We start from the raw sequence: 119,950 nt of genomic DNA on the forward strand, positions 1-119,950 counted from the left end.
TTAGAGGGCCAAATTTTCAGAGAGTCCCGTTCCGAAAATTGCTGACGCCATTTCGTTCTATCGGTTAGAAACGAAAAAACGATATGTAAAAATGAATGAATTGGGTTACGAACAGTGAAAACGTTCGGTAGAAAGAAATTTGGCTCAACCAATAAAGTTATTGATCAGAAATGCCTATTGTATGGATCTCGAAAACCTTATGTTTTGGGAGAGAATTTATTGTAACTCCATGAAAATTTGACTCTGGGATAAATTTAGATGGTACTAAATGGAATCGATGTTATATTTTATATAATTACGCTGGAAGTTGGAAAAGTCACGGAATTATTGATCCACCTTCGTATTTTCATAAATAAAATAAGACATACAAAACAAAACAGAGGTTTTAATATAAAATTTTCATTGTTTTAATTCAAATTTTGTGGATTTAACATTTGTGGAGTTAAGTTATTTTCAAATCTTTTGTAATTTCCTGATTCTGTAAAATCATAATCGAATCGAAGGGCATATATGTATTTCCTAATATGCTCTTATTCAATTTATTCATTCATGCATTCAATGTCAGTTGTAATAAATGTAAATACATATTTTCCGATTTCCCGGGAAATGTGATTTTGTTTCCAGGGAAAATCCCGTAGCCAAAAAACCATGATTCCCTACCCAAACCCCTAGTTGAGGCAGATGAGAAACATCGCGAAACCATCTTGGAGGATTTGGATAATTTCTAAGCCTTTTTTTTGGCATATTCTCAGTCTTTTTTGAAGGCTGTGACATAGCCCTCTTGAACGTCGTTCAATATTCTTATTCGATCAAGAGCTTTCCTCGGTCGTCATGACCTTATGGGCCTCGGTAGGTGTATCTCATGTTCTTGAAGTGCGAATTTCCTTGATAAGAAGTTCCCTCTTAGCTGTGTGAGGATCGTTCCTTTCGAATTTCATCACAAACTTGCGATCTGATCTTATCAGCTGAAATTCCGTTACGCTGACAGTATTCGGATCTTTAATTGCGTACATAATGCAGTACGCAACTGTAATTCCGTATGATTTAATGCCCATTTCTTCTTTGACTTTGTATAAGTGAATCATCCGTCTTATTGATGGCTGATTCTACCTATTACCATGTTTCTCCTCCATTGTTTTTGCCTAAAAGGGAATGGTTTGTCAACCCAGTGAGACAACTTGATTCAGCGACACTTCCAACTGATTGAGGTGCGCATCATGGAGACATGGATCACTATCGTGTTCGTGGGTTCATCCTTCTTTGTCAATGATAAATTATTCCAAATGACGTCTGGGATGCTCTCTTAAGCTTAGACCTTTTTCTCAATGAGATTAAATAATCTTATATTCCCTGTCGTTCAGTTCCGGGATGTCATTCCTGCCCTCAACTATAGTCCGTTTCATCGTCGAAAATGAGTTTGCGTTTCTCCCCGCTCCTATTAGAGGGATACTAAAAGCAAAACCTTTCAAGATCCTAATAAGCCTATGTTTCTTGGCAAAACACTATAAAAAGTAGAGAGAATGAACAATGACCACATTTTGCCAACATCCTTCGAACATCACGGATAAATTACAATAAAAATTGCACGATTTATTATTGTGAGATTGCGTTTCCCCTGCAAAACTCCATCGCCAAATGAAATGGTCACAAATAATCCTGCATAACATGAGATGAGAATGCAGCAGTACCCAAAAAGAATGCAACAACTTAAGTTTTGTATACAATAGCCTATTGCTTTAAAATTTATGACTCTGTTTTTTTGTTTTGTTGGTCGTTGAAAGTGTGGTGCTGCTTTTGCTTGTTAAAGGTAACGACTCCTCATTCACAACGTCTAGTAACGGACGCTTCCCTTGTCCCAAAGTCAGCTAACTACGATACAAACAAAGATTAACGACATGGCTGGCGGCTGGCCGCAGGTACAAGAGCACCACCCATACATACATAACACACACAGGCCACATTGGTTCCTCTGGTCGGAATCAAAACAACAGAAACTTTGGGAGTTGTTGTTATCAAACGAACGTTGTTGATGTGGAAAATTTGTGTTAAGTACTTGTGGTGATTTTGGAATGGGAGAGAGTGAGTGAGCGTTGACGAGTGTGCCCTTGGTGCTTGTCTTCTGTTTTAGTTTTTTTCTAAACAAACAAAACTGTGTAGGGGTACAGTAGCTTAGTATGTACAAACATGCATACATATTGATATATGCATTTAAGTATACCCAATGGTCGTCACAATTACTTGCCGTTCTCCCAAATCGTAAAAGTTATACTTGTTCCAATTTTTCAAGTGGTATTTCTTTGAAAATCAATTGAAATGTCGTCGTATTGGAATCAACTGACATTTCCACAATGTTGTTCCATTAAAACATGTACGTGCACATGTGTGTATGTTTGTACACACGTCCATACAATATCTTCTATAGTCATCTTACAGAGTGACAATGCATTTATAACTTGTAACGTGATATTTACTAGATTTTGTCATGTTAGGTCGTGTCATTGGTTCATAATGGTTTCACACTCTCTCCCTTGGTTGACAGTAGCATCGTTAGCTTGTGGAAATTTTTCATAATTAATGGTAACACATGGACTGAAAAACTCCCAAAGTTACAACGTTTTACATTGAATTACTGTTAATTTTCAATTTATCGACGCAACGTTTTTTATTTCCAAAAAGTGTATAGTGGACAGGGTTCCTCGAACAAAACAATACGGTTTTAGGTCTAAGAATGTTCATTGAACTTACCAGCTGCAAGCGACCACTTGGTCTGCTTCAAAATTTCGTTGATCTAAAGTATTCCGCTTATAGTGCTGAATTAGCACGAGGATGGTCTTTCCTGACTCTCTTGGGTTTGGAATGGTTACTGCAAAATCAAACAACCAGATAATACTGGAACACAATGTGCGATTTTTCGCTAACCCTTCTCGGCATAGATTCAAGATAAAGAAATATGAACAATATTCGGACTTATTTAGTCCCCCTTGTTTAGTCCAATATAACAACAAAAGGCAGAACTGCTGATGCACTTTCATAACTTATGTTTAAATTTTGCAACCATATTTCTCAAGGATGCCAAGAGTTTGGGATTTCTGGAAAGCAGCTGAGAGAACCACGACAGTAAACCATAATCCCACGGCGGCGTGTTCTTCAATAGTGGATTGACCCAGAACCACACAATATCCGTGTTCTGGCCAGCGACTGCCACCTCAGTGTACACATGTTTGTATCCCGGAATCCCGGAATGCCTGCTCCGGATTCTTTTGGTCCATGCCGGGACGGAGGAAATCCCAGGACCAATTTATATGTGTTCAGTGTGTCACATCCGCATTCACCACACTCAAACTTCGGTTAGATGCAATAGATGCCGGGAATGGGTACATCACAGGGGTTGTTCTGGACTGGTAAACTCGAGGGACTACAGCAGGGACTATTTTGCTGCATGCTGCGTGAACAAAGCCCCAAGTGAGCCGCCCAACAGCAGTCACACACGCCGTACTTAACACCATCCGTAGCTGGTCCGAGCCATGAACATTCATCCTTTTTCCAATTTAATTGCAATGGACACTGTAGTAATATCGAGGGAATAGGGGAAGAATATCATGGTAGTGGAGGTGCAGTAAACCCACCTTAACAACAACTGCAGCTTACAGCGTTGTGATAGTTACAACATACTGAGGATCGCACCAGAAGTGAAGGTGGGTGAGTAGCATTCCTATTGCACTAGTCTGTCCAATACATATCTATCTCGCTTGAGTCTGGTTGGTTCTAATGACCCGTATATGGAATGTATAGGGGCAGCTGTCGAGTTTGGAACTGCCGAGGTAGAGTTGCTGAACGTATATATTCCGCCGATAAATAGCTGTACTCCAGATTATATGCCTAACACTAGCCCGCTTTTGGAAGGTCATACCCGTCTGGACTTGGGGGACTTTAAGGATCAGCATGAGTAGTGGCATTCGGTCCGCCGAAATGACCAAGAATTAGCGGAGAGTGTCACAGTTGGACAGACATAACCATCGTGTCAGCAGACACAACCATCGTGTCGTTTGGCAACACGTCCTTTCTCTTGTATCAGACAATGTCATCACCTCTGAACGCCGCACTTTCATCAATTAAGGGAAAGCTAATTGGCCGAGTTTCCGAGAGTTCACTAATCGCCGCTTCAGAGATCTGCCCAACCCTTCTGACGCTCGGGCAGTAAAAAGGACGTTCCGAGACATCATCACTGCTGCAGTCGAATACTCGAAGTGATACCAAATTTCACAGCAGATGCGATGGGATTAGCAAATGAGCGTGATGAGCTTCGTCGTGCCAACTCCAATGACCCATCAGCTGAGCATAAGCGGAAAAAGTCACTCTCGGACACTGAAAAGAAGGAAAATAGGAACTTAGTCACGTTTGACGATGTTACGCTGACTGATCCGAAGAGGTGCGCAAGTTATTTCAATCGACAGTTTGTCGAGCACCCCGAGAGTGACAGAGGCGAAAAGAAGGGTACTACGTCGCATTAGATCTCTTCCTGCCGAGGATGAACCACCAGAATTTACAATAGATGATGTTGCGAAAGCCATCAGGAACGCTAAATCATCCAAAGCGTTGGGCCCTGATGGTGATACTAAAAACAGCCGCTTCAGACATCTGGCCAACCCTTCTGACGCTCGGGTAGCAAAAAGGACGTTCCGAGACATCATCACTGCTGTAGTCGAATACTCGAAGTGAGACCAAATTTCACAGCAGATGCGATGGGATTAGCAAATGAGCGTGATGAGCTTCGTCGTGCCAACTCCAATGACCTATCAGCTGAGCATAAGCGGAAAAAGTCACTCTCGGACACTGAAATGAAGGAAAATAGGAACTTAGTCACGTTTGACGATGTTACGCTGACTGATCCGAAGAGGTGCGCAAGTTATTTCAATCGACAGTTTGTCGAGCACCCCGAGAGTGACAGAGACGAAGAGAAGGGTACTACGTCGCATTAGATCTCTTCCTGCCGAGGATGAACCACCACAATTTACAATGGATGATGTTGCGAAAGCCATCAGGAACGCTTAATCATCCAAAGCGTTGATGGTGATACTAAAACAGCTGGATGAGCCGGGAGTCGAGTATCTTTTTAAAGTTCTCGAAGTCATAAAACATGGACGTGATCCAGCTACTGAAGCCAGGCAAGGATACCAGCAAAGATGAATCGTCTATAGGGCAAGGGTCGATGACACCGGGCAGAACATATGCCCAGCATGCGGCACAGGCCAGTACAACACAGTGCACCTGCTCAACTGCACTGCCAAACCTACTCAATTAAATCCAGTAGATATGTGGTTACACCCATCGAAGCTGCCACATTCCTATAACTGGAGATGGAAACAGAGCCAGATTAAGCAGGAAAACGAACGTAGAAAAACTGTTACAACAATAACAACAGGAAGTGTGTAACAAGCATGTTCTCGTTGCGGCGCCCAATTATTATCGAGAAACTTGCAGTCTTCATCCTTGTGGGGAAATCTCCTGATTAATGGGATCAATAAGAGGGGGCACGTTTAATGTCATCGACACCAACAAAATTTGCACTACGGCTACGATTTTTAATCAGCCCGATCATGAATGTCAACTCCCCGTGAGTTTACTCACTTTCTCTTTTAAGTTGCAACGGCTGAGAGACACAACTCACGGGGAGTTTACATTCATTATCGGGCTGAATAATTCGCAACCAACGGGATAAACACTAAAAATGTACTAATGTTATTGCCAGTTATCGAACCCATGAAGTTCTTTGCTCAAGACGGTGATACATTTATTCAAACCCTGAGAAAAAACTTTCCCCAAGATTTTGAAGGAGTTGAGCTGGACAATGGTTGGACGCTTCATGTTTATACCACATTTATACGCTAAACATAATTGAATATAATATTGAACAAGATTTTTTATAAGCCCGTATTTGTATATGCATATGTTTGAGCTAAATTACATACATAAGTGTACGGTGAGGAGCAACAGACCCGAAGAATATGTTCTACTTTGGAATTCCCCGCTGAATAATGTACACTCACTTATATTTTATTATCATGTTTAATCATTTTATGATGCATGTTATTTTATATTCTTGTCAGAAGCCTAAACCATTATAAATCACTATTTTTTTCTTTGTAAACACACACTTACCTACATATATGTGTATGATCCGAATATGTACCGTGTTTCCCCAATATACAACGATATGAATTTCAAAGTCATTGTTGACATTCATTAATCGACCACATAAATGAGCTACGATAGAATAGAATTTACTAAAATAATTTCTCTATTCTTTATTATAGACTTCAAGGGTATACAGGTAGAAATTCAATACTTCGTTATTAATACCAATTCACAGGCAGGTAATGGTTTGTTTTAGTCATAAATTATCCGAGTTTCAAGAAATAGTTAATGGTTGAAAAGATATGGGAACGGTATTTTTTGTATTATCTTAAAATAATAAATGTGTAAGTGTGCGTGTATATGTGTTCTACACACGTAGTTTATGAAAATAGTAAAATCGTCGTGTATGGAAGAATTCAATCCTTTGCCTTTTGTTTATGTAAGGCGAAAAGTGCACACAAATTTTCCAGGAAATTTTTTAAAAACAAATTTTGTTGTCATTTTTTCTACACAGCATTGTTTATTTGTCTTGTGCATTTCACGTCTACTTGTTTGTCTTAATGACTTCCTATCACGTGTGACCTGTGCTAAAAAGTGTACAGTGGCTCAAAGGCAAGTTTATAATGTATGCAGGAGTTTTCAGCAAGACAAAATAAGAGGTCTTGTTTAAGAAAATTTAATGATTTACGAACTGAAGGAAAAAAGATCCCTCAAAAGAAAACAGGTAAATAGCAAACATCGTCCTCTACTTTTAGGGATCAAAAATAACTACTTATTTCTGAAGACATGCCCTTGTTAAAATAATGGGTTAGAAGGTCGATTTGTAATGACTAATTTTTGCTGGAAAAGGTTGTAAGAGCAGTCAAATAGGAGTTCAGCCTTTCACAAATAACAACTGGGAAGGTACCGGACGCCAAGAACGTACAATCACCCGCACACATCGATCAATGCCGTGGAATATAGAAGAGGCAGAGGTTAAACAGTTCCGGTGATATCACGCCACCTTGGGGAACTCCATGTTTCAATCTACGGAGCTTGGCTTTTTGTACCTGAATTCCACGTACGACTGGCGCCAACATATATTATTGATTATTCAACGTTTGAAACTTGGCCACAGTGTAGTCCGCTCAATATCCTCAAACAAAGGCTTTTGATAAGTCGGTTGAGTCTTCTACTAATATGCGTGGAGATGACGTGAAGCGCTGTTGTCATACTGTGTTGCTACGGAGCCCATACTGATTATCCGCAACTAGATAGCTATTTCTGACTCGGGGAGGAATAAAGCCTTAAGGGTCTTTGCTACGGGCGACAAAAGCGAAATCGGTCGGTACGATTCACCTTTGCTGGAATCCCTGCATGGCTTAAACAGCTCGACCACCCTGCCAATTTTTCCGACTTGGGGAACAATGTGGGTGGCTAGCGACAGGTTCAGAACTTTGTTGAGACATCCATTCCATCTACATAACATCATTCATTGTAAATTGTGGCGGCTCCTCCTCGACAGGAAGATATCTAATGCGACGTACTACATTTTTCTTCGGCTCTGTCACTCTCGGGGTGCTCGATAAACTGTCGATTGAAATAACTTGCGCACCTCTTCGGATCAGTCGGCCAAACATCGCCAAACGTGACTAAGTTCCTCCTTTTCAGTGTTCGAGAGTGACTTTAATCTAGCCAACTGTGTCGCGCTCCGCTAATTCTGGTAGGGGCATCCTCATTGACTAAGCAATACATACAGCTATATATATATATATATATATATACAATAATATATGCTAATCCTGCACTATACCCCTCCTCTGGACATTGCCGAGGACTGTTGGTGTCCAATCATAGCTAAAACGACGAAGATACCACAAATTCCATCCCAGAAAATGGTATTAAGTATATACCTGACCCAGTTGAAGTGAAGACAGCAACAAAACGGCTGAGAAATAATCAGGTAATAGGAGCCGATGGCTTACCAGCCGATCTATTCAAGACTGGAAGCCACCCGCTGATAAGGAGTATGCATCAGCTTGTTAGCACTATCTGACACAAAAAGAAGACTATGTGCTCAAACTATAGGGGCTGCTACCATTGCATATATGGTAGTGTGAAAGATAATGTGTGAACGACTAAAGACTATGGTCAATGAAATAATTAGGCCGTACATGCAAGAATCTACAAATTTTACGATACAATTTTTTCCTTTATGATATCCAAAAAATAGTAAAATTTTGTAGATTCTTGCAGTTCTGGAACAGACCAAATAAGTTTACCGCCATTTTCATATTACACTGCGAACATATTTGTTCTTGCCTTGTTTAAAAAATGAGAACAAATTACCTTTAGCGACCCTTCGTAGAAAAAAATACAAAATTTTCCCTTAAATTGCAAGTTTTCATAAGTAGCCGGCCTTGCGGAACATTGGAGGTCTATGTATATCTACAGTAGCATACATTTCCGCAACAAAAGAAATACATCGTTGGAATCGGCATGAAAGACACTATATGTGGTAATTTTTTTTTCATAATTTTCTGCGGTGGTCGGTAAAGGAAATTTAAGCGAAAAAATGTTGACAGATGATCTTCTTTCAAAAGTTGCTTCTGTAGAACTTGCAAGAATCTACTAATTTTTACTAACGCTCTGTTCGAGAACATGCAAGAAACCATGGTAGAACAATATAAGGTAAGAGCCATACCCAGCTGACTGAACTTGGCTGTAATTTTAGTGTCAAATTCCATACGACATTTTATATCTTTTGGCCTGTTCCAGTACTGCAAGAATCTAAATCATAAAAGAAAAATTTTATCGTAGTAAATAATAGTAGCTTCTTGCAGGTTCTGGAACAGAGCAATTATTTTTATTTTCGATGTATAATAGGGATGTATTTTTTGAGGAAAAAAACTATTTCCCGTAAAGACTTCTTCATATCAATGATATGTAACCTCTTCCAAGTCCGAACAACGTGCCGCACACTATAACACCTCTTATAGAAGCGATACAATATTTTTAATATGTGTGATATTTTGTTAAATTTAAAAAAATAAAGCCCTAATAAACATGTGCTTCTTTGATTTCAAAAACAAAAGTTTGAAACAGCTTCTCCATTTTGCAATGCATTTTTAGATGGATACTTTCAAATTGACAGAGATATACCCTCAGCCTGTATAAATTGAAACAATTTTTTCCCCAAAAACGTATGTATGTATTTACGGAAGTTTAAAAATTTTGGGCGTTTGAACCAACGAAAATGTTGATTAGGATTAAAGATCAAAGGTTTTGAGGAGGAAATATTAAAAGGAATGGATCTACATTGACCATTATGGAAGTAGATCTCCAGCCACTACATATGGCGCCATAGTGGGTTTTAACACCCTTTGGACTGTTTGCTCAAGAAGTATGGACTTGCCCCTGGAAAAACTTTTACCATCGCAATTGAGGCAGCGAATGCAAGTTGCTTCAACTAAAACGAAGTGATTCGGTAGCAGGTCTTAAAGTGAACTTATCCGAAATTTTGTGTAGGAGGTACCGGATGAGTGGACAAATATAGTCCATTTTTGAACCTGGGGGCATATTCTGTAACTTTTTAACAACTTTACTCATTGTTTATTTTACAACAATTTCATTTGATTGTTTTGTAGTTGTTACAAAAACAAAATAAATTTTAACAACTTGTTAATCGATAAAAGTTACAGAATTCCTATACTGATCTATATCTAGTAGATATATTAGGATGTGTAAAGTATGGATCAATTCGGCGACTCCCTTCAAGAGTTACCGTACGAACAAATTTTCGGAACATTTTTGAACTTTTGTGGAGGAGGTACCTGAAGGAGTGGACCGATATGACTTACATATCTTCGAACTTAAACTATGTTTGCACAAAATATTACTAAGGCCAAATTTTGGACCGAATCGGCAGATCCGTTCGAGAGTTATCTTGTTTTTTCAACTTTCAGTCTATTTTCTCGGGAAGTATGGACTTGCCCATAAGGAAACTTGTACCGTCGTATGGGGGGCAGTGAATACAAGTTGCTAAAACAAAAATCAAAGCGATTCGAGAGATGGCCCTAAACTGAACTTTTCCAAAATTTTGTGTGGGAGGTACCCGAAGGAGTAGACCGATTGAGTCCATATTGAAACCTTATCTAAGCCTGGTACACACTTTGCGATGGGCAAAGCATGGACCAAATCGGTTACTCCCTTCAAGAGTTATCGTGCGCCCAAATTTTCCGAACATTTTCGAACTTTTGTGAGGGAGGTACCGGAAGGAGTGGACCGATATAGCCCATCTTCGAACTTAAACTAAAATATTATGAAAGCCAAAATTTGAACCGAATCGGTTCATCCGTTCGTGCGCACCAGCCAGCCAGACAGACGGACGGACATTGCTCAATCGACTCCAAATTGTCTGAAACACATTTAGTCCAAACATACTTGGGGTCTAAAACCATTATTTCGATGAGACACATTTTGCCCGTATGAAAGTGTATATACCCTCGTTAGCATAAATGTTGAGGGTATAAAAATGTAATGTTTTTCAAAATATTCAATCAAATGTGAAAAATTTTTGTTTTATAAATTTATTTATTAATTTATTTCAATTTTCATATGCCCAGTCTTTCGACCTTAAGGCTGTATACTACAGTATAATGTTCAATTTAATATTATATAAAATAGCTTAAATATAACAAGGGAGGGATATTAGAACTACTCAAAAAATAATAATTACTATTGGTATGTTCCTTTACTTTTGAAAATGGTAAAACCGGCAAAAGTAGCAAAAGTTGTAAACTGCTCACATATGAATTGTATGGTGTCTGAAGTAAAGGAACGCTTTTCGAGTAAAAAGTGGTAAAACTTGAAGATTCTTGCACGTAAAGGAACAGAGCTTATGTATAAAAAGGGGCAGTAATTATAAAATAAAAAATGTAATTAAAAAACATTTTGATTAATTGAATTTTGATACTCCAAGAATGGAAAGAATTTTAAACTACTCCAAAAGAAATACAGCATTTATAATAAGAGCAATATATGTAAATATGTATAAATAATATTAAATTTTTTTATTTTATTTATTTATTTATTTTTTTTTTTTTTTTGATTAATGAGAATTTCAAAAACAAAATGCCTATTCCAGAACTTGCAAGAAGCTACTACTTTTTACTACGATAACAAATTATCCTTTAAGCATAGTACACACGGTCCAACAAATCTGACAGTCATCGATGTCTATTTCGTTAATATCAAAGTCTAGCTGAATAATTACTTTCCTAATCACTAAAAAACTGGAAAAACTTGGCAACCTTCACAACTTTTTCGCTGTTGTCTTGTGAAAATTTTTGCTATAGTACATTCGGAAGTAAAATTTATCCTGTATAAAATTGGAGATTTGCTGAAACCTAGTTTATTTCTCGGATAATTCGAAAAAACTTTTTGGCGTGGTGTTGCATCATCTTTTGCATTCTTTTTTTGACATTTGGTAAAGAATACCGTTGATGTGAATATTTTGTTGGTGCCGCCTGAAAATTGCTGCTGTTGTTGTTGTTGAAAATGCCGGCTTCTAAAGCTAATAAAGTGAATGATAAATGTGGATTGTGCTCAAATCCTATAACCAAACAAGGGAGCATAGAATGTAGAATATGCTGCAAGTGGATCCATGTGTCTTGTGCGAAACTTACAGAAAAAGATCTGTCATACTTTAAATCATCTAGTGCAGCCTCTTTTATCTGTTCAGCTTGTGAATGTAATCTCGGGAACATACGTGATAACAATGCTGTTGCCCGTGATATTCGAGATGTTAAAAAGCAACTAGAATCATTTGTTGGAGTCCATCAATCTGAACTCAATACTATTACAAGTGCAATTCAGGGTATGAAAGCAGATTTGAGTTCTTGTTTGGCGGAGATCAAAGCTGACATCATTAAATGCAACGACCGTGTTCATGATGTTGAAGAGATGACGAAATCCAAGATATCAAAATTGGAAGTTGAAAACAATATCCTGCATAGACGTATTAATCGTGGTGATTTTGTTATTGGTGGTTTACCGGATGGTCTTCAGGATCTTATTCTGCCTGTTATTTCGCTGGCTACATTCTACAACGTCAGCTTAAATAGAAGTGATGTAAACCATGTTTGTTATATCCATGGAAGGAAGCAAATTCTGGTCAAACTAAATAATGTAGCACTGCGAGATGAATTAATGAAACAATATTTCAAAACCCGTTCCTTGCGTGTGTGTGATATCATTACTGATGGTCCTGGCAGTGACGTTATAAGCCGCGTGTATCTTAATGACCATTACACTCCAGCTGCTGCTAATCTGAGTGTGATATGCAGTAAACTTCGCAAGTTAACTATTATATCAAAGTTTAAAATTTTGAATAGAGACAATGTACTGGTTGAGATAACGGATCCTAGTGGTGTAAAGTCTAAGCGAGATACGAACTACTGTAATTCATTGTTGCAGCAATCCGAAATTTCACCTGCTCAGTAGCATTTGCCATCACGTTAATTTTTTTTATGAATTTAATTACTTTTATGATCTCAATAATCTCATGATCAGCTGTAAAGCAGTAAACAGTATTATAGATTGATTATATGTTTTTGTATACATTTTTATTGAATTTCTTACTAATAATACATTTTCATTGGTTCCCCATCACATATTTTTTTAAACATTTTGATGTCTTTTAATGACAACTTAGGTCCTATAGTTAGCAGCAGCATATATCTGAAATCGGCTTTAATGCCTTTCCAGAACCAATTAAAAATAGGGGACTGGAACTGCAGGAGTGTTAAACCATCCATGAAAATGGATGAGATAAGGTCTATTATAAATGACAATGTTTTAGATCTTTTTGCTGTATCTGAAACCTGGCTTACGGATGATATTCCTGACTCTGCTGTATCTATTCCAGGCTACAGACTAATTCGTAATGATCGCTCTACCTCTAAGAGAGGAGGCGGTGTGGCCATTTATGTTTCGAATGGACTTCGATTTGAGCGTAGTTTTGCTGTCTCTGTTGCAAGTTGTGAGTCTCTTTTTGTGAAATTAGATCTGAATAATACTAAGATTATATTCGGTGTTGTCTACCTGCCTTTCGGCAGTATAGGTGATTTTGAGTCTTATCACCGGAATTATTTTTCACTTGAACCAAACATAATTACTGTGGGCGACTTCAATTACAATTTGTTTACCGTAGCAAGATCTGACACGTTTCGTTCTCTTTGCTCTCGATTCAATCTATCTGTTGTGCATAATTCCAAACCAACGCATTTTAACTTGAGAAGAAGGAGTACATCATTAATTGACTTTATACTCTGTAGTGATTTGTCATTTGTTAAATTTTCCGATCAAGTCCAAAGTCCTACAATTTCGGATCATTCTTTGATATTTGCTTCTCTTTCTTTTAACTATGAATCGCAAGAAGAATTCGTTGAGTATCGAAATTATGCTGAGATAGATTGGATGGGCATATTTTCCCTCTTAAATGAGTATGACTTTGGCAATGTGTTTAACTCCACTACTATTGATTCGAAGTGTTTTCACATTTCTAGTTTGTTAGGCAGACTATATGCACATGTTCCCATTGTTAGGAAAACAGTTAAACCTTGTGCTGAAAATTGGATGAAAGCGCAGGAGATTCGTTTTGCTAGGTCCATAAGGGATTTGTCATTCTCAGCATTTTTGAATAACAGGTCTGACCAGAATTGGAAAACATACTGTCGTTATCGCAACAAGGCTAAGAGCGTAATGAGAAGGGTGCGTAGGAAACATTTTTCCAAAATATTTAATGGTGTTGACCCATCTGACATGTGGAGAATTCTAAGGAGCTCTGGGTGTATTGGTGTTGATTCTAGTGATTTTGAAATTGACCCGAATGAGTTAAATGAATCGTTTGCAGGTGATTATGGTTCTTCTGATGAGATGAGTAGTCTTGAAAACTTTTTGGTATCTGAAAATCAGTTCTCCTTTTCTTGTGTTAATGAGGTTGAAGTTTTTGTGGCATTGCAAAAAGTGAAGTCAAAATCTTTGGGAGTAGACTGTATTCCGATTACCTTCATCAAAATAATTTTTCCTTATTTCTCAAATGTTATAACAGATTTGGTTAATGGTATTCTAATGACATCATCTTTTCCTCAGGCTTGGAAGATAGGTCGGGTTGTTCCCATTCCAAAAACCAAGAACGTAAGTGGACCTTATGACTTTCGGCCGATTTCGATTCTTCCGGCTATCTCTAAAATTATTGAGCACGTTATGAGAAATCAAATAGTTCAACACTGTTCTAGTTTGATTTGTCATTCACAATATGCTTTTAGACCTGGGCACAGCACAACACATTTGCTACTGAGTCTAACTGACAAAATTCGGGAAAATGCCATTGTTGGAAAACTAAGCATGCTGATTTCTCTGGACTTATCCAAAGCGTTTAATTCAGTTAACTATAATCGATTGATTGCTAAGTTGAACCAACAGTTTGGGTTTTGCTATACTGCTTGTAAACTTATATATTCTTACTTGTCTGGAAGGACTCAATATGTGACTTATAATGGACTTCAATCGGATTTTGTATCCATTTTCTCGGGTGTTCCCCAAGGATCAGTTTTGGGGCCCCTATTGTTTATATTATATGTAAATGAATTGCCAATTCACACAAGTTCTAATGATTGTGATACCTTTATGTTCGCAGATTACATGTTTCTGCTCTTTAGTGGTTGTCCGGATTTACCTGATGTATGTCAAACCAACATTAATGACTGCCTGAGGAATGTTGTTAGTTGGACCAGCTGCAACTCATTGTCTATTAATTCTGCTAAGAGCAAAGCCATTTTGTTTCCTGCATCAAATCGCGTTATTCCACAGTTTGATATTTTTATACAGCATGGCAGGGTGCAGGTTCTAGACCGACACAAATGTCTAGGTATAATAATCGACAGTGAACTTTCTTTCAAACATCACATTGATGCGTTATCAGGTAAAGTTGTATCTTCGTTGCGTAGGATTTATGGTTGCAACATGCACTTACCTTTCCATATAAAATATAAGACTGGCCATGCCTTACTTGTGTCACACATTAACTATGGATTTGAAGTTTTTACTGGTACTGTGGGTATCCACCTGAATAGGATAAAGCGGCTAGTAAATGCAATAACCCGGTTCGTCTACAACATTCCAAGAAGAAAGTTACGTCATAAGATTTCTTGGATGTACGTTCAACAGATATGTGCATTTTAGGAATTTCATTTCATTCCATAAAATAATAAAGACTGCTAAACGAGTCTCTTTATATAGTGGTTTTAGCTTTGGTCGCTCGTTCAGAAACCCGCAAATTCCTATCCCAAGAATTTGGAAAAACGTATTTAGAAGATCATTTTTAGTACGTATAGCTCGAAGCTGGAATCGTTTACCGTCAGAGTTATGGGTTTTCTCTCATTCTAACAATCTTTTTAAGTTAAAACTTCTCCAGTTCTTTTGTGGCCAAACTAGCCGGGCTAGGCACTTTGATTTTTATGACTACTGCTGACTAGGACTTATTATTTGATTAATAAATTCTTTCTCAAATTTTATGGTTGGGGAACCATATTTACTCATATTTACTTATATTCTTTGATGTTTAATTTTATTATCTTACTCTTTTATTTTATTATCTTACTCAGTTGAATTATACTTTGTAATGTTTTTGGCCTTGATGGCTTGTATTACAAAATGAATTAAATAAATAAATAAATTATACCTTAAATGTTGTATTTCAATTATTTTTAGCTAACAAAAAGTTTTTATTTGCCAGAAAATTGCCGCAAAAGTACGTTGACTGTCAGTTTTGTTGGACCGTGTGTACTATGCTTTATGTTATCGAACAAAATAGTAAAAATTAGTAGATTCTTGCAGTTCTGGAACAGACCAAAATATTCTATGAAAAGATCATTAAATGCAAAGTAAGAATTTTAACTACTCCAATAAAAGCTACATTTACAGCTGAATATGAAATGAACCACTCAGTGATGTGCTTAAATGTTCCAATAATTTATACACATCTCCTTGTTTTGTTAACATGTACCGGTGACAGTAACGTTACAAACAAATGCTCTGTTCCAGAACCTGCAAGAAGCTACTACTTTTTACTACGATAACATATTTTCCTTTATGTTATCGGAAAAAATAGTAAAAATTAGTATATTCTTGTAGTACTGGAACAAGTCCAAAAACAACTTCCTTTGTGGTTGTTGTTGAGTTGTATTTGTTGTAGTATTTACTTTACCTTCTTTGTTCTACTATGCAAGAAACTACTATTTTTACTACGATAACAATTTTTTCTATTATATTATCGGAAAAAATAGTAAAAATTAGTAGATTCTTGCAGTTCTGGAACAGACCAATGCTTTCCGACCAATCATGAATGTAATCTCCCCGTGAGTTTTGTCTTTCTGCCGTAGCAACTTAAAGGAGAGAGTGAGAAAATTTGCGGGGAGTTGATATATCATATATAGCTCTGTTCCTTTTCGTGCAAGTATCTTCAAGTTTTACCACTTTTTACTCGAAAAGCGTTCCTTTACTTCGGACACCATACAATTCCTATGGGAGTAGTTTGCAACTTTTACTACTTTTGCCGGTTTTACCATTTCCAGAAGTAAAGGAACAGACCATATGAATATATTCATGATCGGGCTGTTTGTTTTCAATGACAAAGTGTGAACACCCTTCATACGATTCGATAACATTTCGATGACAATCCAATAACATGAAAATGATTATCTGTCATCCAGTTGCCTGAATTGTCAGTTTGCTTTCGTGGATTTTTTATTAAAAACAGAAAATTAACCAGGAATTATTCCTTCTGTTGTTAGTTTAAGTAAATAATTTAGCATTAATCTCAAAATGGCAAATTTCGGTGGACCAAATGACTTCTATACCAGTGGAGACAATTCATATAACTTTGATATGCCAGAGTTTGATCAAGAATTGTAAGTAGTTGTGGGTGTTGTTCGTGTTGCTCCCTACAGAATGAAATATTGTCTTTTATTACAGAAACTTTCAGAATTTCGAGAATACACCAACAAATGTACCTCCAAACTTTGATTTGAACTATCCTCCCAATACCAATAATACTGGCATGAGTTCATTTTACGATCCCAATGCATATGCACCAAATCCATACGATCAAAATGATAAAGGTGGCTATAAGGCTGGAGGAGGTGGCAATACGGGAAATGAGTTTGAAGATGAACCACCACTATTGGAAGAATTGGGTATAAATCCTAATCATATTTTTCAGAAGGTAAACATTGTTGAATTTCACAAAACATTGTTGTAGTTTATAAAAGTGACGTGTATGTTTGGGCTCAAAGAACAGTAATGTCCCAAAATATAAACGTTTAAAGTACTAAGCGGGCTTAATCCTTAACATGTGTTTTATGTTCCCTGATAAATAATAATTTACTATTTATTCACAGACCTTGGCTGTTTTGAATCCTATGCGTGGAGCCGATCAACAAATACTCCAAGACACTGATATGGCTGGTCCATTGGTTTTCTGTTTGGCCTTGGGTGGATTTTTACTTTTGGTAAAAGAGCAAATATCATTAAAAAAATAAATAACTTTCATACCAAATATCAATTTCAGAGCGGCAAAGTAACATTTTCCTACATCTATGGTATTGGAGTTATGGGTAGCATTGCATTCTATTGTTTGCTCAGTCTTATGGCTTCACAAGCAAATGTTACATTTGGCGCTGTTGTCTCAGTTTTGGGTTATTGTTTATTACCCATGGTTGTGTTATCAGGGGTTAATGTTTTGATAACAATACAGTAAGTAAATATGTTGTACACAACTATAGAGAGTATTTCATTAAAGCTTAGCTTAAGTAACGTAATATGCGACATATGATTATGTTTTTATTTTTTTTTTTTTTTTTGAAGAGTTCTTCTTACATATGTTATTAATTATATATTCTTTCTTTTCAGAGGAACAATTGGCCTAATTGTAGCCGGAGTTTGCATACTTTGGTGTTCGTTGTCAGCTTCCAAGCTGTTTGTAACAGCCTATTCCATGGATCATCAACAAGTCTTAATTGCGTATCCATGTGCCCTATTGTATGGAGTCTTTGCATTAATTACCATTTTTTAAAAACCTTGAAACGAATTAGTTATTGTGTTATTGTACTTTTTGTTTCGTAAATTTAGTTTATTAATGTATCATTTATAATGGAAAATTAAAAAAAATCGAGGTAGTCTGTAATTTTTTTTGTTAAAGTAATGTCCTTATTTTCTTGATTAGACGTAGAGGTAATTTATACGTTAAAAATTTTATACTACTACTGAATGTGTCCAGATGTCGAGTGTGGACCACATGAGGAGATAAGGATAATGTCGGCTCCAGCAGGAACATAGTCCTTACTTCTGACCCGTATCTAGGAATGATTCACCCATAGATTCTGCACGTATTACATATTTAAGGTTCTCAATAGCAGCAGGTCTAAAGATCCCTAACTTGGTCTTCTCTTCTATAGAAGACCCTAAAGGTGGTCTTCTATTCTATAGAAGATCCCTAAGGTGGTCTTCTATTTTAAAGAAGTCCCCTAAGGTCGTCTTCAGTTCTATAGAATTCCCCTAAGGTGGTATTAAGTTCTATAGAAGAGCCCTAGGGTGCTCTTCTAGGCTAACTTCCTTATCGTCAGTTGTTTTGTGTTGTTTAAACTTCGCAAAATATTTGAGTTGCACACTCATACATTGTTCCTCGAAAATTCATCTTAATCCGTCAGAAATAAAAATTATACATGTTTGCTTTTTACCTGCGTTAAAAAAGGCGTATTTTAGACGCCTTGAAACTCGTAGCTTCGCAGTTGTTGAGTACAACGGCGTTAAGAAACATAATACTTCGCATATTTGCTGTCATTTGTAAAGCAACTGACGATACGGAAGGCAGACCTATTCTACAGATGACCCCGTACGGTACGGTGGCCTCATAATCTATAAAAGACCCCTATGGTGGAGATGAAGCGGTGGTCTTCTATTCTATAGAAGATCCCTGGTCTTCTATTTTTTGTAGGACCCTTCTATTCTATGCAATTAAGCCTCTTGAGTTGGCGAAGGTCTCCTTTATTTCACTCCATACTAGATATTTGTTTAAATCCCAGTAAATCGATTTTGCCAAGGAGCATTCAAACATATCTCTAATTCATTTGTTACGACCTTTACCACTTTCACAGGAATGTCGTTTAAAACTTGTAAGGAAGTGGTCGTTTAAATTATGCATCAAAAGCCAGAACAGAATAGGTATGTAACTTTTCTCATGTATGACATAGAACATCATTGTCATCTTTTAAAGGTACATGTATTTGAATTTTATTCTCAATTTTTTAATCCAAACTTTATTTTGAAAAACTAATCTAAATTTAGCCCACAATATTTGTAGCGCCTCTCAATGCTAAATATCCTTGTATAATATCTGATGGTAGCGTTCTTATGATACGAAATTCCTCAGCATTGTGATAGTGTAGCTTTGTCTGGGGATCAGTATATGGAGCCTCCAATCCGGATATGTCAGAATATTTCTTGGCTGGCTTTAATGATGGTGGAGCATTGAGAGAGTTATCTGTAAATGTAATTATCCTCAATAATATCAGGCCTCAGAGCCATTTGCATTTGATACTTACACAAAACTACATCCTCCGTCCATGGCAGCGATCTCTCTTGGGTAACTATTTGTTTTAACGATTTCCAAACGAACTTTTTACCACCAGATTCGATGTAACTAAATTTAGGATTTTTACAAGAAATTTTTGGTCGTAGTTTTGCAGTTGGAGTTGGTGATGAGACAGCGTCCATAGTTGTGTTCACATCTTTTGTTTTGCTATCTTTGTCAGTGGATACCTCATCATCTTTTTCAGCATGTATATTTCCACTACAAGATTTTGATTTTTTACAAGGAATATCATCTTCGCCGTCCATTATGTCATTGTCCCCTTTGTGTCTGAGTTTTTTGTTTGTAAACAAAAAATATCAACGGCGATATTACATACATATGTTCGTATCATATGGTAGTAATGTAAAAACGGCAAGTTGTGTGAACGAATGTAAACAAACTGCTCAGTACAGACACATGAAGAACAGAAAAAGGATTTCATAATGCGCGGTGCTCCCATTATGACCAATACCAGATTAATTAACAATTTAAAACGTTTCCGTTTGGTGACATTTGATATAACCGATACGTTGGTACGTTTTAGCAAGCCACCAGCAATACAATATGCCAAAACTGCGTCTGAACTTGGAGTGAGTGATATCGATCAAAGTGCATTGGAGAAATGTTTTAAAAAGGAATTTAAAGCCATGAGGAAATTACATCCTAACTGGGGTTATAACACACCAAATTTCACATGGCAGGAATGGTGGACGGAGCTTGTACGAAATATTTTCCTCTGTGTCAAACCCAATATTGAACCAAAAAAATTGCAAGAAGTGGCAGAAACACTAGTACGAATCTATCGTACAAAGGAATGCTATAGTCATATTGATGGTGGTATTGAATTAGTAGATAAAATGCGAGATAGTGGCAAAAAAGTTGGTGTCATATCAAATTTTGATCCTAGCCTAAGACAAGTTTTAAAAGAAGTAAAGTTGGCAGAGAAATTTGACTTCATCTTAACATCCTATGATGTGGGGTTTGAAAAACCCCATAAAGAGATTTATAACGCCTGTCTAAGGAAATGCAATGTTCGATCGACTGAAGCACTACATATAGGCAATATGTATGACATGGACTATAAAGGAGCTCGAAATGCCGGTTGGAGCAGCATACTGATCACAACAAACGAAGAAGATCTCGAAAAAACTGAACCAACACATGGCTATCGTAACATTAAAGATTTATTATATTTTTTAGACAATGACTCAATTGAATGGTAGTAGATAAGTAAGATAATATTTTTGATTCTTTTGTTTTCATTTTAAGAATGCGTATAAAAATTGTATTCTGAATATAATGCATAAGTACGTAGAAGCAATAAAAAATGTAAACATGTAGTTAGTATGTGATATTAAATAACCTGATAATATTAAAATTTCTTTCGCTTTTAAGGATTTCTTTGTATGTAAATTGGAGGGCATTATAAGTAACCCAAGAAGACGCCTCTTCGAATCACAGAAATAGTACATGAAGACATAGGTGATATACTCATCCGCCCAGGCAGGATGCTCTGAGCTATGAGGCTGTGGAGGGGAAACGGACCGCTACTGCTAACAAATTTGTTGACAGGACCTGACGTTTCAGTAGTGGAATTCTGTGAGATTTGTCTAAATTGATTCGTGAGGCGTTTCCATAAGACTTCACAATGTTCCGTAAGTACCCTTGAATATCCCTTTGGTATGAAAGACAACCAAACCAATATGAGCGACGTGTTTGCATAGCCGGTGTTAGATTCTATTAGTATTAAATTCACGTTCAAAGGCCGGCGTAGTCGGGTTTGGACCCTATCCATGGTTTTGGATCCTCACAGAGGTGAAAGTCTTATATTCCGGCAAGAAGGCCGGCTATCAGCAGAATCTTTGGCTTAAGACGGATATACACGCGACCTCCCGCTTCTTTTGAAATTTTTACCATAGGTGGGTCTTTCGTATGGGGGAAGTCCATGCTTCCCGAGATATAGGCCTTTAAAGTTCCAAAAGAAATATGTTTATTACTTCGTCATTTCTTAGCCGATATTAAAAAAAGTTGGTATTGTTTTAAAGCTTATGGAGTGGTCTTCCTGCGATATTTACAAGCCCTGTGACATTTAGGAAATAAAGAAAAAATATATTTTATTCAAAATTACGATTTGATTTGTTTTAACGTAATTTGCAATTTATAAAGATATTTTTGTTCGCGTATTCGAAGGCCGGCTCTTTAAATTTAAATTTATATACACTGGTGGCCAAAACTAAAGCAACTGAAGTTGCAAAGAGAATAAATGCTATGTAACTTTTATAAAAATAAACATATCGTAAAAGCTCTTTCAGTTTTAAATTAGGTATTTTATTCACTTTTAAAAAATAAAAAACATAAATTCTAAATTCATTTTGAAGGAAAAATAATATATGGAAAACTAAATTGACCCAATTTTTGCTTGGTCAAAACTAAAGCAACTTTCTAACTTTTTATTTTAAAATAAGTAAATTTGGCTAGTTATCCCTTCAAACTAAATTGCATATTTTCAATGCTTGCGTCAAACCGACGCTATTATACGGAAGTGAAACGTGGCTAACAACTAATGCAATTAATCAAAAAATTCAAACCCAGTTCAACAAATTTTTACGAAGAATATGCGGAATATTTTGGCCAAATACAATCTCCAACGCTGATCTATGGAGGAAAACAAACGAGACGCCAATAAATATACAAATTATGAAGAAAAAGTGGTCATGGATCAGACACACTCTACGCAAACCGCCACAAAGTACATGCAGAGAAGCTCTTGAATGGAACCCCCAAGGCAGTAGAAGGCGAGGCAGGCCGATAACAACATGGCGACGAACAATCCTCACAGACATCAAGAAACTTAATATATCCTTTGATGAATTAAAAACATATTGTAATGATAGAAATAAGTGGAAACATCTTGTAGAAGCCCTATGCTCCCAAGAGGAGTAATAAAAGGAAAACAATTGGCTAGTACTCGATAGCATAACCATTATTTTTGATAACGGCTGCACACCTGCGGGGCATTGAATCAATAAGACGCTCAATTTGATCCTTGGGTATGCTACTCCAGGCATCCTGAATCCTTTGGAAAATGTTGTGTTTGTTTGTTTCCGAATCTCTCTTGATTTTCCTGTCTACGATACTCCAAAGGTTTTCTATGGGGTTAAGATCAGGTGATTGTGCTGGCCATGACAAAACCCTGATTTTTGACTCCCGCAATCAATCCTTGACAAGTTTTGATGCATGTTTGGGGTCATTGTCATGCTGACAACACATCTTTGTACACAAACCGATCCATAACTTCCTTTATTTCATGGATAGGCCCAAGTCCATAAAACGAAAAACAGCCCCACACCATTACCGACCCTCCTCCATGCTTGACATACCCTTGCAATACTGCGGCTTGAGTCTTTCATTTTTTTGGCCTTCTGACCGTAAAATTTTTTGTGTCTGGGCCTTTATTATTAAACTTAGACTCATCCGAGAACAAAATATTTCTCCACTAAGCCGGATTCCAATTGATATGCTCGTTTGCGAAAGCCAACCTGCCTTTCCGATTCTTTTCAGATATAAAGCGTTTTTTTGATGACTTCCGGGCATGCAGGCCAGCTGCCACAGCTCGTCTACGCACTGATCTTGAGCTTATATCCAATGATAGCTCTCTCACCAACTCTGTTGAACTCTTAAATGAGTGTTTTTTTATTTCTCTCACAATTTGTTGATCAGTGCGGACTGTGGTGGTGGACTGTCACTACTGATCCAGTTGCATAAAAACGACTTATAATACGAGAAATCACCGATTTATTTATGGAATATTTCTGTGATAAATTATTTTCATAGTCACTGATTATTTGCTGTTTTATCCATGTACTGTACTTGTTTCTAGCCATTTTTATAATTTTTTTTTTTGGCGGTACTTAAAAATCGATAACAGACACGTGCTGTTGTGATAAAAACTTCTTAAAAATTATTTATGACAAGCGAAGTAGGTGTAGAAAACAAAACGCGATAATTATAACGGTAAAAACAACTAAAATTGCAGTGATCATATGTCTGTACAGTAGTAGTATATATCAGGGATGGAAAATTAAAAAATTCAAACAGTACTAAAATGGTACTTTTTTCATTGAAAAGGTATTTTTTTAGGAAAAAAATAAAAATAACTGAAAATTGATACTTTGTATTCGATATGGATATAAAACACTCCTATAGAGAATGTGGGTATAGATGCATGTTTTAAATAGCCTAGAGCTGGCAAACTATCGTTAGTTCGACTATCGTTTTGATCGCTGTCGTAAAGCCTTGTTTATATTGAACTCTAAACAAATTATTTTTTAAATAATTCGTGATAGATAGTCCAAAAAAGTTTTGGTGGCCGATATAAACTTTGTTTTTCGTCAGTAATAAAAACGATAGTCAGACTGTCTTGGTTTTGTAGGACCAATATGGCCCCCATAGAAGAGATATTGCAGATTCTCATATTGGAATCATGGTAGAACAAACCAGGTAAAGTAAATACTACAACAAATACAACTCAACAACAACCACATAGAAATTTGTTTTTGTTTGTAAACGTTAGTGTCAACGTACATGTAAACAAAATAAGGAAATGTCTATAAATTATTGGAACTTAAAAAACTAATAATTTTTCACATTTGATTGAATATTTGAAAAACATGAATGGAAACTCGTTAGATTTTCAATTTTAATGTTTCCATATCATTCCACTAAATGCATAATTTCTCGCAGAAAGTAGAATTCTTGCAAAAATGTTTGGGGTTGCTGGTAATTCATTGAAAAAGTAGAAGCTGTTTCAATGGTTTGCTTTTGAAAACAAAAAGACACATGTTTATTAGGGCTTTATTATTTTCAAGTTTAACAAAATACCACGCATATTAACAAATATTGTACCGCCTCTATAAGCGGTGTTTTAGTATATGGCATGTCGTTCGGACCTGGAGGAGGTTACATGTCAATTATATGAAGGAGTCTTTATGGGAAATAGTTTTTTTTCTGATGAATAAATTTGTTCTTCAAAAAAATATATATCCCTAATATACATCGAACATAGAAATAAATACGACGGCAGTTCGGAAACTTCTTAGCCTAGCACAAAAAGCGCGGTATAAACAGAAAAAAGTTAAGTGTTTTGGAAACTTCCATCTCTGCTATGAACACATTTTAAATTTTGTTTCGATCTGGCAACTCCTTCATATAGAAACAGGTGTTCAAAAAAAACGCATCCGCAATTTTTTTACAATGGAAAAGTTAGAAATGCGTGCTGTCATTAAATATTTACATAAAAAAGGTTTATCGGGACAAGAAATTCATAATGATATGGTGAATGTGTTAGGTGAAAGTGATCCTTCATATGCAACAGTAAAAAATTGGGTTGCTGAATTTAAACGTGGTCGTACAAGCATTGAAGATGAACCACATAGTAGACGTCCAAAAACAGCAACAACAACAGAAATTGTAGACAAGTGCATGATATGGTACTAAATGATCGACGAATAAAAGTGCGTGGAATTGCTGATATCATGGGCATCTCAAATGATCCAGTCCATTTAATTTTGCATGAAGAACTACAGATGAAAAAGCTTTCTGCAAGATGGGTGCCGCATTTGTTAACAGTCGATCAAAAACGCATAAGGATGAACATTTCTCAAACTTGTTTGGATCGTTTTAAGCGAAATAAAAATAAAAAAGATTTTAAGCGTCGTTTCATAACTGTTGATGAGACGTGAATCCACCACTATACTCCAGAGACAAAAGAACAATCCAAGCAATGGACTGAAGCTGGTGGAAGTGCCCCAAAGAAGGCAAAAACAATTCAATCGGCTGGTAAGGTTATGGCAACGGTTTTTTGGGACTTCAAAGTTATTTTATTTATTGACTATCTGCAAAAGGGTAAACAATAAATTCAGAGTACTATTGCAACCTTTGGATCAATTAAATGTACAAATTCGAGAAAAACGTCCTGGCTTACAACACAAAAAAATAATTTTTTATCAAGACAACGCACCAGCGCACAAGAGTGTTTTAACAATGGCTAAAATCAAAGAATTAAAGTACGAGTTGCTTGACCACCCACCTTATTCACCTGATTTAGCTCCCAGTGAATTTTATTTGTTCCCAAATCTAAAAAAATTCCTTGCTGGCAAGCGTTTTACCTCAAATGAAGATGCAATTACAGTTGTTAACCACTATTTTGAAGACCTTGAGGAAAACTATTTTAATCAAGGGATAGAATTGCTAGAAAAGCGTTGGACTAAGTGTATTAAAGTTTCAGGAGATTATATTGAAAAATAAAAATATTTTTAAAAAACTAACTATTCTCTTTCATTGATAGGCTAAGAAGTTTCCGAACCGCCCTCGTATATAAAATGTCGTATTGAATTTGACACTAACACTACAGCCCAGTTCAGTCAGCTGGGTATTGCTGCTACCTTTTCTTGTTCTACCATGTATTGGAATGTACTTCGATACCGCTCGATGTGAAGTCTTCTAAATGATTGATACCGTTGTGACTGTAACTTGATATTTCGGATTCTCAAAGAGTGGAAGAACTCCACAAAGAAAATGATCAATATATTTTGGTATGTTCCCAACATATATCCAGATTTTTAAAATTTCTAGTAAACTTACCTTGAATTTAGCATTTTTAGTTCCACATAAAATTTTTCTAGACTATAGTATGGAAATGGTACTTAATTGGCCGCGGGGGTACTTCGGTACTTTTTATAGTGAAATGGTACTGAAAAAAGTACTATTGTACTGAATTTTCCATCCCTGGTATATATACATACATATCTACAGCTGTGTTCAAAATAATAGGAGTGCCAATTCTGTATTTTTTTAGCATTGTTGGCGTCCCAACTGTTAATTCATTAGCAGAAATATGGGAATTTGTTTTAAATTATTTACTGTTTACACCAACATTATAAATCGCCTTCAACTTTTTTGTTCTCAAAAAAAAAAAAAATAGGAGTGTGGAAGAAAGAGGACAATAAAAATATATTTAGTTGATTCTAAACCAAAACTCTAAATATTTTAGTTAATAGTAGTAAATTCAATAGATTTGAAGTTTGCTTGAAAACAAAAATCCTTTGGTGGTAGCCAAAAACAGGATATTGTCCTTGTGGCGACTTTTCCCATAAATTGAGCAATTCAATGCATTTTATAGACAAAGCCTTTAGAGATTGGTATTCTTTAACAATCTGGTTTTTACATCTAACAATATATAATGATTAGTACCCCATTAAGTTGTGTATTTTGATCCTTGAGCCCCGGAAAAGTCAATTTCCACTGCCCCTTTATGTAAGGATCGGCCAAAAAAGCGTATCTATAAGGCATTTATTCCTCGACCAAAGAATGTTTTGAGGCCTTCAGCATTTTATCTTCACCCAGAATAATTTGATTTTTCATATTTGAAAAATTGGATCATAAAAAGCAAACTTTAAAGAAATACTTTTGAAGTTGCCCTACGAATACGTTTATTAGGTTTTGAATCGTATAAAACATAGTTTTCTAATGGAACTAATCTAAATGAAGTATTTTTGAATGAAAAACGTAAGTTTATGTAGAAAAATATAATACGGTGTATACCAAACCTAGTGTAGTCAAAGCCTGCTATCACAAAATGGGTTATAACCAAGGTTTAATAAGAAAGGTTAGCTAAAGCTTTCTGTCAATTTAAATGTTTTCTTTCGACTGTTCCTAAAACGTCAAAACAATATACACAATCTGTGTGTGTGTGTGCTGTTTGAATAATATGCCAAACAATTTTAAAAACAATCGAATTCAATGATTTTTAAATTTGTTTTTAGAACATGTGTATGTAAGAAATTCTTCAGCTTTGCATTGAAACAAACATTTTATCATATCCACAATTCCATGATGTGGTGAAATCTTGAAATCTTGACACTTCATTCATTTTTCGCGTTTTTTATAAAATGTTCAAAAATGGTATTGTAAACAAACCCACTTGTTGCTTTTGTGTTTACTAATTTTGACGTTTTAGGAATTCAGGAAAACAAGGGCTCTATAGATTGTTTTCATTTAAATCTACCTATTTACTTATACCATGGTTTACTCAACAATTTGTACAAGTTCAGTAACTTCTTGTAATCGGCTATGGTCTTTTGCATTGTACTGTAGAGTAAACGAACAACATCCAGTAACAATTCGTACAAATTTTGAGTAAACGAACACATATAATAGGTGTGTTCGTTTACTCAAAAATTTGTACAAATTTGTACAAGTCCAGTAACTTCTTGCAAACGACTAAGGTCTTTTGCATTGTACTGAAGAGTAAACGAACAACATCCAGTAACAATTTGTACAAATTTTGAGTAAACGAACACACTGAATGTTAAACAAATACAGAATTGGGCAAAACGGAGAAGTTTAACCATGTTTTTTGGACCTTTCCATTTTGCGTATGGACACACCTATAGTTATAGTGGTTTAAGTCTGAAAACCCCCTCAAAAAAACTGAATATCTCATAATTTTCAAAAATATGTGTTGATCAATAATTATTTTCAAAATAATGAGAAATTCAGTTATAGTTTTTATGAGGGGCTTTTCAGATTTAAACCACTATAACTTAGCAATTTGTTAACCGATTTAAACAAATAATAACTTGTTCTAAAGATATTATTCAACCCTTTAAAAGGAAGAAGGATCACTAGAAATCCATTGTGAAAAAAAGAAGATATGTCCGTTTAAATATGAAAATGTAAGAAACTCAGATTTTCTCTACCGTTATAATAAATAAAACGAAGTGACCCAAATGAACTAAAGGCATTGTCGTTGTCCATGGATCCCAACACGATATAATTTTGCATCAGAACACTTGAATATTTTTCGGGTCAAATTTTATAGCACAATGTCATTTATCGACATTTTCCGAAAAGTTTGCACATTCCTAAGGCCAAAACTGCCTGAAGGAGCGTTCCAATGCTTTTGCGATGTATTAGAGAGTTTTCAACTTGTCTTGGCTACAATGTTTGTCTTTGTGATGGATCGAAAATCTCAATGGTTTGGCTGTTATATGCCAAAATATCGAAAAAACGTCAATAAAAAACTTAAAGTCAAAATCGGGAGGCTCGATTTTCGCGGTAGATATATGGTCCAGTGGAGTTTTTTGCTCCGTTCAATCCCAGGAATCAGAAACGTGAAGGGCTCATTAAGGTTTTTTTCCTTCCACACAAATCGCCCCACCCTAATATATATATATAAATATATATAAATATAAATATATATATATATATATATATATATATATATATATATATATATATATATATATATATATATATATTCCGATAGTTTCGTGAAATGTTATTACCTCTTAATTAATATTAAGTGAAACAACAAACTTCGGTGCCCTGTTTTGAGACACAGGTGGTCTCGTTTATTGTTTATATAACCTGTAGTGCGATTCTGTAACTCCTTAACGACAGAATTAACGACGAATGTCGGTAGTTAACGATAATTTTCGGTAAGTGCTATTCTGTAACCAATTTTAACGATTTTTGTCGGTAAATTTTGTTGCTAATTACCGAAAATTATTGTTAAGTTAACAACAAAAAAAAGTAGTTGTTAAGTCTTAACGACAGTACATGATTGCAATATTTAGCCGATTTCTTTTAACAAAGGCGTTTTTATTTGAACAATATATATCAAGCCTACGCTAATATTTGTCTTTATTTTTAAAGAGGGAAAACGTTAGCTAAACTTTTAAAAGAACTCAAGTGTGGCACTTTCTTATAGATTTAAACTCAGCATCACTAACAATAAGAATGCTAAAAATGGCGTATAAGTTCGGATTTCCGAACTTTTCATACTCTCCACTATGAGAAATTCTGTTTAATGTGGGCGTGAGATGAAGATCTGAATATATAAACTCAAATGACGATAACGTGGATCCACGAAAATCACTGAAGGGACAGGCTTAAGTCATGTTATATTTTAAACCTCAATCTTCATCTAGTTCTTCTTTTTATTGCGCTATTCAGAATTTGCTTTCAAAGCGCCACAATCCAAAATATGACCCTACCTTTGTAATTAGAAAAAAAATGAATAAAACAGCGCTTTAAATACATACATATAGGATTCTACATTTATATTTTTATATCACGCACACATGACCTTTTGACCAACGATTCTGATTACATATATCTATTAAATATATACACATAATGAATCTTCTTTCACTGCAACACAGACGGTGCATACTTCCTGAGACTGCAGGCAAATTTGTTGGTCCGCAAGACAAGTTCCTGTCCACTTAAAACTATAAATCGGAGATATTCTATATTTTGCGTTGTGGTCCCTTTACGTGGAGATTAATGCAAAATATTCTGGAAAAAACACCAAAATCTATGATATGAATGTACTGTTCATTTATCTCCTAAAAGTACTTACATACAAACTTGACGTTGAAGTTTCCCTTGGAAAACGCATTGTTGGGATACTTGGCAAATTACTTCCAAAAAGAGATATGTTTTCTTCCTTAGGCGTTTTGTCTTCTGTAGTTTCGAAGAAATAACATTTTTAACTTAAAAAACAATAATAAATATTAAAATATAATTTTGACAATTTGTCTTTCTATCGATATTCGTCGGTATGTGCTACCGATTTATACAATCGGTAACGTAAAGTTACAGAATAGCACATTCGTTAACTCAACCGAATAGTTTTGTTAACTACCGATGTCGGTTCGTTATTAAAAAAAGTTACAGAATCGCACTACTGGCACCCTTTTTGGACATCTGGCAACCCTCCTGATTTAATTATTCAGTAGTGCGATTCTCTAACACATTTTTTGAGTTACCGACAAAAATCGGTAAAATTAAAACACAAAATTATAAATAAAAAGTTCAAATAAAAGTTGACAACACTCTTCCTATCGGTAGAACTTTACGACTATTTATTCGTCGTTAACTTACCGACAAACATCGTTAATTACAGTAATCAAGGTTTAATAAGAAAGGTTAGCTAAAGCTTTCTGTCAATTTAAATTTTTTCTTTCGACTGTTCCTAAAACGTCAAAACAATATACACAATCTGTGTGTGTGTGTGCTGTTTGAATAATATGCCAAACACTTTTAAAAACAATCGAATTCAATGATTTTTAAATTTGTTTTTAGAACATGTGTATGCATGGTAGAACAAGAAAAGGTAGCAGCAATACCCAGCTGACTGAACTGGGTTGTAGTGTTAGTGTCAAATTCCATTCGACATTTATTTCTATGTTCGATGTATATTAGGGATATATATTTTTGAAGAACAAATTTATTCATCAGAAAAAAAAAACTATTTCCCATAAAGACGGCTTCATATCATTGACATGTAACCTCCTCCAGGTCCGAACGACATGCCGCACACTAAAACATCGCTTATAGAGGCGGTACAATATTTGTTAATATGTGTGGTATTTTGTTAAACTTGAAAAGAATAAAGCCCTAATAAACATGTGCTTTTTTGTTTTCAAAAGCAAATGATTGAAACATCTTCTCTTTTTTCAATGAATTACCAGCGACCCGAAACATTTTTGCAAGTATTCTACTTTCTGCGAGAAATTATGCATTTAGTGGAATGATATGGAAACATTCAAATTGAAAATCTAACGAGTTTTCATTCATGTTTTCCAAATTATTCAATCAAATGTGAAAAAATATTAGTTTTTTAAATTCCAATAATTTATAGACATTTCCTTGTTTTGTTTACATTTACGTTGACACTAAGGTTTACAAACAAAAACAAATTCCTTTGTGGTTGTTGTTCGAGTTGTATTTGTTGTAGTATTAACTTTACCTTGTATTTGTTCTACCATGATGTGTATGTAAGAAATTCTTCAGCTTTGCATTGAAACAAACATTTTATCATATCCACAATTCGATGATGTGGTGAAATCTTGACACTTCATTCATTTTTCGCGTTTTTTATAAAATGTTCAAAAATGGTATTGTAATACTATGTTTACATTTACGAAATCCACTCGATTTCAACTGTCAATTCCATTATTCAAACGTCAAATGAAATCCAATCGATTTCAGATGAGTTCTCATTTGACGTATACACAAAGGAATTGACAGATGAAATCGAGTGGATTTCGTTAATGTAAACATAGTCCATGGTTTAATAAGAAAGGTTAGCCAAAGCTTTATGTCAATTTAAATTTTTTCATTCGAGTATGCCTAAAACTTCAAAACAATATAAACAAACTGTGTATGTGTGTGTGGTGTTTGGATAATATGCCAAACAATTTTAAAAACAATCGAATTCAATGATTTTTAAAATTGTTTTTAGACCATTTGTATGGAAGAAATTGGTGAGATTTGCATTGAAGCAATCAGTTTATCGTATTCACAACTCGATTATGTGGAGAAAACTTAACTCTTCATTCATTTTTCGCGTTTTTTATAAAATGCTCAAAAAATGCATTGTAAACAAACCGACTTGTTGCTTTTATTTTGAAGTTTTAGGAATTCAAGAAAAACAAGGGTTCTATAGATTTTTTTCATTTAAATCTACCTCTTTACTTATACCATGACATAGTCTAAAAAAACCAACTTGTTGCTCTTGTGTTTACTAATTTTGACGTTTTAGGAATTCAGGAAAAACAAGGGCTCTATAGATTGTTTTCATTTAAATCTACCTATTTACTTATACCATGACCGTAATTATAAGCATTTTAATTTTACCGACAATTGTCGGTAACTCAAAAAATGAGTTAGAGAATCGCACTACTGAAGGTAATATTTATTTTAGTTGATGACAATCCATCCTAATGAACTAAAGAAACTAATAAAATAAAAAATAAATAAATAAATAAAACCTACAGGACCCTGTTTACACGTAATATGACCTGGTACTCCCTTGGTCCATATGGTAACCCTCCTAGTACGGATATTCGATGACTAATATTGTTGATACTTGTTAGTAGTTACTCCCTGTTAAAAATAAAATTCATAAATTGTCCTGATTTTCAAGTATTTACCGAAAATATGGGGTATATTGGAACCTCCATTACATTTCGAAAACATTTATTTGACAACTTGCATTACATGTAGTTATTGCTTTTCTTTATTTTTTTGTTGGACTACGTGGGTTAATTTTTTATTTATACATCCAATCTTACATAGAAGAAAGTTTTTAAAATCGCGGCAGAAGGCAGGCCAACAACGAAAACTTTTTCATTTTTTTACAATTTTTTTCTTACTTCAACAAGGGAATTATCAGAACTTCAGAAGACCATATCTCGGGAAGTATGGACTTCCCCCAACAAACTTTAGAGTAGAGTATTCAATTTACGCCTTTTATTTTAATTAAATAGATTTTTCCATGGATTCGTGTTCATTTGTATATGTACATATTTCTAAAAGTTGCAGACATTCACAAAAGATAAAAGTAGGCGTTTAGCGTATGAAATGTACGCGCGTATGGATATTACGCTACGCATTGTTTAGGGAAACAAAACTAAACTGTCAAATAAAATACAACAGTGAGTGTAGCAAAATGTCAACAATTTTCTACTTCCGTTGGCGATACCACTATTTCTTTCTTTTCCCAGTATCCGTCGTTGGAGGTGGGTGCATTTTTCTACAATCAGCAAATATTTATAAGATTTTAAATTTATTTTGAAACAATGTGAACTAATGTATATTTTTTTGTTTGCATCTCAGGACTGTCATTGATTTTAAATCAAACAAAAGCTAATCAACATGGTTGCCGTCAAGAAAACTGTAAGTCCTACACGTGTTTGTTTTTTCTATGGAATTTATTCCTAACCTCTCTTTTTATTTTGATTACAGAAAAAGGCTTTGGATTCCATCAACTCCAAATTGGCTTTGGTGATGAAATCTGGCAAATTCTGCTTGGGTTACAAACAAACCTTGAAGACTTTGCGTCAAGGCAAAGCTAAATTGGTACTTATTGCCACCAACACTCCTGCCTTGAGGTGAGAAAGAAACATGAAAAAGAAATGATTGGAGTTTTGAATGAAACGATTATTGTTGGAACAACAAAAAAGCATCACTTACCCAAGTTGCAATTGTTGCTGCGGGAACCATATGGAGTCTTGCGAGACTGAGAAGTATGATTCCTCAATAAGCAAATGCATTTTTATATTGCTGCTGCCCCATCTGAAGAATGCATGTGCAGATGTGTATAAAAATAAATTGCTATTCAGAAAAAATATGTGAATCTTCAGTGTGCTTACCAAGACTTCATCGGGTTCCTGTTGGCTTTAATTGTATACAAGTAAGTTGTTGTTAGATGTTCAAATCAAGGGTTATAAGTTTATTTCTTATGATGAATGTATTATGCAGACAATGTTATGTTGAAACATATTTTACTAGAGACTCTTTCTGATCGAAAATTTATAGATCTTTTTAAAACGTATATTTCTGGAATTTTAAGGACTAATAAATATTTTATGTTCTTCTCTTTATAGAAAATCTGAAATTGAATACTACGCCATGTTGGCCAAGACTGAAGTTCAACACTACAGTGGTACCAATATTGATTTGGGTACTGCCTGCGGTAAATACTTCCGTGTCTGCACCATGTCCATCACCGATCCTGGAGATTCCGATATTATCCGTACTGTCGGTGAAAACTAAATTTGTAGACTAAAATATTTTATTAAAATATGACTTATTTTTTAAAATAAAATCTACAAAATTATTTTGTAAAAATTTGTTTTTGTTTCATACATAATTTTTTTTAGTAGATTGAACCATAGGTATTATTGCTAAAGTGATCGCCGATCACTTTGTCATATGTACTGGTGGTAGCTTTTGCATCGATATACAATTTTTGTTGCCCACGTTTCCCGAGATATGGGCCTTTAAAGTTTCAAAGTATTTACGACAACTTGAACTTTTTAACTGTCTTTGTCAATTCAATATCAGTGTTTTGATCCTTTAGCTATTAATTTAAATGTAAAAAATTGCTAATTTCCATGCAAAAATGGAAATTTCTATTATTAAATGTGTTGTCGGCAACACAACTGGAGTTAGGTTGCTATCCATAATCGACCCCAAAATTTGTAGAATCATGTCTTCACAAGCTACTAATTACAGCTTTCCAGCAAGCGGAAATAAGCTGATGGCATTCTTGTTTTAGTCATTCCCCTCCCCGGTAAAAGATTTTTGAATTGAAGTATACCCCATCTTGTTCTGGTTAATTCCTCGGCTTATATGTGGAGTTATGCCGTGAAGGGCAGTCGTTGTGCTATGCTGTTTCCAGAAACCATGTTGGTGATTCGGCAATTTGGTCTCGTTTTTTAGCTATTATTGTCATTATTTTAAAGCAAACAGGCAGATCATTCTGAAAACATTTCATTGACTGAATATGTCATTGGAGATCACTTGCATTGATGGCTGCGTGGGAAGAGAACCTATCAAAATGGATTATGCATTATTTTATATGGATTACTATTAATCCAATCTTTAGCATTCGCAATACAGCCCTTAATGTAGGGTTTGCTTTTATTGGTGGTAAATTTCTCACCCCATTTTTGTTTCGAACCTGCGCATTGGATGGTTGACCCAATTTCCTTATTACTTTAGGAAAATTAAACCTAAATCTTTAAAATAGTCAATTTAATAAAATTTTATCAAAATAATATGGCCGAAGGGAAATTTTGTTGTTTATGCGTTAGCCTATGTTCCTCATATAAAGATTTGTTTAATTGTGACGGCGGCAAGACAACATTTTATGAAATTACTTTCAAATACTTTGATCCTGTGGTATGTTACAGAATGAACTAACATCTTTACTGAAGTCATAATGTTATTACAATCTTCTCTCATAAATTTTCAGCTACTAAACTCTGAGGATAGCAAGGATTCCAATGTTGTTTGTATAGAATGCTGGAGTACTATAAGTGATTTTTATGAGTTTCAAAAGGTTATACAAAATGCCCATGAGGATTTACAGGAAAGTCTCAGGGAAATTGCAAAACAAGCCCTCAGCGAAGAAAGTGAAAAAGTGGATGTAGAAACAAGTAATTTGGAAAAACAAACTGCTGAAGTCTCGACAACAGACTCCCTTGAAACTGATGACGCTGAAGAAGAAGAAGAGGATTGTAGTCCAAACGAAGATGAAATTCCATTGAATATGCGGAAAATGAAAAAGAGCAATAAAAACAAACGAAATGGTGGAAGAAATCGGCAAAAAACAGCGAAATGCAAATCAGAAGATATCAACAAAGATGAAATTATTTCTCAATGGAAGCCATCACTGGAATGTGTAATGTGTTCTATTAAGACAACAACTTTCGCCTTGTTACGAACACATTTTCGTATTCATCATCCCAACGAGAAATGCTATGTTACCTGTTGTGAACGTAAATTTTCCAAGCGTTTTGATATCTATGAACATATACTAGTACATCTTGATCCCCAAACATTTAAATGTAAATTCTGTGGAAAATGTAGTACAAATAGTCGTAACCTAGAAAAACATATTCGAGATCTACATACTGAAGAGGGCAGACAACGACGATATGAATGTGAGGTGTGTGAAAAACGATTTCAAGACAAAACAAAATTGCGTACCCACATGGATGTACATAAAACCGAATGTACATTTCTGTGCAGCAAATGCAACAAAGGATTCTCCACGGAACAACGTAGAAATATACACGAAGAACGTGTACATAACGCCGATAGAGTTTGTGATAAATGTGGCAAAACTATACATGGATTATATGCCCTAAGGCAACATCTGCTGGAACATAAGGGTGTACAGAAACCTAAGTGGCCATGTGATCTTTGCGATGCTCAACTTTATTCTCATACCAGTCTTAAACGCCACAAACAACAGAGGCATCATAATGGAACTACGTTGTACACATGTGGAGAGTGTGGTAAAAGTTATAGCACAGAAATTGCTTTAAATAGCCACAAGAGATTAGTTCATACCCTTAAGCCGAAGCATATATGTAAAATTTGTTCAAAATCGTTTAAGTTTCCAAAAGTTTTAAGAGAACATTTGGCATCTCATGCAAAAATGAATCTGTATCAATGTCCCCACTGTCCGAAAACATATCGCATGAGTTCTAATCTGCATCGTCATCGTAAAAACGCCCATCCCGAAGAATGGTCAACTAGAAGAATTAATAACTGTGTTGTAAACAATCAAAACGTAGGCCTTATGCAACAAACTCAAATTGTTATTTGAATTAGTAAAATTATATAGAAATATTTACATGTGTATGTATGTATATTTTTAGACAATTTATTTTAGATAGCAAGTTTTAATTTTTCATTTTATTGTTTAGAACGAGGATAGTCAAAGCGAAGTGTCTATTAGGAATTGAAATTCAATATTATACTCTTGTGCCAGACACTGAAAATATAATATTCAATTTGTTTAACTTTTGGGAGAGAGAGGATGTGAAGGAGCTCCCTTTCACCCTTCTTACCCATAAACTCAAAACATTTTCATAAAATTTTTCATAGTCTGACACAAGACATACAAAACTTGCAATACAAAACTTGAAAATTTCGATTTTTTCAAATATGTTTTCTCTATCAGTACCTGCTTGACTCTTTAAATTAGTATACCTAATAAAACAAATGCTAATGAAGAATATTTGTTGTTTTATTTAAATCCATGGTTTCGATATGAAAAACTAACGTTTGAGATTCTTCTCCACTTGATTTTATTTCAAACTTTTAAACATTTGAAACACCCTTTCCTCCTGAAAGGGTCATTTGAAACACCCTTTCCTCCTGAAAGGGTCTTAAGAAGCAACCTTTCCTCCTGAAAGGGTCTTAAGAAGCAACCTTTCCTCCTGAAAAGGTCATAAGAAGCACCCTCCCCTCCTAAAAGGATCTTAAGAAGCACACTTTCCTCCTTAAAGGGTCTAAGAAGCACACTTTCTTCCTGAAAGGGTCTTAAGAAGTACCCTTTCCTTCTGAAATGGTCTTAAGAAGCACCCTTTCTTTCAGAAAGGGTCTTAAAAAGCACATTTTCTTCCTAAAAGGGTCTTACTTAAGAAGCACTCTTTCTCCCTGAAATTGTCTTAAGAAGCACCCTTTCTTCCTGAAAGGGTCTTAAAAAGCACACTTTCTTTCTGAAAGGGTCTAACTTAAGAACACCCTTTCTCACTGAAAGGGTCTTAAAATGCACACTTTCTTCCTGAAAGGGTCTTAAAATGCACACTTTCTTCCTGAAAGGGTCTTAAAAAGCACACTTTCTTCCTGAAAGGGTCTTACTTAAGAAGCACCCTTTCTCCTTGAAAGAGTCGTACTTAAGAAGCACCCTTTCTTCCTGAAAGGGTCTTACTTAAGAATCACCCTTTCTCCTTGAAAGAGTCTTACTTAAGAAGCACCCTTTCTTCCTGAAAGGGTCTTACTTAAGAAGCACCCTTTCTTCCTGAAAGGGTCTTACTTAAGAAGCACCCTGCCTTCTTGAAATGGTTTTACTTAAGAAGCACCCTGTCTTCTTGAAATGGTTTTACTTAAGAAGCACCCTTTCTTCCTGAAAGGGTCTTACTTAAGAAGCACCCTTTCTTCCTGAAAGGGTCTTACTTACATTACAACCCAGGACAATTTAAAATAAGAAAATTAGAAATTCATTTATTTAGTTATACTTAATTAAGTATAGTTAAGAAGTGTAGAAAAAACAAACATTGGTATGCATTTTTTGCAAATATGAAATTTTTTCAAATTTGAAATTTTTTGAAGTTTTGAACGACTTCAAATTGCTCACATAACTATATTAATAAATCCACTAAATAAATCCTAATAAAGAATGTTAATCCGGCAAAAACTCTAAATTTAGTCTGTATTTATAGATATTTGTTTAAAAAATGCGTTCTATTCTAGCGGAAATTTTTTGTTCTTGAATCTCGACCAGTTCCACTGGCTCATATAGTTGTCAAAGAATACAACATAGTCTAAAGGGGATAATAAAAAAATCAAGCAGTAATTGGGATATAAGAGCAAGTTTTTATTGTTCTAAATTTACAACTTTGGCCCCACAATAGGTGGCGAATTTGGAGGAAATTCGCCAAATCGAAATTATTGTGAGCTTCACTTTCTACAAAACTAAGATCACTGTTCAAGTTTGTAAAGGTTTCCATTTTAGTTGAAGGAAATTCTAAAAAAATGTATACATATCATACCATTGTACTCGGTTGGGTACAGCGATGTTGCCACTCACATAACGCTCCTCCACAAAAACAAAAATTGACAAAACTTCCTGTGAGATGAAAAACAAAGGTTCTTCTTCACAACAGAATTAAATAATTTGTTTCCGCAAATAAGTCTTTTCTCTACGCAACGCAATTACTACTGACCTATCAAAATTTTACAAAAATGACTAAGTGTTCTAAAAACAAAACAAAATGCACATTAGCGACACATTTTTTTTTACTTTTTTCTTCATTTGTCTATTAAACGTATTCTTTTGAATGCAAAGGTAAATGCAACATTGCCTAATTTCTTTTGCTAAGAAATTTGTACATGCCCAAATGTTCTTTTTTCTGTATTCAAGCGAGTACAATGGGTGGTAATGGGTTAAGAAGCACCCTTTCTTCCTGAAAGGGTCTTACTTAAGAAGCACCATTTCTTCCTGAAAAGGTCTTACTTAAGAAGCAGTCTTTATTCCTGAAATGGTCTTACTTAAGAAGCACCCTTTCTTCCTGAAAGGGTCTTACTTAAGAAGCATCCTTTCTTCCTGAAAGGGTCTTACTTAAGAAGCACCCTTTGCTCCTGAAAGAGTCTTAAGAAGCACACTTTCCTCCTTTCCTCCTGAAAGAGCCTTAAGAAGCACCATTTGCTCCTGAAAGGGTCTTAAGAAGCACCCTTTCCTCCTGAAAGGGTCTTAAGAAGCACCCTTTTCTTCTGAAAGGGTCTTAAGAAGCATCATTTCTTCCTGAAAGGGTCTTAGAAAGAACTCTTTCTTTCAGAAAGGGTCTACAGAAGCTCCCTTTCCTCCTTAAAGGGTATTTGTTTTCTCCTGAAAGGGTCTTAAGAAGCATCCTTTCCTATTGAAAGGGTTTTAGGAAGCACCCTTTCCTCTTGAAAGAGGCTTAGAAAGCACCGTTTTCTCCTGAAACGGTCTTAAGAAGCACCATTTCCTCCTGAAAGGGTCTTAAGAAACAACCTATCCTCCTGAAAGGGTCTTAAGAAAAACCCTTTCCTCCTGAAAGGGTCTTAAGAAGCACCCTTTCCTCCTGAAAGGGTCTTAAGAAGCACCCCCTCCTCCTGGAAGGGTCATTTGAAACACCCTTTCCTCATGAAAGGGTCTTAAGAAGCAACCTTTCCTTCTGAAAAGGTCTTAAGAAGCAACCTTTCCTTCTGAAAAGGTCTTAAGAAGCACACTTTCCTCCTGAAAGGGTCTTAAGAAGCAAACTTTCCTTCTGAAAAGGTTTTAAGAAGCACCCTTTCCTCCTAAAACGGTCTTAAGAAGCAACCTTTCCTCCTGAAAAGGTCTGAAGAAGCACCTTTCCCTCCTAAAAGGATCTTAAGAAGCACACTTTTCTCTTGAAAGTGTCTTAAGAAGTAACTTTTCCTTCTGAAAGGGTCTTAAGAAGCACGCTTTCTTTCAGAAAGGGTCATAATAAGAAGCACGCTTTCTTTCAGAAAGGGTCATAATAAGAAGCACCCTTTCCTCCATAAAGGGTCTTAAGAAGCACCCTTTCCTCCTGAAAAGGGTCTTAAAAGCACCCTTTACTCCTGAATGGGTCTTAAGAAGCACCCTTTCCTCCTGAAAGGGTCTTAAGAAGCAAACTTTCCTTCTGAAAAGGTTTTAAGAAGCACCCTTTCCTCCTAAAACGGCCTTAAGAAGCAACCTTTCCTCCTGAAAAGGTCTGAAGAAGCACCTTTCCCTACTAAAAGGATCTTAAGAAGCACGCTTTTCTCCTGAAAGTGTCTTAAGAAGTAACTTTTCCTTCTGAAAGGGTCTTAAGAAGCACGCTTTCTTTCAGAAAGCCACACGAACTGTTAAAATGAAGCTCCCACTAAACATGTTTGTCTATGGTGTACTGATTCCGACCACCAACTACCCTAAAAACTGGGTGTTTAAGTAGTTCGCGCAACCCACAGCTATTTGCGATAAGGTCAAAAGCAGGAACAAGGTCATCAAGTTCCTTTATTAAACAACAGCTGACATAGCTCCCATTTGAATATGTTATTCTCTTTTGTTACGCCAACGTGCAGGCGTTGACATCAATGTTGTACAGCAGAAGAAACTAGCTGCCTAGACAAAGACGAATACTTTTAGCACAGTTATAGTTTAATTGCTCAGCTAACCCCAGTCACCTTTCACCTGATTCTTTAAGGAAGCAGGCAGTCCTGGTTGTAGAATTTTTGAATCTGGAAACAAATTAGCTAGTATGCCGCTCTTAGGAGTGCAAAAATATGTTTCCTAACAGAAAATTTTTGGATTTGAACACAGAAAAGATGGAAATTAACCTGAAATTATACACTAATCAACACATTTGAATCGTTACAACAGCAACGGTCTTTTATGCGTTTCCGACATATCTTTCCTTTACCGACAGTATGCAGAAAATTATGAAAAATTTACCACAGATAGTGTTTTTTGTCCCGATTGCAACGACGTATAATACTTTCTGAGGAAATGTATATTTCCCGAGGTATGGGCCTCTGAATTTCAGAAAATTTCCTTGTTTAATGGCCGGCTACTTAGAGAAAAATAGTAATTAAAAGAGTAATTTTTGTTCCCGTTACCTAGATTTGCACCTGTCCCGGCCGAACGCCTGCTATTAAAAGAAACTTACGAATTAAAAAAATCAAACTGTCGGTATTGGAAATTTGTTCCATTAATGGGTTTTGAAATGGGTTATGACACCTAATATCCGTGTCGTTGATTGTTTATGACTGTCGTTGGAAGGTTAACAAATAGTGCGCCATCTACATATGAGATTTCTTAATGTTTTTGATTTCTCTTTATTCATTTCATTCTCGTTTTTCATTACATTCGTAAACAGAAAAATAATTTGTAAAAGTTTAATTTGTCAATGAAAAAAGATGTGTCGTTAACTTGTCTTGTAGTAAATGAATGGAGTGTAAAATAGTAAAATTAAATAATGTCCGAAAAAAGATTGTGTCGTTTATGTGTTTCTACACAGCCCGATTACAAAAGTCTATATGATGAAAATGGCCAAGGGAATGAAATTTATGAAATAACATTAAAATATTTTGACCCAATTGTAAGTATGAGAAGAAAACTGTTTGCAATTAATAACAAGATTTTTTTGGTTTCATTTCAGCTGCTAAGTCCTGCCAATGAACAGGATTCGAAAGTAATATGTTTGGAATGTTGGCAACACATTAGTGAATTTCATTGCTTCCAGCAGTCAGTACTTCAAGCTCAAGCCGTACTGCAAGCACAGCTGGAAGCTGAGGTTGCTGAGGTCAAGCAGCTGGTGCCTGAAGTAAAGTTGGAGGAAGAGATCCTGCAGGAACAGGTGCCAATTGTCGAAGTCGTATCTCCTCCCGTTGTTGAACTTGGCAATGAAAATCTTAAGGATGAAAAGAACACATTTGAAAAAGTTGGTCTAGACAATCAAGATTACGATAATGAGGATAACGACGCTAATGACGTTGGGCATGATGATAATCCCTTCTCAACCGACGATGATGATGATGATGATGAAAAGCCTCTTATTGAAACAATAAAAAGATTAAAAAGGAACAAACATTTTGAGACTAAACCAAATGAAGAAAATACTGAATTAACTCAAACCGAGGAAGAGGTGGCGGATAAAAAACCAAGGAAACCTCGAGGTCCAAATAAGACAAAGGCGCAAACGGAGACAACAAATGAGCAATCAAGGAAAACAAGACGAAAAGGAAGACCAAGAAAAATAACTAAAATCAAAATTAAAGATGAACAACAATCAGATGACAGCGATACAAAATCTGTAAAACACAAAACCAAACAATGTGATGAATTTATTGCGCAATGGAAACAGGAATTGGAATGTGTTTGTTGCACAGCAACTGTTTCCAACTTTACATTGTTACGCAAACATTTTCGACAAATGCATCCAAGCGAAAAATGTTATATTGTATGTTGTCAGAAGAAATTTTTTCATCGATTTCACATTGTCGAACATATACGATTGCATATTGATCCCAATGCCTTTCGGTGTGATGAATGTGGAAGGTGCAGCACTAACAGCAGAAACTTGGCAAAACACAAGAAAGAAATGCACACGGAAGAGGGTAAACAACGTAACTTTGAGTGTGAGGTGTGCCATAAAAAGTTTGCAAACAAAACAATTCTTCGGACACACATGGAGGTTCATGAGTCTGGTCGTGATTATGTGTGTAGTGAATGTGGCAAAGGATTCCCCTCGGAGAATCGCCGCAAAATACATGAACGAATGGTACATCAAGCAGATCGTGTTTGTGATCAATGCGGCAAGACCATACATGGTATTTACGCCCTGAAAATGCATTTGATGGAACATGCCGGCTATAAGAAACCTAAATGGCCTTGTGATGAATGCAACGCCGAATTGAATTCACATTCAAGTTTGAAAAGACACAAACTTATTGCCCATCATGATGGAAGTACGGTCTATATATGCAGTGATTGTGGCAAGGTGTTTACATCGGAGAATGCTTTGCGTAGTCACAAGAGAATTGTCCACCTTATAGAACGAAAATACAAATGTAATATATGCGAGAAAGCCTTTAAGTTTCCAAAAATTCTTCGAGAGCATATGGCCTCACACACCGGTCAAGATCTCTATCAGTGTCCACACTGTCCCAAAACATTTAAGGTCAGCGCTAATATGCATCACCATCGAAAGAAAGTCCATCCAAAGGAATGGGCCGAAGGTAGAGTTAATAAGCCCGTAACGAAAAAAGTAGATATAGCTTTGGTATGTAATGAAATTATTATGTAAAGAAAAATTGCAGCACAATTTTTAAAAACACAAAAATAAAATTATTTTTATGTAACAAAAATTATGAATATAATTATTTTTGTATTATATTACTTACCCCTAATTTTTGTAAAAAATTGTATTCTTCTCAGACGAATTGTCAAATTTTGTAGATCGATTTACTTGCTTTAGTGCAAATGTAGAGCGCTGAGTTTTAAATGAGGAATTCTTAACACAAAAAATTAGATGTGTACGTCTTCTGGGGTCTGAACTATGAATGCCTAAATTATTACGAATATAGACGACCGAACAAAAATAACTTACAAAAACAGGGGGTTTTAGTAATAAATAGGGTGGTGACTTTTTGCAAAACCAACAAGTGGGTTTGTTTATAAAAATATATGTCTGTTCGGTAACCCAAAAATTTGCACAAACTTACAAAATGCTGTTCGATAACTAACTTGAGAGAACCGAAAAGTACTTGCAAGTACTTTTTACTTCTGAAGTTGTCGAACAGACCTAATATAATTGTTCCGCAAACGCCCCAGAATGGGACAAGGGAGACTTCTATCATATTAATGAGGGCACCCCTATTCATACTAGCTCAATGATATGGGACCTATTGTTTATCTCCGAGTCCATAATTTACCTATAATTTTGCTTTCATCAACGCTAATCTCTGTGCCCTTGTTTTCCATTCTTGAAATTATTTACTCTTTGAAGTTCAATGTGCAAACGAGTTCACAGAACGTCAGTTGTGACAATATGTTTGTTCGTTTACTCAAAATTTTTACAAATTGTTACTGGATGTTGTTCGTTAACTCTACAGTATAATGCAAAAGACCACAGTGGTTTACAAGAAGTTACTGGACTTGTACAAATTATTGAATAAACGAACAGACCTAATATTGATTAACACATTTAAGAAATTAGCAAAAGATTCCAAGAAAACTAACGGTACTATTACAACGTGCAAAGTGAACGCAGACGTTTTGGTTCTCAAAGAACCAAAATTGACGCCCAAGTCCTTCATAATTAGTAAGGACTCTCCTCATTAAGTAAACAATTGCATAACTATAGAACTATTTTTTCGCGTCTATTGAATGGAAGACCATCTTCCTAATTGTTTCTGCAGCGATGAATCTGCTTTTATGGTGCTGGAACGCATTACTAATTAGTAAGGACTTGGGCGTCAATTTACTTCACCCTAAATGCGCACGACAACTTATAAAGGAGTTCTGAAACAGACATATCCAGTATCCGAGTGGAAATTTCATCACGATGAATCTGCTTTTATGGTGCTGGAACGCATTACTAATTAGTAAGGACTTGGGCGTCAATTTACTTCACCCTAAATGCGCACGACAACTTATAAAGGAGTTCTGAAACAGACATATCCAGTATCCGAGTGGAAATTTCATCACGATTTTATAAACTTTTGTACACTTCGAGTCATCAAAACTTAAATTTTTGAAAAGAAATGCGGATATCCTGGAGGGCCGCCATATTCTACGGTGGTAAATATTCTCTAAAATGTATGGGAATGACTTATGCGTAAAATATATGACTAAAGGAGACAGTACGCTTCCAAAAATAAACATGTTGAAAGAAAAAAAGCAAGCTCTGTTAGGCATTACGCCTGAATATTTAAAGAATCCTTGCCAAAGCAGGATGTACGGGCGTATTCTTAATCAGGGGGGATATACTTTTACTGAATATTACTGAAAGTACTTAATTTTCAATATAGAGTGAGTATGCATTGATATTCTAATACAATCTTTCTGAATTCCCAAGTTTTAAAGGGGGGTTCTATTCAAATGAGCCAAATTTTTGACTTTATTTTGTTTTCCTTGTACCTATAATTCTTACATAAATTGGATTTGAATGCAAATGAATGACTAAAAGTTTACTCCAAGCACATGAAGCAAAATATAAAAAAACTTATAAATTATAAATACAGTCGAAATCGCTTATAACGTCGGTCAAGGGACCGACGGAATTTGTCTCTATAACCGCACCGAGAAAGAAGCCAGGCTCACACTGAGGGCGTTACATGGCAGGTCCAAAATAGTAACCACACGAATTGACTGGAGAATAATTAAAGAAATTAACGATATACCCCAAAGCAGCACCAGAAAATAGCTTTTTTCTAATTAAAAATGATTTTGAAGTAAGTGTGTCACATGGGAAAAGTCAGAAAAGTGATACGTAATAACAAGAACTCATGACGAGTGACTAGGTAAAAACCATTGCCCTCCCATCACAATATATAGAAACTATTCAGACTTGTTATAGACAACTTTTCACTTCATCTTTAGTATTGGGATGGCGTTATATTTTCTGATGAGACTAAATTTATGTTGTACTATCACAATGGACCTCAAAAAGTATTGGCAAAACCCTTGAAAGCCATGGAAAACAAAAATTTAATACATACCGTAAAGTTCGGAAAACTGTCAGTTATGGTATGGGGTTGTAACCAAGCAGTGACGTTGGGAAAATCCTGATTTTGGAAGAAACAATGACATAGGAGGTTTATTTAGACGTTTTAAGAAAATATTTAACCAAAAGCGTCGAGAAATTTGGGCCTGTTGGCCCTGAAAATTCAAACAAATTGCAATATAAGTACTACCAAGACAACGACCCTAAGCATAAATCTAATTTATGTAGGACTTGGTTGTTATACAACTGTACCAAAGTCATTTACATCCCGTTCCAGTGTCTAGATATTAACCCCATCGAAAATTCATAGGTACACCTGAAGGAAAAATTCGGGAATAGGTCGCCCACTAACCTGGGGGACTAAATAAAATGCAAAAAACAAGAATGGCTAAAAAAACCAATGGAATATCACATTCCGAAACTTATTTATTAAATTCAGATACGTTTATAAGCTGTTTTTGATGCGAAATGTGTGCATACGAAATATCAGAACCAACTTTTCGAAAAATACCGTGAAAGACTGAAAAGTTGTGAATTTTGCAATTCTTTAGTTGACAGTGTAAATAATGAGTTGTACTCATTTTTGTTAATTTTAAGAAAATGTTTAGAGAAATTTAGCTACTTTTTATTTTATTATATTAATAAACATGTGTAAGAATTGTATTGTTAACAAAAATATTAATAATGATATTTATTTATACCAATAAAATTATGATTTATTTAAAATTTTGTAATCATTTTGGTTTTGCAATAATTAAGTTGACTAACTGTATATTGTTTTGTGCTTCCCCCTCCAAACATTTGGTAGTTTAATATATATTCCCTCAGCAAATGCGTCTCCTAAAAGTGTCTGAAAAAGTGTAAAAAGCGACTGTTGTCATTTTACAAAAACAATTTCTTTGAACCATGCTCATTATCACATTCTAACTTATTTCAAACCTTGTGTAGAAAAAACGATTGCTTACATTTGTTTATTTTGCACAATGTTGATTATACATATAAAGGCCATTAGTCTATCTTAAACGCCTGTAAGACTATACACTTATAACATGTTTAAGTGCATTATCTCGATTTATTTGACATATGCTAAGTTTACATTTACGAAATCCACTCGATTTTATCTGTCAATTCCATAGCTCAAACGTCAAATGAAATCTCATCTGAAATCCATTGGATTTCATTTGACGTTTAACCTATGGATTTGACAGATGAAATCGAGTGGTTTTCGTAAATGTAAACATAGCAATATATTGTATGAAAATGACAATTTAAATTGACTGGATTTGCTAAATCCACCATAGTCTAAACGTAGTATTAGTATTACATAGAACGGTGGTGCAATGGATTATTGGCAATGGCATTCTGCATACCCGGGTTCTAATCCCGGGCCAGGCAACATCAGATTTTGAGAGTGGTAAAATTAATGTTAACGACAATTCAGCTGAGTATGTAAAGTAGTAATAAAATATAAGTAAAAAAGCAAAAATATAAAAAATTACAATTATAAAAAAACAATAAAAAAATTAAAAAGAAATAAAATTTGTTTTTTAGAGTCAATGCCAATTTTATCGCTTGTGACGGAAGCGACAAGCCAGTTAGGGCCGCAAAAGTAGGACAGTCATTTTTATCTTTTCGGATAAAAATACAACTGTCACAATTGCTTTTAAGTGACCTTTTCGTCAAGCAGGCGATAGAAAATGTTTGTAGGGCCTGATTTTAAACCAGAAATAACATACATTTGCAAGTTTCAGTGATATTAAACGGGGAATACTCGTGTCGGTGGTGAGGGAAATACTAAAGTTCTAAACAATATGTGTTAACAATTCGTAGTGAATAACACACATACCATCTAAAAGAAGAAGACTCCATTTTTGGTAAATAGAAAAAACTTTTACTGAGCGGTCCTGTTTGCAAAAAGTGAAAAGAAATTATGGAAAAATCCACGTTATGCCGTTTATGTATTGAAATTTGTAACGATTGCAAGAATCTCTATGATGAAGATGGCAGTAGTACCCAAGTGTATGAAACAACAGTGAAATATTTCGATCCGATGGTAAGACGACCACCACACGATATTTTTGAGACGACAACAAAAACAATTCCCCCAACTCACCTTTCTTATTGTTCACAGCTTTTGAGTTTGGAGTTGGACAAGTCACTTACCGTCATTTGTGGACAATGTTGGGGCCATATAAGCGATTTTCATGAATTTCAACAACTGGTTTACAATGCCCAAACAAAGTTGACTTTTGACATTAAGCAGCCACCTGACATAAAGACGGAAGATGATTTTCTCCACAATGAGATACCACCACCAGTTGGTATTGTTAAGGAGGATCCCATGGATAGCGGCGTTTTGTTTTCAGATGTAAACGTTAATCGAGAAGCAGAGGAGCAGGAGGCGGATGATAAAAACGACATATCTCTACCGGAAGAATTATACGAAGAACATTATAATTCAGTGGACTTCAGTTCAGATGATGAAAAACCCTTATTAGAATGTCTTAAGAAAACAAGAAAGAAACGTGGTAAAACAAAAAGCGATGTGAAAAAGGAAGATAATACTTCCAGCACACCCAAGAAACGTGGCAGAAAACCCAAATCTCAAACTGTGGTCGCAAAGAGTAACGAAGAAACGCCAACTAACAACAATAGCACCGAGAATATGGATTTCACATATGGAGATAATTCACAAGATGGCAATTTGTCATCATCAATGGTTGGTGGTGACACTGATGATAACTCAAGTGGAATACCCCGCAGTAGAAAAAATGGCACAAACCCCAAGCAACGTAGAACAAAAGAAATAGATGAGTTTATAGCACAGTGGAAACAAGATCTAGAATGTGTTGTTTGTGGTGAACTATATTCAAATCTTACGTTGCTGCGAAAACACTTTCGTGACAAGCATCCCAATCAAAAATGCTACATTACATGCTGTCAACGTAAGCTACGACATCGTTTCCATATCGAAGAACACATACGCATTCATCTAGATCCGAATGCATTTAAATGTGATGTTTGTGGTAAATGTTGCACAACAAGTAGAAGTTTGATTAATCACAAACTCGAAAAACACACAGCAGAGGGTCAAGAACGTATATTTGAATGTCCCATGTGTCCGAAGAAATTTGCCAAGAAAACCGTTTTGAAGAATCATATTGAAACCCACAAAACCGGAACGGATTATGTGTGCGACGAGTGTGGCAAAGGATTTGCAACGGAGCAACGACGAAAAATCCATCAACGAATGGTACACAATGTCGATAGGGTTTGTGATCAATGTGGTAAGACTATCCATGGTATTTACGCCCTAAAACAACATCTATTGGAACATGAGGGTATTAAGAAACCCAAATGGCCATGCGATATTTGCAATGCTCAATTGTATTCGCATTCCAGTTTGAAACGCCACAAACAAGTGGCACATAATGACGGTAGCACGGTATATGTTTGTGGTGAATGTGGAAAAATTGCTGCAACTGAAACTGCCCTACGTAGCCATAAGAAATATGTCCATCAAGCTGAACGTAAACACAAATGTACAATATGTGATAAGGCATTTAAGGTAGCTGTTGTTTTGCGGGAACATATGGCCACACACACGGGCGAAGATCTTTATACCTGCCCACATTGTCCAAAGACATTTAAAGTCAGCTCAAATATGCATCATCATCGAAAAAAGGCACATCCCAAAGAATGGGCAGAGGGTAGATTGAATCGGCCAACTATAGCTAAGATCGATATTAATCAAGTATCAAATGAAGTTGTATTGTAAATATAAAAAATTAAACAAATATTAAGTATTTTAATGTACACTTACGCACTTATTTTCCAAATACCCACTATCAGCGGAACTTATGTTCGCGGACATAAGAAATTTAGGCATTAAATGCCTCCGTCACCTAAATAGAACGTTTTTTTGTGGAAACGTTTTCTAACTTCTAGAAACGCAATATACCATACTACAACCACTTCTGAGGGCAAATGGGAGTAATACCCTCAAAAAATACTTCAAGCGTCACTTTATATGGGGGCTATATAAAAACGGAACTTATAGCCCATTTTCAATGCCTACGAACTTACAATACACCAAAAATGTATCTAGAGCAGCAGTAAATGAGGTCCCACGTTAAAAAGAGAACGTTTCCCCCATAACAGTTGCTGATATTATTCGAATGTTCGGCACAACTTTCGAAAACGACTGTCAAATGTTTGGCAAATGTTTTTCGTGTGTACACAAGCACGTTGTTCTTTTGTTCGTCAAAAGTTTGAAAACGATATAATTTTCGAACATTTGGTGAATCTTTTTTCTTCACAAGAAAAATTGTTTCGAGAAACATTTTTTACTTTGAGATTTTTTTTTTTTTTGTTTCAAAAAATTATTTTATGTTGTTTGTATAAAATTCCCATTTGCTTTTTTCAAATATTGAGTCGGAAACATAAAAGTGAAATAAAAGCGGAACAAGTGCATAACAGAAACAGCAAGAAACTCCACAACAAATGTTTTTCGCCACTATCGTCATTCATTCGCTAATATTATTGCCGATATTCGAAATAGAAGGTTTTCGTGCCACAAACTGAGCGACGAATGAATCGTTTCCGCAAAGCATTCGAAAACGATATCGTTTTTTTTTTTCTTCCATTACACAAGACAAACCAACATTACTCGAAAAATTATTATGTTAGAATTGTAAATTCTGGGGCTGGATTCTTGTTCTATGAAAATTTGAAATGAAAAATATTTCCTTTATAATTCTTTTTCATTTGACAATTTTTTTATTTATGAAAGTTTTCATTTCAGATTTTCATAGAACAAGAATTGAGCCCCTGGTGTGGCTGGAGAATAAACAAATCTTGATTCTATTGAAAATAATGAAAGCGTATCCTAATTATTAGTCTATCCGTGTAATTGTAGAATGTGTGTTATACAAATTATTTTTCGTGAATTTTATAAGTCCCAATTAGGCAAGTTTACTTGCGGCAAGTCTCTCCTTTTATATTTTTCGTTTTTGACATTTTTTTCCAAAGTTTTAAAAACGAAACTTGCCAAAACAGAATTGCTTGTACAAACGCAAGAGGCAAGTTTAAAAGAGAACGAGAAAAATTGCCGCAAGGAAAATGGCTTAATGTAAATTGGGACTAAAATCAGGCTGAACGGTAAGTTGGGAGACTATCAAAATGTTTGTGTTTCAAAACCAACACAATAACAAAATATATTTGAATTTGTATGAGCAGACCAGTAGTGGAAATACCGACAGAAATCGGTAAAATTAAAACGCAAAATTGTGAATGAAAAAAAAGTATCAATAAAAACTGACAACACTGTTGCCATCGGTAGAACTTAGTCTTATGCCAGACTATGAAAATTTTCATTGAAAACTTTTTGCCATTTTCTTCCAAATTTTCATTGAGGTCTACACACATAACTCGAAAAATGAGTTACAGAATTCCACTACAGATCTAGAGTGATTTCCACAGATGCACTTTTTTCGAGTAGGTGTTAGTAGTCTTTTGTGTATTGTGGTTATATTAACTTTTGCTAATTGGGTTGTCATTAGTGAGCTGTAGTAGTTAATATAGTTATCCCAATGCCTATATGGCTGACTTCGAAACGTCAGTTGCTTTGTAGTCCTGCATGAAACTAGGGGTTCTTAGATAGAGTTCCCTCCTACTAGAGTTATTTTATGAAATTGCAGTATTGGGGAGCTCGATCTAAGAACCCCTAGTTTCATGGACGACTACGAAGCAACTGACGTTTCCGAAGTCAGTCTTTGTTTTGATGTCTTATCCTGGCCGTCAAGTTTTTTTTACACGTATTATTCACTTTCTTCTTTAATGAGGTCCTCGGACTTTGAAATTATGAAATATGAATAAATAAATACTGGGGCTACTTTGTGGGATCTAAAGTGATTATTTATTATTACAAGGAGAACGACATACTTTACATACCCTCCATTATTTGGTGGAGGGTATAAAAAGGCACTGAATAACATTCTCTTTTCCAATTTCTTGCTAGATAATAATTGCTGTGTTCCAGAACCTGCAAGAAGCTACTATTTTTTACTACGATAACATTTTTTCCTTTATGTTATCGGAAAAAATAGTGAAAATTAGTAGATTCTTGCAGTACTGGAACAGACCAAAATAGACTTGAAAAATAACAATTAATGAATGTGTCTTTGTAAGGGCGAACCCTATAACTTTCAGTGTTGCGTGTGCAAATACATGTATTTCTAATTGAAGTACAGTCGAACCTCGATTATCCGCCATGGTCGGGACCGGAGGCATTACGGATAATCGATTTTCCCGGAATGTAGGCAATGCTTTTATGCAGTTTTTGAACACATTTTTAAGTAAAAATGACATAATATTGCGTCATAATATGAAAATCTGCAATTTCTATTAAATTTGTTACGGTAATCCAGCAATTTTATAAGTTTTAGTTTATAAGTTTTCAGAAAATAATCTCCATTTATTTTAGATTTGATAAATTTTAGAAAAATGCACAATATCATCATCATCATATTCATCTGAATTGACTTTGTACCATGGTTTTTGTGACACCATAAATACACAAATTGTATAATACGGGAGCATTTCCAGTTTTCGTTTGTTTACTTTTTGTTTCCTTAATCAAGTTAATTGGAAAGTGTGCTTTTACTCCCGGGTGATGAAACTTATAACGAAAAATGGAGGAAATGGTAAAAAGTCCAACATTTCTTTTCTATCCCGGATAATGGAGGTTCCCGGATAATCGATTCACGGATAATCGAGGTTCAACTGTATTTCAAATTGAAATACATGTATTTTGTTTTTGTATTTTTGAACGCACACGCAACACGCAGAGTTATAGGTTTCGCCCTAAGGGAATATTTTTCAATTGGCATCCCTACAACAGCTGATATGGTAGAATGCAAAAAATTGGTAGAACAGCTGATACCTAGCCATTTTGGACAAATACCACCATTGAACAAAACATCCTGCAACAAAAAGTTTCGTATATGACTGCGAGCTTAGAAAATTGTTTATACATTCCAAACCAAAAAACATTTATTGTCATATAGGATCCATTCTGCTTGCAAAAAGAAAAGTAATTATGGAAAAATACATCTTGTGTCGATTATGTATAGAAATGTGTAGCGATGGTAAGCATCTCTACGATGAAGATGGTAGCAGCACAGATGTCTATGATACGACAGTAAAATATTTTGATCCCATGGTAAGAAGATACTTCCCTGAATTATTGTTGGCACTTATAATAATATTTCGCATCTATTTCCACAGCTTCTGAATTCGGACAAATCACTTACAGCCATATGTTTACAATGTTGGAGTCACATATGTGAATTCCATGAATTTCAACAGATGGTTTACAATTCTCAATCAAAATTGGCAGGTTTTGATATCGAAGAAAAGGTGGAGATAAAAATAGAGGAAGATTTGCAAAAGGATGATGCATCAGATCAAAAATCGTTTGAAGATGCTTCTTTGGACGAAATGTCATTAACCGAAGTCCACGTTACCACAGAGAATAATGATAGCAATGAACAACAATCATCGGAAGAAGTTATTGAGGAAAATCATAATTCTGATAATGAAACGTCAATGATGGATACCCATAAAAATAAAAGGAAGAAATGCACGAAGACAAAAATCAACACAAAGAAAGAAGTCGATTATGAGATTTCTAAAATTAGCAATGTGGATTCTACATGGGAGGAGAACTGTCAAGACGGGAGCATGTCATCAACATCAGTTTATATAGAGGAGGATATAAACAATAAAGATACTAACGTGGACGCCATGAGATTTGTTGAAGTCAATTTTAACCTAGACGATGATGAAACTAATAACGTGTACCTATCGGAAGAGAAGCCCTTCAAGGCAAAGGAAAGAAGGAAGAAATACACTAAAGGAAAAACCACTGCAAAGAAATTAAACACCACGAAGACTTTGAGGAATCTTGGTAAAAAGCAAAACAAACAAATTGTAGAGAAATCTGACGATGACAATAATTCAGATAATAAAATGGATTCTTCACTCGAAGAGAACTACCAGGATAAGAACATGCCAGCAAGTGGAGATGACAACGATTACCTTTTGGACGCCAAAGCTCTTCGAAAGAGGCCAAGTAAAGCTCTCACTGAAGAAAGGAAACGAGAAATAAAAGAAATCGACGATTTCATAGCCCGATGGAAAAAAGATTTGGAATGTGTAATTTGTGGTCGGATGTATCCGAATATAGATGATTTACGCAAACACTTTCGTGACCATCGTCGTCCCAATCAGGAATTCTATGTTTCATGCTGCGAACGTAAATTTCGACATCGCACCCAAATCTACGAACACATACGCTTTCACCTCGACCCAATGGCCTTTAAATGTGAAGTATGTGGTAAATGTTGCAGAAATACGGAAAATTTAAAAAAGCATAAGATTTCAAAACACACAGCCGAGGGTAAAAAACGTTTATACGAATGTGAAATATGTCAAAAACGATTTCCCTCAAAGTGGGTTCTAAAAAATCACAAGGAAATCCATAAAACAGGAAGTGATTATGTCTGCAAATGTGGCAAAGGATTTGCTACCGAAGAACGTCTCCGAGTTCATGAGAAAAGAAATCACAATGCCGAAAGGGTTTGTGAACAATGTGGTAAAACTGCTCCAAATGGTTATATTCTAAGACAACACATTTTGGAGCACCATCAAGGCATCAAGAAACCGAAATGGCCTTGTGATATTTGTAATGCCGAATTATCATCACATACCAATTTGAAACGGCACAAACAGTCTGCTCATAATGACGGCAGTACTGTGTATATATGTGGTGAATGTGGTAAAACTTCTGTATCGGAACAAGCTTTACAAAAACATAAACATTATGCTCATTCTATTAAAGCTAAATTCAAATGTTCACTTTGCGATAAGGCCTTCAAGATGCCTATACAATTACGTGAACATATGGCCACTCATACCGGTGAACATTTATACACATGTAAATATTGTCCGACAAAGTTTAGATGTGCCGCGAACATGTATACTCATCAGAGAAAATCACATCCCAAAGAATGGACTGAGAGTAGATTAAATCGCCAAATTCCGCCTAAAGTCGATATTAATCAAATAACGAATGAAGTTGTTTTGTAAATCCGAATGGTACATAAATACATATACATAATAAGTATGTACATTTTTTTAAGGAAATATATACAAATGTATATCTTTATATACATACATATGAATATTTATATTTTACAATTCAAGTGAAAGAAAATGCTAAATTCGTGGTTTTCAATGAAAGTTGACCCATAATAAAATTTTTAATAAAACATTAACCAAGTTTACCAATGCCGAAGTTTTTAATAAAATAATTCATCCATGATGAAGTTTTCAATAGAAAAGTTCATCCATGATGAAGTTTTAAATAGAACAATTCATCCATGATGAAGTTTTCAATAGAAAAATTCATCCAAGATGAAGTTTTCAATAGAAAAGTTTATCCAAGATGAAGTTTTCAATAGAAAAATTTATCCAAGATGAAGATTTCAATGGAAAAGTTTATCCACGATGAAGTTTTCAATGGAAAAATTCATACATGATGAAATTTTCAATAGAAAAGTTCATCCAAGATGAAGTTTTCATTAAAAAAGCTCATCCATGATAAAGTGTTCAATAGAAAAGTTTTACCATGATGAAGTTTTCAATAGAAAAGTTCGTCCATGATGAAGTAGGATGAAGTTTTCAATAGAAAAATTCATCCAAGATGAAGTTTTCAATAGAAAAATTCATCCAAGATGAAGTTTTCAATAGAAAAGTTTATCCAAGATGAAGATTTCAATAGAAAAGTTTATCCACGATGAAGATTTCAATAGAAAAGTTCATCCACGGTGAAGTTATCAATAGAAAAGCTCATCCACGATAAAGTTTTTAATAGAAAAGTTTATCCACGATGAACTTTTCAATGGAAAAATTCATACATGATGAAATTTTCAATAGAAAAGTTCATCCAAGACGAAGTTTTCATTAATGGGCCGATTCCGTACAGCGAGGCGAGTCATGTCGCGTCGTCTATCGTCTCTGTGACAAAATTTAACAAATGCACTACGTACAGCGATAGCTAATAATCGTCGATAACAAGTTATTTTTATTTTTTTTATTTTATTTTTATTTGTTAGTAAAAATGAACGGCGACAGCTAATTTGTTGTCGCCGGAAAATGAACATTACGGCGACAAAATGTGACGTCGTCGTGCGACTTTTGCCATACGTAATAAACACGAATCGCCTCGCTGTACGGAATCGGCCCATAAAAAAGCTCAAGTACATCCAAGATGAAGTTTTCAATAAAAAAGTTCATCCAAGTTCATCCAAGATGAAGTTTTCTATAGACATTTTCAACATAAAATTAGTTTTCAATTGAAAAGTTCATCCATGATGAAATTTTCAATAGAAAAGTTCATCCATGATGAAGTTTTCAATAGAAAAGTTTATCCATGGTGAAGTTTTCAATAGAAAAGTTCATACATGATGAAGTTTTCAATAGAAAAGTTCATCCATGATGAAGTTTTCAATAGAAAAGTTCATCCATGATGAAGTTTTCAATAGAAAAGTTCATCCATGATGAAGTTTTCAATAGAAAAGTTCATCCATGATGAAGTTTTCAATAGAAAAGTTCATCCACGATGAAATTTACAATGGAAAATTTCATTCATGATGAAGCTCTCAATAGAAAAGTTCATCCGTGATGAAATGTTCAATAGAAAAGTACATCCAAGATGAAGTTTTCAATAAAAAAGTTCATACATGATTAAGTTTTCAATAGAAAAGTTCATCCAAGATGAAGTTTTCTATAGACATTTTCAACATAAAATTAGTTTTCAATTGAAAAGTTCATCCATGATGAAGTTTTCAATAGAAAAGTTCATCAATGATGAAGTTTTCAATAGAAAAGTTCATCCATGATGAAGTTTACAATAGAAAAGTACATCCATGATGAAGTTTACAATCGAAAAGATCATCCATGATGAAGTTTTCAATAGAAAAGTTCATCCATGATGAAATTTTCAATAGAAAAGTTCATCCATGATGAAGTTTACAATAGAAAAGTTCATCCATGATGAAGTTTACAATCGAAAAGATCATCCATGATGAAGTTTTCAATAGAAAAGTTCATCCATGATGAAGTTTTCAATAGAAAAGTTCATCCATGATGAAGTTTTCAATAGAAAAGTTCATCCATGATGAAGTTTTCAATAGAAAAGTTCATCCATGATGAAGTTTTCAATAGAAAAGTTCATCCATGATGAAGTTTTCAATAGAAAAGTTCATCCATGATGAAGTTTTCAATAGAAAAGTTCATCCATGATGAAGTTTTCAATAGAAAAGTTCATCCATGATGAAGTTTTCAATAGAAAAGTTCATCCATGATGAAGTTTTTAATAGAAAAGTTCATCCATGATGAAGTTTTCAATAGAAAAGTTCATCCATGATGAAGTTTTCAATAGAAAAGTTCATCCATGATGAAGTTTTCAATAGAAAAGGGAACAAATTGAATACTCTTCCACCTGACGGAAAAAATTTGAATTTTTTTTTTAAATTGTAAGTTTTTTCTAAGTAGCCGGCCTTCGGCCGGGGATTTAAGACTTTCTCCTATGGACAGGAGCCAATTTAGGGCACGAAAACAACATTTTTTTTTTAATTTAAAATTTTTTCTTACTTTAACAAGGGAATTTTCGGAACTTAAGAGGCCCATATCTCGGGAAGTAGGGACTTCCCCCCGGAAAAGTCTATATATTTGTGATCAGGACAACAAGATCTACCTGTGGTAATTTTTCCAGATTTTTCCGCCAGGTGGAAGAGTATTCTATTTATGCCTAGAAAAGTTCATCCATGATGAAGTTTTCAATAGAAAAGTTCATTCATGATGAAGTTTTCAATAGAAAATTTCATCCATTATGAAGTTTTCAATAGAAAAGTTCATTCATGATAAAGTTTTCAATAAAAAAGTTCATTCACGATGAAGTTCATAGAAAAGTCATCCATGATTAAGTTTTCAATGCTAAAGTCCATGATGAAGTTTTAAAATTAATTGTCATCCCTGAATCTACGTTGTTGCATGGTGTAAATTTCCGTAACGTTATGGTTATGTTTCCGTCACGTTACGTATCCAATAATTTTGTTTAAGATATATCTTCCATTTCTTGTTCATCGTGTTCGTAAATAAAAGAATTCATACTTTGTTATTAAATCTGTAATTTTAATTTTACAGATTTGTTCTAGTTCTTTAAAACAAAGCAAAGTTGTACCGATTTTAAAACTTTGTTGTTTTACATTCTACGGGTGTTACGAGCTCCTCCTATTCATTGAATACGGAATAATGTCTCAAACAATTCTCTGTCGACTTTGCGTGGAAATTTGCAACCAATATAAAGCCCTGTGTGATGAAAAGGGTGAAAGCAATGATGTTTATGAAACAACAGTCAAATATTTTGATCCCATGGTAAGAATATGGTAATACCATTGTAATACCAATAATTTCCCTTTGATTCATTACAGCTATTGAATTTGGACCAAGGGAAACAACCTGTAATATGTATAGTATGTTGGCGACACATAGACGATTTCAACAACTTTCAGATGTCTGTTATACTGGCCCAGTCCAAGTTAAGTAAATATTCTACTCATCCTGTAGAATCTGAGCCCATGGTGAAGGCGGAAGATGATGTTTTTATAGAACCCGATTTAGAATTAAAAGAAAATGCTGAAAATGATATTCCCCCCTACGCTATTTCCGCTGAAAGTAATGATAACAATGCAGATAATGATTATGATAAAGATTTCATAGGTTTTCCGGAGGTGGATACTTTTGAGGAGCAACTTAATATATCCTTTAGTTCAGACGACGAAAAACCTCTATTGGAGTGTATAAAAGCAAAGTCGAAAGGTAGGAAAAAAACTAGTGCTGAAACAAAAAAGAAAGAGGGAGACACAGTCAAAGTGCCTAAAAAACGAGGAAGAAAACCCAAAGCCGATTCAAAAAAGGCTGCTAAAACTAAAACCACTAAGGGAAAGGTTTCAACTGACGCTGATTTGGAAATGTTTTTAGAAGGTTTAAAAGTAAAACAAGAGGAAGATGGTGCTGATGACACGGCGCAATCAAATGATGAAGGAGACACATCAAAAACCAGTAACACTCCCCGAAGAACATCCAAAGAAATTGATGACTTTATAGCAAAATGGAAACAAGATCTTGACTGTTATTTATGCAATGCCACGGCCCCAAATATGATGGCATTACGCCAACACTTTCGCAAAGAACATCCGAAACAAAAATGTTATGTTCTTTGCTGTCAGAGAAAGTTGAGTCGTCGCCACCAGCTAGAGGAACACATTCGTGTTCATGTTGATCCCGGGGCTTTTAAATGTGAGCTATGTGGCAAATGTTGTACCAACAAACGGACCCTGAGTAACCATATGTATGAACAGCATACAGAACAAGGACAGGAGAAATCATTTGAGTGCCCAATATGTCATAAATGTTTCGCCAAGAAACCTGTCTGGAAGCGTCACATGGAAATACATCAACCGAATAAAGATCATGTATGCACAGAATGTGGTAAAGGTTTTCCCACCGAACAACGTCGTATTGTACACCAACGTATGGTTCACAATGTTGAACGGGTGTGTGATCAATGTGGCAAAACATTCCGTGGTATCTACACGCTACGGATACATTTACAAGAGCATGCCGGTATTGAGAGAAAAAAATGGCCCTGTGATCAATGCAGTGCAAAATTAAACACACATGCAAGTTTAAAACGTCACAAGTTGGTTGCTCATAATGACGGTTCCATCGCCTATATATGCAGTGAATGTGGAAAAGTTGCACCATCCGCAATAGCTTTACTTAGTCATAAGAAATATGTCCATCAAGCCCAGCGTAAATATAAATGTACCATTTGTGATAAAGCATTTAAAACGAATCTAGTTTTACGAGAACACATGGCAAGTCACACGGGTGAAGATCTCTATACCTGTCCACATTGTCCCAAAACGTTCAAAGTCAGTTCAAATATGCATCATCATCGCAAAAAGGCACATCCCGTTGAATGGGCTGCAGCAAAATCGAAAAGGCCTATGACAGCTAGCATTGATCTGTCACAAGTATCACAGGAAATTGTAATGTAAATAAATCGGTTTGATTTGTAAATATACACACATAATTAGATAATGTCAATATGTTTTGCTTTGTTTGATTTATGAGCCAGTTAATGGATGTAGTGGAAAAGTTGTAATCAGAATAATTTCAACATACATAGTAAATGTTGTGCGGGGTTTTATATTAAGAGAAGATCTGATAGTAACTCTGTAAGGGATTGAAAATGTTGCAAAAACTCAGATCATTTTATTTTAGCTGAAAATTCATTGAGCATCCCCATAGCTACAGGGTGAAGGGAAGTGTTTCACGTCGTTTGCGATCTCTTCCACCCTAGGAGGAATCCCCACAATTTACGATGGGTGATGTTGCAGATGTTTTCCGAGACGCAAAATCATACAAATCGCTTGGACCTGACGGAATTTCAATGATGATGCTAAACCAGCTGGATGGACCTGACAGGAGTCGAGTATATGAACAAGGTCCTCAATCCCTATCGTTATCCACTCCAATAGTTTCCGAAGCCTGGAAAATAGGCAGGATGGTCCTGTTACTAAAACCTGTGGCTTCACACATATTAGCCGAGGTCTTAACCGGAACAGACCGTGCCACAGAACAGTCACAGTAGCTAGCATTGGACCCGACTAAAGCGATTTATACGTTCAGTCATGCTAATGTCGGGAAACCAATAATAAGTGACTGCGGAAATGAAGCTGCCACTGAATGTATTAACCACATACAACGCGAAAGGAAGGTCGGTCTGTGGTAAGCTATTCATGCCCATGTAAGTGATACGCAATACTGTTGCTAGAATGCAGCGCTGGGAACACGGTCTCTCCTTATGGCTTCAGTGGACCATTTACATGAGGAAACTATGATCTTGCCGGTGCATCGGTGCGTCGGCAAAACAGTAAATTGTCGATGCAGTATCTACTTAGGTGCTATAGGCAGAAACATCTAAATCACCATCTAATGGATGGGGTGGGGGTACCCAGACATGTCAGCAAAGATCTTCGCAACAGCAACATTTGGGATGTAGGTAAAGGAACCTGTTGATCTCTTATAATGGATATGCCGGACTGTGACAAACTCTGCAAAGCTAGGTATTCCTTGAATGGAATGAAGGAACAAATTGACTAATCTCCCTGCTGCCAAAAAAGTCAGAATTTTTTATAAATTGTAAATTTTTTCTAAGTAGCCGGACTTTGGTCGGGGATTTAAGACTTTTTCCTATGGACAGGAGCAAATGTCGAGCACAGGAACAAAATTTTCTTTTAAATTGCAATTTTTCAAGTAGCAGGCTTTTACACAAAGGAATTTTCGGAACTTCAGAGGCCCATATGTCGGTAAGTATGGACTTCCCCCTAACGAACTTTATATTTTTGTAATCAGGACGAAACGATATACCTGTGTTAAAAATTTCAGATTTTTCCCGCCAGCTGGGAGAATAATACATTTATGCCGAAATGCAGCACAATGGAGAAGAGTTCAGTCCAGAAATGCAAATTGGATGACACTGTGGTAAGCAATGGAAGACGATTTACATATGTCGCATAGGCGAGTAGTTTCGACAGCAAGACACCAGCATTCGTTGCATTCGTTACAAATAAAATGTGGACTTACCTACTCCCAAAGTTGTGAGTTTTTAATCAAAATGTGAATGATAGATTTGAATATTTGCTATAAACCGTGGACCAGCAAAACTCGTTCACTAAACACGTTTCCAATTCGATTTCAACCATAATAAGAGAAATAACAAGCAGAAATGTACAAGTTCTGTTTGGACGATACAAGTCAAACTGAATTTGCAACGGCAATCTAGTTCATTCCTTGTAGGGTTACCATGTATTAAAAAAACAACAATTATGAGCAGGGATGTCAACTGTTCTGAGGTAAAAATCGCTACACTGAACGATTCATTAATGTCATGTTCACACGAGCGTTTCAATTACGTTGTTCGCCTGTCAAACGACGTACACCAATTAACCCGTTTCCACGACACCATTCGTAATTAACAGAAACATAAACAAAATTTCCTTCATTTCTGATTCCTTTTTTTCACAAAAAATTGAACCGAAAACACATAAAATATACATTAAATGAATAGGAAAAGCAATAGACTTTCGATCAAATGTATCTTCTAAATTTAACAACACACATTTCATTCATTTTTCCCATAAATTCTGAATACTTTTGTATTTTCAATATATTTTTATATGTTTCTATTTTCAAAAATATAGAGAGAGAGACATGTCAAAACAATGTTTGTGTATACCGACTTTCAGTTATTTGTTTTCTTTCTGTTTCTGATTTTTTACGCGATTTTGAACTAATGGACAAGAAATGTGTGTGGAATTAAGAAGGAAACACAACCATCTTCCTTCTGCATCTATATAAAATGTTAAGTTCATTAATTTTCATTCATCTTTTTCCTTTTTCTACAAATTTTTGTGTTTTCAACTAATTTTTCAATTTTGAATTTATACATGTCATAATTAATTTTTTCGATGAATTCTCTCATTTGTTGGTGATGGGACATATCTATTCGTCATTCAGAAAGTATTTCTAATCGAACAACGTAGAAAAATCGTCGTTCGTTCATAGAATTTTGTGTGAGGAAATAAGTAATTTATTCGTAGTTATGGGTCGAACAACGAATAGAGAACGAACGACGTACCGTGGAAACGGGCTATAAAAAGAGCGTATGAATTGGTTCAGTCCATCGTACAATTAAATAGGTAGAAACAACGGCGAATTGCTACAACAAAGCAACTTTTTTGTAATGTAAAATGTCAAAATTTTCGCCGAATGATCTCTTGTTGTCTCTTTTTATCGCTTGTGTTTGTCTATAAATTAAACACATGCTATCTCTTACTTACCGAATCATATGGTTTTCTGTTTTGATTTTTCATGGCGAGTTCCTAGTTTTTTGACGTTTTGGATTCGATCAGCTGGGCTGAGGCATCTACCTAAGTAATTGTACCATGGTTCAGTCGATATAGTTCACTATAGCTCAATAGTTCACTGAACTACAATCAGACGAACGATTCACAATCTAGTTCAGCATGTCGTTCACAAATGCATAAAGTGACGCCGTCGTCTGTGTTAACTGATGCCTTCGTAATGTGATGAGTTTTGTTCCTTTACTTTTTTAATGGTAAGGGTAGTAAAAGAGAAAAGTGTCAAAATTCCTCTCTCATGAACATTTTTACCAGAAAAGTAAAGGAACGGAAAAATGGTAGGTCTGGCAGCAATGTCGAAAAGAAACATAAAAAAATCAATTTTCGTCTTTTATTTCACAGTTTTTAATTTAGTTTTATCAGCGTTCGACTTTTTCTTCTGTTTTCTTTTTCATTGTGAAATAATCGTCAAACAAAAGTCGAAAAATCAGTTCTGCCATTTTTTACCTTCAGAAATTTTGCTGGTAGCCTGTGGTAGAAGATAAAGCCATTTTCGCTCTTTCTCCACTCTCACTCTCTTAAAAATTGCTTCCAGTTTTGTCACTTTTCGGGGTTAATGAACGCTTTGCAGGATAAAATTGGTAACAAATGGTAACCTCAGGTAAGTAAAGGAACACAACATACAATTTTCTTTGCCTTAATAAAGGACGTTTTGTTTTAAATTAATACCAACTTATTTTTTCTTTATGAATGGAATAAAAATATGTATCTAAGGGGTCGATCATCGATAACAATTATCGTTGAGTGGCGTTGCCAGTTGTAAAAATTGATCCACGTATGGCAACTCTCAACTGAAGTTGCGAATCTCAGTTGACGAAGCGGTTGGTTTTCAGCAACCACAAATTTTCAGTTGCAGTGAACATTTTTGAAGAAACAAGAAGTAAAATAGAAGGAAAAATAAACATTTTGTTAACAATTATTGATTCTTTGCATCATTAATTAATTTTGTGTATCAATAGGGTGAAAATAACGACAAAGCAACAGTTCGAAATATTAATTGATAAACTGAGTGAAAATCCAAACTTAGCCCGAGGAGTTCGGGAGTTTTGGTGAAACCAAAGCCACAGCGGATGAAGCGTGGAGGTCCATTTCGGACAGTTTAAACAGCCATGAACTTCCAACACGAACACCTGAAGAGTGGCAGAGCCTGGATTCACTTTAAAGCAAAATTGAAAAAGAATATGCCTCAAAATAAAATAAACTTCAACGACGCTGGTGGTGGTCCATCACAATAAGTGAATCTATCGCCTTTGGAGCGGACAACAGCAAATCGCAAATGAATTTGGTGACAAATACAGTAGGTTCAGTTTAAGTACAAATGACGAACATCCTCCATAATGTGCACATGTGCTCCATCTATATAGCCAACTACACCAGGGAATTTCGTTTTTGAATAAAAATGGTTTTTATTTTGCCTTTTTTTCCTCCTCTGTCAACTTCGAAACACACAATTTGTCCTCTATCAAGTGGACAATTTCCTTCAATACTCTCGACAATGTACATTGAGCCATGCAATTGTTGAAATCATTGCCATGGGACTTTTGGAAACTTCCGTCCTCAAAGAATCGCAACGCTGCGCACACTTTTAAAAGTGGGGGTATTGCTGTTGATCTGTAACTTACTTTGAAGTCATCCTTTAACGTTTCCACAACGTAAACTACGGGATCCTTTGGCAATCGAAAATACGCCTTAAACCTGAAATAATTTACTAATTACACTGCTCAACAAAATTGAAAAAGTTGAATGTTTCAACCGAAGTTGTTGTTGTTTCCAAATGAAATCGGCGAGCTATTTTCAAATCTGGTCACGGTTTTTCTCCATCAGCTCTTTTTCTTGAGATATAGCCCAAAAACGGGTTTTACGAGTTTTACCCAGAATTTCGTTATTTTCGGATACAAAAAAATATTTTGTGCGGGTTTTTCGACACTAATATATTAAGAAGATGTTATACGCTCAATACAAAACGTTTTTTGAAAAAATTATGGCGAATATATATCAAAAAATATAGAAAACATACGATGAATCTTGTAAAAATTGCATATTTTGTGTACTTTAAGCTGCAATTACGTCATCGGGGAAAGTCATAGGAGCTTCATATGGCTTTCCGGATATGCTCAGGGTGTCTACTATATAGTCCTGTATTCAAATATATAATATAAAGTTCATAGCGCCCACGATTAATTTTTTGCGTGTTTTTCGACACTAATATATTAAGAAGATGTTGCACGCTCGACACAAAACGTTTTTTGAAATAACTATGGCGAATATTTATCAAAAAATATAGAAAACATACCATGAATCTTGTAAAAATTGCATATTTTGAGTATTTTAAGCTGTAATTACGTCATCGGGGGAAGTCATAGAAGCTTCATATGGCATTCCGGATATGCTCAGGGTGTCTTCTATATAGTCCTGTATTCAAATATTTAATATAAAGTTCATAGCGCCCACGATTCGCCCATTACCTAAAAATCGTCATGAAGACTGCTAAAGGGAAATCATTTACCTGTGATATCATTACCAAATATGCCATTTACTTTTCAATGGCAGTCTTCATGACGATTTTTAGGTAATGGGCGAATCGTGGGCGCTATGAACTTTATATTAAATATTTGAATACAGGACTATATAGAAGACACCCTGAGCATATCCGGAATGCCATATGAAGCTTCTATGACTTCCCCCGATGACGTAATTACAGCTTAAAATACTCAAAATATGCAATTTTTACAAGATTCATGGTATGTTTTCTATATTTTTTGATAAATATTCGCCATAGTTATTTCAAAAAACGTTTTGTGTCGAGCGTGCAACATCTTCTTAATATATTAGTGTCGAAAAACACGCAAAAAATTATTTGTTTGTATCGGAAAATAACGAAATTCTGGGTAAAACTCGTAAAAACCGATTTTGAGCTATATCTTAAGAACAAGAGCTGATGGAGAAAAACCGTGACCAGATTTGAAAAAAGCTCGCCGATTTCATTTAGAAACAACAACAACTTCGGTTGAAACAAAAGTCGTGTTGACCAGTGTTATACAGATCTTTCCACATAATCATCAGCTTACAGTGCAGATGGCAATTCCAATGGATTCGACTTGTCCCTCAAATTTCTTCTAATAGATGCAATGTCCTGTACATTTTCTTCATCATCAAAAAATAATTCCACCGAACTTATCATTTTTTGGTACAGCAAATAAAACTTGACGATCCGAAGATTCAATGGGCAGGTTATATTCCAATCTTGGGTTGTTTTCCAAATTTGCTCGAAAACTCAGCCAAAATATTAAAATATTGTCCAGAATACACAAAAGAGTTATCTAAAGCGCAATTATTTTTAAAATGTTTTTTTTTTTTTTTTTTTTTGGTGAATAGAGGTCACAAGTTTGAAAAAACACTGATCGATAACATGTTTATCGACCACCCAGTTGAGTTGACATTAATGGTACAACATTTCGTCTCAGTCGCGCAGACAACTGACAACGCAACTCAAGTTTAGTGGCAATACAAGATAGGCCCATAAATATAATACTTTTCTTCTGGAGCAGTTAAGGCCAGAACAGAATCAAGTAAGTAAGTAAGTAATCGAATTTATTGAGTCTTCTTCTTTTCAATAATAGTGTAATGTACAGCGAATGATTAACAATACATATTTAGAACTATTACGTCTTAGTCGGCTTTCACACAGTGTACTTTCGTCACGGAGACGACGTCATTTCTTGCTCTCCGTTTTCGCTTCATTCGTATTTTTTTGTAAGCAGGGTTGCATGTTTGCGGGATTTTTGTGCCAATCGTACAAATTTACCTAAGCGTACTATTTATGTACCGAATGTACAAAAATGTTTTAATGAAATATGTTGAAATAGAGATTACAAAATATGTGTATATATTGATTCTGATTATAAAACATCATTGCAGGTAAGAAACATAAAAAATGAGTGCAATAAAATAATTATTTTGTGTATGAATTTACATCAACAGTACTTTTTCGTACGTTTTCTTCACTACATTTTCCCACCCTGACAACATCTACGAATAAACATCAAAACGGAAACTGTGAAATGGTGTCGTCAAAACGACACTGTGTGAAAGCCGTCTTATTCTAACACATGAATGTGGTATGCAACTTTGCGAACGATGTAGAATAGAATTTGTGAAAACACACAAATGAAAGAGAAAAGGCTTGCTCCCGGCCTGTACGGTTTCTGACAGAGCGACGAACTGTCAAATACAATAAATAAATACTAAAACTAAATAACAAAAACAAATAGGTGTCTATTTAGCGAGTGTCAAACAGAGCATTTACGAACGTAAACAATAAATGGTCTGTTCCTTTACTTTAAAAAATGGTAACAGTGGCAAAAAATGGTAACAGTGGTGAACTGGTCTCATATAAATTGTATGCTTGTTAAAGTAAAGGAACGCTTTGCAGGTTAAAAATGGTAAGAAATGGTAACCTCAGGCAGGTAAAGGAACAAAGCTAAAATAGCATGCGTCAATACAAAGTATATGACGAACAATACAAAGTGTAAAACAATGGAAAAGTAAATAATAACAAAGTATATCGCGAATAGTACAAAGTGTATAAAGTGAGAAAATAAAAATATCACAAAATTAATTCAGAGTATGATAAAATATTGCATGTAAATAATTAAGCGAGCGTTTTAAATATATAAAACTAAATATCACAGATAATTAAATATTCGTATTGTTACGAATGTAACTGATAGGTTTAAGTTAGTTTAGTTTAATTTCCGTTAATTTAAAAATTTGAATTGTAACGTAAAGTTTTATTACGCAGTTACTTTATTTAAGCAACAACAATTATCATGTAGAATTATCTTCATTATTCTAGATGTTCTTTACCTTTCATTAATGTGCTTTTATTTTGTTTGCCATAGTCATGTAATTATTGTTTAGTTTGTCACTTCTTTTCTTACATTTGTTTGTTGTTGTAATTACGTCATTACTGTGCTTGTCTACTTGTATGTATTTGAGTATGGTTGTTCGCTTAGTGCGAATGTGCGTCTGTGTGTTCGCTGCACAGATTCGAGATGTGGCCAGATTGTGTAGATAATTCTAGACCAAGGAGATTTTGGGTATAAATATGAGATGCCGGCCAAACAGTGAGCAGTTGTGAATTTTATACCGAAGTGTAAACATCGACTAGTAAAGAAGTAAAGTAAAGCTGTGTACTTAGCTATAACAGTCAGCTCCGAATAAGTGTAATAAAGTAAATAAAGCATTGTAGAAACGTAATCTAAAACGAACCCTGTTTTATTTGGTACAAATCTTATCGGGGAATAAAACAACGTCTACACGGACATTAGTTAAATCTAATTCCGTAACAATTGGTGTCAGCAGTGAGATTACGATCATCCTACAATGAAGTTTAAGGATCTGCGAGTGGAAGACTTGAAGAAGGAGCTAAGTAAGTTGGAGTTGTGTTCTACTGGCAACAAGGCCGAACTACAAAAACGCTTGTTGGAAGAGTTCGAGCGCCGTGGAATGAACATCGATGAATATGAGTTCGAGAAGGAGGAAGTCGAGTTATCGGCAAAGGGCGAATCCAGCGTTGAGGAAGTTTCGTCGGTAGCTGCCAGGGGTGACGATTTGAAATCAATGCTGGCTATGATGATGAAGAAATTAGATGCTAAAATGGAAGAAAATTCCAGAAAGAGTGAAGAATATTCCAGAAAATTGGAGGAAAAGTTAGAAGAGAACTCTAGAAAAATCGCTAAGGGCATGGAAGAGAAATTACAGGTAAATTCTAGAACAATTAACGAGAAACTCGAAAACATCACGATGGTGATTGAAAAGAGAGTAGAAAACATGGAGGTACAAATTAAAGAGTTGGATAAAAAGATTTTGTCTGTTGATGAGAAATTTCTGGCTCAAGATGAGAAGATTCTGGGCATAGAAAAGAAAATGTCGGAACTGGAAATTAAAGGCGGTCCAGTGAGAGCTATCCATAACGCGTTAAAAATTAAGCCTCCAGTGTTCGACGGCTCTACCTCTTTCAATGTGTTCAAATTACAGTTCGAGACAGTGGCTGCTAGAGATTCTTGGAACGACAACGACAAGGCGGTATCACTCCTGATGGCATTGAAGGGTGATGCTGCTGACGTATTACAGAGTATTCCTGCCGCTTCTAGGAACAACTATGGAGATATAATGGCTGCTCTTGAACGTAGATACGGTAGTGAACACAAGCAAGAGATCTACCGAATGGAACTTAGGGGAAGAGTTCAGAAGCCAAATGAGCCCTTACAAGACTTTGCGGCTGATATAGAGCGGTTGGCGCAGTTGGCATATCCAGGAGAGACACATCCATTGGTGGACCGCATAAAGATTGAGACATTTGCAAGTGGTATTCGTGATCCAGAGATAAAATTTGCGACGTATGCGGCACCGATAGGAACATTTGCAGAAACCGTGTCATTTGCCCTGGCCCAAGAAACCGCGAAGATGCTGGTGAAACCTAAAGCTTACAACGTGCGGAGGCTGCAAGTTGAGGACAACAATTCCCAGACCGTTGTCGATCCGCTAAAGGATGCACTAATGCGTGTGAAACGAGGGGCTGGTAAAACGAGAAAGACTTGCTACAACTGTCGTAAAGCTGGACACATTGCACGAGAATGCATATTGCAACGACCAAGGCTCAGATCCACCTCACCGCCTTCAAAAAGCAACGACCAACCGGTGGCCAGGACTCTGCAAAGAGAGACATCAGGTGAATCAGATACAGCAAGTTCTGCTAATCACGAGGCGCCGCTGGCAGAGGATGAAAACGATGGTCCCACAATTTCTATAGCCATAGTCCAGCAGAAGAATCACAACTTGACGGTTAAAGGCTTCGTCAATGGTGTATTGCGTACCTTGACATTGGACACCGGTGCAACAAAGTCCATTATTAGACCGGATTTGGTAAAAGGGAAGGTATTGCCGTTAAACGGAGTCAAATTGCGGACGGCCACAGGCGAGACTACAACGGTGCATGGAAAGGCCTACCAAAGGCTAAGTATGGGTAGAAAATCTGTAAATTTCGATTTTGTAGTGGCCGATATTATGGACGAAGTTATACTTGGTGTAGACTTCATGATTGCCTTCGATATAAACCTGGACATAAAGCACCGTGTGATGACTTGGTCCAATGTGGAAATACCGATAAATGTGGGCTACAACGAGAAAAGCAAGCATCGCCAAAGTGCAGAATCCGACGAGATCGCTGTAGATGTCCGTACGCTGAAGGTGGAAGCCGCTGACAATTGGCCCGTAGGAAAGTGGAAAAATCTCGCGACGAGGACGAGAAAACGAAGATGTACGTCGAGGAAACGTCCATCGAAAAGCGGCCGTACAACAAGGAAGGACAAGTCCGATGAAGACCAGGTGGCACTTAGGAAGGTGACCACAAAGAAAGAAGGTATAACGTCAAGATTCCTGGAGAGAAAGCAACGTCCAGAAGAGCAGAAGTCCAAAGCTGACGCAGTAGGGGGTACATCTAAATCGGTTGCCACCACTACGGAACGAGAACTGCGTCTAGTCAAGAGGAACAGGCTTAAGCGGGAGGCAGTGTTACCAATGCCCATACCACCGAGAGGGAACTGTGCCTATTCGGGACGAACAGGCTTAAGCGGGAGGCAATGTTACGAATGTAACTGATAGGTTTAAGTTAGTTTAGTTTAATTTCCGTTAATTTAAAAATTTGAATTGTAACGTAAAGTTTTATTACGCAGTTACTTTATTTAAGCAACAACAATTATCATGTAGAATTATCTTCATTATTCTAGATGTTCTTTACCTTTCATTAATGTGCTTTTATTTTGTTTGCCATAGTCATGTAATTATTGTTTAGTTTGTCACTTCTTTTCTTACATTTGTTTGTTGTTGTAATTACGTCATTACTGTGCTTGTCTACTTGTATGTATGTGAGTATGGTTGTTCGCTTAGTGCGAATGTGCGTCTGTGTGTTCGCTGCACAGATTCGAGATGTGGCCAGATTGTGTAGATAATTCTAGACCAAGGAGATTTTGGGTATAAATATGAGATGCCGGCCAAACAGTGAGCAGTTGTGAATTTTATACCGAAGTGTAAACATCGACTAGTAAAGAAGTAAAGTAAAGCTGTGTACTTAGCTATAACAGTCAGCTCCGAATAAGTGTAATAAAGTAAATAAAGCATTGTAGAAACGTAATCTAAAACGAACCCTGTTTTATTTGGTACAAATCGTATCGGGGAATAAAACAACGTCTACACGGACATTAGTTAAATCTAATTCCGTAACAGTATTATTTTTTTTTTGTTTATCCCCTATGAGTGCCTGGGGTTGTTTTAGTGTAGAACTGTGGTGAAGTACTATCTGGAACGCTTTCAATGCACTCATTTAGAACTCCAATTGCTGATAGATAGGATACTGATGACCAAGAATTGTTCCTTTCAAGATGATAGATTTCGTTTACCAAGCCGTTGCAATGAGAAGCTACTTTTTCAACAAACTGCTTTTGGAGATTCAACGCATATAAGCAGAAGGGCTGTGTTCCAGACATATCGTATATGTAAGTATTTGCAAACATTTTGGTCGGGGTTTCATACCTTTTTTGAATGCATTTCCTCAAAATCTTCCGTTCGAATATTTCCAGTTCAGTAGCCACACTTGGAGAAATGGAAAACCATATAGGAAACCCATATATCAGCACTGACCTTATGGCGACTTTGTAGAGGAGAAGTTTTGTCTTTTGTGGTAAGTATTTGCTGTTAAATAGATATGTAAACCCACCAACCAATTGTTTTGCTTTTTGTAGTACATTTCTGGCATGCAAGTTGAACTTGTTGAGTTTGTCAAATGTGATTCCCAAATATTTGATGTTTGTTTTGAAGGGAATTTCTATTCCATCAAGAATACATCTGAGTTGTTTACTTTGTGGCACAACATACCTCGGGCATTTCCCTGACGCATTCCTGATGCAGATGGCTTCAGACTTCAGAGCATTCATTTTTATGCCCCAAGTTTTATAATATTGGTTAATATGCTCCAAATGTTCGAAGGCAAACCGTAAAGCTTCTTCAGGCGATGTGTTATGAGCGTAAATCAAGCAGTCATCAGCATAAAGCACCGCTTTTGAATGTGTAGTAGTGTGAGGGAAATCGTTGAGAAAAAGATTAAACAGAAAAGGAGCCAGCACACTTCCCTGTGGAACTCCGCTACTGACCAATCCATTTGGAGATGTGTTATCGTTTATTTGAACAAAAAATTTTCGATCCAACAGGTAATTATGTATAATTTTTACTAAGAAGGGGTCCACCCTTAAATCAATTAGTTTGTAGATGATTCCATTGTGGCAGACAGAATCAAACGCCTTCTCTATATCCAAGGATATAGCTACTGTACAATTTTGATTTCTCAAATTTGACGTAATGTCACTTTGGAATTTTAGAAGGGCGTGCTGTGTTGAGTGTTGTTTTTGAAAACCAAATTGGAAGTTTGAAATAGGATTGATGATAAACTCGTTTTCCAGTTTTTCTTTCAGGATGTGTTCAAACAATTTCCCCACGTTGGACAGAAGTGAAATTGGACGAAAATCGGAGACTACTGCACTATTCGCCTTTTTCTTAATAGGAATGAGTTTCGCCAACTTCCATGCACTAGGAAAGTAGCCATTGTTGATGGAATTGTTAAAGATGCAGGTTAAAAAGTTTATTACCGTATCTGGAACTTTGCGTAGCACAAAGTTAGATATTCCATCAACACCGGAGGATTTTTTGTTGTTTATTTTCTGAATAATAGTTTTTATCTTTTCAGGGTTTGTAAAATGATACTGATCAGGATTATCAATAGAATTGAAGTGACTATCGAAAGAGTAAATATGTTGCGGTATTGGAGCCATAAAGGAGGAAATTTTGGAATTTAGATCACTCACCGGGCAAGCAGGAACAGTTTCGCGGAAAACGGACACGAAATGCTGATGAAAATGATTGGCTATTTCAGATGTGTTGGATACAATATTATCATCAACGCTTAACTGCTGACAAAATGGCGACTTCTTCCTTCCGGTGAACTTGAAAATTTCTTTAAAAGCCAATGGGCCAGGTTTGATGTTCTCTAAACGATTGTTGATTATTTGCGCTTCCTCCATTCTTATAGATTCTTTTATAATAATTTTCAGAAGCTGTATCTGTTTGGAAATAATTCTATACTCACTACTGAGCCTATTTCCGGTCCGATGGAATATTTTCTTCAGCTCCTTCTGCCATTGATGTTTCACTTTGTAAAGTTTTTTTGATCTTTCTGAAAGCGGAAATTTTCCGTCTTTCACTTCTACTTTCTGAGAGTGAGCCTCATGGATTGATGTAAAACAGGTGTTGAACGTTTCAATGAAAGCATCAATTTCATCGTTATACAGCCTTGCATCAGTAGGTGGAAATATTCTATTGGCGACACGACTAAAATCCTCTTGAAAGTTTTCCCAGTTGGTATATTTATAGCTTATGAAGGTTTGTGGAGTATTCAGTACCAGGTCACTGCATTCAAGTTTTATTTTCATTTTCAGCGGGAAATGATCCGAAAACGTAGACAAGGATGAAATAGAATAATTCCTAGTTGCGAAGTCGACCAATTTTGGGCTAATTAAAAAATGGTCTAGATATGAAGGACCATTTGGAAATGAAGGAGACACATCACAAATACGGATTACATCCAAAATATTGGTTTGCAGCCATGACTTTAAGATTCTTCCATTGGAGTTTTCCAAAGAGTCTCCCCAACTTGGACTCCTCGAGTTTAAATCACCTCCAAGAATGAAACCATCGAGATTCGCACAAGCTTGGAGGACTTTATCCAGATCAGACTCGAGCCGCTGTGGTGGATAATTACATGGGATATAAATAGAGCCCAAAGCAATTCTCCTCCGACTATTATTCTGCACTGACTCGACCTGTATAATACAGGTGTTTAAACCAATACCATTGACCACTAATTTTGTATACTGTATGCAGCTTTTTATGAGAATGGCTACGCCAAGGGGTGAGTGATCCGTTACTATATTATAACCCTCAATTTTAATACGTCTATTCCTCCGCAGGTGACATTCTTGTACGAAACCCACATCGATGTTATTGTGAAAAAGCGTTCTTTGCAGATCAATTTGTCTACTCGTATCGTTTAATGACCTGACATTGAATGTTAATAAATTTAAGATTTTATGGTCCATATTGAAGTCTTACTTTGTTCAGAATCCGTAAGAACTCTGCCTTAGCTTTTGCTTTCTCCATATTTTTAAAATTATTAAGAAACTTTGAAATTTCTTGCTCCAATGTCAACTCCTCTGGTTCTAAGAAGTAGTTAGCTAGCTGAAGGAATTCGTCCACAATCGATGGTTTGTTGGAATTTGTAGCTTTGAAATGGCTTGAGAATGATTTGTTGGGTGATACCAACGACATATTAACAGCTTTGTTAACATTTTTGATGGCGATGACTTTTTCATTTTGCATTTTAGCCTTTGTACTTTGTTTAGCTGCAATGTATTTTTTATAGACTGGGCAGCCCTTAAAATTGGCTGGATGCCCAAATGTCTTACAATTTGTGCAGAAGGGTTCTGTAGAGTCTGATCGTACTCTCTGACAATTTCCAGGTTCATGCAGTTTGTCACATTTGACGCAATTAAATTTTGAGTTGCAGTTGCGGGAGATATGGCCCCACCGCTGACATCGATGACATTGAATATCGCTATCTTTTCTTTTGGGTTTTTCCCAAAAGACATCTTGGCACAATATATTATGAATATGGGAAATATCCCCTAATTTCTTGCCTGGCAGTAGCGATACTAAAAACAAGCCAGTATCGGTACCCCTTTTTGTAGAAGCAGGTGTTGTAAATTTCGTTACAGTTGCCACAGTGTTTGGCACCAGATAGTCCAACTCAGCTTTAACCTCATCCGGGTTATTGTAAGAGTACAGGCCCCTTAGAACTAGGCCAATCTGTTTCATTTCTTTTGGAGTGAATGAATACGAGTGGATTCCTTTTTCCCTCAAAATAGCCATCATAGAATAATGTACTTTGATGTCCGCAAAGTATAGTTTACTTTTGTTTTTATTAACATTTACGACTCTAAGCCCGCCTTCGGGGATAGTTTCTTTGAGTGTGTTAACAAGTGTCTTCATGTCAACGTTGTAGACAAAAATGGGTGGGCACCATTTTGTTTTTGGTTCTGACTCGTTTTTGTTTTTACTTGGTGTTTGTGTTTCCTTCGTAACAGGGGGACATTGAATGTTGACATCCGCTAGAACACTGAGAATGCCAAATCTATTATGATCTTTTGGATCAAGGTTTGATAGTTTTTCCTTTAGTTGGGAAAGGTCAATGTTTAGTGGTGAGATCTCATTATCAATGCGAAGTCTCTTTCGATCATTTGCGTTGCTAATGTTGTTGGGCTTTGTTGTTGCTTTACCAGCAACAGAATCATTGTTGATGGAAGTTGACGCCACCTCTTCTGCCACATCAAAATCCATATCAGGCAAAGATGAAGGCATCATTCATGCACGAAAATGCACTTTTGATGCCTACACAGTTAAAATTTACCAGTAAAATTTTAATTTGAAGTTTGATTTTTTTTCCGCTCGAAAACAATACGTCCAGACTGTTTCAGTGTTACCACAGTTTTTTTTCAGAACAGAATCAATCGTCGCTTGCTTTGCTTGCTTCCCAAATGTCAAATTATAAAGGAATGCCAAAGTCTCTTTGCAAATCCGCCTGCGTTCCCCTTTAGGAGGCTCTGGCATTCCTTTATGATTTGACATTTGGGAAGCAAGCAAAGCAAGCGACGATTGATTCTGTTCTGGCCTTAACTGCTCCAGAAGAAAAGTATTATATTTAGATATTTTTATTCCATTCATAAAGAAAAAATAAGTTGGTATTAATTTAAAACAAAACGTCATGGTAGAATAAGAAAAGGTAGCAGCAATACACAGCTGACTGAACTGGGTTGTAACGTTAGTGTCAAATTTCATATGACATTTTATACATTTATTTCTATTTCGATGTACATTAGGGACATATGTATATTTTTTGAGAAAAAGATATATCATTCGGAAAAAAAACCCCGAAAAGTGACAAAACTGGAAGCAATTTTTAAGAGAGTGAGAGTGGAGAGAGAGCGAAAATGGCTTTATCTTCTACCACAGGCTACCAGCAAAATTTCTGAAGGTAAAAAATGGCAGAACTGATTTTTCGACTTTTGTTTGACGATTATTTCACAATGAAAAAGAAAACAGAAGAAAAAGTCGAACGCTGATAAAACTAAATTAAAAACTGTGAAATAAAAGACGAAAATTGATTTTTTTATGTTTCTTTTCGACATTGCTGCCAGACCTACCATTTTTCCGTTCCTTTACTTTTCTGGTAAAAATGTTCATGAGAGAGCAATTTTGACACTTTTCTCTTTTACCACCCTTACCATTAAAAAAGTAAAGGAACAAAACTCATCACATTACGAAGACATCAGTTAACACAGACGACGGCGTCACTTTATGCATTTGTGAACGACATGCTGAACTAGATTGTGAATCGTTCGTCTGATTGTAGTTCAGTGAACTATTGAGCTATAGTGAACTATATCGACTGAACCAATTCATACGCTCTTTTTATAGCCCGTTTCCACGGTACGTCGTTCGTTCTCTATTCGTTGTTCGACCCATAACTACGAATAAATTACTTATTTCCTCACACAAAATTCTATGAACGAACGACGATTTTTCTACGTTGTTCGATTAGAAATACTTTCTGAATGACGAATAGATATGTCCCATCACCAACAAATGAGAGAATTCATCGAAAAAATTAATTATGACATGTATAAATTCAAAATTGAAAAATTAGTTGAAAACACAAAAATTTGTAGAAAAAGGAAATAGATGAATGAAAATTAATGAACTTAACATTTTATATAGATGCAGAAGGAAGATGGTTGTGTTTCCTTCTTAATTCCACACACATTTCTTGTCCATTAGTTCAAAATCGCGTAAAAAATCAGAAACAGAAAGAAAACAAATAACTGAAAGTCGGTATACACAAACATTGTTTTGACATGTCTCTCTCTCTATATTTTTGAAAATAGAAACATATAAAAATATATTGAAAATACAAAAGTATTCAGAATTTATGGGAAAAATGAATGAAATGTGTGTTGTTAAATTTAGAAGATACATTTGATCGAAAGTCTATTGCTTTTCCTATTCATTTAATGTATATTTTATGTGTTTTCGGTTAAATTTTTTGTGAAAAAAAGGAATCAGAAATGAAGGAAATTTTGTTTATGTTTCTGTTAATTACGAATGGTGTCGTGGAAACGGGTTAATTGGTGTACGTCGTTTGACAGGCGAACAACGTAATTGAAACGCTCGTGTGAACATGACATTAATGAATCGTTCAGTGTAGCGATTTTTACCTCAGAACAGTTGACATCCCTGCTCATAATTGTTGTTTTTTTAATACATGGTAACCCTACAAGGAATGAACTAGATTGCCGTTGCAAATTCAGTTTGACTTGTATCGTCCAAACAGAACTTGTACATTTCTGCTTGTTATTTCTCTTATTATGGTTGAAATCGAATTGGAAACGTGTTTAGTGAACGAGTTTTGCTGGTCCACGGTTTATAGCAAATATTCAAATCTATCATTCACATTTTGATTAAAAACTCACAACTTTGGGAGTAGGTAAGTCCACATTTTATTTGTAACGAATGCAACGAATGCTGGTGTCTTGCTGTCGAAACTACTCGCCTATGCGACATATGTAAATCGTCTTCCATTGCTTACCACAGTGTCATCCAATTTGCATTTCTGGACTGAACTCTTCTCCATTGTGCTGCATTTCGGCATAAATGTATTATTCTCCCAGCTGGCGGGAAAAATCTGAAATTTTTAACACAGGTATATCGTTTCGTCCTGATTACAAAAATATAAAGTTCGTTAGGGGGAAGTCCATACTTACCGACATATGGGCCTCTGAAGTTCCGAAAATTCCTTTGTGTAAAAGCCTGCTACTTGAAAAATTGCAATTTAAAAGAAAATTTTGTTCCTGTGCTCGACATTTGCTCCTGTCCATAGGAAAAAGTCTTAAATCCCCGACCAAAGTCCGGCTACTTAGAAAAAATTTACAATTTATAAAAAATTCTGACTTTTTTGGCAGCAGGGAGATTAGTCAATTTGTTCCTTCATTCCATTCAAGGAATACCTAGCTTTGCAGAGTTTGTCACAGTCCGGCATATCCATTACCTCTGTTCCTTTACGTGCAAGAATCCTCAAGTTTTACCACTTTTTACTCGAAAAGCGTTCCTTTACTTTTGACACCATACAATTCATATGGGAGCAGTTTACGACTTTTACTACTATTGCCGGTTTTACAATTTTCTAAAGTAAAGGAACAGACCAATTATAAGAGATCAACAGGTTCCTTTACCTACATCCCAAATGTTGCTGTTGCGAAGATCTTTGCTGACATGTCTGGGTACCCCCACCCCATCCATTAGATGGTGATTTAGATGTTTCTGCCTATAGCACCTAAGTAGATACTGCATCGACAATTTACTGTTTTGCCGACGCACCGATGCACCGGCAAGATCATAGTTTCCTCATGTAAATGGTCCACTGAAGCCATAAGGAGAGACCGTGTTCCCAGCGCTGCATTCTAGCAACAGTATTGCGTATCACTTACATGGGCATGAATAGCTTACCACAGACCGACTTACCTTTCGCGTTGTATGTGGTTAATACATTCAGTGGCAGCTTCATTTCCGCAGTCACTTATTATTGGTTTCCCGACATTAGCATTACTGAACGTATAAAACGCTTTAGTCGGGTCCAATGCTAGCTACCATGACTGTTCTGTGGCACGGTCTGTTCCGGTTGAGACCTCGGCTAATATGTGTGGTCCGCAACTGGATAACAGGCTCTGATGCTGGGGAGGAGTAACTCCTCAAGAATCTTTGCTATTTGTGAAAAAGTAAGATCGCCAATGAAGCCACAGGTTTTAGTAACAGGACCATCCTGCCTATTTTCCAGGCTTCGGAAACTATTGAGTGGATAACGATAGGGGTTGAGGACCTTGTTCAGATACTCGACTCCTGTCTGGATACTTCATCCAAGACATTGGTTCCCAGATTGATATTGAAGACACGATTAATTTTTGGAAGCGGTCAGGAATGATCTTCGCGATTTTTTAAATAATTTTTTGCCTCTGTTCTTGATTTTCATAGTTCCAAACTGTAATTTCTTTCACTATTTGCGATGCATCTTAGCTTTTTATTTATTTTTTACGCTTTTGTTAGGATTTGAATGTAGCGGCGAATCATTTTTCACTGATTTTCTTAGAGATTAATGTCGGTAATGACCAAAATTAATAAAACATATTGTCAAAGAAATTAATGTAGGAAAATTGGAGAAAATAACCGCGAAAATATGTCGCAAGGTGGTGGAACTGGTGCCGAAACAGTTGTATAATGTGATAATCTCCAACGGTTACTATAAAAATCTTTAGCGGGTAACAAAAATGTCTTTTTCTCAAAAAATATGTAAAAGGCAAAATACTTTTTTGAGGTAAAATATTTTGTGTTGTTATAGATTTTTGCCAATATCTTGAAGACCATTAAGCCTTTCGCAGCGGTTCTTGCAGGTATTGGATACTAAAATATCCACAAACATATTACATAGAATTATTCGACTTTCTGACCACTAATTTGATGATTTTAAACGAATTTATTTATATTTTTTCAATTTTCTAAAGAGGCAAAATACTTAATTGACTCACTGTATATGTATATACAATGTATATAAAGGAAATATTTTTAATTTCAAATGTTCATAGAACTAGAATCCAGCCCCTGTGTAATATTTCAAATATTTCAGATTTGTTGGTTATTTATTAAACTATTTTGTCTTAACATATCCAATGTTTCACATAGCAGAGAATTTGCATCATGTTCGGGTTGCGTTAATTTTTCATCTACATCATATAGATGCAATTTTCCATCTAAATCACCAACTGCAATTTGTCTACCACCACCATTAGATATCCATGAAATTCGGTTAAGAGCTGGTTGTCCTTCAACAATTGTAGATACAACAGGTTCTTCAGTATTCATATTTATATTCCATATATCGAAATGAGCATTTTCATTAACAGTGGCAAATAAAGCTGGATTTGTTGGAGACCAAGCTATATCCATAATATAATCGTAATTGTTATTACCAGAAATGGTATGTAGCGGTTTTTTATCGTGTAATGACCATAATTTGATGGTCGAATCAATGGATGATGTTAAAAATAAATGATTGAATTCTGTTGCTGGTGAAAAGGATTTGGATATGCCTGTGATTGGAGCATCATGTTGTTCATGTATGGCTTTGATAGCAGGATTAACGTCTAAACGATTAGCTGAAAGTATTAATAGAATCACATTAATGGATATACATGTATGGTATCCGTGATTGGGATATATGGTTTGTAGCATATTTCATTTCATTTGACATCTACGCGAATTGACATTTGAAACCTAGTGGTTTATTTTGACATATACGCGAATAGCCATTCGAAACCCAGTGGGTTTATTAAATCCGGTTATATGCAAACGTACTATAAAGTAATATTATAATTCTAAACGAACAGTATTCCAATATTTACTTTGCAGATTGCCACCTATGTATATTCTTTACCTTTATAAACGCAACCATCTTCACTGCCAACAAGAAATTTATCATACGCTTCTGTCATAAATGTCATACATGTAACAGAAATCGGACGTTTCTTTTCGGCTTCCAATGTAAAAATATCAATTGGTTTGTGCAACATATCTATGTTCCATGTACACAAACGGCCATCTGAAGAAATTGAAAAAATACTATCGGACTTGATGTTTAGACAACGAATCGGTTGGACATGGGCACCACAGTTGATTTTAGTTGATTGTACAGGAATTGGTTTTGGTGAACGTGTATCCCATAGAACAATTTGTCCCGAATAAGTTCCACCAATAATTATATTTGGATTGGATTCTGCAAAGCGTATTGACATAATGGCACTAGAGCAATGCATTATTGATTCTGGAGAGGATTTGTCAAATGTTGTGTTCCATACTAAAGCCACACCCTCTGGGGCCAGGGGTTCATCCTAAAGGGGATGTAAAACATACCTTATTACAATATATTACATATTTGGAGAATCAAATTGAATGCTCTCCCAGCTAACGGAAAATTCTGAAATTTTTATGACTGGTATGTTTGGATGAATAACAAAAATATAAAAACCATACTTATAGAGTTATAGGCAGGAATCAGGAATAAATAATCTAACTTTGGAGTAAATTTCAGAGGGAGAGTATTCAATTTATGCTTATTTCGTTAGCTTTATGTTATGTGCTTTACCACATTTGAATGATACGATGCCACAATGAGATCTGTGAAAAATGGCGACCAATCCACATCCGTAATGCATCGATTTGTTGACATATGATTATCGAATATTCGATTTAATGCAACTTGTGCACGTGATCTTTCATCTATGTCATCCTCGAAATCTTTTCCTCGTGTATAGTCCTTGGTTACATCAATATTCTTGGATACAATATTTTCGACCACACTACCAATGCGCTTCAAGGCATTTTCAAAATTGGTATTCGAAAGAAAGGCAAGTTTTTCATCTTCGGACATTTCTTTAACTAAGAAAGAAAATAGAAACAAAAAATCGGGTTAACTTCTATAGTTCTCCAATATCTTGAGAAAACCTAGAAACATAGAATAGGGCCGAAGAGATGTTTGGATGAATTTATTACAACACTTACCTTGACTACGTTCTTCTACAATACTTTCTAAACGCGATATGGCTGGCATAACAAATTCAATCTTTGGTAAACCAGGTGACATACATCCCGCTGGTAACTTCGAATCAAAGCCGCCTACTGATATTTCATCATCTTGGAAGTCTTCACTATTATAGTCGACTTATCTCTTTGACTGCTACACACGAACTGAGTGCGCCGTCTCATTTATTTCACAATCATGTCTCTACACTAATGCTTACAAACTAATCGATTACAAATATATGTACATTTATCGTTATCAAAGTGTTATCGATATGTGTTATTATTTACAATAGCTGTGTTCATGCACTCTTTTCGACCACAGCTCGGCCAACCTGATAATTGTGACCGCCCCGGTCACACGGGGTTAAGTTTTAACTCAATGAAGGTAAAGTATACTTAAACTAGGGACTACATACTTATGCTACTTAATCTACTACTATGTACAATTAACTACTATTATATACATTACTAGGCAGAGCAGCCCTGGGTCCCGTTACCGGGGTCATCCGTTTTCCATAATCGCATATTGCAGGCCTCGATCACACCGTCATAGGGTATTTGAGTGATCTGGCAATTCTCTATATCTCTGACCACATACCGATCATGTGGCAACACCTTATGCACCACATAGGGTCCCTTGAACTTCGGGATCAATTTTTTATTTACCCCCACTGTGGTGTCCACATTCTTTATCACCACGAAGTCACCCGCTTTAAAAGAATTAACCTTAATGCCCTTCTCTTCCGATCTCTTTTCACTGTATTTTTGCGCCCTCGCAATAGCTACCTCAGCTTTGTCTCTGATCTCCTTGATACCCCCCCCCGGGCCCGAAAGGTTCTCCTCTAGGTACTCAGACAATTTATCCACTATCTCCCCTCTTTGATTAACTCCGAATAAAACTCTGCTTGGGGTATCACCTATGGACCTATTCACCGTATTATTGAAAGCAAACTCTATTTTGCTAAGCTGTTTCACCCAATCGGCATGTGCTACTGGCTCACTAAGTTTAGCCAACATTCCCACCAAGGTCCTGTTCACTCGCTCGACCTGACCATTAGCCTGGGGCGAGTGGACAGCAACCTTTACGTGGTCAATGTTTTTCTCCTTGAGAAAATCTTCAAACTCCTTTGAGGTGAAACAACTTCCCCTATCCGTAATGCACCGTACCGGCCTACTATAATAATCGAAATATTTCATCAAAGCCGCATTAACCTCTTTAGTACTTGTTGTCAAAACGGGATACAGCCTAACAAACTTCGTAAATGCATCAATAACTACCAAAATGTGCTTCCTTTTATTCTGTAACGATGGCAAGGGTCCCAGATGATCCAAATGAATCGTGTGGAATGGCTTAGGTTCTTTTGGAATGTTGTGTAGTGCTCTCGCATTTGGTCGATGGGGTGCGGAATACATAAGACATTTTATACAAGTCTTTTTAAATTGATCTATCTTTTCCTTCATATTCGGAAACCAGTAGTGTTCTCTCATTTTTAGATAACATTTATCAACCCCCATATGGCCTACGCTTTCATGTATGTTTCTAATTACCTCTACTTCCATATCTTTGGGAACGAAAAATCTCAAACCTTCATTCATCTTCTTGTACACTACACCGTTCACCATGTCATATCCGTTTACTTCACCTTGTTCCAATTTCGCTTTCAATTCTGCTATTTCTTTGTCCCTCGACTGGGCTGCACATAGTTGAAAATCTATGTCTTCTATCTCTATAGTCGCCACTACTTTGTCATTATCTTGGTGTACTCTGGATAGTGCATCTACATGACCCATCTTTGTCCCTGGTCTGTGTCCGATAACATAACTATAGTTTTCTAACTCCAATGCCCACCTCGCTATTCGGCTGTTAATATTTCTTTTAGCTAAGGTCAGAGTGAGTGAATTGCAATCCGTTAATATTTTGAACTTTATTCCCTCCAAATATGCCCTAAATCTTTTGAGAGAATAAATAATGGCTAATGTTTCCAACTCAAAACTGTGGTACCTCGATTCAGCATCCGTGGTTCTCTTAGAAAAGTAAGCCACCGGATGTAACACGCCATCGTCTTGCTTCTGCATTAAAACCGACCCAAATCCCGACGCACTTGCGTCACAGTGCAGTTCTGTTTCTCTATTTGGGCTATATATCGCCAGCACTGGACTAGATGTTAAATGTTGTTTCAATGTTTCGAATGCCTCCCTGCATTCGTCTGAAATTTGGAATTTGACCCCATCCTTCGTCAATTCATACAACGGCTTCGCTATCAAAGAAAATCCCTTCACAAATTTTCGGAAATAAGAGCACAATCCCAAAAATGCCTGCACCTCCCTAATGTTTTTCGGCATTGGGTAATTTTTTATTGCCTCCACATGACCATCTGATGGCTCAATGCCCTTACGAGAAACCTTATATCCCAAATATTCAATCTGGGTATACGCAAATTTACACTTTTGGATTTTCAACTTTAGTCCATAAGAGGCCAATCGGTCCATTACTCTTCCCAATAGTTCCACATGTTCTCTTAAAGTTCGCGAAGCTATCACAATGTCATCCATGTAGATGACCATCTCATTCTTCTCCAAAAAGTCGTGGAAAATTCCTGCAATAAACCTTTGGAACACAGCTGGTCCATTCTTCAACCCAAATGGCAATCTCAAAAATTCGTATTGACCATTTGGCACTACGAAAGACGTATACTTAATAGAATCTTCATCCAACCTAACATGGTAGAAACCTGACTTTAAATCCATAATAGTAAACCACGACTTTCCGCCTAAATACTCCAAGCAATCCTCAATTAGGGGTAGGGGGTAATTATCCCGCACTATGTTTTTGTTTAATGCCCTATAATCGACGCACATCCTAGTTTCCCCACTTTTCTTTTTTGTCAACACTATTGGGGATGCATAAGGGGAGTTGCTTGGGCGTATAATTCCTTTTCCCAAAAGGTCTGCTATAATTTTCCCCACCTCTTGCTTTTCTGCGAAGGACAGCCGTCTTGGCGAACAATGTGTTGTATTCCCCGAATTCACTAAGATAGAAGCCCTAAAGTCTGAGGTTTTTGGTTCTCTTTCCATTTTTTCAAAATAATTCTCTTTAATTATCTTCCTCATATTTTCTCTTTCATACCTACTCAGCTGTGGGTTAATATCCCACCCTTCTTCCTCATTCTCAACATCCGCACAAACCATCTGCAAATCATTTAAATTTTCTTTTATCCCCTTCTGCTCAATATTCACACATATTTCTTTTAAATCATTCACACTTTTATTTACCTTTCCTTCTTTACCATTTTCCATACGCACTACTTGTAAACCGTTTATGTTTTTTCTCACCTTTCTCTCTTCCTTCCGTACTTCACTTACCGTACCCTTCCCTCGTACCTCTTCCCGTAAACCCACTTCCCTCTCGGGATTAAATTTTTTCTCCTTCCCAATTCTTTCCTTACCCACCTTCACGTTGACCTCATTAAGAGCATCACACAACTTTTGTTTTGTTTTAATTGGTTTTATTAACCCTTTTTTCAATTCATGATTTGGGTTTGTATTCAAAAGCAAATTAATAAAATTCAGGCCGGATGTACATGATTCATTGGGGTCCGGTCCCCCTTTTACACACAAAGCAATCGAAAATAGTTTAATAAAATCTCTTCCCAGTACTAGCGTACAAGGAGCCTTATCTTCTAATACATTAAAAGTAACTTTTCTTATCCTATTATTAAAATCTACAGTTGCTTCCACTTTCCCGTACACTTTCAATTTTTCTCCGCTTAACCCTCGTAGTTGAGACACTGTTCCTTCTGTTGACCTATAATCGGGACACAGGGACCTAATGACCGACCGATTAATAAAGCTACATGGGCTACCGGTATCGATCAGAGAAGAGATGAAACAAAATTTAGACCTGAACGGATTTGGACCCAAAGCTACTCTTACCTGTACATTCCAGTCCAATTCGTCTTCTTCTGCTGCCGCTGCTACCGCCCGGAGTGGGCAATTCATTCTGAAGTGGCCCGTCCGACCACACTTAAAACATGCCCGCATTGGTCTCTGGGGCTTCTTGCACACATTTGAATAGTGGCCAATACCTTGGCAATTGAAGCAACGGATCTCTGGCATCACTGTTTCCACCGCTGTAAACTTGACTTGCTTTTGGGCCCTCTCAGCAACCATTTTCTCGTACTTCGGGATCAACTTCTTGAAGTCCGCTACTGTTGTTGCATTCAGGAAAACCAAGGCTGCCATCGACTTGTCTTGCATGCCCTCAGTTATGAACTCCACCAGCTCTGCCTGTGTGATTGGCGCACCCTCACTTAATTCTTGCATTTCCAAGGTGTATCTGTGCAAACTTTCCTGGCCTTTCTTCCACTTGCGGTTGCCCAACTTACGCAAAATTTCCTTGGCGCCTACCTCTTTGTGGAACTCCGCACACAATTCTTTCTTCAAGGCCACCCAGCTCTCGGCCTTTGCACTACGCATGAACAGTTTTGCACTGCCATCCAGCAACCGGCGTGCATAAATGAATTTTTCGGCTTCAGCACAGCCCACAACATTGGTCACCCGCTCAAATTCATCGACCCATTTCGTTACATCATGGTCATCGTCGCCTGTAAATTTGGGGAGGGCCCCCTCAATTTCTGCAAACGCCATCAAACTTTTCTTATCGTTTTGGGTTTCCATCCTATCAATTTCTTTTTCCAACTGCAAGGCGCGTAGTCTGCTTTCTAACTCTTTTTCTTTATTCACAGTATCGCCTCTTTGCATTGTACTCATAGACCGTTGTTGTTGTTGTTGTGGCTGTGCTTGGGCTTGCTTGCTGTTTGGCACGTCCGCCAAACTTTGTTGCTGCATGTCTGTTTGTGCTTGCTCGCTGTTTGCCACGTTGGCCTGTTGTTGTTGCTGCTTGTCTGTTTGGGCTTGCTCGCCAGTCACGTACACCAAATCTTGTTGTTGTAACGGCTGTACTTGGCCGTTTGTATGTTGTAGTGTGCTCGCCGCAATCTCCTCTGCCAGCAAACTGCGTAGTTGCTGGGCAGATGCTGTTTCTGGAAAACTCACCCCCATTTGCTTTAAATGGGCTTTCAATTGATCCATTTTATAGATTTTTTGTTGACCAAATTCACTTTAAAGTTGATTTTATGTTCTCTAATTTCAGCTTCTGTTAACTTTTATTAATTTTAGTTAACCTTTGTTGAACGAAAATCACTTTAGTTTAGTTTTTTGTTCTTTTGATTTTAACCTCAGTTCAATCAGTTCTTCAGTTTTTATTTGCACAAATTTATTTTATGCTTTTAGTTAGAAAACCATATAAAACATGTATAATTTTCTTTTTCAGTTAATGCGTAGTACACTCTGTTCGTCGGTTGGCTTGAATTTCACAATTTCACAATTTGCGTTGTTGCGTGGTTCTTGTCACACCTGAAGTTATAGTCGACTTATCTCTTTGACTGCTACACACGAACTGAGTGCGCCGTCTCATTTATTTCACAATCATGTCTCTACACTAATGCTTACAAACTAATCGATTACAAATATATGTACATTTATCGTTATCAAAGTGTTATCGATATGTGTTATTATTTACAATAGCTGTGTTCATGCACTCTTTTCGACCACACTATCTTCAATACTTCTTATTACTGATATTATAAATGAGAAAACAAATCCAAAATTCAAATGTAAAATTTAATATAAACAAGTAAAAAAGTGTCAGTCGGCTTTGCCGACAGATATATACCCTCAGCCAATGTGAAGTGAAACTTTCGCCTCCGGACAGATTGAATGTATTTAAGGTCTCTTCAGAATTTTGTGGCTCTTTTTGGACATTTTAACTTGCCGACAAAAATGTGTATTAGGAATTAACTTGCCTAAGACACAAATGTTGAACTTTTGTAGGGCAGGTACCCTTAGGGAGAACCATTATAGAAGTTAAACTAAATTTTGATATAGTATTAGGAGATCCAAAGTTTTGACCAAATTGGTTGCCCCATTCAAGCGAAATCGTCCTAGTACATTTTAAATATTGGGGAGAAGTACCGGAAGTATCGGTTGAACAGTTCGAGAGTTATCGTGCTCTCCGACCGCCACATATGGTGACATACGGTTTTTTTACATCTTTCGGGCTGTTTTCCCAAGAAATATGGACTTGCCCCTGAAAAAACTTTTACCGTCGTAATGGAGGTAGCGAATGCAAATCGCTTCAACAAAAATCAATGTGATTCGAGAGCAGGTCTTAAAGTAAACTTATCCGAAATTTTGTGTGAGAGGTACCAGAAGGAGTAGACAAATATAGTCCATATTCGAACCTGATCTTTATCTGTTAGATATATTAGGATGTGCAAAGTATGGATTACATCGGTCACTCTCTTCAAGAGTTATAGTGCGCAAAATTTTTCCGAACATTTTTGAAGTTTTGTGGGGGAGGTTCCTGAAGGAGTGGACCGATATAGCCCATCTTCGAATTTGAACTATGTTTTGATAAAATATTGCGAAGGACAAATTTTGGACCGAATCGACAGATCCGTTCGGGAGTTATCTTGCGCTCCACACGGTGTCATAGGGGCTTTTTGTAACTTTCAGGCTATTTTCTCAGGAAGTATGGTCTTACCCCAGATGAAACTTGTACCGTAGTATGGCGGGAAGTAAATACAAGTTGTTGCAACAAAAATCAAAGCGATTCGAGAGCAGGTCCTAAACTGAACTTATGCGAAATTTTGTGTGAGAGGCACCCGAATGAATGGGCCGATTGAGTCCATATTGGAACCTCATCTAAGTCTGGTAAAAATTTCACGATGTGCAAAGTATGGATCAAATCGGTTACTCCCTTCAAGACTTATCGTGCGCACAAATTTTCCGAACATTTTGGAACTTTTGTGGGGGAGGTACCGGAAGGAGTGGACCGACATAGCTCATCTTCGAACTTAAACTAAGTTTGGACAAAATATTACGAAAGCCAAAATTTGAACCGAATCGGTTCATCCGTTCGAGAGTTATCGTGCGCACCAGCCAGCCAGACAGACGGACGGACATTGCTAAATCAAATCCAAATTGTCTGAAACACATTTCGTCCAAACATACTTGGGGTCTAAAACCATTATTTCGATGAGGCACATTTTGCCCGTATGAACGTGTATATGAGGAAAAGTCAAAATTTTTTAGTTTCCATGAAGCCAAGGTTTGCACTATTATAATACGCGAACTATTGTAGTTTACCAGTAACTATGACTATTGCTGGATTAATTTAGATGTTTTTGTACAAAGCTCAAAAAATTAGCAAAAAAAATTAATTTACGTGGTAGTTACGACCGCGTAAAGGAAAAAACATAGGTAAAAACACGTTGAAGCTAAACAGGTTTTTTACATTGCTATTCGATTTCTGATAAAACCATTCAAATGACGGACATCTGTCCAAAGTAAAAGTAGGAGAATACAAAATGAAGATTACACTTCTAATGAATCACTTTCCAAAATTTCCACTGCATCCACCTTTTATGGATGCTGACATTTTGAAGCCGGATTTCAGGTGTTTTTTGTATTTTTTATGTAACTGGGACGCGCATTCGGATATTTCGAAAAACCAATTATAGGATTAAAGAACTCGCGATTTCGCATAATCTGATATGTATATTGAGTATGTAGCCCACACAGCAGCAGAGTATTCTACTGCCAAAGGCCAAAATTGAGTGATATATTTTTTCTAAAAAACCTATTTTTTGGGTACAGTATTTACAATATCGTTTTGAGTGTGCTGGTACCCCGCGATATTTTAGTTTTTCGACGATCCGGATCATATGAATCTCAGATCGTAAAAATCCATCTACTAGAACGGCGGAAATGGCTACTGCAAAAAATGAAAAATTTGCGAAAAATGTTTTTCAAAATATGGCTGACTAATTCGCGTTTTATGTGGATCGTTTCCATTTCAATGAAGAAAGTGAATCATCACTCGCGTTTGTGCGAAAACAGCGGTTTGAAAAATTTAGTGGCATGGGAGCTGTATCCGATTTATCCAAAAAATACTGGTTGACAATTTGTGGTGGAGAAATTTTGTGACCATTGAGGTTCCCAAATGTAAAATTACAAATGATAATAGTTCGGTCACTACAATTTGACTATTTGAATGTGCTACCTACAAACGGGGAAAAAATAATATACTATGGGAAGGGTATAAAAATTATATAGTTTCCAATTGTAGTCGAACTTTTCTACAAAGTAGCTGATGGGCACGAAAAATTACTACGTTATAGAGACAATTCATTATAAAGCGTTTTGTTTTATAAAGCGATTCGTTATAGAGAATTATCCGTTATAGAGAAGTTCGATTGTGTATATGTACATACATATATGTATCAGGGCAATCATGAATAAAAACTACGTGCGAAATTTGTTCCCTTTCCTAGTTTCTCAATTATTTATTTTAATATTTATGTCCAAAAAGGAATACTTTTGTCGATTCGGCGCTAATTTTCCATAATTAAGTGATTCTAGTAGCTTTCAATGTTCTAAAATATTAAGTTTAAAATAATTTCACTTTTGAAAATTATTTTCCGTATGGAAAATTCCGAGTGAAATATTCATGATTGCCCTGTACGTATTTAGTGATTTAATTATACGTACCGAGACGTTGCAGAAGAGCATTACTATTTTTGGTTTGTGTCGATTTGGTTGAAGTGAATATTTTTCGAGGCGGAATATCCGTGATTTCTGTATGAAACACTGTCAACTTGGAAAGTTTTTCAGCAAAGCTACTAAAAAAATTTACAATTTTTAAAAACTGACTTTACTTTGTTTCTCTTTCAGCCAAATTATGAATATCAACTCTCCGTGGGTTTTATGACTTTCTCCTTTAAGTTTAAACGGCAGAAAGACAAAATAGTTACAAGAGGAGTTGGCATTCATAATCATCCTATTTAATTTCCATACCTATTAGATTCTATAATTTTATCAACAGGTGAATTAATTTTCTCAATTTCTTCAGACTTTGATTTAGATAGTTTAGGTTTATCTACTATCGCCGATGTCGATTTTAATGTTTCTTCGTAAAGTTTATCAAAATCGCTACAATGAAAGACCGTTAGTTATTTTTTTTTTAGTTGTTATACATATTATATTACCATTCTAAAGGCAGTGAAGGCCTTTTTTCCTTGATTTTTACTTTATCAGCTTCGCGTGCAGACTTCAAGGCTTCTAGATGCTTTCTTTCCTGGCGTATTTCTTCCAATTTTGCCAATTTACGTTTAATAACTTCATCAAAGTTTTTGCCCGACATTTTATTCTGATAGGATTTAGCTTTTGAACAGCAGCATGTCAAGAATATGACTAGTCGTACATTCCATGTACCAGCTTGAGAATAAATCTGTACGATACATATTTAAAAATAATATAAAACCACAACAATATCATAATATGGTTGTGGTAATAATAAAATAGATTGGCTTTTAAATGTTTGAACTACCGATTACTGCCATAATATAAAGAGGTGGCACCCTACACCTTGTTATGAATGAGATCGTTTCTTTCTCGAATTAGTAACAAGGTTTTGGGATATTACTCGGTTCGTTTTAAAACGATTACCGTAACTTGCAAGGCTCATATCAGTTAATCAAAGACTATATGATTAATATTCTAAACTGATTCGAGATGCGTTTAAAATGTCGTTGTTGTAAACTCAAAAAGTATTTGGACCCTGTTCTTAAGTGAAGTGCATCCACTGTGAGCGTTTCTGCATTATCAGAAATTGTATTGCTTTATTCATTTCTCATAACCGGGTGAGTTCTTTATGGCACGGAATCAATATTCTATAAGTTAACAACTCTTTAAAAACCCTTTTTAAGCAAAAATAGATATGTTTAAGTCTTTTGGTTTTGTATTTATTACAAAATTAATTATTTTAAAATTTATAATTCAAAATATTATACATGAATATATACGTAACACTAGTGGTACTACCATTATAAACTATTGACCATAATAAATGGTTTGTACTTTATTAGTCTCTCATTTCACCTTCTTCATCTTCATCATCGACACCTTTAATATACAAGACGTTGTTGCAACGTATCAAAACCTCTCCCAAGTTTCCTATAACAACGATTAAATGTTCATTTAAATTTCCAAATACATAGTAGTTCTTATACACAACCTGTAACTTGTCCATCAATGTGTTCCTCAGTATTGGCCAACTGCATGTTCATATATCCATCCACAGACACCAGATAACCTTTATATTCATGTCCCCATTTAAGTTTGATTATCACAGCTTTTCCTGTTAAACCATTAAGGAATGGTTTTGGATTAATTGGCATAGCAGCAGACATTTTGGTTAATTTATTTTCTTTTATTTATTAAAATGGATGGAAAAGTAGAAAGAACGCGTCTCGGAAAACGTTTTGCAAAACAACAAATCTATGCCGATGTCAAGCTAGCGGCAGTGTTGTATAAAAGTGTAGTAGTATACAAGAGTTGTATAGTTCATAAACGAACTAGTTCAATAGAACGATTCATTGAAAAGAGCGTATGAACTAGATCAGTCGTCGGCCGAACGATAAGCTGGCAAACCATCGATATTCCTAACATAAAGCGGGGTACACACGATCAGTTTTGAATGACAGCTTTGCGGTTGCATGCTAGTGTGGCCGTTCATTTTTGTCATTCATCATGCAACCACGGAATATTTTGTGGTTGCTGGACGGTTGGACAGTTATCGATAATTGCAAAAAATCGTCATTCAAAACTGACAATGTGTACTGTACTTTAGATATTTTCGATATAATGTTTTAAAATATCGATTGCTATCGATATTATCATTAAGTTGTCATCGCCATTAATTTGGAGATCAAAATGGCGGAAATGTCAATGATTTTCATGAAATTATGCAAAAGTAGTTCACAGAAATGTAAAGGAGAATAAACTTTTATTTTATAAAAAATGTAAAAAAAATATATTTTATTTTACCGAAAAATGTGTACGTCTTACTACGGACTTACTTTCACACACACACATAACCGAAAAGCGGCGAAATTTCTATTTATTTCAATGGATTTCAGGTTAGGGGTTTTTATTCCGATAATATCGATAGGCAAAACTATCTATCGATATTGAATTTTTAAATAATAATCGATATTATCGATAGTGACATCGATTTTTTGACAGCTCTACCGAACGATCCACTTTTCTGTCAATTCAGGTAGATACATACACAACATTTTCCGAGAAAAAGTTGAAAAAGAGTTATTTTTGTTTGATGAGACAGAAAATACCATCTGATCGAACGTGAACTGCTAAAATAAGTTATTGTAAATTAAATTCTCATACATAACACAAAAAATGTTGACATTTTACGTCTACAAAATTAAGTTTATTTATTTTCTTTTTTCGAGATACATCTACCTGTTTCTGTACAGTTTAACATTTCTCATGGTACAAATACACATGTAGCCGCATCAGCAATTGTTGACAACATAAGATGTCAAGATTTGACATCAATTCAATGCAATTGACACATTATGTTACCATCAGCTGGCATGATAATGCTACCTGTATTATTGTACCATGACATTTCTATACCTCACAGCGAATTAAAATGACAAATATGAATTTTGACAGCTCAAATCGAAATAATCTGATTTTGCTGGGGGACCTGTTATTGGGCCATGTCACCTAGAAACTGACAATTGCCGCAAGTAAACTCGCCTAATGTAAATTAGGACTTTCTACGCGCAGTTATCTATGAGTTCATAGATATCTCCCGTTTAAAGGGGTGTTTACACTATCTATCAATGTTATATGAGCTGTCACTTCTTGTATCCATTCATCATCCTTTGTGTTTGTCAAAGTCCATACCACTTTTAGTTTTTGCGTTCACATTAGCATACAATTTCATATGACCACAAAATATAAATCACGCAAATAACACAATTTATATTGTTAAAAACTTTAATCTCGCTCACGTTTTCGTTTTCTTTACCTATTTCCTTCATTTTTGGTAAAATTGTTTTCGTCTAACAATTAATTTCTCAACTGCATACGAAAATACATTACCGAATAGAGCGTTCCCTAAATGAAAAATTTACATATGAGTTGCCACATCATTTTGATAGATAAACATTTTCATATTGGTCACACTATGCGACAACATTCACAGGTAGCAAATTTGACATCTCATATGACATTCATAGATAGTGTAAACACCTCTTAAGCTAAATTTTATAATTTCAACTCGTAGGTAACGTTATCGTGCCAAAAACGGCCGTGTTACTTGTGTTAAAAGATGTAAAACACGTCTATGTTGCAATGATTTTGCGAAATCATGAATGAAAATCACCAGTGTTACCACATGATTTCAAAATTTACACGCCTCGGTAAATGGCACGTAGAAATTACCAAACGCGTAGGAAAGATAACTAATACGTAGCTACCTACCCGGTTATGGGTACTTTACATGGTATGTTTTTTACATATGAGTTGTCACTTCTCCCATACAATATGTATATGCAAAGTGACAACTCATATGTAAAAAACATATCGTGTAAAGTACCCATTACCTTGGCGTTGAAATTACGGGCATAAGTGAAGCCTTCGTGATGTAATGAGTTTTGTTTATGTTTTGGATCAATAGGCCTGTTCGATAATTTCGCAAGTAAAAAGTATTTACAAGTTCTTACAACTACTTCTCATTTCTCGAACAGCATTTTGTAAAAGTTTGTACCAATTTGTACAAACTTTTGTGTTATCGAACAGACCTAATGTGAAGTATCAACCCCCATTGTAATAAGTTCATATTTATATTAACCAAAGACATAAATACAACTAAGACTAGACAAAATGCATGCAACAAAAAAATGTTTACGAAACTTTGTATAGAAACATTACCCTTAACAGGTTGCAGTTAATTCAAAATCGCAACCAAGGAGGAACATTTCATGTAATGGTATCAGAAACGAAATTTATAAATTCAAGGATCTATTCACGAATAATTATATGTCAATTGGATCGGTAAATTCGGCTAAATACGTAAAAATGTATAAAAGAAAAAAATCCCGTACTTTATAAAGTGGTAAAAGTTGTAAAAGTCGTAAACGATTTTCATATAAATTTTGTGTACGGGAACGCAAAATGTGTAAAAGTGGTAAAAATTGTAAAAACTTTTTAGTTCTGGAACAGAGCTATTATGTTAAATTGAAAAGCCATTCACTGAAGAATGATAGCAAAAAAATGTCTTATCTTGTTGTATTTATGTCTTTGTATTAACCAATTTTCCTTGCGGTTATTGACAGTTTGAAGGAGAGGGAGATGAGGCATATGGTAACCCATTGCCTCTCAACACCCTCTCTCATCAACAAACTGACAATTGCCGCAAGGGAAATTGCCTAATGTAAATATGAACTAAAATTAATTTCTACATAAAGAACATTTTATTTATTTTTTTGTATGACTTCAGCTGTTGCTGTTCTATGAAAATTTGAAATTAAAGTCTTAAGCGCTCGGCACATACGATGCGTTGAGCGTCGCGCTACAACAACCACATGAAAAATGTGTAAGTGATGCCAAGTTTTTTGAAAAACAACAACATGGCTGGCGCATTAAAGTTAAACATAATTTAACTTTTTTAGGACATCGCATGTCCCAACGTGTCACTAAACGGACCGTATGTGCCGAGCGCTTTATAGCTGGTTTATACTTATGCTCCGAAATCCACTGGATTTTACGAAATCCTGAAATACACCCCGTTTTTTACACTTATACTATATTTACATTTACGAAATCCAATCGATTTCAACTGTCAATTCCATTGCTCAAACGTCAAATGAAATCCAATCGATTTCAGATGAGTTTTCATTTAACGTATACACAAATTGACAGATGAAATCGAGTGGATTTCGAAAATGTAAACATAAGGTGTGTCTTTTTACGTGATAATTTGTAATAATTATTACGAAATGTTACTAAATGCTGTCTTTTTACACAAAAGTTCAGTAAAAGAGAGCGAAGTGAGAGAACAAGTTTGACAGTTGTTTGCTGAGAAATTGCTAAAAGTTGCTGAAAGAATTTTTCCCAGCAACCTTTAGCAAGTCGATCAGCTGTTTTTTAATCATCTGCAAATGGTCAGCTGCTCAATGTTTATCTTATTTTTTGTGGAAAAATACTATAAATATTACGACTCAGGTTTATTTATTGATTATTTTATTAATATATTAATTATTTTCTATTTATTTTGCTTAAAATTGAAGAACTTTTTCATTGCTTTGGAGTTATTTTTTCGTTCATGCATTGGCGCCAATGTTTTTGTTGGTTATAAATTGTTATCTTGCTAAAGTTTACTAAATGCTGTCTTTTAACTTTTTTCTCTATTTTCGTATCAAAGAGTAAAATCTCTCTTACTCTCTGAAAAGAAGTTACTGAATAATTATTACTGAAAAAGTAAAAAGACACAACTATAGTATTAATTTATGTTGATTTCAAACATATTCAATAATCAAGGTAGGGAACGGAGAAATGGCGGAAAAATAAAAAAGTGGAACAAATGTCAAAGTCGGCGTATCAGCCAATCCGAAGCCGGTAAACATATTGCACATTATTGCTGGCCCAAAATTTATCGTGTAAAAAGTTTCTACAGAGAAAGCTATGCAGCGCCATTTTTGTTCATAGAGAAGTTAAAATTTTGCACCTTTTTTGGTGTACGGGAACGCATTTTGGGGGAAAATTTGCAAAATGTGTAAAAACTTTTGAGCTCTGGAACGAAGCTAAAGTTGTGTTCCACAGCTTGCAAAATAGTACGACTTGCACATTTTTTTGCTGTTTTGAGCTAGAAATGCGTTCCTGTACTAAAATCGCACATCTCTTTATACCAAAATGGAGCAGAATAACATTTACAGTATAGCCGTAATTTTTCAGGAGATTCCTCTACCTTCCCTGCCAGTCCTTGGTTTTGGCTGGCTTACGTGTTTCAAGAAATCTATTATTTCTATATTTTTTTTTTTTGACTTTTGCACATTATTTCAACTATATTCAACTAAATATTCAAAAATAAGCAAATTTTTCTTTTATTTCTGCTGTTTTTATAATGAAATAAGACCAGTTTTCTCTTTTCTAGGATAGAGTTTTTCCTTAGCACTAAATTTTAATTCTAAATAGTTCTAAAATACTGAGGTGTTATTATTGGTGAAATTGAAAACCGAATATTTTTGACATTCACTGTATATTTACCACAGAAACTCCGGACGTGACAAGGAGACTTCTATCACATCTTTTTTTATCGACGAGTCTTAATGACTGTCTAGCGACCCCACTTCGCTGAATTACTCAAAAATGTAGCCTACAGGCGTGATTACCATTTTACGGCGGCAAGGACTTCTTAAATCCTCAAAACTTCGCAAGAGAAATTTAATATCACATCCCGCAGACCACTCAGAGCTACGGTTATAGTCCCCAGGATTTAAAAAAGTGTCAATTTGAGCTCCCAATCAGTTTTTGATACGTCGCAACTTCTCATTGTGTTTGTTTCTGTGTTTATCAGGTTTATTACGACTACAATCCTTTTTTTCAATGAATATTCAGTTATGTGCGTATGTATTCTTTGGAATTTGTCAAAATTGGAATTTTAAAAAATAAACGTAACAAAATAACTATAGGGGCGTCTTTTTACTCACTAAATGTTGCTGAAAATTTTTTTCAGCAACTTTTCCTTTATACTACTGTCAAAATCTGCAACATTAGTAATAATTAGGGGTGTCTTTTTACTTAACATTTTTTTTCGGCAATTTTTCCTTTATACAAATGTCAAAATCTGCAACATTAGTAATAATTATTACTAATTATCACGTAAAAAGACACAGCTAATATTAATAACTAAGCGGAGTTTACACTATCTATCAATATCGTGTGAGATGTCAAATTTGCTCCGTGCGAATGTTGCACACATAGTGTGACCACTATGAAAAATTTCATCTATCAAAATGGTGCGGCAACTCATATGTAATTTTTCATTTAGGTGTTTTCTGGCAGGCGCAAAAAATAATTGAAAAACAAAATCTTTTAAACAAGAAAATGGATCACGCCAATGAAAAGGTACGCTATTTCTTTATCATCGGTTGCTAAACTCATTTTTCTTCAAAAATTAAGATTTGCTACTCAACAATAAATGTAAACAATGAGAAAAAGCAGCTGTTTTTATATTTTTAGGTTATGTCATATGAAAATAATATTAGCAGGTATGAACGCACAAATGGAAAGTTGTATGGATGACGCCAATTTTGACAAACATAGAGAATGTCGAATGGATGAAATAAGTGACAGCTCATATGACATTGATAGATAATGTAAACACCGCTTTATCATGTAAAAAGACACAGCTTATGATACAAGTTTGTCACCAAAAGAAAAAAATTATAATCAGCTGTGAGCTCTGCCATACCTTTCTTATTATACCATGCTCAGTCCACACTAGAGCGATATCATTGAAATAATTTCATGAAATTAGGAGTTCTTAGATCGAATTCCCCACTACAACAGTTTCATAAAATAACTATAGTATGAAACTCGATCTAAAGGCCTGGGTACATAAACTACCTCGCATGATTGCCTTGTTTTCCTGCTTCATTTCTGACATAATAAAAATAAAAGAATGAAGAAGGCAGAGCAAACATCGATCTGGGTTGCCCTTTTCTTTTTTATTCTTTTCTCAGAAGCAAGCAAGGGAAGCAGGCAAGGCAGCTTATGTACCTAGCCCTTAAAGGCCTGTGTACATAAGCAGCCTCGCCCGCTTGCCTTGCTTTCTGCTTCATTTCTGATCATTGAAATAATTTCATGAAATTAGGAGTTCTTAGATCGAGTTCCCCACTACAACAGTTTCATAAAATAACTATAGTATGAAACTCGATCTAAAGGCCTGGGTACATAAACTACCTCGCATGATTGCCTTGTTTTCCTGCTTCATTTCTGACATAATAAAAATAAAAGAATAAAGAAGGCCGATCAAATTTCGAACTGGGTTGCCCTTTTTCTTTTTTATTCTTTTATCAGAATCAAGCAAGGCACATAAAGGCCTGCTTCATTTCTGACATAATAAATATAAAAGAATAAAGAAGGCCGAGCAAATTTCAAACTGTGTTGTCCTTTTCTTTTTCATTCTTTTATCAGAAGCAAGCAAGGCACCTGCTTGCAGCTTATGTACGCAGGCCTCCTTTATTCTTTTATTTTTTTATGGCAAAAATGAAGCAGGAATGCAAGGCAACCAGGCAAAGCAGCCTGGCCTTAAAGGCCTGGGTACATAAGCTGCCTTACCTGCTTACCTTGCTTCTCTGCTTTATTTCTGACATAATAAAAATAGTAGTAGTGTAGATTTATTCGAGACTTCTTTCTTTTACAATACAGTGAATTGATAACATTGGTATGATATACATTAAGAACTATTAAGTCTTAGGGGTAGTTTACACTATATGTAAATGTCATATGACATGAAATTTTCCATCGTTATATATTCGCTAATATGTGCAATATTAGGGATTTTCCTTACGCCATTTGCTTTGTGCGTCTTCACCAGCAAAAATGTTATAAGATTACGTCTTCACATTGCCTGCGTGGGTAGATATGGAATGTTTTAATTTCGTGTCATATGACATTGATAGATAGTGTAAACTACCCTTTTCAGCCTGTTTCTGTATGTCGAAAGAAGAATGTGTGCGAAAGAAACACGTCCAAACTCTTGTGTATTTTTCAAATTTGTTTTTTGTTTTGAAGCAAAAGCAAAGGTAAAATGATTTCATTCGCACACATTCTTCTTTCGACATACAGAAACTGGCTGTTATTCTAACCACAATGGTAAGTAAGGCGCGACGTGCATGTAAATGACAGCTGATATACAACATAAGGAGAAAATGAATGAGAGAAAAGGCTTGCTCTCAGCCTTTACTGCAGTCATAGATGGGCAAAATGAAATTGAGAGTATAAGTGAGAGAGAGAATGAAAATGCACTACAAGAAATTAAGTGCAAGCATTTTGTGGTCGCTGTCTTAATGATCTGTAAACATCAATGGTGGGCTTTCATACACGCCAGCGTTGATTGTCAACCCTCACGCATTCTTACGCTCTTCGAATCAGTTGCTGCTGAGAAGCCGAAGAATGAACAAACGTATGGGGTGCGCGCGTGATTTTCTTGTGTACACACAACGAAATCTACAATTATTTTTTAGGGAATTAATTATGTTGTTAAAAATTTATATAACAACATAATATTTTTTTTGTTATTTTGCAAAAAGTGTTACACGTTTTAAGAAAACATTTCTGCATTTCTAAATTAAATACGTATAATGTTATGGAAAACTTTATATTATGATGACTAAAATATAATAGCTTAAATATTTTTTTTTTAGTTTTTTCCTAAACAATATAAACATGTGTTTAAAACAATAATATTATTTTCTTATTTAATTTTTAAATGTACAAGGCATACGATATTATGTACATGTTTACCATAGATGGGCAAAATGAAATTGAGAGTATAAGTGAGAGAGAGAATGAAAATGCACTACAAGAAATTAAGTGCAAGCATTTTGTGGTCGCTGTCTTAATGATCTGTAAACATGTACATAATATCGTATGCCTTGTGCATTTAAAAAATTAAATAAGAAAATAATATTATTGTTTTAAACACATGTTTATATTGTTTAGGAAAAAACTAAAAAAAAATATTTAAGCTATTATATTTTAGTCATCATAATATAAAGTTTTCCATAACATTATACGTATTTAATTTAGAAATGCAGAAATGTTTTCTTAAAACCTGTAACACTTTTTGCAAAATAACAAAAAAATTATTATGTTGTTATATAAATTTTTAACAACATAATTAATTCCCTAAAAAATAATTGTAGATATCGTTGTGTGTACACAAGAAAATCACGCGCGCACCCCATACGTTTGTTCATTCTTCGGCTTCTCAGCAGCAACTGATTCGAAGAGCGTAAGAATGCGTGAGGGTTGACAATCAACGCTGGCGTGTATGAAAGCCCACCATTGACTGCAGTGCATGGCACAATTACCAGGTAGATGCATCAGCCGACAACTACAACAAAAACGAGTTCAGTATTGTGAATGTCAAAAATGTTTTCCAAAAACATAAAGCGATTCACACAATTTTTTCAACAAAGTTTTGTTAGGCAGTTATTAATAAACACATTATTACAAAAATCCGACAAAAATTCACAATTTTTCTTTTAAATTTTTGTTTTTTAATTTTGTGTTTTCAATTACAACAACTTTTTTGACAGCTCACAGTACATCAGCTGGGCTGATGCGGGTACCTGTATGATTGTGCCATGCTGCAGTGGAAGGCATTGTGACTCACAAGAGAGCCAGGGCTGCCAGATTATTTTTATTGAAAATCGTCAAAATGATGATTTTTAAGCATGGCATAGACTATCAGATTTGATTGCCAAGCCGATGAACCCCTTATGTATGTGTGCTTGATAGGTGTGTACCAAAGCATTCAATCAGCCTTCAATCTGCAATCGAAATCTTCACATTTTCCTCTAAAAATTAATGAACTTAATTTTGTTTTTCATTTCTTCACAAACACAATGTTTTTTTCCAGAATTGCTTTTTGACAATTTGAAAATAAACCATATTCATCGGATTGACTGGGTTTCATTTTGAAAATCAAAACTAATTTGATTTTCCTCAATCCATAAAATTCACACACACATTCTCATATTTTGAAAAATTTACACGTACTATTACAAATGTTGACATCAAAATTTGATAGTGTATGGGGCGCTTTAAAATTAAAATCGTCAAATCTATTTTACAAAATCGTCAAAAATTAAAATGGTAATATTTAGTTATATTTTTAATTAAAATAAACATTAAATGGATATTCGAGTTAGTAAACATATTTTTACTTCAAATCAGTATTAAATTAAATGATTAATTAAAAGATTTTGTAAATAAATATTTGAGTTAACATTCTTAACAAGTCGTGATTAATCAATGTGTCAAATAATTTATTTTGTTAAGTATACTACTCTACATTGAATCCTTATGAAAAGAATTTCGATACATATTTCGTTTGGTGAAGATTTACTTGGCTGAAAACTCGTTTAACATTTGCTGGCGAATGTGGTAATACTTAACATTATTTTCTTTAAAAATGTTATTATAGGAAAAACATATGAACCATCAACACGTTTCAAATCATATATTAAAATGCAAAATAAATCCGTTTTATCATTTTCAAACATTTACGCGAAATCCAAAAGCTTTAGTTCACGAAATTCTGAATCTAATTTTTGCTTTTCCTTCTTGTTGACAAAATGTGAAGATTCGTTAAGGATGTCGAAAAATCAATAAAACTATTTTCAAAATCAAATCTATTAAACTTTTAAAAATTCTGCACAAAGCTCATTAACGCAGTTATAGCACGGTTACACTACAGTTTTTTGCCGGGTTAACCCACTTCATGAGGATTTATTGCTTAATCTGGTCAAATCTGACCAGATTTGCCATACAAACATTAAATCCTCTCACGACTGGGTTTATTTTAAATCCGGCACAAATCCACCAAAAATACAGTGTTGTATTCGGTATTTGTGCAAAAAAATCCAACTCTACTCACAAAGTACCAAAAGTTGCAACTGTTTTTGCAACAGAGTTAGTCGTGTTTTACACGTTTACGATTGGTCACATGAGATTTTATGGAGTTAATAAATCTAAAGTTATTTGAAAATTATTAATTATTTCTTTTTTTTTACATTAGACACTTTTTTAACAAAAAGTACGCTTGATACCATGATACAAAAATGTATCCCTGTGTGTAAAATATACCAATATGAGCAAAGAGGGGACGATATATCATACGAGAAATTGTAAAAGTGTAAAACACGACTTTATTAGTTATTTTGTATGTATACGTAAACAAACATCAGCTGACAGTTTATATCCTCAAAAAGCTAAGTGTAACCAGCAAAGATTAACCCACTGGATCTATTAAACCCAGTGGGTTAACCTTCAATAGTGTAACCAGGGTATTAATTGCCCAGAACAGAATCTACTATTGTTGAATTATTGACTTTTTGTTCCTTTATAAATTTACCAAAAAATAGGAGATTGTTGCAGATTCTGGAGCAGTGCAATTATATATTTTGCATGTTTTCATTGAATTCAGTGTGGTTCTAGTTGAAAATTCCTTTGCATATATACCCAAACATATCGTAACCATTGATGAAATCTGATACATAAAGCTAAAATACATGTTCTGGCAAAATTTCAAGCTTCTACGTTCAAAAATAACGATTATTGTGATTAATGTTTATCAATAAATTTTTAGAATCAACTAAGTTTTTACTAATTCATATTTTACAAATTTTTTTATGACTGCATTAGCAAAATATCCAAAAATCGTCAAATCGTCATTTATCAGTTTTTGACCAAAAAATCGTCAAAATGACGATAAATCGTCAAATCTGGCAGCCGTGAAGAGAGCCCATGTGCTCTAAGTGAGCGTAAATTGGTTATCGCTCACAGCCTGTGAAGATGCAAACACGTTGTGAGCAACAACAAATTTACGCTCATTGAGAGCACAAGGGAGATCTAAAAAATTTCTCTGCCTCACTCGGCTTTACTGACAGTGATGCCAGATTTGCCGATTTATCGGCATTTTGCCGATTTTTAGTCCAAAAAAATAGAAATGCCGATTTGCCGATTTTTACCCCTAACTTGTTCACATAAAATTTCCATTTTGTATGAAAATTGTGGTTGCTAGAACTAATTTGCTACAATAACAAGACAACTATATCGTCTAGATTAGTTTTATTAATAATAATACCATTTTATTAATGATAATAATTTAATAGTTGCTAGAATTTTGGAAAACAATGTGTGAATTAATATGTGCAAATTCTGAATCATTATTTCCTATTTTGTCCAAATTTATTAAACATGTTTTAGTCTTGCCACATTAAGCAAATGTGGAAAGAGTTTCTAGCCAAGTAAATTTAAATAAAAACTAGTGTCGAGATCGATTAGTTAGGGACTCGATGGAAGGAATTCTCTTTACTAAAGACAACTTAAAATTAAATAAGTCTAACCCCCATTATTATAAGTCTCTTTTTGTTATAGTTTGGATTTACCGAACAAATTTATAGCGTTCCGGTTAACTTAAAGTTAAAAGTGATGATTGAATTTCAAGGAGGAGCTTCTTGGCATTAACTTTCAATGCAAAAATCATATTTGTAATGCCACCGAATTTGTTTATTTTGGGTTTTCAAATCCATCAGATAGTAAAAGAACACATATAATAATGGCCCTTACTGTTATTATGTTGTCATTAAAAATGATTTGTTACAAAACTTTAATTCAAATATTTATTACAGAAATTGAATTTAATTGTAAACCAACATTTCAAAATTCCAATACAACTAGTAAGAAAGTGTCAGTCGGCTTTGCTGACAGAGGTATACCCTCAGCCTATGTGAATTGAAACTTTCTTCTACGGACAGATCGAATGTTTTTAAGGTCTTTCCGGAATTATGTGGCCATTTTTACACATTTGAACTTGCCGAAAAATGTGGATTAAAATTTAAATTCAAAAGTGTTGTGGAGGTGGTACTTAAAGGAGTGGACCGACATAGTCCATTAGGGAAGTGGATTTTATTTTGAGAGTTATATCTTTTATAGATATCGCGCCCACATTTCAGTGGGTCATCGTATAACTTTTGGAATCGGTTGATCAGTTCGAGAATTATCGTGCTCTACAGCCACTACGTTTGGTGACATAGGAGTTTTTACACCTCTCGGGCTATATTCTCAAGAAGTATAGACATGCCCCTGAAAAAGCTTTTACCGTCGTAATGGAGGCAGCGTATTCAAATTGTTTCAACCAAAATCGAAGTGATTCGAGAGCAGGGGCTGGATGGATACTTGTTCTATTAAAATTGAAATGAAAAATATTTCCTTTATAATTTTTTTCATTTGACAGTTTTGTCCTTTGTAAAAGTTTTCATTTTACATTTTCATAGAAACGGAATTGGGCCTCAGATCTTAAAGAAAACTTATACGAAATTTAGTGTGGGAGGTACCCGAAGGAATAGACAAATAGAGTCCATATTCGTACCTTATCTATATCTTGTAGACATATTAGGATGTGTAAAGTACTAAATCGACCAAATCAGTCACTCCTTCCTAGAGTTATCGCGCGTACAATTTTTCCGAACATTTTTGGACTTTTGTGGGAGAGGTACCTGAAGGAGTGGACGGATATTGCCCATCTTCGAACTTAAACTAAGTTTGGCGAAAAATTACGAAAGCCAAACCTTGGAAAAATCGGCTCATCCGTTCGAGAGTTATCGTGCGCTCTAGCCAGCCAGACAGACAGACGGGCGGACATTGCTAAATCGACTCCAAATTGTCTGAAACACATTTCGTCCAAACATACTTGGGATCTAAACCATTATTTCGATGAGGCACATTTTGCCCGTATGAAAGTTTATATACCCTCGTTAGCATAAATGCTGTGGGTATAAAAACAATCACCTTATTAATAACCTCTTAAGGCAATATTTGTATACGTTTTGTTTAGCTGACTGAATTGAAAATATATTGATTTCATATACAGTTTGACAAGTAATTGTTTTCAAACTCAGAAAACGAACACTTTTCATCCATTAATTACTAAAAAATGACAAATAGTTGTGATAAAAATGTCGGGTTTTTTGCAAAAATTAGTTGGTCGACTTATTTAAGACCAAAATGAATGGATAAATAAAAAATTAACCCGCTTAGTTCAACAATAATAACCAAAATAATAATTAACATGTAATGCAAGGTGCCAAGAAAATGTTTTCAAAATGTAATTGAGGTTCCAAAATACCCCATTTTTTTCGTAAATACTTAAAAATCATGACATTTTATGAATTTTATTCTTAACAAGGATTAGTTGCTAACAGGTATCAACAATATTAGGCATGGAATATCCCCACTAAGAGGGTTACCATATGGACCAAGGGGGTACCAGATCGTATTACATGTAAACGATGTCCTATAGGTCGCAAACCGGGAATATCTGAAAACTAAGACATTTCATGAGTATTTTTAGTTCACCAGGATGGACTTCCATCAATTACAATAAATATTGCCTACAGAATAGCTCGATCAGGAGGGTTGCCAGATCGACTAAAATAGTACCAGATCTTATTAACAGTAAAAGGGACCAACTAGGCCAACAACCACAGCCTACAAGTGGTTCATTCAACTCAAAATTTATTAAGAGATAAGATTATTTCATGAAACAGTCGAAAATAACACATTTGAAGACTAATATTCCTTAGAAATTTGTTGGGTACAGATTTCTACAATTTTCGCAAATGCTTACTATGACCTACTGGGGACATTTTGTGTACTATAAAGTAATACTGTGACAAACATTTCTAAGTGACGGGGAAATAATGCTACAGTGTAACCATGGTATACCATCAAAGCCAAAAAACTTACGGGAATTCCTCAATCTGGCTGTTAATAGATAAAATTGGATGTCTATAGCAAGCTCAGTATTATTTAGCAATATCTTCCATATGCATTTCTAACCGATTTTTGTACTTCTTGATTATATTTTGGTTTGTTTTAGTGAATATCCTTATCCATAAATTAAATTTCAGTTAAATAAACCACTTTTAAGATCTAATAGTGGGCCTAGGAGGTATAGTTTACTGTTATTAAGACCTGGTACATTTTTTTGTCGATCTGGCAACCCTCCTGATCTAGTTCTGCTATAGGTAATATTCATTGTAATTGATGTCATACCATCTTTGTAAACCAAAATACTCATAAAACGTCTTAGTTTTTAGATATTCCCGGCTTGAGACCTATAGGACATTGTTTACATGCAATATGATCTGATACCCCCTTGGTCCATATGGTAACCCTCTTAGTGGGGATATCCCATGCCTAATATTGCTAATACTTATTACCAACTAATCCTTGTTAAGAATGAAATTCATAAAATGTCATGATTTTTAAGCATTTACCGAAAACATGGGCTATTTTGGAACCTTAATTACATTTTGAAAACATTTTCTTGGCACCTTGCATTACATGTTAATTATTCTTTTGGTTATTATTGTTGAACTAAGCGGGCTAATTTTTTATTTATTCATTCAATTTGGTCTTAAATAAGTCGACCAACTAATTTTTGCAAAAAACCCGACATTTTTATCACAACTATTTGTAATTTTTTAGTAATTAATGCATAAAAAGTGTTCGTTTTCTCAATTTGAAAACAATTACTTGTCAAACTGTATATACATACACGTACTTATAAATATATACTACGTATGCATATGGTAAAACCATTTATATTCATACATATTTTGAATTATTGCCTTGGTTTATGAATTGTTAATTGTTTTGTTGCACTTTAAATGTTATTTTTTAACTTATGCTTACTAAATATAGCAATAAGTTAAACTGAAATAAACGTTATTTAATTTGCCGATTTTTTGCCGATTTTGAAAATTTTTTGCCGATTTTGGCACCCGAAAAGTGCCGATTTTCGACCAAACTTATCTGGCATTCCCTGTTTACTGTATCCAAATGAGCATTCTTGCCTGTATATCAAAGTGCGCACTTGACCTGTCGGTGTATGTCAATTTGCTCACACACAATTTAAAAAGAGAGCTTTTGTTTTGAATATTTTCAAAATTACCAGTCAGTCTCTATTGAAAATTCAATGAGGAAGGTTCTGTTTTCGATTTTGCCTATGAATGCGTACACTGAAAAAATGAATGAAGATACTGAATACGAATTTTTATTTGCCGAAAATTATTACGGCAAATTAGAGTGTTTGGTTTGTCAGCGCAATTTGGCGCAACAAATTATAACATCAACAGTCATATTTGGTCAAAATAAAATAATTCTTCTACTTTAAATTTTGAAACATAAAATAAAAAAACTTGTACAATATTTCTCACAGTCTACAGAGGCAAAATGAAAACTCTGCCGGAATTTGGAAGTGAGTTTCTCACTTCCTCTATCAGAAGTAATCGCATTCTGAACTTCTCTTCTAGAAAATAGCGATCCTTTATAATTTTACAATAACAATTGCATTGCTGTCCCTTTTTGAACTTCTTGAATAACTACCTAGTGTCAGAAAAGGAGATCGAAATTCTATTATTGCTTTTTATACCCTCCACCATAGGATGGGGGTATATTAAGTTTGTCACTTCGTTAGTAACTACTCGAAATAATCATTGTAGACCCCACAAACTATATATATTCTTGATCAGCGTGGAATTCTACATCGATATAGCCATGTCCGTCCGTCTGTGGAAATCACTCTAGCGTCCGAACGGATTGACGTAGGTCGATGAAATTTTTTTACTGAAAGCGGGCTATGTAGGTCCACGCTTTCGTGTAGCCCCCATACAAAATGACGCGTGACGCGTCGTCGTTTTAAGGAATTTTTAAGATATTTGTCCCATTTTACCACCGAATTGGTTGTAATTTGGTATTTTGTGTCTCCAGAGGCAAAACAACATTCCTACCAAAGTTGGTTTATATAGGTCCACGTTTTGGTATAGCCCCCATATAACGCCCCATATAAAGTACGCGCCATTTTAATATATTTTATATGTATTAGTCCCATTTGACAACATGATCGGTTGTAACTTTGTATTTTGTGTTTCCAGAGGCTAAGAAACATTTCTACCATAAAACGTTTATATAGGTCCACATTTTGATATAGCCCCATAGGACGATATCTCCCGATTTTCGGTATTTTGAAGGTTTTGGCCTCATTATCACACCGAGATGACTGAAATTTGGTATTTAGTGTTCGTTGGGGGTATGAAACTTTCCCCAGAAATTTGTAGGTATAGGTCCACGCCATCATATAGCCCCCATAGAATGGTACCTTCCGATTTTCGGTATTTTGAAGGTTGTGGCCACATTAATCCACCGAAATGACTGAAAATTGTGGTGGAGGGTATAAAAAGTTCGGCCCGACCGAACTTAACACTTTTCTTACTTGTTTACACTAACAATGCTACTACTTACGACTATCGCGTGGGCAGACACATGCTCTGGTCAATGCAGACACTTCGATTGTTTACGTTCATTTGAGGCGTGTACAACCTTGAACTAATATAAGAAATTAGTCTATCCGATGTTTATATGGTGCGGTGGTGCAGTGGTTAGCATGTTTGCTTTGCATTATTAGCGTCATGGGTTTGATTCTCAGGCCAGGCAATGTCACATTTTTAAAATTACAACATTAATGTAGACGACAATTTCAACTAAGAATACTTCTTTAAAACCGTGGGTACTTTAGAAAAATAATTCGAATAATAAAAAAGTAAAAAGAAAAAATAGAAAAATAAAAAACAAAATAAATAAAATTTTTTTTCGTCACAACCAATTTTATCGCTAAAAGTACTTCTAGGAAGTCTCGAAAGTGGCATTCACAAGTAGTGTCGGGGACGTGCTTCATTTCTTCCCGAACGGGAAGTAGACAATTAGAATGCGAGATCGCGGATGTGCATTTCTATCGCCTGGGAGTGACTGCTTCTGGTAATGGGCGATAAAAAATGCAGCACCGTGCTTTTACTGAGTAAGTAACAAGTATTGATTCAGAATATTATTGTTTGATTCAGAATATTTCCCAATACAGTGTCTAAGAACTTTTCGTTCCAAAATTTCAATTTCACCGATAACTACAGGGGATATGTTAAAACCATATGGGAAAAGCATACATAAAAACTGGTCTTATACTTGTTTTATACAACAGTAATTTGGTCTTAGTTGGAAGATCTTTATTTGTCAATATTCTAAAAAAAGACCCAAGTATTGTATGCCCTCCCTAAAACCTGCCTGGCATGTTTATTAAATTTTAATAAATTATTAAAAGTAATACCTAAATATTTCATAGTTTTTCCTACAGTAATACCAACGCCATTTTGAGATAATTTTAAAGATTTACTTTCGGGAACCACAGTTCTTTTGCATTTCCCGGAAGCGTTCCTTATGCATATGGTCTCGGTTTTAGCAGGATTAATTTTTATGCCCCAATCATGGTAAAACCTTGAAACTTTTTTAAGTTATGTTTCACTTTATAAATAAACAAAATAAATAAAATATCACAGATAATTAATTTAATAAAGCGAATGTTCAGGTATTGAACTTTTGTTTTGAATAGTTAAAAGATACGATAAGATTGAATACAGTACATATTTTTATATATTTAAAATCAGCCTCTGTTTTTTCCAGGTTCTGTTCGTTGGTAAAATTGAGGCATGGAATAATGATATAATCCAAAGTCGATTACTTCATTGATGATTCCTATGGGAGATAGGTATGCTGAATCCGACCAAGAGATACATTTTTCTGTGTTGTATATATCTTTCATAAGATCGTTTTCGTGAAATTCCAGTTTGTCAGCAAACTTCTTCATGTGGTGCAATGCATAAGAGCAAATGGGCTGAACTCCAGCCGACTAGTAAATGCAATTGTTGGAGTATTTTTTTACTCTGTTTACGTAGTTTTTGTTGACACACTTTCGCAGTATTTTGCGTTCAAAAATTTCCAAATCTTTAGCTACTATAGGAGATATAGAGGTCTGATAGTCATCTTATATAAAAGAAGTTTGGTTTTTTGTGGAAGGTGTCTGCTGTTAAATAGATATGTGAAAGATGCAGCAACTTTCCTCGCCTTTTTAAGGGTGTAACGTGCATGGTACTTAAATTTCAGTAATTTATCAAATTGTATTGTTGGAGAATGGAATATCTACACCATTTAGCACTAATTTCAGTGATTTACTTTCCGGGACTACCTTTTTGGGCATTTCCCTGAAGCATTTCTGATGCATATTGCTTCAGACTTGGCGGTATTTATTTGAATTCCCCAGATTTTATAATAATTATGGATTATTCTAAGATGTGCAGCGGCTTTATCCAGTGCCCGTGAGGGTGAAATATCGTGGGCAAAAATGGAGTCCTGCGTCGTATGAGGGAAATCGTCGCATGCGTCGTATGAGGGAAATCATTTAAATATTTGTTGAATAGGTATGGTGCCAATATGCTCCCTTGTGGGACACCACTTTGCATTAGACCTGAAGATGACGATGCTTCTTGAATATGTACAGAGAATGTTCTGTGGGACAGGTAACTCTTTATTGTTCTTATCAAATTTGGATCTAAATCTAACTCCACCAGTTTGTATAAAATTCCGCTGTGGCAAACCGAATCGAATGCCTTCTCTATATCTGAAGAATAGATAGCCACTGTACATGTTTGAGTTCTCAGATTCCTGGTTATGTCATAGTGGAACCTGATTAAGGCAAGCTGCGTCGAATGAAATTGTTTAAATCCAAATTGATAGTTCGAAATGGGATTTGTAATAAAATGGTTTTCCATTTTATGTTTTAAGACTCGCTCGTAGAGTTTTCCAATATTGGACAGCATGGATATTGGTCGAAAGTCAGATGGAATTTCGCTATTTGGTTTTTTCCTTATAGGAATAATTTTCGCCTTCTTCAAAATTATAGTGAGAAATTGTATTGCGACATCTGGCAATTTTTAATTATGAAGTTTGAAATTCCGTCATGTCCACTCGATTTTGTGGTAACGATGTTCTCAATTATGCTTTTTATATCTTCAGCTGTTGTAAAGTGAACATTATCAGTGTTCGAAAGAGCATTAAACTCATTGCTGAATGAATAAACACGCCGAGGGACTGAGCTGGTAAACAAAGAAATTCTCTCTTCCAGATCATTGATAGGCTGTTCAGGAAATCGATGACGAAATACTGAGGAATAGTGTGTTTGGAAATGTTCCGCTATATCGGAAGCGTTTGTAAGTATGATGTCGTTGCTACGCAAACTTCTACAGAAAGGTAAGTTCCTTTTCCCCGTGATTTTTGAAACCTCCTTAAATGCAGAGGGACTTGGTTTGATGTTTTGCAATCTATTGCTGAAATACTGAGCTTGCTCAATGTTTACTGATTCCTTTATTATTACTTTCAGTAAATCTATTTGTTTTGAGAGAACTTTATATTCCCTGGAGACCCTATTTCCAGTCCTATGGAACACTTTAATTCTTTCTGCCACTGGTGTTTCATTTTGTAAAGTTTTTGAGTTCTTTCCGAAAGTGGCATATTCTTATCTTTTACCAAAATCCTTTCGGAATGATTAGCATGAACCATCGAAAAAGCATAGTTGAAATCGTCAAGCAAAATATCAATCTCCGGCTCGTCTAGATTTGAATTTGGTAAGGCATTAATTGGACCAATTCTGACTGCAAATCTTCTTTGAATCTGGCCCAATTCGTGTTCGTATAGGATGTAAAGGTATGCTGAGGCTTCGTTACGATAGAGGGCATTTGTAATTTAAGCCTCATAATAAAAATAAAGGAATAAAGAAGGCCGATCCAATTTCGATCTAGGTTGCCCTTTTCTTTTTTATTCTTTTATCAGAAGCAAGCAAGGTAACCAGGCGAGGTTGCTTAGTCGATGGTCAGACTAGCAAGGTTTCTTGAAACCAATTTCGTTAAAGTTTCTTTTCAAGTTTCGTTAGTGTCCACACACGTTAACGTGAAATTTAAGATTTTTGTGTGTCCTCTTTATTTTACCATTCGCGTTTGTTGTGTTTCTCATACCAATAAAAACAAAACAAACACAAATAAACTAAAAAACAACACAAAATAATTAAAATTAAATTAATATTAAAAATTTAAATTTTCACTCTTTCATTAATCAAATGTTTTTATTAAACCCCAGTTTATGTATTTCAAAACGAAAATGTGTGCGCATGAAAGACACCCAAACTTTAGTTTTTGGAATATTATTTCATTTGCTTTTGCTTCAAAACAAAAAAAAAAAAACAAATTTTGAAATACACACTCAAATTTGGTAGTTTTTCTTCCGCATTCGTTTTCTTATCGACATACATAAACAGGCCCTAAATCTTTTTATGCTTATTTTGTTGTTAACGTTTGCTTGAGAAAATAAAAATAAAAGAAAATGGAAGAAAAAGGGTTGCAACGAATAACCAGAAGAGGCAACGCACTACTTCATACCCCTCGCCTATAAACTTGACGTCGCCATGTTGAAATCGTGCTAGTCTGACCATCGACTTTGTACTCAGGACTAAATGCCTGCGTACATAAGCTGCCTTGCCTGCTTACCTTGCTTACTTCTGATAAAAGAATAAAAAAGAAAAGGGCAACCCAGTTCGAAATTTCCTCGGCCTTCTTTATTCTTTTATTTTTATTATGTCAAAAATGAATCAGGAAAGCAAGGCAATCAGGCAGAGCAGCTTATGTACGCAGGCCTTAAAGCTGCTTCGCCTGGTTGCCTTGCTTTCCTGCTTCATTGCTAACATAAAAAATAAAGAAGGTCGAGCAAATTTCGAACTGGGTTGCCCTTTTCTTTTTTATTCTTTTACCCTGCGTTTACAAAAGACAGGGCAGTTGACTTCATGTATTGATTGTCAAAAACCCAAAGCTTGCCTGTATGACGTAGGCGTCCAGACAACTGAAAAAACAGTTGTAAAATTATAAATGAAAATCGTCGATTTCTTTTTGTTTTCCATTCACATACTTTTTATTTGTTTATGTTCTTTTGTTTTCAACACATTTCAATTATTATATCACTTATTTTTACAAAAATGTCAAAAATTTGCTAACCCGACTGTCTGTGAAAAACTGATGGACAGCCGACAAATGTATCTATGTGTTAGTAAATCAGGGTTGTATTTGCAGACAGTCTGTCTTGTGTAAACGCCTAGTTATCAGAAGTAAGCAAGGTAAGCAGGCAAGGCAGTTTGTGTCCAGACAACTGCAAAAACAGTTGTAAAATTATGAATGAAAATCGTCGATTTCTTTTTGTTTTCTGTTCACATGTTTTGTTTTTTTTTTTCATGTTCTTTTGTGTTCAACACATTCCAATTATTATCTCACTTGTTTTTTGTCTGTGAAAAAATGGTGTACAGCTGGAAACAGCCGACAAATGTATGTATGCGTTCATGGTAGAACAGGCCTGCTCAAGGTGCGCACCTGAGCTGTCGGTGTGTGTCAATTTTCTCACACACACAATTTAAAAAGAGAGCTTTTGTTTTGAATATTTTCAAAATTAAAAATCAGTCTCTATTGAACATTCAATGAGGAAGGTTCTGTTTTCGAATTTGTCTATGAATTTATATGCGTACACTGAAAAAATGAATGAAGATACTGAATACGAATTTTTATTTGCCTAAAATTTTTACGGCAAATTAGAGTGTTTGGTTTGTCAACGCACTTTGGTTTGTCACGAACTTGATTTGCAACAAATTATTACATCAACAGTCACATTTGGTCAAAATAAAATAATTATTCTACTCTATATTTTGAAATATAAAATAAAAAAAAACTGTTACGATATTTCTCACAGTATACAGAGAGACAAAACCAACACAATTACAAAATGTGTTTGTATGTGTCTGAGCAGGCCTGTGGTAGAACAATATAAAGCATAGTACACACCAGGCCTGCTCAGACACATACAAACACATTTTGTAATTGTGTTGGTTTTGAAATACACAAATTTCAATTTTCCTTTGTCTCTCTGTATACTGTGAGAAATATCGTAACAGTTTTTTTTTTTATTTTATATTTCAAAATATAGAGTAGAATAATTATTTTATTTTGACCAAATGTGACTGTTGATGTAATAATTTGTTGCAAATCAAGTTCGTGACAAACCAAAGTGCGTTGACAAACCAAACACTCTAATTTGCCGTAAAAATTTTAGGCAAATAAAAATTCGTATTCAGTATCTTCATTCATTTTTTCAGTGTACGCATATATATTCATAGACAAATTCGAAAACAGAACCTTCCTCATTGAATGTTCAATAGAGACTGATTTTTAATTTTGAAAATATTCAAAACAAAAACAAAAGCTCTCTTTTTAAATTGTGTGTGTGAGAAAATTGACACACACCGACAGCTCAGGTGCGCACCTTGAGCAGGCCTGGTACACACCGGCCAACAAAACTGACAGTCATCGAGGTATATTTTGTTAATGTCAAAGTCTAGCTGAATAATTACTTTCCTAATCTCTAAATAATACTTTACATATTATTACCTAAACAAAAGTTTTTATTTACCAGAAAATTGTAGCAAAAGTTCGTTGACTGTCAGTTTTGACTGATGGTGTGTACTCCCCTTAAGGTAACAGCAATACCCAGCTGACTGAACTGGGACGTAATGTTATAGTACGGTTACACTACAGTTTTTTTGCCGGGTTAGCCCACTTCGAAAGGATTTATTTGACGTTTGACATTTTAAATCCAAGCCCACTCGGTTAATCCGGTTAAGTGTAACCGGGGTATTAGTGTCAAATTCAATACATTTTATATATTTGTTTCTATTTTCCATGTATATTAGTAGACATCGGATTTTGCATATTTGCATATTTTTTATTAATAAAGATACGCAGCCTTATCATGGATTTTCACTAGTGAAAAGTTTCGCAAGTGAAACAATTTTCCCTTTCACTTTTTCGCCTTATCGCGGTCCATGGGGGAGATGGAAAAAAGGCGAAAAAGAGATAAACAAAAAAGATAAAACCTTAGATAACTTTTAGTGTTGCCATGCTGTAGTTTTCTGTGGGCTGTTTGGGGATGTTCGTGGGACATACATACCCAGCAAACACAATGTCGGACGTCCGACGCGTCTGCTCAAAGTCGGAAGTTTTTTCCGAGGCGTCTGACCGACTTCGGTCCGAACTCTGTCCGACTAGTCTGACGAACTTTTTCCTGTCCTCTCTCTCCCTCTCTGAAGGAAATTTTTCTATTTTCTCTTGTGCTGCTTTGGCAAAATTAAGTGTAAATAAGCAGAGAGAAAAGAATTGTACATGTTTCGCTCGCACATTGTAAATGTGTAATTGTTGATGTGCCGACATTGATGCAGTACGAAGAAAAATTGAGTGCTCGGGTTTTAATTTCTGTATCGGAGAACAAATTTGGTTTATTTTTGTTATGCGTGTTGATGCATGATAGTGTTTAAATGTTATTCATAGTGATCGGTTGCATACATATTTCTTTATTTTTGTGAAGTTAATGAAAGTAAAGATTTTCTTCGTCAAACTTCAACACTATGTTTTATATTTGTATATGGCCAAAGTTAAGTTTCTTAACACTTTTATGTGTATGAACATTTTTTGCATGTGAAGACATGTATTTCCACAGATCGTGTTGACGAATTTGTTGTTCTCCACAGTTTGTTTTCCGCATTTAACACAGCATAAGATGATATTAAAACCTTTAATATGTTTATAGTAGATAAACTTTTATAGGATTTGGATATTTCTTAACTAAAACACTTTCGAATTTCATAAGATTTTACTTCCGAATTCGGTCCGAAAGTCGGCTAAAACATCCGATTTTCATCCGAATTTCTGTCAGAGAACACGTCAACCACGCAATATGACTTTCGGTCAGAGTTCGGACCGAATTCGGATCCGAACTCGGACGTTTCATCCGACTTTCGGACCGAATTCGGTCCGAACTCTGATGTTTTTTCCGATTTTGGTTTGCTGGGTATTTTTTGCTTTCCCATAAAAAAATTCAGCGATAACAACAAATTTGGCAACTCTACACAGTAAATCTGTGGTGGTGCTTTCATGTAATAAATGAGTGTGTGTGCGCATTTTTTGTTTACTTTGCATTCGAGCCTATTGATGTGGAAATAAAAATTGAGTTTCATAGAAAAATACCTATTTTATCAATAATTAAATGCATTAAAATGTTAGCATTGTATTTAAGAAACGTGCTTAAAGTCATTTTTGTTTAATGGGCCGATTCCGTACAACGAGGCGAGTCGTGTCGCGTTGCCAGTTGCAATTTTTCCATTACGTATGGCAAAAGTCGCACGACGACGTCAAATTTTGTCGCCGTAATGTTCATTTTCCGGCGACAACAAATTAGCTGTCGCCGTTCATTTTTACTAACGAATAAAAATAAAAAAAAATAAAAATAACTTGTTATCGACGATTATTTTCTATCGCTGTACGTAGTGCATTTTTTAAATTTTGTCGCAGAGACGATAGACGACGCGACATGACTCGCCTCGCTGTACGGAATCGGCCCATAAATATTGCAAAATAGGATGTTTTTATTAATATTTTTGCCCAATTCCCCATCAATTTATTTGCGAATTTTTTCACAAACATTTTTCCCTTTCCCTTTCGATTGTGATAGCTATTTTTCACAATTGGCGGATTTTTCCCCTTCCGACCTTCTTCATGATAAGCCGAAGGGGGAAAGGGAAAAAATTCACGGGGAATTGCTGTTCATGATAAGGCTGACGAAAATTCTGATTGGATCAAAATTCGTTTTGAAGAAAACTGAATGCAATGACAGGCTCATATTTTTTATTTTTTTGCATATTTTGCATATGCACAAAATATGCAAAAAATATGCAAAAAATATGCAAAATATGCAAAAAATATGCAAAATATGCAAGTAATTTTTTTGACAAAAATCATCAAATTAAATTTGGAAAGTCATCAAAAAGTGTTCTAAATTAAGTTTATTGTCGTTAAACGTCGATTTCTTAGCAGATTATCATGTTATTAGTTATTATTCCGCCACAGCAATAAATCTGGACTAAAAGACTTAGAAAATTTCCTATAACCCAGCCTTCTTATTACAACATAAGTTGCTTTCTAATACAAATTTGTTCAAAAACTCAATCAGAAATGTCAAAATGTATGTATCTAAATATGTTGATAGGTTCTGCTCGGCCAAAATTGTCTGACAGAATAACAAATGAGCTAGAAATTAAGACTAAGGAAATATTGAATATTACATAAAATCTTTCATATTTTATTAAATACATATAACAAATATATACGGTGCCATCATTAATATTTCCCTCTGAATTTTCCACACGGAAAATGATTTTTAAAAGTGAAATTCTTTTAAAATCAATATTTGTTAAAAGTTGAAAAGTACTAGATTCGCTTCATTATGGCGTATTCTAGTCGAATCGACAAAAATATTCCCTTTTTGAGCATAAATACGGAAATAAAAAATTGTAAAATTGGGGAAAGGAAACAAATTCTGCACGGAATTTTTATTCATGATTGCACTGATAACTATATTTTAATACACTAAGGGTATTATGTCTAAGTGAATGAGTTTGCAACATGCAAAATGAAACGAAATAGACCCACAGTTCCTTTTGATGATTTGCATAGATTCGCACTTATCCATCTCGCCATGTCTTTTTGAAAATAAAGCACAGGTCACATTTATAGACCACTTCGCATAAAAATTGGGGATTTTTTGGCCCTAGGGCGATCCCTATTTTGGTAAGAATCGATTCAGATTTGGATATTGCTCCCATATATACAGTTGATTCGCGATAATCCCTACACCACATGTTTCGGCGGTATCCGATTTATCAAATTTTTCGGATTAACGAATTGTAAGGAAAATAAATATTTTATATGATTAAATCACTCGTGGAAGTTATATAATAATATTTTTTTAATTTGTAAATGCTAATTACGAACACTTAAATGAAAGTGCTCTACGTGTAAAAACTAGTGAGATTTTTCTACTCGTTTTGTAAATTAATATTCCTTAAAATCTTTGCCTTTTAGGTGTATAGTGCATTTGGCAACTTTAATGACAATATTGCGCGAATATTTTTCTTAATATATTTATTTATATCCTATACAACAAGACTAATGTGTACTCGATAATTTTTACTAAATGTTGCTGAAACAATTTTTTTACCAACTTCTCCGTTAAACAACTGTCGAAATTCGAAGCATTGGTAATAATTAGTACAAATTATCGAGTACACGGACAGGTATAAATTAAATAATTGTGTATACAAAAGGGTTATGACTTTTCGACTGTGTTATCAAAATTGTTTTCCTGTAGCAGGAATGAATGAACTATATTTTTTAGCATTCCAAATACTTTTCTAGCAGAAATATGTGAGTGGTTTTTCCATTTTAAAGACAATCCCAAGGTTTTTGACTTATTTTACCACTACCACTCTATTGTGTGGTTTTTCTAATTGATGTCATTTTGCACTAATCATTGGACGTTCTTCATTTTTCTTATTATTCATCGTGGATGGGTATAACAATAATGCATTACTTTTCGCCGAGGAGTGAACATTTTCCAATTCTGCATTATGCGTACAATATAGATCGATATTATAAAATAATGTATTTTTAGTGCATTAAACTAAAACCATGTCATCAATATTAAAGCGGCAGTTAGAGCATTTTTCCAAAGAAGCTTTTTGACCATAAAGAACAAAAATTGCCAATTCATGTCTGCATATACTGGATAAAAGACTAAACACTATAAAATATATTAAAATCTAATATGTGGATATTCAAAACGTATACTTATAATTATAGTTATATTCCAGAACCTGGAATCGTAAATGGTACTTTAGTACTTTTCCAAAAACTAAAAAAATTGCGCTTTTATCTAAACAAAAATAGCGATGACTAACTCTAGCTCCTATGTTCTTCTGCTAGACAATTTTGGCCGATTAGAAACTATCACCATATTTGGACACGTTGACATTTCTGATTGAGTTTTTGAAATTTTTCCATTATCTATCTACATTTGTATAGGAAGCAAATTATGTTGTAATAGGAATGCTGGGTTATTTGACATTTTCTTACCTTGTGAAAACTGATTTAAGTCTTGTTAGTCTAGATTTATTGCTGTGGCGGAATATCTGGAGAGTCTCAATAACATAATAATCTGCAAAAAACTATGTTAAACGTCAAAAAACTTAATTTAGAATGCTTTTTTGATGATTTTCCAAGTTTAATTGACGATTTTTGTCAAAAAAACACTTG

General features: G+C 35.3%; 13 protein-coding genes and 2 long non-coding RNA genes across 18 annotated transcripts; 10 read left to right on the top strand and 5 right to left on the bottom strand.

The window, feature by feature from the left end:
- Window positions 1-16,872: 16,872 nt before the first annotated feature.
- Window positions 16,873-18,361, top strand: Yip1d1 (Yip1 domain-containing 1). Its single transcript, XM_073979183.1, has 5 exons — window positions 16,873-17,087; window positions 17,152-17,401; window positions 17,577-17,687; window positions 17,747-17,931; window positions 18,088-18,361. Exons 1-5 carry the CDS (start codon window positions 17,002-17,004, stop codon window positions 18,248-18,250), a joined length of 795 nt encoding a protein of 264 aa, XP_073835284.1. The 5' UTR covers window positions 16,873-17,001; the 3' UTR covers window positions 18,251-18,361.
- Window positions 18,362-19,440: 1,079 nt separating this feature from the next.
- LOC141399854 (INO80 complex subunit C) lies at window positions 19,441-20,116 on the bottom strand. The gene is made up of 2 exons (XM_073979185.1): window positions 19,779-20,116; window positions 19,441-19,717 (listed from the first exon to the last, which is right to left on the bottom strand). The coding sequence occupies exons 1-2, from the start codon at window positions 20,071-20,073 to the stop codon at window positions 19,518-19,520; spliced, it is 495 nt and encodes a 164-aa protein (XP_073835286.1). The 5' UTR covers window positions 20,074-20,116; the 3' UTR covers window positions 19,441-19,517.
- Window positions 20,117-20,191: 75 nt separating this feature from the next.
- LOC141399853 (rhythmically expressed gene 2 protein) lies at window positions 20,192-21,185 on the top strand. The gene has a single exon (XM_073979184.1). The coding sequence runs from the start codon at window positions 20,251-20,253 to the stop codon at window positions 21,028-21,030; it is 780 nt and encodes a 259-aa protein (XP_073835285.1). The 5' UTR covers window positions 20,192-20,250; the 3' UTR covers window positions 21,031-21,185.
- Window positions 21,186-30,038: 8,853 nt separating this feature from the next.
- On the bottom strand, window positions 30,039-66,767 carry LOC141399857 (uncharacterized). Its single transcript, XM_073979189.1, has 4 exons — window positions 66,320-66,767; window positions 64,874-64,946; window positions 30,234-30,337; window positions 30,039-30,169 (listed from the first exon to the last, which is right to left on the bottom strand). The coding sequence occupies exons 1-4, from the start codon at window positions 66,430-66,432 to the stop codon at window positions 30,121-30,123; spliced, it is 339 nt and encodes a 112-aa protein (XP_073835290.1). The 5' UTR covers window positions 66,433-66,767; the 3' UTR covers window positions 30,039-30,120.
- RpL30 (ribosomal protein L30) lies at window positions 33,325-34,510 on the top strand. The gene is made up of 4 exons (XM_073979188.1): window positions 33,325-33,399; window positions 33,497-33,556; window positions 33,626-33,771; window positions 34,267-34,510. The coding sequence occupies exons 2-4, from the start codon at window positions 33,536-33,538 to the stop codon at window positions 34,433-34,435; spliced, it is 336 nt and encodes a 111-aa protein (XP_073835289.1). The 5' UTR covers window positions 33,325-33,399; window positions 33,497-33,535; the 3' UTR covers window positions 34,436-34,510.
- LOC141397334 (zinc finger Y-chromosomal protein-like) lies at window positions 35,350-37,413 on the top strand. Its single transcript, XM_073973479.1, has 2 exons — window positions 35,350-35,566; window positions 35,640-37,413. The coding sequence occupies exons 1-2, from the start codon at window positions 35,444-35,446 to the stop codon at window positions 36,999-37,001; spliced, it is 1,485 nt and encodes a 494-aa protein (XP_073829580.1). The 5' UTR covers window positions 35,350-35,443; the 3' UTR covers window positions 37,002-37,413.
- LOC141397333 (uncharacterized) lies at window positions 41,750-43,774 on the top strand. Its single transcript, XM_073973478.1, has 2 exons — window positions 41,750-42,006; window positions 42,067-43,774. Exons 1-2 carry the CDS (start codon window positions 41,884-41,886, stop codon window positions 43,711-43,713), a joined length of 1,770 nt encoding a protein of 589 aa, XP_073829579.1. The 5' UTR covers window positions 41,750-41,883; the 3' UTR covers window positions 43,714-43,774.
- On the top strand, window positions 47,964-49,950 carry LOC141399855 (transcription factor grauzone-like). Its single transcript, XM_073979186.1, has 2 exons — window positions 47,964-48,187; window positions 48,266-49,950. The coding sequence occupies exons 1-2, from the start codon at window positions 48,065-48,067 to the stop codon at window positions 49,910-49,912; spliced, it is 1,770 nt and encodes a 589-aa protein (XP_073835287.1). The 5' UTR covers window positions 47,964-48,064; the 3' UTR covers window positions 49,913-49,950.
- On the top strand, window positions 53,043-55,485 carry LOC141397336 (uncharacterized). The gene is made up of 2 exons (XM_073973481.1): window positions 53,043-53,356; window positions 53,422-55,485. Exons 1-2 carry the CDS (start codon window positions 53,234-53,236, stop codon window positions 55,282-55,284), a joined length of 1,986 nt encoding a protein of 661 aa, XP_073829582.1. The 5' UTR covers window positions 53,043-53,233; the 3' UTR covers window positions 55,285-55,485.
- LOC141397337 (uncharacterized) lies at window positions 53,712-60,372 on the top strand. 2 transcript variants are annotated; one of them, XM_073973483.1, is made up of 3 exons: window positions 53,712-55,318; window positions 58,405-58,635; window positions 58,692-60,372. In XM_073973483.1, the coding sequence occupies exons 2-3, from the start codon at window positions 58,513-58,515 to the stop codon at window positions 60,321-60,323; spliced, it is 1,755 nt and encodes a 584-aa protein (XP_073829584.1). In that variant the 5' UTR covers window positions 53,712-55,318; window positions 58,405-58,512; the 3' UTR covers window positions 60,324-60,372. The 2 variants fall into 2 exon arrangements, with proteins under 2 accessions (XP_073829584.1, XP_073829583.1); XM_073973482.1 differs by lacking the exon at window positions 53,712-55,318 and having other exon boundaries at window positions 58,314-58,635.
- A 5,174-nt stretch (window positions 66,768-71,941) lies between the features above and the next one.
- On the top strand, window positions 71,942-73,692 carry LOC141399858 (uncharacterized). The gene is made up of 3 exons (XR_012411999.1): window positions 71,942-71,991; window positions 72,053-72,517; window positions 72,767-73,692. It is a non-coding gene; the product is annotated as an uncharacterized lncRNA (long non-coding RNA).
- Window positions 73,693-73,708: 16 nt separating this feature from the next.
- LOC141399859 (uncharacterized) lies at window positions 73,709-74,451 on the top strand. The gene is made up of 3 exons (XR_012412000.1): window positions 73,709-73,742; window positions 73,799-74,271; window positions 74,330-74,451. It is a non-coding gene; the product is annotated as an uncharacterized lncRNA (long non-coding RNA).
- A 5,691-nt stretch (window positions 74,452-80,142) lies between these two features.
- Window positions 80,143-91,418, bottom strand: LOC141397340 (cytoplasmic dynein 1 intermediate chain-like). 3 transcript variants are annotated; one of them, XM_073973485.1, is made up of 8 exons: window positions 91,211-91,418; window positions 91,020-91,154; window positions 90,714-90,841; window positions 87,713-87,736; window positions 82,080-82,223; window positions 81,664-81,956; window positions 80,956-81,409; window positions 80,143-80,677 (listed from the first exon to the last, which is right to left on the bottom strand). In XM_073973485.1, exons 1-8 carry the CDS (start codon window positions 91,363-91,365, stop codon window positions 80,145-80,147), a joined length of 1,866 nt encoding a protein of 621 aa, XP_073829586.1. In that variant the 5' UTR covers window positions 91,366-91,418; the 3' UTR covers window positions 80,143-80,144. The 3 variants fall into 3 exon arrangements, with proteins under 3 accessions (XP_073829586.1, XP_073829585.1, XP_073829587.1); XM_073973484.1 differs by having other exon boundaries at window positions 90,714-90,844; XM_073973486.1 differs by lacking the exons at window positions 82,080-82,223; window positions 87,713-87,736 and having other exon boundaries at window positions 90,714-90,844.
- On the bottom strand, window positions 85,538-87,702 carry LOC141397342 (uncharacterized). The gene is made up of 2 exons (XM_073973487.1): window positions 86,034-87,702; window positions 85,538-85,959 (listed from the first exon to the last, which is right to left on the bottom strand). The coding sequence occupies exons 1-2, from the start codon at window positions 87,189-87,191 to the stop codon at window positions 85,951-85,953; spliced, it is 1,167 nt and encodes a 388-aa protein (XP_073829588.1). The 5' UTR covers window positions 87,192-87,702; the 3' UTR covers window positions 85,538-85,950.
- A 526-nt stretch (window positions 91,419-91,944) lies between the features above and the next one.
- On the bottom strand, window positions 91,945-92,550 carry SmF (small ribonucleoprotein particle protein SmF). The gene is made up of 2 exons (XM_073973489.1): window positions 92,239-92,550; window positions 91,945-92,177 (listed from the first exon to the last, which is right to left on the bottom strand). Exons 1-2 carry the CDS (start codon window positions 92,411-92,413, stop codon window positions 92,086-92,088), a joined length of 267 nt encoding a protein of 88 aa, XP_073829590.1. The 5' UTR covers window positions 92,414-92,550; the 3' UTR covers window positions 91,945-92,085.
- Between the last annotated feature and the right edge of the window lie 27,400 nt (window positions 92,551-119,950).

This window comes from Musca autumnalis, unplaced genomic scaffold (assembly GCF_047663935.1).
Source record: "Musca autumnalis isolate F117 unplaced genomic scaffold, ASM4766393v1 scaffold_3, whole genome shotgun sequence".
In the NCBI taxonomy this organism is placed as follows: domain Eukaryota; kingdom Metazoa; phylum Arthropoda; class Insecta; order Diptera; family Muscidae; genus Musca; species Musca autumnalis.

Coding starts and splice junctions, on each gene's coding strand:
- LOC141397334 (XM_073973479.1), top strand. CDS start 35,444: ATGGCCGAAGGGAAATTTTGTTGTTTATGCGTTAGCCTATGTTCCTCA. Junction 35,567..35,639: donor TCAAATACTTTGATCCTGTG/GTATGTTACAGA, acceptor ATAAATTTTCAG/CTACTAAACTCTGAGGATAG.
- SmF (XM_073973489.1), bottom strand. CDS start 92,413: ATGTCTGCTGCTATGCCAATTAATCCAAAACCATTCCTTAATGGTTTA. Junction 92,178..92,238: donor CATTGATGGACAAGTTACAG/GTTGTGTATAAG, acceptor TCGTTGTTATAG/GAAACTTGGGAGAGGTTTTG.
- LOC141397336 (XM_073973481.1), top strand. CDS start 53,234: ATGGAAAAATACATCTTGTGTCGATTATGTATAGAAATGTGTAGCGAT. Junction 53,357..53,421: donor TAAAATATTTTGATCCCATG/GTAAGAAGATAC, acceptor CTATTTCCACAG/CTTCTGAATTCGGACAAATC.
- LOC141399855 (XM_073979186.1), top strand. CDS start 48,065: ATGGAAAAATCCACGTTATGCCGTTTATGTATTGAAATTTGTAACGAT. Junction 48,188..48,265: donor TGAAATATTTCGATCCGATG/GTAAGACGACCA, acceptor TATTGTTCACAG/CTTTTGAGTTTGGAGTTGGA.
- RpL30 (XM_073979188.1), top strand. CDS start 33,536: ATGGTTGCCGTCAAGAAAACT. Junction 33,557..33,625: donor TGGTTGCCGTCAAGAAAACT/GTAAGTCCTACA, acceptor TTTTGATTACAG/AAAAAGGCTTTGGATTCCAT. Junction 33,772..34,266: donor ACCAACACTCCTGCCTTGAG/GTGAGAAAGAAA, acceptor TTCTCTTTATAG/AAAATCTGAAATTGAATACT.
- LOC141399854 (XM_073979185.1), bottom strand. CDS start 20,073: ATGGACGGCGAAGATGATATTCCTTGTAAAAAATCAAAATCTTGTAGT. Junction 19,718..19,778: donor GACGGAGGATGTAGTTTTGT/GTAAGTATCAAA, acceptor TTACATTTACAG/ATAACTCTCTCAATGCTCCA.
- LOC141397333 (XM_073973478.1), top strand. CDS start 41,884: ATGTCCGAAAAAAGATTGTGTCGTTTATGTGTTTCTACACAGCCCGAT. Junction 42,007..42,066: donor TAAAATATTTTGACCCAATT/GTAAGTATGAGA, acceptor GTTTCATTTCAG/CTGCTAAGTCCTGCCAATGA.
- Yip1d1 (XM_073979183.1), top strand. CDS start 17,002: ATGGCAAATTTCGGTGGACCAAATGACTTCTATACCAGTGGAGACAAT. Junction 17,402..17,576: donor CTAATCATATTTTTCAGAAG/GTAAACATTGTT, acceptor ATTTATTCACAG/ACCTTGGCTGTTTTGAATCC. Junction 17,688..17,746: donor TGGGTGGATTTTTACTTTTG/GTAAAAGAGCAA, acceptor TATCAATTTCAG/AGCGGCAAAGTAACATTTTC.
- LOC141397337 (XM_073973483.1), top strand. CDS start 58,513: ATGTCTCAAACAATTCTCTGTCGACTTTGCGTGGAAATTTGCAACCAA. Junction 58,636..58,691: donor TCAAATATTTTGATCCCATG/GTAAGAATATGG, acceptor GATTCATTACAG/CTATTGAATTTGGACCAAGG.
- LOC141397342 (XM_073973487.1), bottom strand. CDS start 87,191: ATGGATCAATTGAAAGCCCATTTAAAGCAAATGGGGGTGAGTTTTCCA.
- LOC141399857 (XM_073979189.1), bottom strand. CDS start 66,432: ATGATAAGTTCGGTGGAATTATTTTTTGATGATGAAGAAAATGTACAG. Junction 64,947..66,319: donor TTGGAATTGCCATCTGCACT/GTAAGCTGATGA, acceptor AAATTATTTCAG/GTTTAAGGCGTATTTTCGAT. Junction 30,170..30,233: donor CTTCAACGTCAAGTTTGTAT/GTAAGTACTTTT, acceptor TGTTTTTTCCAG/AATATTTTGCATTAATCTCC.
- LOC141397340 (XM_073973484.1), bottom strand. CDS start 91,365: ATGTCGGGCAAAAACTTTGATGAAGTTATTAAACGTAAATTGGCAAAA. Junction 91,155..91,210: donor CCTTCACTGCCTTTAGAATG/GTAATATAATAT, acceptor CTTTCATTGTAG/CGATTTTGATAAACTTTACG. Junction 90,845..91,019: donor AAAATTATAGAATCTAATAG/GTATGGAAATTA, acceptor AAATTTTTTTAG/TAGCTTTGCTGAAAAACTTT.
- LOC141399853 (XM_073979184.1), top strand. CDS start 20,251: ATGCGCGGTGCTCCCATTATGACCAATACCAGATTAATTAACAATTTA.